Here is a 143202-nt window from a genome sequence, read left to right on the forward strand (position 1 = left end):
CATAGTGGTGTGAAATGTGGTTGGGGTACGACCGACAACCCGTCGGGGCGAATTTCGCACTGGGGTACTCAAAATTTGAAGAATTTAAGACGTTTCCATGAGTTTTGAAGGTATGGATAAGTTCTAAAAATCCGGTTCTCCTTATCTGGGCCATTAACTCCATACGGTCCAGGAAAGCTGGCACACTACCTTTAAAACTGAATGGTTTTAGTACAAATGAATTGATAGCACAATTTTCAGGCTTTTTCCTCTGTTCTCACGGCCCACATCTTCAAATATCTTCGCTAGAATGTGACTAAACCAAGTGAATAATTTTAAGCCTATAATGGCTATTCACTATAGGGTATTTCGAAACTCACCTGCCTAGCATTCATATACCGAAATGAATTGGTATGCCAAAATGTATATGCCTAAACTCACTATCAATCTTTGAAACAAAATTAAATTGAGATCAGAATAATGTTAGCTGATTTGGGGACATCTAAAAAGTGAGATGTCAGTGAAGTGAGCCCGATCATCACAGAGAGTAACGCTCATATTTTGACTCTGCCCGAGCTATATGCGACTGCAGGCCTGGTAAGTAGCACAAAAACTAATACACCATTTTGTTTGCACTTCTAACCTTGTTTGTTGTTGGTAGACATAATGAATATATGTGAATGCTTTGCATACAAACAGGATGTTCTGAATGACATACTGGCGTTAATAAATTGACAGCGTGCCAATCGTGAATCTGATATCAATCTCAGTCAGTGCAATGCTTTTTATCTTGATAAGCTACTTCGAATTTATAAGACGAGCATCTCGGTCAGATTGGCATTATCCAGAATGGTTTGGGTGCATGTATTGTATCACAGAGCCGTGAAAGTTTTATTTTTGTTTAGCACATGATTGTTTAGCATGTACGAACCGAACGCTGCCATATTCAGTGATTTTTAGTTACGCAGTGATAATTCTGGACCTAAACTTGTTTAAAACTTCTGGACGGCGGACTCATGCAAGCGGTTTCATGGTGTCTGCATGTCCTCACGATTAGTTTGAACATTTTGAAGTATGCATCATCTCACCATTATTCACCGATCGGTCATGTTCTCACTCTTGCCATGCATTTTTAGATTTCCCGTCATTTCCAGTTATTTTTTTTAACCGTATGTCGTTCCCTCGTTATCCCCAGAGAATAATTAGCTCCATCCTTACCTCACGCCCTCCAGATTCTGGGACATCCCCATCCTCCCACCCCTCAGCCGCCGCCCCCGCCGCCGCCGCCCCCGCCCGTGCCCCAGAGGAGGAGGGGAGCCGGGGGAAGGTCGTCCAGCGAAATGGCATGTACCGGCGGAGCATCTCCGCCGCCAGCCACACCGTCCCGCCGCGCGCAGCCGGTGACACGTGAGCGGCAGCGCGCTGTGGCCTGTGGTAGTGTGACTCCTGCAAGGGGTGAGCACCGCAGGCACCGAGATAGGAGGAGGAGGACGGAGGCTGACGAGAGGAGAGGAAGGAGAGGAAGAGGAAAGCTCCTCGAGAAGGCGGGGAGGATTCATAAGCTGACACACCAGAGGTGAGTGGCGGTCGTTTTGTGATGGTTGTTGAAATGTTTTTGCGGTTAGCAGTTTTATAAACGGCTTAGATTAGGGTCTGTTCCCGTCGCTCCTCCAACCTCCTCCAAGCTCCTCTAACCTCCTCCCGTTTCAAAAAATCGTTCCCGTCGCTCCTCCAAGCTCCTCCAAGCTCATCTTGATTCCACATCTCACCACCACTATTTGCCTCCTCCCTCATCCCAAACGAAAGTTGGATTTTTGGAGGAGGTTCTGCGTAGACATATCTGGCGCACGTAATGCAAATGTGAATTGTTTATAAATAAGACTTGAGGGAAGTGGAAATGGTTTTAGTGATCGATGAGGATGGGATATCTTTTAATAGTAATGTTTGATATAAATCTATGGTTATTTTATTAGAAAGCGATTGTTAACTCTAAATTGCTGTTTGCGCGCCATAAATCGCCGACCGTTACAGCCCGCAAACAGCTGATTTCCTCGCAAAAATGTTCCCGTGGCTCCTCTGAAACGGCCCTCCTCCAAGCTCATCCATCCTCATCCGAGATTTTTTGGGAGGAGCGACGGGAACAGACCCTTATTAGATCCAATGACGATATATTTTTATAGTTGAAAATATTAACAGGTATACCTAAGAAGAAACAGTTTTTTTTTAAAGTTACCAATATTTACTTATTTAGCGTCTGTTCATGTTTTGAAATAAAATATTTTAAAGGAAATGATATGTAATTCCTACAGCTGACAAAGCCTGTATTTTTTTTTCTTGTCTCACAAATTTATTCAGGGTTTCTCATCAACTACCACATAGCAAACAATCATGAAAAATATATCTGTGAACATTTCAATCCAATAAGTTGGTGGGAGGATTTCACCGATTTTCATAATTTCAAGGGAAAATTTGTGTGTTTTTTATACATAATGCAATAAACGGGCAAATTTTTTAACACTTTTGCTCATGAACAGCACAAATCAACTAAGATAAAGAAATTGACGTATCGAAATTAAATGTAGAAAAGATGATCCAAAACGGTGAATCGGTGAAATTAATATTTATTAAGTCTATAGGTGCAGATGTAAGTTAATAAGTACAGCTTGATGTGTAAGCTTTTGAAGAGAATAAATAAACAAGGAATGAGTGCACTGACGGTAAAGTGATAAGATAAAAATATGTTCTAGGTACATATTCCAACATAAAAAGTACCAGAAAAAATCATTTGGTTGCTTAGGACCTCGATAGTTGTCCAACCACCCGATGTCATGCGAACGCTTGTGATAAAGTTTGGATAACGAAATCCTGATTGAAATTCGTTAGGAATGATGTGATGTATGTAACGTAAAAAAAACATAATGAAAATGCAATGTTAGATTTAGAACTAAGAATACTTACGTTATCGTCCACTGCTGAAGCTTCCTTCAACGTGCTGTGATAATTACAAACAAAATATATGTCATTTTTTCTTCATCTTATGATCAAAGATCAAGCCCCAGCTGCTAGGCTGTCGGTATTCGATCATTATTGGCTCTTAATGTTTTTTTTTGTCATTAAGTTGTCAGTGATTATGTCTCTTACACTATATGCTAACAGCTGTGTACCTACGAGTATACAACTTTTCAGGGTGGGTGTCCACATTCACATTGCCCAACTCTGTAAATTATGTGTGTTATAAGCTGAAGGAATTCCGAGCAAATCGGTTCAGCCACGCATGCCTTCTCTTTAGGGTTACAGAGGGTGACACCCTGAGCCGGTCACGAATTTCAACAGCCACTCGGTCAAAACAGGCTTATAACCGCAGACGCCGGAGTAAGTCGCCTGTCAATCCGACAAATGTTCAGTGTCCCGCAACAGCCTAACAGATGCATGTTTACGAGCGAATTACAAGCGCATCCAAGTTTGTAAGAATAAGAACTATTCATCAATCTTCTCAGATGCCGGCAGCATTTGGCGAATCGTCCAAAGCATGTCTATCATCTCAGTGAAAAATAGACACGAGCGCATGTATGCTTAGTGCGCTTAAAAACGCTCATCCAATGGTGAAGAAGGCATCTTTAGGCTACAGCCGCATGCGGCGAAGGCTGCATTTTCAGGACTGGGTATTTTAGTCATCCTCATTTTGTGGTGAGGGAGTACGGTGGAATCTAGATAGCACTCTAAGGAATTATACCAAACATTTTGAAAATTTGGGAATAAATGTTTCCCTGTTCTGTTTCCTTTCCTATAGGGCAGCTATTGCCTACCTACTTTTACATGTGCCCCATGTTTGTAAAAAGTATCTCAGGAAACTTTATGCTGTTCACATGGACGACGGCTATTCCGGTTACCTACGTATGTTGTCGTTTTTACATCTCAAAGCCCTACTTCAGTGGTGACTGGTGCAAAGCATTGTTGTTTTCCGAGAATCCTTGCAGCGGACAGGCATGTGTCGGTTGTCCATATCGCATCTCTATCCTCATGACATGCACTGAAAGCTCATCGGTCAATGCACTGCAGAATTGGGGCAGGTTGGAGAGGAAGGAAGTAGAGACGGAGATGGGATGGAGGCACTGATACCCACCTGCCATGAGGTCAAGGTCACGAGCACAGAACATCCGCGGTGAGTGGCGTGACGTGACAAGGCATGACATGACGCGACGTTACACCGCGTTTCCGTTAACGACGTGTCATCAGCACTGTGTGAGACGGATCAGAGAGGTCCCAACACAGGCCGCCACCCTTGTATAACAAGGAACAGCACGGTCCGCTGGTCGGCCTGGCGCGGTGAGGCGCCGAGGGGCCATGGAGTGGGTCCGGCCAGCCGACAACACGAGGTCGACAGAAGGGCAGTGAGTCGTCACTCCACTGCGAACGGCAACCGAGGGATAACCCGTGACTGCGTCATGATAGGTAACGGATAGATCGTTAACTGGCAGATTACAGAATTTTCATTCGTAGTTTAACAGCACAATTGACTAATTATGTGACGAAGCTGTCATGACTGCAACTTCCATGGTGTAGATGAATGATCGTTTGAAGATGATGTTTTTTTGCGTGACATTTAGTGTCGTGGCAAAAAGAAATAGAGATGAAGAGCTTCCTTCTTGGTCGGTGAATACGTTCCTTGGCCATCACAAAGTATACGTGTCCACAGCGTTTATGTTAGAAGTTAGGACATATACCTAGATAACATGATTCATGTTATCTATTAATTCATATAATAATCCTTACACATAGCAGAATGATATTTGTGACCAAAAGAAAACCAGAAAGGTGGACCACATTTTCCGGTGCCATTGAACGTTGGGTCAAGTTTCACTGGTAAATTCTTGGATAAGCATGCATTGCCGGAGAAATACCGGAACCAGATTCAACATGTTACAAACCTGATGTGGAATTTGTCACACCATGCGATTATAACTTCACATACGGCCGTAGGGCTTGTTAGAAAGCCATTATTTAAAAACTGTTTATGTGGGATTATATATTAAGACGTAGTTCAGCCGAAGGAAAAGTGTGAAAGGCCACGCTTTGTCGCACAATCACATTAAAACGGGAAGTCACTGATGAAAGTAGCTTATGTTATGTGTGACGTGTGTCCTTCATGCAACCCAAATTCCAATTTAGGTAACTCTGCGAATAAGTGATCTTTTTCGATACCGATAGGTACCTACTCCGATACTCGCACCAACATCCGAGGACGAATCAGATGCACCGCTCGCCCCTCCTTGTCTGATAAAAGGCTCACCCACTCCGCTCCACGAACACGCTCTGATCCCAGTCCCAGCTCCGTCTCCGCCCGGGGCAGTGACCGGACGGCCGGGCGGTTTGACCTCTGACCCGCACCCCCCCTCTCCCCCGCCCGTGCCGGCACGGTGGCAGTTTCTCAACAGCGCGAGTATACAGACGGCGCGGCGGTCGGCCGCCGGCGGCTCCGACCCGCGGCTTGCATAACCCACACCCCGAGAGGAGCCCACGCAAAACGGACGGCCGCTGCGTGCCGACGCACTTATCCCGCTTTTTATTCGCGTTCATGGCTGGGCCGTGACGAGAAGGTATGTCGGTGTTGGAGGTCTTACACTCTGGACGGGCGGTGCTGTGGGCTGTAGGAACTTGGAGCGGCAGATAAAAAAAAAACGTTCTCGGACGCTGCGGGGAGCATACCCTTAAAAAGTTTTTTTTCCAATTTCCAAATTCTCCACGGATTTCGATTCCTCACGCACTGCTGAGCGGTTTAAAACAAACGTTTCCCGATAAAAGTTGTTTTGTTTTCTTTTTATTAAAAAAAAACGCAAATTTGTATTTTTTGTCGATTTTGGGCGCCGCGGGGGGGGGGGAGCATGTGCCCCAAATGCCTTTGCCCTGCATATGCTATTGTGTGCTGGTATTTATAGATACGATGCAGCCTCATTCATATGTAGCCATTGCATTCAAGGTATACTAAAACCTTTTCTATTGACATATTTTGCAAAATATTGAAATGCAAATAGCAGAATACATACAGTAAACGCACATGGTATAAGGAACATTCACCGAAATTGTGAATTGACGCAGTTAAACCATTATCTTCAATGTCCTACCAACAGTAACATGCTACATCCTCTGCACAATGACGCGATAAAAGACAGCGACGCACTCCCACGAGCACTCAGAATGATCTAATCGCATTTTCATGGTCAATCGTCATGCATATTTGAGGGATCAATTATATCATACTTCTTTCAGATCGTCTGGAAAATTGCCGGCTGTGATACCGCGATGATATCACGGTTAATGTCTCTCGGAATGTCGCACAAGTCATCGGCGCCCCAAGAGTCGCTGCTGTAACTAATGGTCGGGCTCTTCCGTTTCAGGTGCTGGCCAGCTGATTAGCGAAGATGACGCACTATTCAGCTACGGCATGGTCAATCGGTAAGTTGCCTATTCGATCAATTAGAGTTTTCGTTCCTGTTACCAGTTATTTCTGATGCTCGATTGTTTACTCAGTGATGAAGGTGAGGGCTCCTCCTTTTCCGGTAAGCGTCGCGTGTGTGGTGGCTCATGCTATTACATCGCACCGTTCGCGGCTCGCGCCCGTTACGAGGGTGCCTGAGGTCATCAGGAACTGGCTTCCGACACAAAAACAAGACGTTTCAGCTTCGTTAACCGGAACCCGTTGTTGGACCGACCCCTCGACACTAGATTCGCTGAGGCGTGCCGCACTGGCGGTTGTAGCAGGCGTCGTGTGGATGTCATTGTCGACTGTCAATTGACAGAGTTCTAGATGTTCTATGAGAGTTAAATTTGGAGAGAAGGGAATGTCGGGCAATGCAGAGTGACCAGTGGTCTCCCTCACCAGACATGACACGGAGAATGGGGATGATCAGTATGGGCTATGGGCCACAGGATACCTCCTCTCACTGAGCGTGAGAGGAGGCTGAGAAGTGTTACGCGATAGCACAATTGTAACCTACTGGCTGACTCCTGGCTCGTTGGCCCGTCCACTTACACATGGCTAAAAGATGGTCGGGTCCAGAAATATAGACGTGTGAGTTCGATAATGACCCATCTAGCAGCTGGATGGCATTCTCGATCCTCCGCTGGTCTGTAGCGCAGTAGCCTGCATGGCCTTCCCAATGACTCGCGGAGGCTAGTGTTGAGGGTGGTGTCAATTCTTTAGCATAGGGTGGAGGGAGGAATGCCGTCCCGATTGATGACTATGGGGAGGGCTCTTTCTTGGCCGCTGATTGGAAACGTGTCATCACGTCTCCAGTCTCTAGCCGTAAAATTTGACCCAGCGATAGATGCCCTGTGACATGTTGCCCAATCGAGCCTTAAAAAATTGGTCCCCATCATCGATTCGATGGGCTTCTGGAATGCCATTGCTTCACGGAGCGGGGCTGTGAATGATCAGTGAGCTCTATAATCCAATCATCGGAAACCGTTAACCAGCATTATCAGTAAACAATGAGGCCACGGTCCAGAGAGAATTGTCATTTGACGCGCTTCCTTTGAGCTTCGAGTCATGAAACGTCACGCACTCTGCAGCTTTGACACGCTTGATCTGGACATTTGGCTCATGAGTCGCCACTATTCCAGACGTGGGCATCTTTCCCACCAACCCACCCCTCTTCCTTTTCCAACCAATGAAACACTCGCGTCCGCTATAATTCGACCCAACTGTGCCCAGCCGCCCCCATTTGCACCGCCCAGCCATTGCCCATCCATAACCTCCACACTCCACAGCGGATCCCGACTATCCGATCGCGTTCGTCGCCCCGCCCCAGCACGACCCATTAGCCCAGTTTAGGCCGCGATCGTGTGGGGTAACGCTCTCTGAGCCAGGTGGAGGTGTTCATTAGAGATACTATTAGTTAGTCGTGATGAACGATGGGTTAATCAGTCGGCTCTGTGTGCTGTGCAGCGCAGTTCGTCGTTGTTGCGTCAGGGTCCGCGATAGTTCATGCAGTGCGTTTTGGGATTAACCGCCCGGTGCACCTCCGAACTGCTGGGAAGAGGAAAGTTTGGATTGTCATAAAGTGGTTCCGCCGAATTATTGGTTTAGCACGTTTCATTTAACCCTCGCCTGGCCTATTGGTTTGGCGTTGCGAAGTTGCGACATCTGAGGACCATGCAGAGGTTATTTATGACGTCATAGGATAGTGACCTGACCTGACCTGAAAATACGACTGGTGTCCTAAGATCCAGCTTGAATCAAAGGTTGTGTTATGCTACGTTTCAGCTCTCTATCACCGGTGTGTTCCGAGCTATCGCGAAAAAATTCCTATGGGGGCGGCACACGTCCCCTTCTCGGCCGACGAGGGTTCAATATTTAATACACATTTGCGTTATAATATAATACGTTTCGTTTTCTGTTCACAGGAATCCTCCTGGCAGCATCAAGTATAATGCTGGTCATCGGTGAAGAAAAGGTGAGATACTGTGCCAGACTTCTCAATTACCTTTGTCTTTCTTATTTGATGTACGAAACATTTTGACTACGTTATTAATTACTCATAAGATATGCAAAATAATGTTGCTGTTTCGCTACTAACCTATACATTTGTGTAACAAATGTTCTCGCTATGTTACAAATGTGTATACAGAGTAGCGCAGTCGCAGTTCTTCGTCATAAAACTTATTATTATCATTTTTGTGGACGGAGGTATGCCTACTTCACGTTTCTGAGCCTTTCCCGATTTTGAATGTGTACCTATTGTGTACGTTTTTCAGTATTCATATGCCCAGCACTCAGGCTGATTTCGAGAGTTTCCAGCTTAATTATTTTTTAGATTTCAGTTTAGAGAAAAGCAAGCCTAAGCATTTTTGGAAAAGTAAGATAGGTATTTGACATGATCAATTTGAAAATATGCATATTGCTCTGGCTCTCATTATCTGTGATGGCTCTTGGCGAACCTCCAAGCGACTGACATTTCCCTTGAGCTAAGCCTATGATCGCTGTATTGTATCATTGATAAACAATCGCAACGCTCAATGCCGGATTTATTTATTTATGCCATGTATAGGAATTCAGTATATTCAATGCCACACCCATTCAACCTTGACAATGACCGTGACCATGATGGATTATGCGGCAGCATGTATTCAAACTGTCGCCCAGCTTCTTGCGGACTACCTACTCAATACTCATGCAAAGGCTATAATATTGACATATAGCTTAATATTGACACAGCAATGTTTTAGGAATTTGATGTAAATTTCAAATTTAAAGCGATTTTGCCAGTTTCACCACATCGTGAAACTGATTTCGTACATTTGTGTGATAACTACCGTCTTCTGAGCGTTATATTTGAATGATCATTGAGGAAAGCTAATGCTCCTGCACGGCCAAATTATAGTCGTAAACTCTAATGGATCAGGGCGGAGAATTGTCATAATTCCAGGGGTGCTTTTCAGCACCTGATAAATGGAAGCGTTGAATTTTTGCGTAGAAAAGCACATATAAGTACGCTTTCCCAACAGCATTACTCTTCTCACGACTCACGCAAAGCAGTTTGTGTCTCAAACGTAATTTAAGCAACAGCTGAAGCGCTATTATGTGGTGACCTTTGAATTTCAGGAGGTGCTCGAGCACCACCCAAACCCCTAATTCTCCACCCGTGGTATGGATTATGTTTTGTTGGAAACTCCTTGCCTAATTAGCTGGGCTTGTGCAAAATGCGTCTCCGGTGCTATCGGCAAGCGCACTACGCACGATGAATGTATATTGATAGACCATGACCGTTACTCTCAGTCGTATAAAACTGCGAGATTCTCACACTTCGTGACTTCAAATCGAACGGTGCCCGGCTTCCAGTGTCATGTTAACTGTAGTCGTGCCGGCCCGGCCCTGTTCGGAATCGCCCTAACGCTCCTTGGTGTATAGGTACATACTATACTTTGGCCGACATGTGCACAGCTGGAGTTTATTGTGTTTTCGAGGTTAAGTCCGTGTCAGAAATGCCGCTAATGGATTATGAGTCATACCGGTCTTAGTCTTAATCGATATTGATACTTACTCAAGCGGTAAGCTGTATTGAAACGTTATAATGGCACTGGCTGAATGAATGCCTGAAATTACAAACGCGCATGTGCCATTTGCAATGGCTTTAATGTTTTTTTTTTGTATGAGTAATGCCCATTTCATTTGTACATCTTCAACTAATTGTTGATTCTCAACGAAGCATAAGCACCCTTTCATGTTTCATGGTCCACATATTTTCGTATTATATTAATTTGGATGGATGATCCGTTGGCTGGTTAGTCTTGTTTCTTCCATTCTTCAAAATCCTGACACTGCTCTCGCACAAATTAGTGTTTTCATCATCCCTGTCTCGTCCTGTAACCTCGTGGCTGCCTTTAAAAAATTGTAACTTGCAACAGCCGAAACAAAATTGCAACTCACTGTAGAATCCTGTCGGACGAGTAGCATTGGTAACCTAACCCCGCGAAGACGCTGGCATTGGACTAAGCGGGCTCATCCCCTAATGGCTGGCTGGTGCTACTCCCTCATCCGTCAGTAATGTCCAGCGTTAACAGCTGCAGTGAGCCGCCTTTGTATGTCTCTCACCACAACATATTTCACTGAGGTGGTCAGGTGGTGACGAGTTGCGACATATACCCATGTAGTACTTGTATCTACAACCAGTAGCTCAACGAGTTTCAACGCCCCTCCGCGGGAGACGCGACCCCTGGTGACCCGTGGCACTACGCACGCGCCCCGTGACCGCGTGCACCAGCCGGCCTCACACGACAAGTGTCGTGAAGCGTGATGGCACTTCGGCACGCTCAGCAATGTCTGCACCATGACATGTGGCTACCTGCAGAAGACGTGCAAAGCACAACAACCGAGCTCATGCAGTGGGCTTGTGTTGGGCTCATCTAATAAGCAACGTCTAATGACCATTTTCAAAATAGGCGAACAAACGAGTTGTAAATTTGTTCCCGATATCAGTGGAATGCGCAAGGCAGTGATTTACTAGCATTGCTCAAGCCTTATTAAAATACATAGTTATGCTTCTACATGAAAATTCACTGGCCTGCCAACGTCAAGATGTCATCTTCCAGAGACTCTAATTGACAAGGGCAAGAGCAAACCATTATCTATAGATTTATTCCTGAATAAATTGGAGGCCTCGAGAGGATTTTCCGTGAATTTGGATAATCGTGTCATTTCTTTCATACCTAGGGCATTTCTTTTGTAGCACTATGCTGTAGCCCTGACCCTGTCGTTCAATCGTGTAGGTGTAGTCCTTCAATCGTGTATAAGCTCTCTGTCCATCCGGTAAGTCCCCGCTGAGGACAGTGATCGTTCTAGAGTGATGTCGCTATAACACCGCCCGATATTCGCAGTTTTCTCAATCCTCCATTATTATTGGAGCCGCATACGCACTAGATCCCCGTCGGCATCCTAAGCGCACTGAATTACGACCGGCGATGTCTGAAATGGTCACGCACCCTCTGCAGTTCCGACATCCACCCGTATCGAACGGTGCAGACGACCCGCCGAAACGACCCACCTCTGACCGGCGCACCGAGTTTTTCCAAATATTTTTGCACGTGCCTCGAACACGAACCGGTTGCGTTAGGCCCATAATCCGAGCGAAGTGCACGTGTGACTTATGACCGTATGGGGCAACGTTAATCCGTGCCCCCGCGGCGCCGGGCCATGTGTATTTTGTGTAACATGCTCCCGAATCGGGTGGGGAGAGTTTTAGTGCCATAAGGATAAGGCGGCAGGTGCTTGAGAAACAACCAGTGATTTAGTTGACTCCATAGGTACACTCCATGGGTCGTCGTGTCAGCTGGTTTGTGGCTGTTTTTTATGCCATTGTAATTTTCGCGAACAAAGAGTGTTAGCATGAAATGACCGTCATCCATCAGCGCCTGATTGATGGCGTGAGAGCTATGGGAGTGTCCTATGTTTATATGAACGAAGTGGTATCTTTTAGGCAGCTTGGTCTGGTAGTTCGATGACTACAATGTCTCATTGCATTAGCATCTGCTGTCTTATCTGATAGAGCCCTTTTAGCTGCTTGGTTAACCAATATTCTCGCAGGAAGCACCCGTCTCCGGTCTCCCCCAAGTTTACAAGTCAGCGAAAGGTCACAATGTTTTGCATAGTAAACGTTTGCAGAAAAGCATGCATGAGCCAGTGTCTGGCGACCCAAATCCTTGACCGAGGCAGCGAGCGTCGGTCAGGGGGCGGTGCTGGGCCGTCACTCACACTTGCCACACATGGAAAACGGCTTGGCAGCGCGGCTGAACCTGCCCATTTGCTGTCCCATTGTCCCCAGCGCGCTCCTAGCTCCCCGGAGAGATAAATACCACGAGTCCACGACATTATAGTCTGGTGACATTGGTTAGGTACGGTGAGTGCACTGCACATTTCCAAACACCTTTCTAAATATTAAAATCTAAATCTTTTGATAGAGTCGGTGTAACAACCCAAACCACAGGTGTTTGGAGTGCCGTCCCTTAATTGACCATCTCCATAGTCATAACACGCCGAATACCTCCGTTTAATCAGTCGATTAAAATGCACCTCCCTCGGCACCAGCCTGTCAATCTATCCGCCCGCGTCCTTTCGATCTAACGGTCTAATCCAAGTTCAAGACTAGCGACTATGTCTTCACCGGCATCCTTGTCCATCCCCCGCCAGTCGCCACCGCCTGTTATTCAGCATCTGCAACTGCCTGGGATGATCCCCTCGGAGAGCTCGGTGAGCCCGTCGCGCCTTACCCGACCGGGCCGGGCCGGGGTTGTCCGTCCCGCTACAACGTCGAGTTGCTGTTCTCGGCGTACGGATTACGAGAGCTGACGGACGGACTCAGACTGAGTTATGAACGGACACCGGGGCAGTCTGACAGCTCAGTCTGACAGCGCACGCGAATAACATCATCAATAGTCACGATTTGGGAGGAACGGGAGATGCAGACGGATTCTGCATCCCGCCACCGGCCACCAGATGTCTGTGTTTGTCTGACTGTCTGTCTGTCTGTCTGTCTGTCTGTCTGTCTGTCTGTCTGTCTGTCTGTCTGTCTGTCTGTCTGTCTGTCTGTCTGTCTGTCTGTCTGTCTGTCTGTCTGTCTGTCTGTTTGTCTGTCTGTCTATCTGTCTTTCTATCTGCCTGTCTGTCTGTCTGTCTGTCTGTCTGTCTGTCTGTCTGTCTGTCCGTTGTTTGTCTGCCTGTTTGCCCGTCAGCCAGTCTGTCTGTCTCCGTTTTCCTGGGCGCGGCGGCAGTTTGCCTAATGACCGTTGATTATGGCCGTCCGTGGTGACCTGTGCCCTGTCGCACGCGCGCCGCTATTGTCACAATGGCGCATTGTGCACCCCGCCCGACCGTGGAGCTACCCTGCCAGCGGTCCTGAGTTAGCTGTTTGCGAAACTGGTGACGGTGGCTGGTCTTGACCTCCAGCGACCGACGCTGGCACTGAGCTGAGACTTCGCGGCCGCCGCGCCGGTGGCAGGCGAGGGGCCCTCTGAATTCAGGGGACGGATTGAACACAAATAAACGGTGGACATGATCATGGTTCATATGCTAGGAGTGTTACAGAAATAGCGTGCAGAATGTTCAATCGCTCATTTTGAAAAAAGCGGTTTTATGTATTTTGCAAGCCCTATCTTGATGCAGCTGAGTTGCGTTTTCCACTGTTTTCCCAAAGCATGATCCATTCTGCATTGCTATTGCAGTTCACACGGCTCCTCCAGATCACTCCAAGCGCAATTCTACAGCACTGACTGAATGTATATCATAAATTATATTACATCCACAGTCTAACCGCTTGACTGCCGGAGCTGGCACACACTAAACTGCGCGATGAGAGGTAAAAACTGAGGTCACAAGTTTATGGTCATCAGCCCGGGCCGCAGTCGAACACGCAGAGACGCCAGTGGAGTGCCTTTAGTGACTGAGGCTCTCACGTGACCGATGTTTTGTCATCTATCTACACACAGGGCTTGTTTTGTGCTGTTTGGTTGAGGCACGTACGAGTGTGACGACAAAACCGTCGTATCGCTTATTGCGATCATTCTTCATATAACCGAAGCCCGCGCATGTTGATGGAAGTCAAATTTGACAGGTCGCACATTCCGTACATAGCTAGATATGTTAGCGCTCCGAGTCTTGTAAGACGATGGATGGTGTATGTGGTGTTGATTCCACTGGGTTATCCAATGCCGTGCTCTCATGACGTTTAAGACTAAAAGTTAACAGATCATTATTGACACTAGCCTTATGAACCTTAATGCCAATTTCAATAAATCCAATGAGGTGGTATGCTAATGCTTTTATCTAACCATTGCTAAGCACCCCTATGCATCCCTGCTGCCTGATGCCACCTAACTACGGCATGGTGCCGGTGTGTCAAAGGCTTAACGTTATCCTACCAGGTTAATGGCATCGATAAACTGTCCACGTCATTGACACAAGCCCCTTTGTTAAATCCAAATAGGAATGTTAATGTGGTGACTGATGATGATGCATCACAATTTGTTTTCAATTCTTAAAATCAATTCAGGTATCTGTTGGCAATGGGTAAGCTTGTCAGTTCCTTCTGCTGCTGACCTCTGCCACAGCCCCTCGTGTCCCAACTGCCGCCCGTGCAGCTGACTTCTGCACCGTGTCCGTGTCCACAGTCCCGTCTTCAGTCCCGAGTCCACAGTCCCCGTATCCACAGTCCCTGTCCACAGTCCCTGCATCCACAGTCCCGTGTCCATAGTCCCGTGTCCACTGTCCTACGCCCACAGTCCACAATCCTGTGTCCATAGTCCACAGTCCTGTGACCAGTCCTGTGTCCAATAGGCTGGTATCCACAGTCCCATGTCCACAGTCCCGTATCCATCTCCATTCCCCCCTGACCACAATCCCTTTCCACATTTTCCTGTCCACAGTCCCGCGTCCACAGTCGTCAGCCTTCCACCCGGTGCATCGGGTCTCGCTCGGCCGGTCCTTGGCGCTGTTGACCGAGCCACCGCGGCCCGCTGACCGGGGCACACTGGGCCGATCGCCAGGTCTAGCACGACATGGGTAAAAAAAAATCGAACTTTGTGGATGTGCAATGAAACCTATACAAATATGTTCAAAAATGATCATACTACATTCAGTGGCGTAGCCAGAAATCAGCGAAAGGGGGGGCCATGGTGCTCGAGGGGGCGACTTTTTCCCTTGAGAGGGGCGCCATTGTCAGCTAGTGAAAGGGGCTGTTTTTGCCAGTCTTGCCTTCCATGGGGCATCAGTCTAAAATACAACGTCATTGTTAATGCATGATTTACTAGTTGCAAAATACGAGTATGAAAAACAGGTTTCGCTGATTTTTCATATCCAATTAATCCAATTTGCAGCCTAGTGTTTTTTTATCAAAACACCTTGATCTTGATAAATATTTAGCACGAAATAGGAAACGATCTAAGTCTTCGGACATTTTATTCCCAAAAATAAGCATCCATGCCAATCCGAAACGGTAAAATATACGTTGCTCGATAGACACAACCTTTATTGTATGCAAAAAAAAAAATATATACAAGTTCACTCACTGATCCAAAGTAAAAACGGTGGCGCTGCGCGACGCCGTTTTTGAAATATTCGTGAAAAACCTAGCGGGGGGGGGGGGGGTGGCGTAAAAACGCCCCCTTGCACGGCGCGGGTTTATGGGAGAAAATTGAAATGCTCTTCCTCTGAAGAACAAAAACACCCTTAAACATCGGGATACAGATAAACATGGCACATTTACTCGGAAAATTTCACTCGTGATGTGACCTTTTTTATGCTACTGAGGTCATCTCAGGTCATAAAAGGACTCCGGTAGGATTTGGACAATAACTTTTGATAGAGATATGGTAGAGCAATGAAACACCTTATATAATTATTTTCCTTCTCGAAAATACGGATCAACTAATATGCAATATTACCTTTCCCGGTTAGGTGATGACCTTCACCTTAGGTCAAATTCTCAAAATGCCCTTTTAATGTCAAATTCTAGTTCATTTGACTGGTCTCGAAAAATGGAACACGATGCCGGTTCACCCACGCCTTGCTGGGGAGGTTGAACATCCCTCCTGCAGTTTTTCGCGAATGTCCCAAACACGACGGCGCAAAGCCCCGCCGTTTTTGGCACACCTTATTATACATTTGTTCTACATATGTTGTGAAAATTTCAGACCCAGGTCGCTTAAGGTCAGTGTCAGTTCAAGTGACCTCACTACATCAAAAGTTTCAATGTCTGCTAAAGCTACACCGAGGGACCGATCGCTTTGAAACTTTCAGAGAATAATAAGAGCAACATCATGTACAAAATGTATATCATCGAATTTTGATATCAATGACCTAAGGTCAGGTCAATTTTGCGACCTCCCCATTGGGAGTCAATGGGAGAAATTTGAAAGTCGTCCTATTTAGACGGAAGGCATCATAAACACTCTAAAACACTGAATTACTAGTATCTTTGACACACTGAACATGAAAATGGCTCCCTTGACCCCTTTTTATGCCCCTGAGGTCATCTCAGGTCACCAATGGTATCTGACTGTTTTCCGCGAATAACTTTTGATAAGGGCATACTAGAGCGGTGAATCATCTTAATTGTGTTTGGCTCGACAATACGGATCGACTGATATGCAGCTTGACCCTTACCGGTCAGGTCATGACCTTGACCTGAGGTCAAATTTTCAAGTTGATCTTTCAAGGTAAAGTGATAGTCGACACGTCTTGACGAGAGGAACACGATGCTAGTAAAAGAACGTTCGTGCAAGGTTTGAGTCAAAAGTTATTGCAGAAAAAACCTGTTTCAAAAAAAATTGGCTATTTTGTTACTTTTAGTCCCCTGCAGGCAAAACCGTTGACGGTAGGTCAAATCCGAGAAAATTACTCAGAAAGAGCGTCAATAGGGCTATCAAATGCGCTTTTCCGCGGCTCTGCAGCTTTATTAGCTTCCGAGCTGTGCGTCAAGTTGTTTAAAATTGTCGACATCTGACTTACAAATCGGCGAATTTTGGCCTTCAATGACCTCTGGTGACCTGACCTTTGACCTGACCAAAAAAATGACCGAAGTGATTTCTTCCTTATTTTCCACACTCTTTCGAACGCCGCCTTTTCCGTATCGCTACGTGGCCCAGGAGCCGAGTTAGAGAGGGTTGGGTGTTCAACCCCCCCCCCCCCAGCAGGGCGTGGAATTCCAGGACCCCAGCAGGGCGCGGGTTAAACTTATCTCGTGCAGGTCTGAGCCAAAAGGTATTACAGATAAACGTCCTCCACGAAAACGTATATTTTGAGGGTAAAACGTTTATCTTAGGTCAAATCTGAGATAATTAATCAGAAAGAGCATAAAAAGAGCTATCGAATGCACTTTGCTGCGGCGCTGTAGGTCAATCTGTTTCTGAATCCTGACTTTTGCGCCGTTTTGTCGAAAAAAATGTCAGATCGGCGAAGTTTGATTTTCGGTTGTCTCTGGGGACCTGACAACCGAAAATCAAACTCTTCGACCAGTTCGACCTAACCTTAAAAATGATCTAAGTAGTTTTGTAATAGTTTTTGACGCTCTTTCGAACGCCGCCTACTGCGTGTCTCCACGTGGCCCACAAGCTGAGTTAGAAGTGGGTGTTCAAACACCCCCAGCAGGTTCAATTAAAAAAACGCGTACGCTGGGGGCGGCACCGCACTGCTAGGCGGGGGCAGCATCGCAATGGGCGGCACTGCGCTGAGGGGCACCACTTGCATTGAGGGGTAGCATTGTACGGTGAAGGGGCGGCGTCGTCCCATTGAGGGGCGGTATCGCAACGAGTGGCGGTGGCACAAACGAGGCTGCCTCATAAGAAACGCTTGGCACATCCTAGCCCAGCTCGGCGACCCCTGGCTGCTGCATCTTGAAAAGGGCCCTTGGTGTCGATGAGAAAGCCCCATTGTCAAATAATTACCTAGCGTCAGTGGTTTCGGGGGGGGGGGGGCGCAATTGATCTTGAATGGGGCGGGGCGACTGAAGTCTCCATTCAGATGGGCGTCCGTGACTACTGGAGGGCGCCAACGACCTCGGATAGGGCGAATGTGATCTTAAGAAGGGCACCGGGTGCTCTAGATGGGTGCGATGCTTGGATGGGGTCTCTGCTGCATTCAGTAGGGCGTCGGACGCTCTGGAGGGGCGCCATTGATCTCGGATGGTTCGACTGGGATTTTCAGAGGGGCACCAGTAGTTTCAGAGGGGCGCCATTGATCTAGGATGGGCCGACTGAAGTCCCATTTCAGGTGGGCGCCAATGGCTCTTGAGGGGCGCCAGCGACCTCGGATTGATGGTGCGACTGTGATGTTTAGAAGAGCGTTGAAGGCGCCATTGGGCATGGATGGGGCCACTGTTGCCTTCAGCAGGGCGCCGGACGCTCTTGATGGGCGCCTTGAGCTTGCGTGGGGCGACTGTAGTCTCAGGGGCGTTGTCTTGGATGGGGCGAATGTGAGTCTCAGATGGGCGCCGGGTGGTCTAGAGGGGCGCCATCAACCTTTAATGGGGCGACTGCTCCGTTCAGGTGGGTGCCAGCGACTCTACAGGGGCGCCATCGACCCTGGGGGTTCGGAATTTCTGGTTTCCGGAGGGGCGCCCTTCATAATTGGGGGCTCAGGTCCTATTTCGGGGTGCCCTGGAGACCATTGGGGTGTCCAGGCACCCCCAAAGAGATATTGAGTTCGATCCCTGTCTGCACATCACTTTTTAATTCATGTTCCCTCTGTAAAACGGCATCAGCCTATTCGGCGCTAATTGGGGCGCCATCTGGGCGGCTGGGCGGAAAGGGGGGGCCATGGCCCTTTAACTTTTTTGGACTTTTAAAAAAAGTACCGCAAAGTACCGCTTCGAAAATCTCGCTACATGTCAATGAGTCATTGCACTACAAGATCCAACAGTCATTTCTTGCGACTTTTTGCGACTTTGGATGAAGCAGCCAAACATCAACCCGCGCCGGACCGGTGCTCGGCGTCAAACGCGCCGGGCCGGGAGGCGTTGATTGAACACTCCCCTTCTAACTCGGCTCCTGGGCCACGTAGAGACACGTAGTAAGTGGCATTCGAAAGAGCGCCCGAAATTCCAGATAACATAATTAGTCATTTCTAGGTCAGGTCAAAGGTCACTTCACCAGAGGTCATCAAAGGTAAAATGTTGTATATAACAACATTTCTCGAAACACCGGCCCTTACCTCGGGGACCAATAGAGCTACATCGTCGCGGAAAAGTGCATTCAATTGCTCTTTTGGCGGTCTTTCTGAAATAAGCCCTCAGATTTGGCTTAACCCTTGCCCCTAGTGGTGTTTTTCCAGCCGCGAACGTATAGAAGGGGTCCGTTGGACCCCCTGCCGTTTCGCCCCTGGTCGAGCTAGAGCTTCCCGGAAAAGACGAGCGTGTTGCCCGTGACAAGAGAAAGCTGATGAATGATACCCATTTGTAAGGCCCTAGGTCATCGGTTGATCTTCCAGGTCAGGTTAATGACCCAAAAGTCGGGAAAATCGGGACCAGTTAGAACGTCGTAAAGGGTGGCTGCTATGGGTTTTTTGGGTGCTGATCACGAATATAATGTTATTTATGATCATAGATGATGTCTTCATACATTTAGGCCAGGTCGGGTCAGGTCAGGTCAGGTCAACCAGTAAGGGTTTTGCCGGGTATTTGAAGTAGGTGGCAACCGCCTCTGACAGCTTCGGAACATGTTACGAAGGCACCAAAGCTACATAGCAAATGTTCAAATGGTTGCTAGATTCGAATTCAGCTCCAAAAACTAGCCTAGAAACATGTAAAACTAAAAAAATTGACCCAAGGTCATCAAAGGTCAATGGCCTTACCTGACCTTCCGGTGACCTTGACACCCACCCTAATGCATGGGAGCAACATAATACTCCATGCTCGAACGCTTTAAACCACGAAAAGACTGCAAACTCGCGGCTAATGCGAGCCGACATACGCTGAATCGCGATTCCGGCCAAACATGGTCTCGAAAGAAGGTCAGAGGTCAAAGATCATTAAGGTCAGGGTCATGAAATTTTCAGGTTAGCTGTGAAATTAATCATCGCGAGGGTACTGAAAGTTTCGTTGCGATCGGCCGCTTTTTACGCGAATTACTCGGGAAAAACCGAGGGTTCCGTTCGAAGATTCAGGCCCTGTCGCGCTAGAATGGCATATCGGCCCACTGTGCGGGGGCCACCGCGGCCCGGCCCGCTGACCCACCGACCGAGATGGCCCGGCGACGTTTGACGAGCGCCCGACCTTGGGGCGGGGAGGGGGAGAGTCACCTTTCTACCTCATCCTCCGGTGGTATTAGTCATCCTTTACCGGAATGATGTTCCCATGCAGATGAGGTGTCAGACTGTCGGTGCATTCATACAATCTTGTCGAATGGTATTGGTCGGACATTAAAGCATTGGAAAAGGGGTATTATGTAGATGAGAAACTGGTAAGCACAACTTCAGGAGATACCAAGGTTGGCAGTAGTTTGTTTTAATAAGCTTAGAAAAAGTGCATCATCAAAGTGCGGTTCATTGATCATTTTTTTTTTATAGAAATCTGTAGCGTTATATGCCAAAAATAATACCTACCGATGATTTTATATAAGAACACATAATTATCTTCTTCATCATATTTCTAATTCTATTTATTTATTGTTATTTCACCAATACCTAACGATTAAATTCTTCTGTCAATTGATATATAGGAACCTATCCAAGGCATGAAAATGCCTATGATTTAATTGATCACGACATCCATTTTGAAGTTCAAGAAACCGTTCTATCTCGAGCTACGAAAAAAATCACACTTATCTGATACGATCATATACGATCTTCGAAGCAGATGTTCCTCAAACGTTAGAACGAGATTAGGTACTGCCATGCTGCTCGGTGGTCAGAAAACAATACCGCACATATTTCCCACAGGTGGTGGAATTTACGGGACTGGGCGAAAGATTCATTTTTCTTGGTGCTGTTGCTGGTTGTTTAAAGCATGCGTTTGCAGCGCATTTGTCAGCCTATACGACGGACGTCAGATAAACTTAGCACACCAACCGGATGGCTGTAACATCTGTGTAAATAAGTGAGCGTAAGCGAATGCAGGAATGGTAAGCCCTTGCAAATGTATAGGTTTTCTCCAAAGATGGAAAACACATTTTTCAAATACCTTTCTATCCCCATTTATCCAACATCTTCACTCAACAATAGTCGATCTAAGTCATAAAATGACAAACAGGATATGTGCGAAGTTTATATTTTGTAACAATCTGTTATTCGCATGCCCCGCTAACTGCACCTGTCCCTCCCCAATGCCGCCGGTTCCTGGCCGATGATCACACGTCACCTATGACCTCTGACCTGAGCTCCTCTGTTCCAGGTGAAACGCCAGCTGAGCAGTCAAGGTGAGTGTTGACCCGGGGATCCCCTCCGAGTGGCCGGGGTGGGTGTGTCTCGGCTCCAATTCGTCTATCGCTGACGACAGTCGCGGGAGGAGATGTGAGGGTGACAGAGGACGCGGGGTGACACCGCGGGGCTCCTGGCGACTGACACGGCGGGGAGATGGCTGGATGAGTGGGCGGGGATGTCGTCGTCACCGCCCCCGGCGAGAGGCAGATTCCCATGGCTCCGGGTCTCGGCAGCTCGGGCGGTTATTCGAAACGAGCGCCAGACAGACAGAAGAGTTTTCGTAAGGATCCTCCAGACGCAGGCCCAGTTTTCGTTTCGCAATAGGTGAACAAGTGGTGAGCTTTTCGCCAGAGCCAGTCGTGTTCTGCTTAGAGAACGTCTTTTCGATGGAAAGCGGCCAGAAAAAAATATATACACCGAAATATAAATACAGATCAGGTACAAGAAAACAGAGGTCAAGGCCGAACTACTGCTAAAGAGCGTACTTCGGAATCTCCATAAGTCGACGATGTGAATGTAACTCGGCTCGACAGTCGACCTGACAAAATATATGTGTTACAGGCCGTATGAAAACTCAGTCCGTTTGCAAACGGCCTGGCCCGATTCAGGCCGTTTGGAAACGGCCTGGACAGCCCAGTCAGTATGCAAACGGACTGAAAAGTCAGGCCGTTTGAATACGGGCTGAAATTCCAGGCTGTATGCAAACCGCCTGAAATTTCAGGCCGTTTGCAAACCGTCTAGGCCGTATGACAACTTTCCAGACACCAGGCCGTTTGCAAACGGTCTAGGCATTTTGAAAACAATCTGGTCTGCATAAAGTTACAGCTGGGCAATGTTGAGTTTGTTGAAGCACGACCGTTTCATGACATTACACGGCACCATGAAATCCTGAGGTGCATTCGGCATCCGGAAAAATATTGTCACTCGGATATTCTCCGCCGGAAAATTATTGTTGAGCGCCTATCTTCAGCATGCCTCGTTATCGCGATACCGTTCGTGATCCCCGATGATTCTCGCTAGTTCCGGAAAATTCTCCCTGATTTTCCCGATGACGAATGCAGGCCTGGTCAGGAAGAGATTAGCAGAACTGAGACCCGGCCCGTATAGCGCCCGGTCCACCCGGGCTTCCCCCGGACTTCAAAGTTTCGCCTTCCACCGCAATGGTCAAGTATTGCCGGCGTATGTACGCCACCGGCCAGCCGCCGGCGGTCGACCGGGCGCGGTGAGGACTCTAATGTGAACCAGTGGCGCGGGAACTTCTTCCAGACTGGGGGGGGGGGGGGGGGGCTGAACCACAATAGAGATCAACCTAGGGTACCCCCAAATGTAGTTTTCTCACCGGTTTTAGGCCACTTATTTTTCAGACCTTGGCCTTTTCAACAAAAAAAAAAAACGAAAATATTTGCAAAGAAGTCAGGTATTCCGTCTCAGCTGAGTGAAGAAACTACCGTTTTGGCAGCCTGGAATAAAGGTTTTAATCTGCCAAATGAGTTGCCGAGCCAGTGGAAGAGGTGGATTTTTCACTTGCATGCTTTCTTCCTTTGTGACCCACAACCCCTAATTAGGGGAGGACAAGCTGCCCCAACGGTTCCTGACCTCATGAAAAGTTGTGGGACACCCCCCCCCCCACGGCCCCAGAGCTGTGGGAGCAAGCTTTCCCCACTGCCCCCTCCCCCGGTTCCCGCGCCTATGTATGAATCTATGAAATTGTGTTGGTAGATTTCCGATTTCGATTCCTCCAGCTGGGGGAGGGGGGGGGGGGCTCAAATACATTACGAGCCCCCCCCCCCCAGCCGAAAAGTTGGAGGGGCTCAGCCCCCGCTAGCCCCCCCCCCCCCGGTTTCCGCGCCACTGATGTGAACTCTGATGTCCATTGCGCGCTCCGGCGTTTTATGCCGCAAAATAAGCGGTGAGTCTTGTAGTGATACGTTTCACCAGACCTCACCAGTAGTGGCTTCACCAGGCTCCATCAACTGGATGGCCGTACACAGGCGGACCGTGAACTTGTATAATTAGTAATATTGTCGAAAAACGGCCGGGCCGAGCACCAGCACAGTAAGAAAATGTTCGACGTATGTAGACGAGTCATTCGGCATGGAATGCGCAAGCATTCACATGGATGCAGCCTGATCATCGACCGACCTGGATACATTAAGTTCAATCTTCAGAGGCTGTTGTACTTCGCCAGACCGTTTGAAAACTGACTAGGCCGTTTTCAAACTGTCTAGGCCGCTTCAAACTGCCTAGGCCGTTTTCATACGGCCTGATATTTCAGGCGGTTTGCAAACGGCCGGCTTTTTCAGGCCGTTTTCAAACGGCCTGACTGAGCCAGGCCGTTTGCAAACGGACTGGGTTTTCATACGGTCTGTAACATATGCATGAAAAGGGTTGATATTTTAGAAAACCCTTTGCTTGGATGTTTTGTCAAGATTTCATTGAAGCTTGATCGCGATTGTGATATTCGGACTATTTGCTTAAAATAGGTATTCAACCGTCAATCAATATTGCCAAGTAAAGAAGATTGCACAAGGCCCACGAAGGTTTGGATTTAAACGCATTGCCAACTCTAAACTGGAGTGGCTTGAATTTATAGCCCTATCAAGTATCAGGAGATAGGATGCTACGCCTTTTAGCTCCTAGCAGCATAAATGTAGGCATATCATTAGGGATTATGCATTTCACAATGGCAAGGATTAAGTAATGCTCGCAGTTGCCTCTTGAGTTCCTTTTCTTAGAGATGCTGAAGCCTGAATCCAAGTCAGTTACACATAGAGGTTTGCCATGCCGATGCCTGCCTGCAATTTTACTAGGTGTTGGAATTTTTTGAAAAGAAAATCCCGTGAGACGACTAACAAGCGCCGTGGCTAAGTGTGGATGTATAGGGAAAATGAGGTGAACCATCGAGACCCAACGATCGGCGACAGTCCAGTCCTGACAGCAACAGCCAACCTTGACCTGTCCCTCCCGATTATGTAGTCGTTTCTGATCAGTTCATCTTGGTGCGGCTGAGGTGTAAGTGTCGGTCGCTAAAAACGCATTAACATAGACGAAACCACGCTCCTCAGACAGCCTAGAGAAGTTTCGACACTACAGTTTTTCATGCGCCGTGGATTACTTTCGATCGTGTAGCTTCGTTGCCGGTCGCCCTGTAATTCATTATATTACTAAAGTGAGGCTTAGAATGGATGCAAAATTAGGGACAAATCTTGAATATAAAATTCTATTTCATGTTACCTACCATTGTTTTTCAATCTATAAACTCCCATTCCATCAGAGCCGACGAGATGCGTGTATAATTGGGGTAACGTTTGCCTTCTTACCTACATCTACATGATGTTAAAGTGACCATCCCACCTTAACATTAGTTTTGAGTTGAGATAGCCAAATTGGTGGCCATGGCCTGAAAATATCGGTTTGGGCACTCACAACATCGAAAAATGCTTTAATTCGGAGATATGGAATTTCAAACTTGCAGTTTTCGGATTCTAAGGGGCTAATGCATTGGGATGCCCCCTTAGAATTTGTGACGTCAGCGCAGATTTAACGATTTTAAATCTTTTACTAAAACGTTTGGTAGCACGCGGTGGTATATGCCGCTTTGCGCGCAACAAGTGCCGCACTTTCAAATAAAATCGCTAGGAACAGCGGAGATTCCAAAAAGTAAACAAAAGTAAAAGTCTAATATCTTGAAAACCGGTGAACATTTTTCGATGAAATTTGGTAGATAATCGTTTTCGCTCTTTCTGAACCGAGCGACATCACTTTCATGCCAATTCATTAACTTTTTTGAAGGTGGGAGGGTCCCTTTAAACAACGCTTGTCGCTTCATTATTACAATCGTTCAAAGCTTATTCGCCTCTGCCTCAGGCCTAGATGAACTCCATGATTCGTTGAATAAATTCGACTCGGGTGCGCCTGCATGCGAACATATGATGAATAACCCTTGAAGGTTAGCCTTTTATAGAGCATTTTTGAAGCCCTTTACTGCACTTTTTGAGACAGACGACTGAATAGTGACTTCCAATGGGTACTCTTCGGGTACTCTTCAATCTTCAATCTCTTCGGGTACTCTTCAATCTGCGGCACAAACACGGCATCCAAATTTTGTCTCCGGTAATAATTCAGCCGGCAATATTCCGTTTTCCTTTTTCATCGCCTCCCGCCGCAAGTGCTGACAAACATGCAATGGCGTAAAGGAATGACATTACGAGTATGTGCATTTCGAGACGGCTCCTCTACCGGCGCTGCACATCTGAACATTCTCGTCCTTATTTCACGTCACAAGTGCCACTTCTCGGTCCTGTCAGTTGTCAAGTAAACACTCGGGTAGAGTGGACAATCAGAGTGATTGGGGGGTCGATTTGTGCTCATCCATGGTCACGATTGTGGCGTAGGTGTTAAATTGTTTACATACAAACAAAGGCATTTAGCCCGTCGTTCGGCTTCAATATAACTGCTATGGCTGGCATGGTCAAGCTTTGTGGTAATAAGAGACCTTTAAACGGTTACGTTCGGTTTTCGGACAATAGTATTAGTCTCTCAGGCAGACCGCAAGCCATAAACAGCAAACGATCAGTGTTCGAACAAAACACTGCATCGGACCAAAACGATGACAAGACCATTCACCAAGGACTTCCTGATTTGTTTACCACAGTGGCGATGCATCTTCAAGTGCGAAGAGGCTGCGCATTCCAGGCCTAATTGGCGTGAGCAGCGATTTTATCGCCGTAATAGCCGTTCATCTCTCGTCATCGGTGGGGCCGGCGCCTGATAAAAACACCTCCCCATTTGGCTGTTTTCCGGTGGGTGGCGAACAGGGCCCGGGCGGGAGGGGGGGGGGGGATGCCTGCGGCACCGTTAGCACGCTCTTTGTGGGTCAAAGGTCGAGGGCACAGGTCACGGGTCAGAGCCTTGACAATGGTGTCCCTCTGTCGCTTACCTCTGCGCAGTCATTTAGCGATTGATAAACCATCGACTTCACTGAGATGACCTCTCGTATTGACTATCAATTCGATCCCCCACAGCATACCCTAGATTTGTTTATGTTCCTTTCATTGTTTCTGGCAATACATTAGTTGTAAAAACAATTCAACTGCAACGACACCAACGGCAACTGACCTCACTTCTTGAGGTCAGTTATTCAGCTAGTCAATTTAGACAGCCTGCTCCTGTGATTGCTGACTCTAAAACCACCAGTCACCACTCGTCGGCCTGACTGTCTCCCTCTGTGACCTCAGAGCCGCTGGTGACCTACCAGTCGGTGCCGAAGACGTCATTCTCCTGTGACCTGGTCGGCCCGGGATACTACGCCGATATGGAGACACAGTGTCAGGTGAGTGAGGCGAGCTGTTTGTAGACAGGATCGAGATCAAAGCACGGATATTTCCGCGGGGAATATTATTTGTCTTGACAGATCAGCAACAGGTCTCGCTCGCTCTCCCTCTCCGCTTCTCCCTCGCTCTCTTTCTTTTTCCATGCCTCGGTTCTCTTTCTTCCTCCGCTGCTCTCTCTCTCTCTTTCTCTCTCTCTCTCTCTTTCTTTCTCTCTCTCTCTCTCTCTCTCTCTCTCTCTCTCTCTCTCTCTCTCTCTCTCTCTCTCTCTCTCTCTCTCTCTCTCTCTCTCTCTCTCTATTGATCTCTCTGTCTCGGTGGCTGCATCCCAATGACTGTATTGGCAGCCTCTTCTCAGCAGGAGTTCGCTAAACAGCCCGGCGACCGTGACACCGACCAAGATATTAGCTGTTAGCTCGGTCGCAGACTCTCTGACCGGCCTTCCAACGGACCTGTACTCGTATGCCCACGGCGCGATTTGAGTGTTATTGAACCGTTAATGCGCGTATAAATGTCGTGTTGTGATTAGTGATTACCCCCTTGCAGTTCCCCGTTGAACGACATGCTAAGCAGTGAATGGGACGCTTCAGATGCTATGTCATTGTAACTAAAATTGGTTTTACTCTGAGTTCAGAAGTGACCGATGACGATGAGCAGCGGTTGGTCGTTTAAACAGAAGTATAACAAATGTCGTTGTGTTTCAGATTTTCCACGTCTGCCAGGGCAGCCGGAAGGACTCATTCATCTGTCCTGGCGGAACGGCCTTCAACCAAAGGGTGGGTACATTTGGGTAACATCGTACTCATCTACTTGAAAAAATCGTGCACTTGCATTCGTAATCGATCTCAACTCCAACAGAGCTGGGTGCCGTTCAAAGTTACGCATGGATCGCCACACTCGCACCATTTGTGACCCTTTGTGTTCATTTATGACCACACATTTGGCATATGCTACAAACTCCCCATTTTCTGTGTGCAGGTATTTGTCTGCGACTGGAGCACCAACGTCGACTGTCCGTCCTCTCGGGACTTCTACTCGCTCAACAGTCGGATCGGCAGCGACGAGCCGTTCCACACGGACGTCTTCATCGGCGGCCGGCTAGGTGGCAGCACCAACCGCCGGCCAGGTGGCAGCACTGACCGTCTGGCCCGTATCGGCTCAATCCCGGACGGTCAGCTCGGCAGTCAGTCGCAGGCCCGACTGAAGGCCGTCAAGCCGGACGGCGCCAAGCAGAGCGGCAAGTTTGATACATCATCGAATATCCGAGTAGGAAACACGCTTTTACTTAACACTCTCTTCGTGGAGGTGCCCCGATTTGTGGCCAAGGAGACGGAGCCGAGCGAACGACCGGCGACTGAAGACAGACCTTCGGTGGAGCCTGCCGTAAAACCGCCTACCTTCACCAGCAGTCGTCAGGACGTTCTCTCGAAGAGGAGAGAGGGCGATAAGAGAAAGAACCAAGCATACGGATCCCGGCTTAGAGAGGAAGGCTATTTGCCCGAGTCAAAGCAGCAGTCTAACAAGGATGAGGGAAAAGGACGAAGGGTGTCCCTGGAGGGATCCGGAGAGAATCTTTCAGAGAAGGATGCATATCTTCCCACAGATACGTCCGATGCTGCTCGTCCTGCTGACAGAGGTAGCTATCTGCCGGAGCCAGCGCAAGAGGATAGTCCTCCGTCCTCAGCGAGAAAAAGCTACCTCCCAGAGGAGGAACCCGACAGCTCCAACTATCTCTCCGAGGAGCCACCTCAGTCCACCGCCGACACCTCCTTCCTCCAGCCTCCTCTGTCATCACCAGAGCTCCCAAACAGCATCCTTGACGCGTTCTCACTGCCGGAGGTAGACGAGTACGGTCCGGAGTCCCCCACCACGGCGCCGCCGCGCCTGCCGCCGATGAACCTGCTGCCCCTTTCCGACGAGCCGCCTCCGCCGACCACTGAGAGCCGCCTGCCCTCCACCACAGAAAGCTACGGCGTGCTGGATGAGGGGGAGGACAGGGAGAGCTCTGCGCCTCCGGCCGATCGCAGGGAGCTCGGCCTGACGCGGAGGCTGAACATCGGAGGGGGCGAAAACGAGATAGAGGTAGAAAGAAAAACAAACCAAAGGCCATCTGAGGAGCCAAAAACATCAGAAACCGATAGATTCCAGTATGACTTCGACAGTGTGCGAAACACACTGCAAGATCGGTTGAAAAACGTCGAGCCGTTTGACGTTCCTGCTGATACACTAGCGAAATCTGATAGGACGACAGTAACTCCCCAGAGAGGGTCGTCAGGGGACAGCGTGGCACTGCTAGCACCGTGGCTATTTTCACTCGCTGAAGTCCCCATGTAGATACCGGGTAGTTGTGTGAATACTCCGTCGCACACGTTGGGCCAATGTTCAGAAGACGCGACAGAAAGGGGCATGCAGTTACGGGACGTGCAAAAGCATGTGATATCTGGCGACACTACCCATGTAAGTCGCAAGCAGCCAACGCCCGGAATATTGTAGGCGGAGGGTAGGCCAACTTGCGTGTTTTGTACCCATAAGCATCGCCACTGAACCCCACAATCGCGATCAAATCGCGACCGAGAAACTAGCGAGTGAACTCTATAAAATAGTCATGTCCACTCATTCCACAGGGTCATTGAACGCAAACATCAAATCACCGCCTACTGACCATACACCGCTCACGCCTGCATTGGGTACCTCGTGCTCCATCCACCGCCCCACATGGCCCCACAGCGTCCCCGCCCACCAGTACCGCGTGTAAGACGACCTGTACTGCCTGTGCCAATGACCAGCTGCGAGTAAAGACAACGCAGTGCCACGCAGAGGTGCGCGACTGCGCACTGCCCAGAGCGCACCATTGTCGTTTCACTCTGCCGTGTGCGCACTACACTGTGATTCATCAATAAATACATGCTTTGTAGACTTTTTTGTGATGTTGGCGTTTCTACGATTTTATGTTCGAAATATCACTAATTGAAGATAGAAAACTGACGGCGAAGAAACGTCTGGCTGGATAGGTACTAATTCGAAAATACAACCGCAAATACAAGTTCACGACACAGGTTCACGTTTCTGAGACCATCATACACCTTTGAACTCATTTACATTCAGTGGTATATATTTACTGAAGTAATATTCACGTACATATATGTGTTCCTAAATCTTCAATACTCGCAGCTAACAAGTCATTCGGTGTATCATTACTAGCGTGTCGTGCCAAATATCGTCTCCAATTCTTGCATCTACACCATTCCACATAAGACATCAACCGGAGACCACACGCCACAGAATCTATAGCACACACTATTTACATATATCGCCATCAGCCAGCGGCAGCTCAAATTTACTAAAGACGTGTTCTGGAATGATGCGAACGACAAAACCGGCGATCAGCGCAATCTCTCACACACATTCACGCGCGGACACCAGCGACGGAGGGCTGACGAGAGTGCCATCGGTACGCGTCCAATGCACGCTCCATATTGACTTATCTGAAATCCTCGGCGCTGAACATACCCTGCGAACAGAACAACTCGTTAGAGCGACTCCTTAACGTGAGAACATTCGAGCCACTTGATATCAAAGGGCCTGATGTTAATATCACTTGCCAATGTAAATCTTAAATGCACATATACATATTAATAAAGAAAAGGACTTATGTATGGGTAAAAAAGACAAAGCTCTAGGCAACAAAGGTTAAAAAGTCGCAGGGTTTTCTTTTCGTATTCAACCATAAACCTCTGTATACAGAGGTCTATGATTCAACCGAATCCACATGTTACAAAACCACATGGGTGTTCACGGGCACCGCAAACTGCTGAGTGCGGTGTGTGCAGCAGGCGGTGGGGGTAGGCCGGGATGGGTAGGCGGTTCTGACGTCACGGCTGCGTGCGATGGACGGTCCCCTGTGGCTGGTCCCGACCGACCACAGCGGTCGCTGTGTGCGGTGACGGAAGGATGATGTGGGGACACAGTGGGCAGAGCTTACAGCCTGTGTAGTGTGTACGGTCCGACCGCACACAGGGCCCGTGAACAGCCCTCACATCTCTCTGCTATCTAACAGTGCCCCACCGCAGTCCAGCGGGCGACTGTCCGGGTCACTGACCTTAGCCCGTCGCAGGATCGAGTCCTTGGTCGGGTCGTACGGCGAGTCCTTCGAGGGGATCTCCAGCACCGCCGGCAGCGCGCTGCTGTGACCGTCGATCACGTGACGGATCTGCTCGGCAATCTGTGGGGTCACGTGACACAGCGAACGAGTCAGGTAAAGCACGGAGCAACAACGATGGAGAAAGGCGAGAGCTCCAGCACCTCATCCACGGTCATTGGAACTAGTTGTGGGTCATCGCCACTGATGAGAAGGGACAGCAAAAAACCTACTGCACTATCGATGCGCCGCAACGTATGCAGGATAAAAGGACGCAGCGTTGAAATTTTAACGCTTTTCAAGCACACTCCTAATTACAATAAAAACACACACCCATCTCCAAGGAACAAGTTCGTGAGCGAGGAGAGCGTCCGTCCGCACTTACAATCTGGTTGATCAGAATAATGTCGATGTCGTCACGGGTGACAAACTTCTTGAATGCATCCTCAATCTCGTTGAGAGGGGTTTCTGAAAAAAGCGGACCACACTGAATTGAAGGGCACTGGGCAACAGACTACATCTAATAACCTAAACTTATATACCTGGCGTTGATAAACGTAATAAGAATTACAAAACATGTTAACAGATGCATAGGTACATCAACCACAATACCTAGCATCTGTTCAATAAATGTCTTGGTCTTAGTTCCTTGGCTTACTTGTGTAAAGGTGAAAATATTATCCATAGACTTTGACTCACCTTTGTTGACCACCATAAAATTTGGTTTTCTTGACTTGTTCATTTCTCCAATGCCACCAAGAAGAAAACCAACGCAGGTATCCTGAGAACACAAACATACCGTTACGTATAAAGTTCTTGCACCATGCAGTATGCACTACCAAATATGGGGTCCTGGTAAACCATCATAACTACCGCGATGCTTCCATAATCGCGATGAAAACTCAGCTGAAAGAAGCCGTTTCTAGACACCCACTTCCAAAATAACTAGCCACTTGTCAACCGAGCCAACCTTTGACATCCAGTCTCCCGATTCAATCCAGAATGGCGCGATCGATTCAAGCCAGAATTGCGCGATCGGACAGTAGAGGTCGGGGAAAATTCAATATTCGAGCTGGCAACTGTCGGGAGAAAGTCGCGGTGCACCCGGGAAGACCATGCCCGCATCTACTTGAGTGTTGCAATGTTATCAAAACTGGACTTTGTCCCATGGACTGAAAGAAGGCGAGGTCGGGTGGTAGGTCCGCGGTGTCATCAGCAATGCATTACCTACCGGTACTACCCGGCCCTTCCACCCATCAGCTTGGGCCAGGGGCGTAGCCAGGATTTCCTCCAGGAGGGGGCCCAAGGTAAACCCCCTCAAAATCCAAAAAGTCATCGGATTTCATCCACTATTTTTTTTGGAGGGGGCCCAAATAATGTGCCCCTTACCGTACTTATGACACCGCGATGGGGCCCTTTTGGGCTCCAGGGGGGGGGGGGGGGCGGGCCATGGCCCCTATGCCCTCCCCTTGGCTACGCCCCTGGCTTGGGCCATATTTCTATCAGTAAAAAATGAGCCAGTTGGAGACTTTTGTAAACTGTGTGGTTAATGCAAGGTCATGCTCGAGTCAACACAGAAAAAGCAAGAGCGTGGTGTGGGCCCACTCCCTGACTGCTGAGCAAGTGCATACCCCCCCTCTGTTCTAACCAGTAACCACTCAATGCTCATACACTTCCTATAGTTGTCAGGACTCAGGGGTGACTTGGGAGCAAAAGCCCCTTCTGCCTGTTGTAGGAAACCTAGAAGGTAATTAGGTACACATTGCTAAGTGTTTTGCTTCCAAATTTATGTACGTAATCCACAATAGTCATTTCCTAATTTGCTTAGGAACATTTTTTGCATTCTTTGGAGTAAGACTGACCATGAAGTTACCATTCCAACTAATTAGTATTTCTAGCAAGGACTAATCTAGCAGGGACAATATGATATGTAGATCACAAACATGAGACAAACATTCAAATTCAAATGGCATGGTGTGGCCATGCTTATACAAACTTCCTCTTGACTTATAAAAAACTTATCACTCACTTCATCGCCAATAACTGCCATCAGCTTTCCTTTAACAGCTGCAATAGCCATTGTTGCTTCTAGTTTGTCTTTTCAGCTGAAAATAAATCATTAGGTTAAGTAATTCCAATACAAAATCACAATCCTGGTCTTAATAAGGTTCAGAATCAGGCATTGGGAATGTTTTTTGTATGTATTCAAAATCAAACACTCATTGTATTTGCATGCTTCTCAACTATTGGCAGGTAGCTAAGTAAAACAAGTTTAAGTAATTTGCTCGAAAATTAATGTAGGCAATCTACAAAAATCCACCAATTAGGTATCTGCCATAGCTGATAGGTATAAAAAATAGCTCAATGGATTTGATAGGACAGGTACGGGGACCCGCAGTTGCTACTGTACACGAACCCCAACTTTAGAGGTCTGTCCTGTCCAGTAACAACCGATAACATTGATATCTACTGCCGGTCCCTGTACAAGAGCAGCTGAGGTTTTCTGTGCATGCCCTCTAACAGCTTATCGTTGTTCCCTGTGAGGGTGCTGGGACAATTTACTCAGGGTCGCTGTACAGTAGCAACTGCGGGTCCCCATACCTAAGCTATAAAAATTAGGGACATTCAACACATAATAAACATAAGGTGAGCACAACCTACCACAGTTTTTCTAAATAAGTTTTGCCTGAATGGATGATTGGGTGGTTTTGGAATTTGGGCAACCCATTCAACCATTACACGATAAGGTGCCACAAGTGGAGCTCATTGCGATTGACACCACAGAACCACCACAAGACCTTGTCAGCACATGGTTCACCATTTCTAATGTTAATTTCAGTTTAACGTATCACAGATAAATGATGACACTGTTCTCCCAGGTCTAGCGTGGCCCTTTCTCGTCAATTGCCAACTGGCTGAACAAAGATGCGAGTCATAGGACTGGAGCTCCCTGGCCGCAAACTTTTCAAATCAGTTGAAAGGTTACTCGGTACTCTCTTAGCAGACGTCACCCGAGCTGCCATATCTGCGTCTCACGTGCGCAACAATTGTCTTTTCACGGTTAACAAAACATAATCTAACCTGATCTAACCTTACCTACAACCTAACCTACCAACCTTCAACCTAAAACCTTTAACCTAACCTACCAACCTACAACCTAACCTACCAACCTAGGTACCTAACTGGATATGGCAGCTCGGGTGACGTCTGCTAAGAGAATACCGGTTACTCTTCTCAAGTTTCAAATCAGACACCTTATCCACTAGGCCGAACAAGGCCACAATGAGGACAAATTTTATACCTTTCCATTCAAATTTCAATGACTCAGCACAAATTAATGCTATTCTTTTTCTTTTTTGTAACTAGTCATGTCACAGTCATGAAAGGACTTTAAGTTAGCTGCACGTATGTAAATTAACTAGAGACCAGGTAGGCATCTACGGTTGTCAGTATGATACATCAATGGCTGCAGTTTAATATTCAGAAGCGAAAATTTGTTTATAATATAAATGAGCAACAAAATTGCAAGGGAACGAGCATACGAACCTAACACACAAGTGTCAGTGTGGAACTTGCCAGTGTATTTATTTGCGCAGATTATGAAACATTTGCGTGACAAAAGCCGCATAAAACTGTGTAAGAAATTTACCATTCTCAAATCGTGTGACTTCTACTGGCAGCTAGCAGGCAAAATTTCTGCTCTGATTGGTCGAAGCTTCCTTCTACCGATCTCCATTGAAGTAGAGTGAGTTTTAGAGGCTCTCAAACTTTTGTATTTACAGGGGCTTTCACAATACTTTGTTCTTTTATTTCCTCTAATTTTCCTAATTTATTATTATTTTTAGTGAAAATTATCATTTCTGTTACTAATTGCGTTTTTAAATGAAACTCGATGGAAACATACTTAAGCTTATTGAACCATATAACACGGTTGAGAACTACTGAATGCTGACAATCAGCTGGGATTTCGCCATATTTGTTTTGATTGCGTATGCGTGTGGTCGTGTTTCGGTGGTCTTCGGATGTGAGTGTATTCGTCGGTGCTGCGCGAATGAAGAGTGCTGTTTGGCTCTCAGTTCACTTGCTTCTCTTGTCCTGCTTGGTCGGTTTAGCCTGGCATTGTCATTTTGGAAGCCGAAACTGTTAGGTTTGTGCCCTGACAAAAGTGATCAGGAACTCGAGATCCGGATTCCAATTCACATTACAGTTGGCCTTTTAGGCCACAAATTCCAAATTAATTGAAAAGCGTATTAATTTGTGCATTTGAAAATAACCTAGCTGCACAGATATGTTCTCCAATGTAACAAATCAGATGAGCAGCTGGTTGGGCGGGCTGTCAAAGAAGGTGCCTGACAATCAAGAAAATGCTGCCAATGAGCAGCATTCAGAGCACTCGGACAAGGAGAAAGAAACACAGGAGTCTAAGACGGACACCCCAACATCCCAAAAGTCTGTAAAGGGGTCTCTGGATGAACAGGATGATGGATCAAGGTGAGTTATAGATGGTTTGGTTCGATATATAGACCATTTATATTTGAACTTAGATTTAATTACATTGGTATGCCCAACATTATCAAGTCATTTAATTAATCATAGCTGATTGATGTATTAATTATGAATATATGTGAATTTCATTTAAGCTTAAATACAAGTGAATATTTTTCCTAAAATTTTATCTTTGCCATTGCTAATTTTGTCACCTTGTAGTAACATATGCAACTGCATGTTTGATATGTGTATTGATGCTTAGGTATCTATATTGCTGTGCTTCTCAAGTGTTCACAAAGTTTTTTTTTAGGGGGATAACTGTTCACCCCTTTGATGCCACCACACTTGCCTGAACAAGAGCTGTCCAATGATCACACATTTTATAGTGATACTTACCTGTTAAAAATGCTAGATTCTAAAGTACTTTTAAAGCATCATTTCACAGTTGTTAAGGGGTCACAAACCACTGCTGGATATGTGAGGGACAATAGGGCTGACAGCTGGCCCTAAGCCACAGTTTTCTTTTTTGCTTCCATATCAAAAGGAGCTGTCTGAAAGTAAAGTGGTCTGATCTGTGATCTGAGTTTTCATTTTTTTTTTTGTTACCTCTCATTGATGTTTTTGCCTTCACCACATAATTGCTGATTTAATCCTATAAGGGGAATAATATCAACCATAATGGACTGATTCCCACACTGTGACAAAAAGCTCCCCTGGGTTTCTGTCAAAGGGCCTCTGAGGTACCAAGGGACCATTGGGCATGCAGCAATGCCTCCTGAGCCACAAGTGGCCCCTAAGCTATTGAGGGGTCCCTACAACACTTGAAATATGACCTATGGATGAGTGGCTGATGCTGAGCCTCATGAGCCTCTGGTAAGGAAAAAAATAATAGGGACCATCTGAGGTAGTGAGCTAACTGTACCTGTTGCTCTCCTGAGCTACTGGTGGCCCAGCTGAGCTGCTTGAGGTGTTTTCAAGAATTTGAGGTGCCCCCTAAGCTACCATCAGACTATCTTAGATATTGAAAGCCTCCTGAGCTTTCAAGGCCAGTGGTATCTGAACTATTGAGTCAAGGGTCCCTTGAGCCCTTGACAGCAGACCCCTGAGCATGTGGCAGAGCCTTCTGAGCACTTGACAGAGACCATCTGAGCGACCGAGACGCCCTCGAGCGCGTACTGGGTCCTCTGAGCAACTGAGGGCTCTCAGCTGTCGATTGCCTTCTGAGCTACGGAGGGCTCTCTGAGGGCTCTCTACCAAGGACCCTCTGAGCTAATGAGGGCTCTGTGAGCTACCGGCGGCATTCTGAGCTCTCAGCGGTCCTTGAGCGCGTGATGAAGAGCCCTGAGCTGCCGATGTGCCTCGCGATTTATCGAGTTACTCCCTTAATCTGCCGAGGGACATTCCGCTCGTGAGGGCATTAGGGGACCCTGAACTATCAAGGGGCTCACTGAGCACTCAATAGAGACCGTATGAGTACGTGTTCGAGCCTTTTGAGAACGAAGCAGAGGCGTAGTGACGTGGCAGAGGCTCTTGAGTGCCGCACTGATGGGCCATCTGAGTGCTCGACGGAGGCCTTCGGAATTCGCCTCCCAATGTCTAGCTCTGGGGTCTCGTCAATTGTAGGAAATGCTCACTGTTTAGTGCGCATCAATGTGATTTCGATTGTAAACCTAGCCCTAATTGATGCTTTTTAATTGAATGGCGGTATTTTTTTTTGTCTCTCATTTGCCATCTGCCATCCTCCCTCTTGCACCCTAATAAACATTGGACAAGTCGACCTTGAGGAATGTTGTTCAGAAATCACGAACGAAATCCAAAACTGTCTACTTTCCGTCCCAATTCACTGGTAACTGGCGTTACCGGGGATATAGGCTGCGCCGCAATGTCTGTAGGTTTTGCGGGCTAGTCTACCTAACGTTAGCTGTTGGCGACTCTGTATCACCGTTCATCCTCTCCCACCGTCCACTGCGTAGTGCGAGTTGGATCCAAACCCCCGAATGAAGGGAACGATGGGCCTTATCTCTCAAAATTTTCTGTCTTTTATATTGTGTTTCAGCGTTTAACCCGTCTAACCCAGCTGATGTCTTGATAGTGGTACAGTGAAGGAACTGCTAGTCGTCTTGAACAGAACTGTTCCATGCCAAAGGTCGAGGCAGATATTCCTGCAGAGTCGAAAGCCATTTTACAAGGCTACCGAAGAGTACTGAAGAACTTACCGTGCTCATGGCAGGATCCTCCAAGCTACTAAACGGTTAATAAGCGCGCAACGGAGGCTTCTGAGCGAGTGTGGATCATTTGATCAGCGTTTAGCGGGGCCTTCTGAGAGGGTGTCTGCCGTCGAGGCGCTCCTGAGCAATGGTGGTAACTGGTAGCCTGTGTGTATATTCTGCTCTCATATGACCGGTGTCTGTTTCTGTCCTGTGTCTCCTTGTTGTTACCTGTGTGTCCTGCGTCTATTCGCGTTTTTGGGCCTGCGTGGCCCCCCGGCTCTCCTTGAGAACTCTTCTCTGCGACGATTCCCCTTTGCTTGATTCCTCTAGTCTTTTTTCGTTCATCACGGCCTCCGGGCTTCAGGTGATTTTTAACCCCCGACTTTGAGGAGGAATGGTTGGTTATGGGCGCCATATACGAGTAACCTCGTTGCTGGTGCACCCTAAAACACCAAATCATCATCATCATCGCTGTTACCTGTGTTACTTTTGTGTGACCCTGTGTGCTGTGTGTGCCGTGACCCTGTGTGCCGTGACCCTGTGTGCTGTGTGTGCCGCCAGCACCACCGAGGGCGCCGACAGCAACGTCAGCTCGCCGGGGGCCTCGCCAACGCACGACGGAAACGCAATCGGTAAGCACTAATGACTATATGAATAAACATCGTCGGCACATGACGGGCTGTCGGTATGGACTAAGCGGACGTTGCCGGTGACTTGGTGACCTTGATCAATGGTGAAATTGGTGATCGTGGTGACACGAATGGTATGTCTGACACACTGGTGATCCTGGTTAATGGGAACATAGTGGTCAGTGACACGGTCGATATTCTGCGCGAAATTTTGACCCCACTTAACTACACTCAGTTATTACGGAGCGAGCGAAGCGAGCGTAGTCTTTCCTTAGATTAACGGAAATTTCTGAGTATGAGCGGCCGGCCGGCCGGCCGGCCGTGCGGACGCTTTTGCGAGGCTTATATCTCAGCAACCACTTGACCAATTTACATGCGGTAATTTTTGTAGGGTAGCTTCATTCATTCTACCAAGTATTGGACTATTCCTGATGCATGTGGGTGACCCCTTATGCACGTGCCACGTGCAAAACGAAGACGTGTCAGTTCTGGAATTGTTCCAATATCTCGGTAACTACTTGGCCGATTGCGCTGAAAATTGGCATGTAGGTAGGCACCCACTAGGCACTGCATATCCATGTGCCAGAATTGGGGTGCTGCTGCACGTGCGCACGTGCAGGGGTCGTTTCCAGATCTCGAGAACGGCTCGGCCGATTGCGCTCAAATTTGGTACACAGTTAGGGACCGGTTAGTAGGGTGCCGTGCACAAGTCAGTTGGGACCCATTTTGCACGTGCGCACGTGCAGGGTGCCGCTTCCAGATCTCGAGAACGGCTGGGCCGATTGTGCCCAAATTTGGCACAACGCTAGAGACCGGTTAGTAGGGTGCCGTGCACAAGTCAGTTGGAGGTACCCCCTCGTAGTGTAGTTGTAGTGTAGTCGAAACTCAACTACAATATAGTTGAGTTTCTGCTTCCCTTCTTGGACTTGAAGCAGTGCACACAATGCAAAAATGCAGACATTTATGGCATTGAATTTATTTAAACCTCGAAGCATACCGACACGTCTATCGGAATCTCGATTAATAGTGCTAACCGCTCTAGGGTAATTGCCAGAGGATAGCATGCATTTAGGCTCGGCAGTTTCCGTAATGTATGAAATTAAATGCGATTGACAGGCAATTACGCGAGCTCTTCTCGACTTTATGTGGCAAATGACCGTAATTCGGTCCGTTCTGTGATAAATTGCCGTCTACAATTACATCTGAAGCGAAAATTTGCGTATTAATCAGCGAATGTCAGTTTCACCATTTAATCGCTTATTTGAAGCCGCGATTTGAAGGGTGTGCAGCTCCCGTATTTGATGTCAAAATTTGAAACTTCTTTTCTATGTAGATCGTTTTTTTTTTCTTGGAATGCTTACAATTCACGTGCTATTTTTGTGTGAAACATATTTGAATTGTTTGAATGGAAAGTTCACGTTGAAGATATACTTCAAGATGTGGAATCCAAAGTTGCGCTGGAGTATACTTTGGTAATTTAGATACATACATTTTCCACACATTTTTCGTTACAATACAGAGTTCGACAACTACTGCCATTGTGTGTTCTTAGGCATTATCACCTCTAGCAACCACAGATCATGCACCAGTACACTCTATTAGGTACAGGTTAACCCTCGCCGGCCGAGGGGGAGGCGGGTGCCGCCCCCCATAGGTTTTTTTTCGCGATAGCTCCGAACACGCTGGCGATAGAGAGCTGAAACTTGGCATACCTGACCTTTGATTCAAGCCGGATCTTTTGACACCAACCGTATTTTCAGGTCAGGTCAGGTCACTGACCTATGACGTCATAAGTGAACCTCTGCACGGTCTTCAGATGTCGCAACTTCGCAACGCCCTCACTGCCAGAGGAGCTTTCACAGGGAAATGAAAGTTGCAGGATCTATAAGTATCCATTACGAGTCTCACAACTTGTATATCTCGGATTTTTCCTAAAGGTCATATGAGGTCAGGTCATTTTCGTGATCTCACCATTATGTCAATGGGGAAAATTGAAAACTGCTATTCTGGCGCCGGGAACGATCTCCAACTATCTCAAGCACACAGAATCGTGATTTGATGCACTCCTTGCAAGGAAAGATGCGTCACTTTTGCAATGTTGACCTTGCGTGACGTCATTTATGACGTCATCAAGGTCATATTAGTTTTTCGTCAATAACTCCCGATCAAATTGAGCTAGCGAGTCGGGAAAGCCACCAATGGACTCAGGAAGACCTGCCGAATCGAATGATATGCGACATGACCTACTTCGACCAACTTTGTGACCTGGGGGCGCTGACCTGACCGTGACCTGAGGTCAACACCCTAAGTTGACCTGACCCAAACAAAAAGTATATCATTCGACGCGCCTGAGCAAGGCAAACACGATGCTGCCAAAATCGCGGCTCTGCGGCCGTTTTTTGCGAAGTTATTCACCAAAAACTGAACCGTACCTTGGGGCACTTGACCTGACCTCAGAGGTCACCGGTTGACCTAGGACCTTAAAATCGGGTACCAATCTCTGCGTCTCGTAACGGCGCACACGCTCGTTTTTTCCGCGACGCGCTAGCTCCACCAGGGGCGAAACGGCGAGGGGGGGGGGGGTCGTACCCCCCGTCGGCCGGCGCGTACCGTAAACGGGGGTGACTGCCATGTTTTCAACTTTAGACGCTGGTATTCTTTAAACTTGTTAACTTATTGGGATGACTCTATGTTCAAAACACGGATGAAGTTTAGCTCTTTGGGTTTTGCTATTATCGTATTTATATCTTGCCTAAAAATATAAATTTTTAAGGAAAATGAGTCGTGGCAAAGTTAAACTTTTTATAATACATTATATTTTTTGAAAATAATTGATATTTGATAGTAAATAGAAACTGAAAAATGGTTCAGAATAGATAAATAAGCAAAGATATTATTGTATCGGTACTCTAGGACCTTGCCGCTTTTTTCCAGCGGCATTAAGAGGAACAGAAAGAGGACGTTCTTGCGGGAACTTACGGACATCCTTATCAGCGTTTTGATCTATAAGATGATACAGATTTCTTCAGCCAGTCTTACTGGCAAACTCAGGAGTTGTAGGTGATCATGGCTGTGCTGAAAAGTTGGGCCCAGCTTTATCCATTTTTTTATTTTGGTAATTTTTGCCTTTCTATACTCCCACTGTGCATTCCTGTGTTAATTTTCAACATATAAACTTTTACTTTTTAAAAACCTGTTTGGAGATCATTCAAAATGATGCCACATTTAAAACTTATTTTGAATTGCATCGGATAAGTATTTCATTTTTGCACTGATAACATGGTGGCAAAGTCACCCCATGTGGCCTGCAATTCACTTGGAAGAATCGCCACCCAAAATTTTAGCTAAATGAAGTGACAAATGCCAGTTTTGTTGGATATGCTAACTTAACAGCCTTGTCATGATCAACCATACCAAGTTTCAGTATCGCGGTTGGTCTAGAACATGGTTAGATAATAAAAAGTTCGGACCTCTTCATATTTGACCATTTCAATGACTCCAATAAAATGGAGCCCAGTTAGGTATTTAGTGGTAACTTATCTCTCAGTGTTGGTTATGTTGGAAGGCCCATCAATTATCTTTCATTTGTGTATAAAAAATATTACATTCATCGTTAACTATCACTGGAGATCACCCTATAAAAGCATTTTTTGAGAAGCATGGCAAAGTCACCCAGCAAGGCAAAGTCACCCCCGTTTACGGTATGTAGAAAACCAATAGGTCCGGCGAGGGTTAAACCGTGAGCAGCCTCCAGTATCTGCTCGTAAAGATATTTCCACTATCAATTCCATTTTCCATCAATACTTTCAAAGCATTAAAAGCTAACCTTCACATCCAAATCAAATCTTCAAACGCCGCCACGTTTGAGGTTTTGATTCGCTGACCTTTGTGTATGCATGATAAATATGAGAAGGCAGGATATGGTTGTGATTCAAGCGTACTTCGACCCATTCGCTGCAGCAGTTGTATCCATTTATGTATTAGTACACTGCGAGGTTTCCGCTGTGCTATCCCTCAGCAAACATCTAGCATAGCATGCATTCGGGTCTGATCCAGCACACGATGCCAGACGCCAGCCGAAACTGTGGGATCGATTTTCATGGTCGGCGGCTGACTTTTCGAGGCCGGGCCCCGTCCATTTACCCCGCCCCACTCGGCGCGGCACACGTGACTGCTTCCGCCCGAGGGCCGTGGTCGGACGGCGGCCGTGCCGACATTCCCGGGTCAATAGAGGCCGGCCGCGCCGCGGTAGGCTTCCGAGTGCGGATGCTCAGCGCGAGTGGCCGCCGGACTGAAGTGGGTGCCCGGCTCGGTGAGGAGGGCGTGGGGCACGGAGAAGGACTAATAACGGCGCTGACGGATGTCCGTGTGGGTCGGTGTTCGCCGGAGGACGGGTCGGGTGGCCGGATGTCTGCGCTCGTGTCAGGCTATATGAAAGGATAGGGGAGCGATACGAGTAACTGGAGGATATGGGATTGCAGGTGTAATTGTTTTGTAGTGTTATTTTGTTAATCTTATTGTCTCTCTGCAAACGCTGTGTTGTTCCCATTTGCCCAGTTATATCCCTACAAAGCACAAAGCCAGTTTTCCGGAGGCCCACACGCCAGCCAAAGCTGGTCACACGCGATGCATCCATTTGGACGATGGCGCCGTTGTCCGTTGTGTATTAACCCGGCAGTTGCTGGGGTATTTCGCCACCCACCGTTTGCTGGGGGGGGGGCGTTAAACGCCCCCAGCCGATAACTCGAGAACCAATAGGCGCAGCGAAACGCACGAGGCGGCAAACGAAAGAACGCGACGAGACGCTTCAGATGAGTATTTCAAAGTTGAATTTTGAGGTCACAGGTCGGGTCAAGGTCAGGTCAAACACCTGAAATCGGGCTTTCAGTGGCATTGACTTCAGGACTTCGCAATGGGCGCCTCTAGTCATAAACTCTGTCAAAACGGTGCACAATCCATCATATAAGGCCTACAAGAGTGTCAGCTCCATGTAGGGGTCAGTCAGGCATAGGTCAGGGTCAAGGTCAGGTCAACCGGGAAAGCACATATCCCCGAAAATGAAAACTGATATTCGCAGCCTGTGACACATGTTTTATGGGTAATTTGGGGCGTAGAACACGATGGTGACATTCATTTTATCATATGTGTACGTGTTTGGCCCAAAAAGTTCAATTTAAGAAATCCATGTATCATGGTCGTGAAGTAGTCATGAGAAATTGCCAAGATTCAGTTCAAGATTTTGGAAAATGCAGAACGATAATCAATAATCGAAGATAGCCATTTGATTGTTCATAGCATTGGCAGTCTAATGGCGTTTACGGCATGTCTGTATGTCTATTCTGTGATTTTATATGATTTTTTGAACATATGCCGTTTTTGGTCGAAAACTCAGAAATCATGACGTCACTAAAACCTCGATATCTCAAAAATTTTCCGACCGATTTTTTTGAAACTTTGTCACAATAATCTTCAATCAATTCCCTACAGGTACCCAAAATTTGGCGCGCCTGCGGCGCGCCGTTTTTATGCTATGGCCCGGCGAAAAAAGTGGGGGCGTTTAACGCCCCCCTCCCAGCAACTCGCGGGTTATGTTGGCTGGCAGTGTCGAGATTCGGCGCTGAACCCGGCTCAGCCAGGCTTATTTATTAAACTGGACAGTAAACACAGTGCCACGGATTGATTGCAGGCAATATCATTAGCCACAGCGGCGCTGCCATGGCCTGCGGAAGTGGACCGTTTGCCATGGATCACCGCCATGTGTATTGAGGGATCTTTACAATGTTTACTTGTTCCTTAGCGGTCCATAAACTCCAACTAGCAGCATCGTGAAGCCGGAAGGGCCATATTAAACTGCATGCTTTGAGAATCATAGGTCAATGTCCACGGATGATCGCTTATCTGAACATAGAATATTGCGTGTTCTGTCACGAGTGCGATTCCGAGAAAAAAGTTGTTGCCTTGTCGACATCTGGCGCCTGCAGCTCCACAGCTGTGTTTCCGAGGTAACGTTCGGCCAAGTTTTACCGTCAATATCAGAGTCTGACGGCGTCTCGGACCATTATAGTCGGTCGTCCGCGGCTCCATCAGCGGTTAACGACGTCCGTCTGGTAATTGACGCCCTCCGGGCGCCGTGTATTTGTGGCACGTCTGCGGCTGTACATATTGACGCCGTCAGGGGGGAGCTGACGGCCACACGAGCCGCGCGCTCCCTCGGGGTGTAATCACGATCGGCCCGTGCCGCTCGCCGGCCCGTTTCGGGCGCGGAGTTCCAAGTTGGCGACGCCCACGGACGGCGAGAAGGCTTTGACGGCGCCGTCCGGTGGCTGTAGTGATGTCGGCGCGCTGTAGCGCTTATTGCGCGTCCCGGGGCTCGATACGGGGCTGTGTCGGCTCGTATCCACTGGTGATGGAGCTGGAGAGGTAGTGATAGACTGCCTCTTCACTGTGAGGGCCCCTGAATTGGCGCCGAGCTGGACTGATGACATTTAGGGAGACGGCCGACGCCGACGGTTTTACGGGATAATCGTCATTGATGTTGTTCGGCCTTTTGGCTTTTTGTGACACCTCCTTTATGAATTGCGTTCGTGATGCAGTCTAAATTAAACATGCCATAACTCATATGTTTTTTAAACATTAAACTAAACTCTTCCTTTACTGGTAAATTGATTGATTGATTGATTGATTGATTGATTGATTGATTGATTGATTGATTGATTCATAATTCATTGAACACCGAATCACGAATGATGATTACGAGCGAGGGAGCGCAGCGAGCGAAGTGAGTCTTTTCAATATAACGGAAAAATCTCAGTATGAGCGGCCCGGCCCGGCCCGGCCCGGCCTGTAACGCTTTTGAGAGGCTTATATCTCAGCAACCGCTGGACCGATTGGCCTGCGGTCTTTTTTGCTGGGTAGCCCAATCCCTTCTACCCCGTAATTGACTACTTTTGATACATCTCAGTGACCGCCGTGGCACGTGCCACGTGAAAAGTCAAGGGTGTTCAAGCAGTTTTGCAAAAGTAATGATTTTGAGAGACCCATATCTCAGCAGCGGCTTGAGCGATTGTCTTGCGGTCATTTTTATAGGGTAGCTGCATCCCTTCTACCAAAGGTCGGATACTCTTCATCTATGTGAGTGACCCCCACTGCACGTGCAAAATACAACAATAAGAGGTGCCAAATTTGTTCCCATTTCAGTAACTCGGTAATTACTGGTGCGATTTCGCTGAAACTTGGCATACAGGTAGGCACCCACCAGGCAATGCATTCCCATGTGTTGCGGTTAGGGTGCTACTGCACGTGCGCACGTGCAGGGGGCGTTTCCAGATCTCGAGAACGGCTGGGCCGATTGCGCTCAAATTTGGTACACGGTTGGGGACCGGTTAGTAGGGTGCCGTGCAAAAGTCATTTTGGACCCCGTTTGCACGTGCGCACGTGCAGAATGCCGCTTCCAGATCTCAGGAACGGCTGGGCCGATTGCGTTCAAATTTGTTCTATATTCTACAGCGACCGGTTAGAAGGGTGCTTTGCACAAGCCCGTTGAAAGTACCCTCTCGCCCTTCTGCACGTGCAGGGCTCACTATCTCGCTCGCTCGTTCTTCGCCGAAAAGACGTTTTACTGGTTTTAAAGCAATCGTCTACCTATGGCATCAGCATCTACCTGCTTCCCAGCATCTGTCACCCATTTGCAATTTGGGTCTCGCGTTCGTTAGTGTCCACTGTCCCACTCCCGACTGGCAGTTACACTCCATGATGATGACTTTTCAGTTCCAGCCAGGCAGTCATTCTGTGCCGGCGTAGAACTAGTCGCGGGAGGATGCAGTGCCCCGGTATCCGTTACGCCCTCTGCTCACGCCATACCCGCTGTCGGATTAGCTGTACTTATTGCACTGAATGTTAGGCATGCAGCGCTGCCCAGGATTGCATATGTAATGTGTATCGCGGTACCCAATACTGCTGACTCATGTCACTGCACTGACGCTCGAGTTGTCCCTCCCCCGCTGCCCAACCCACCCGACTGGGGACGGTATCGGCTCTGGTGGCAGCGGCACCCCAGCCCTCCTCCCGCCTCGGTGGGAACTTGTAGACTCGTACTGAACTGCCAACTACAGTCAAACTGACCGCTACTCAGTGGCAGCTTGAGAACATTGGTGCTTGTTTCGGGGTGGTGTCCGGTAATATTGCGGCCGAATTGCTGCCGCCGGGGACGGTGACGATTCATCGCCAGAGCAAGCAGTTGCAGGGCTTTGATCTAATATCTACGTCTGATTGAAACAATAGCCGATCAACGCGTCATCAGCTCTTTCTTTGGTCTCCCTTGACTGAGCAATGAGCCTCATTTATTTAGAGTTCCATCGTAGTTATATTGGCCTCTGTATACGGTGTGACTAAATGTGACACCAAGTTTCCGCACACCTGCGCCGTTCGTCGTGTTTTGCAGCGGCGATCTACCGGTCTTTGTGTGACGGTGAATGTCATATGGCAGCCTCTGAACGATATATGGCTGCAGAAATGAAGGGGAAGATTACCTACTAACAGCGGCGTAACGGCTTTTGATGTACTTCAACTGTGTCCTAATGGGAATAAACATGTTTGCCACCTATCGAGTAGGGCAATATGATCGCCAATTCTTTTCATCTCTGCATTTATCGAATGACTCTGAAGTGTTTCGTGTGTTCATTTATGAAAATATCATTGGTAATGATAAATGCTCGGCTCCATATTGCTGTATTTTATGGCTAGTCTTTCCATGCTGAGATATTGGCTTACAAAATGTCCAATTGCCGCCGACTCCTAATTACAAACTGACGACCCTTTGTCCCAAATAGTGGTACTCATCTTTCGGCGATGACTTTATGACCTTTCCTTATGAACACTGCTGCGCTTCATTATGCTGGCTTGTTGCATTTGACCCTCATTCCAGTATCTGTCTCTAACGAGCCCGTCTGCCGCTACGGTCCGCCGCACCGGACTCGAACCCGGAGCATTGTCGACCGCCGCTAATGGGAACTCCTACAGTGATCCCGCCTGTGCTGACACACGCCCCGAGGGCCACTCTCCGCCGGACAGACCAACCGAGGCGTAGTCCGGTTTTTCTGCTGTCGTCTGCTGCAGAATTGTGGGACTCGTTTCCTGGTAATTTATGACGGTGAACCGCTCGGTTATATATTTGGGTCCGGACTTGTGGAACCCTGTGGCCCTAACTATATTTCAGGCCGCGAGGCCGGCACACGGCTGGTTTGCATAAAATTGCTAATAAAATAGCTAAATTCTCTTGTTGATGCGACTCTAAACATGGAAAACTTTGGAGCAAAACTTTTAGAGGGAATTTAAAGCATGCTATTGTTCAACTCTGAAGACGCGAGATTTGGTTTGGTTGCCATCTGTCGGCAACTATGGATTTTCTTGAAATGTGCCTAATTGTAAGCTAAGTCGGTAACACCCTCGGTCAGTGGGCTCGGTCAGTGAGTTGAGTTTGTGTTCTGGGAGATGAATTAGTCAGTGGAAAGGTGATACCGGGGGAGTTCAGCTCATAAAAGCGCGATGCAAAATCCTCAGCCCTCTGATTGCTAGTCTGTCGCGTCGCAAAGTGCAACTTTGCTAGATGCTCGCCTTGCTGAAATGCAGCCCCACAAATAAAATTCAATTTTCGCCGCTCTGCTGCCAGCTCAATTGTATGTATTGTTACTGAGGCAGACGTCTCAACCCCCAACGGACACCATTGAAGCTGACAGCGCTCTTGGGAAGCCAGAAACAATTTACGCTCTCGCTAGTCTTCCAGGAAAATGCAGTATAACATAAGCTTTTATTGTGTTTGTTTATAGCTATAGTCACCTTCGCCATAAATTTTAAGTTTTATAGTTATCATAACCTCAATAATCGCTGTGTATTGGGTCATTTTCTTCAAAAATGAATTTTTGGTCATTGCATATTTGACAAAATGTATTTGATCGGGGACTGCTTTCATTCTGAGCAATTGTTTGCCGATCAATTATACTTTTTTTGTTAGCGTCTGTCTCTTCGAGGGGGCCAGGTGCCTATTGATGGCCTTCAAATAAATGCGAACGTGTAATGTTTCTCTGAATGATTTTAAGTTACAATGATATGACTGTATTTCTTCCTCATGTTTTCCACAATGAGCCAACATGCGTCGAAGTTGCTTAGTTTTGTACATTTTAGCGTGGGCATTAGAGTTCAATGTTATTGGACCGCACATGCCAATCTACAGGACAACACCGTTTCTTCCCCCATCCTTATACTAAGACTCGGTCGGTGGTTGACTTTCATGTTTCTTTTTCTTTTTCATGCTCGATCGGTGCACATTTGTGCCCTATGGATGTGTCCCGTCATGTCATAACGGCTCGCTTTTATAAGACAAGTGCTTCGTTGTTAACGGTTGTCACTGACAGTACCTAACCACATCAATAAGAAATGAGTAATGCTAGGCTCACCAAGCATATTGAGCATTATATGTCATTACACAGTGCACTTAATCGACCGTGCATCAGTGATTAAGCGTTATTAGGTCTTGCTTCAGTGGCCTTAAATTACTATCGAAAATGAATATACCGGAGTAAGAAATATTAGAAGAGAGAATTTTACTGAAGGTAATACGTTTTTCCTAGAAGTGAACCGATTTAGTTGATACCTCCGGGATCCTGTTCACTCGCACCCCTGCCCACTAAGTCCGGTATCTGCCGGTGCCGAGGATCATTGGATCAATAACCGACGGACGCGAGCATATTATTTCGACGAAGCCTTTATGAGCCCCCGAGCCTGCTCAAGTGTGAGTTCCACAAATCCACATCATTGGAGCATCCGTTTTCCACAGTTATTCAATTCCATGGTCGAGCGGCGTTTCCAGTTGGGATTGCGTCCTGTCGCCTGCGAGACAGACAGCTGCGACTGGCTGATGGCACTGCAGGAATTCGGACGGTAAAGGCCGCCCCAGTCACTGCCGTGGATCCGAAGGAGCCATGTGGAACGGAAATATGCAGGGCGAAGCTCTGAAGATCGGGGCTATGTGAGAGCTGAGTTGAGAACGCTGCATCAGAGCGCATCGAGACATAGTTGTTCATCAAATTGAGAGATAAATACCTAATAGGGGGACCAAAAGACGATGCAAGCGAGTGACGTTAACAGGATGCAGTGAAATTCGCAGCTTCATGGCCTTTAATATGGTTTTAAATTAAGATGTTCCAGTACCCTAACGAGCACAGCCTAAGCGTTTATCAATATTCGCCAAGCTAGTAGATCACATTTTCTTCAAACCCGGCCGGTGTATGGGCGCAGTCGTAGTGAGCGCTGTGGGTACGATTGTGCCGTAGATTGTCATTAGGAGGCCGGTGGATAGGTGAACCGGACTGTGTAATCGATGGGCGATCAGTGAACCGCGGCCGCGGCGCGGTGCAGCGGGGTTGTGTCGAGGAGGAGGGGAGTGGGCGTGTCCAAGGGTTAGGTGGGCGTGTCGAGGGGTGGTGGGCGTGCCCAGAACTTTGGTGGGTGTGTGGTGGGACGATGGGCGTGTGGTGAGATGTGTTGGTGGTGGGATATGTGGATGTTGTCGAGGGGGTATGTGGGCGTGCGGAGGGGTCGTGTGGGTGATGAACTTGTCGAGAGGCCGGGCGGGGTTGTATGGGGTCGACTGGTGGGTGGGCCAGTTACCGTCATCGGCACTGTTTTATTGTCTCGGTCGGGCACGGCTCCGTCGTAAAGAAGCCATCTCGCCACGTAAACAGCCACTTGTGAAGGGCAGTGGCCGGTGCGGGGAAAACGTACAGACGGGGGTGTTTGTGCGCCGCGGTCGGGAGGTCAGAGAAATATGGCGACAGACGGGCGGTGCGAAACGATTTGTTGACCGCAGTACTCTGCTGATGCTGATTGATGGGCTGTTCGTTTGTTGATGGGCAAATAAGGATAAAGACATGTGGAAGCAGGAGCATGTAGCTAAATCTTAAGTTCTAGCAGTAATTACATTGGGTGCATTTTATCTACGTTCAGTTTTCGCCTTTGCCAAATCAAGATCAATGACTTTCCATGGGAAATCTTACTGTGAGCAGCAATTATCAATTATTTATTTTGTCCGCTCGACCTATGCCTACCTGAGTCGTCCACCTACTCCATCCGTCACGCTCGGGTGATGAGCGATGGGTGGAGCAGCTCCCACTGCTCTTTCACTAATCACTGGGGACGGCTGACGGTCGGTCCAGTAGAGGGATTGGCAGTTGGCGAAGTCGGCGGATCAGCTGGCCTAGGCGGATGGATAGGATAAAGTACCTCCCGTACCGGCTACATTTGCCCCGCAGATTGGCGGCTTTTCCAATGCCGTGCCGTTGGTGTGGGTGGAAGAGCGATGGGCTGACTCTATTCCTGATTGGGTGCGGGATCACGGTGCATTGCTTTCTGTGAATGTGGGCACGCTCCAAGGGATTGGTTCACCCACGCATCATTTATCTATAAGACGCTGCTTAATGTTTTTATTTATTTATTAAATATTTGTTTTTGTGCTTTTGTTTTACTTACATTTTTTATTTGATGAATGATTGATAAGGAAGATGATTGCTTCCTTAGATCTCAAGAGTATTTGTTTCAAGATGTCTCATGTCTGTGCCACCTTAACCCTCGCCCGTATAGGGGGGGGGGGGGGGGGTCGAACGGACCCCCCTCGGTTTGCGCGAATAACTCGCGTAAAAAGCGGCCGATCGCGACGAAACTTTCAGTACCCTCGCGTTAATCAATTTTACACCTACCCTGAAATTGTCATGACCCTGACCCTAATGACCTTTGACCTGTGACCTACTTTTCGAGACCATGTTTGGCCGGAATCGCGATTCGGCGTATGTCGGCTCGCATTAGCCGCGCGTTTGCAGTCTTTTCGTGGTTTTAAGCGTTCAAACATGGGATATGATGTTGCTCCCATGCATTAGGGTGGGTGTCAAGGTCACCGGAAGGTCAGGTCAGGTCATTGACCTTTGATGACCTCGGTTCACTTTTTCGAGTTTTACATGTTTCTAGGCCAGTTTTTGGAGCTGAATTCGAATTTAGCAACCATGTGAACATTTACGAAGTAGTTTTGGCACCTTCGTAACATGTTACGAAGCTGTCAGAGGCGGTTGCCACCTACTACGAATACCCTTACTGGTTGACCTGACCTGACCTGACCCGACCTGGCCTAAATGCATGAAGACATCATCTGTGATCAAAACTAACATGATATTTGTGATCAGCACCCCGAAAACCCCATAGCAGCCACGCTTTACGACTTTCTAACAGGTCCCGATTTTCCCGACTTTTGGGTCATTGACCTGACCTGGAAGGTCAACCGATGACCTAGGACCTTAAAATTGGGTATCATCGGCTTCCTCTCGTCACGGGCAACACGCTCGTTTTTTCCGCGAAGCTCTAGCTCGATCACGGGCGAAACGGCAAGGGGGGGGTCCAACGGACCCCCCCTCCCTTATACGTTCGCGGCTGGAAAAACACCAATACGGGCGAGGGTTAATTGTCCGATTTCCTCAGCTCCTGTATCCGTCTGTGGCTTAGCGGCACTGCCTTGGCCTGCCGTTGGCCATCAGACTCGGGTGGACCCGTCCACTTGCCCGGTGTCCCTTGTCTGCCGTGCGCCCCGGCCTGCCGTTTTCCTTCCATTCTTAGTCCTGCGTGTCTGTCAGTTGCCCCTCCCCACTCTCTTCCCATCCATTCCGAACCCCAATGCTCTCCGTCCGCCCACACCCCGTCACTGCTCTGGTGTCTAGGTATTTGTGGTCCGGAAATGAGGGAGTAGTCGACACGCGCCGAACCAATCTGGGACGCGGCCATGGGTCCTTCTGTTACTCTGTGGCTGCCAATTACCTCAGCTCAGCCAGTATTCCAAACGGTGTAACAAATAACAACTTTAGTTGCATACTTATGTGCTATTGCTGACTTTTTGCAAACTTCCGTTTCATTTTGGGCTGAGAATGCGATTATTGTCAAAGAAATTAGTTTCGCCTAGTTTTAATTCCGTTTTGGTTGCTAAGAAGATTCAATCATGTTGCTAAAAGTCACTATTTGCATGCTCAGGCTGTCGCTTTTAGTCCTCGTTTGGTCACGTTTCTAAGATCTCCTTAGTTAAAATCGACTATTTTTGCACGGGCTCTCTTTGACATAAACTTTGTTATTGTCATCGCTAGTCTTCTGAGAGCCATTATTTCCTATAATATCACAAGAATAACCTTGGAAGAACCTCAAACCGATTTAACAGATTCCTCTTCTCGCATGAGATAACCCACCAGTCTCGGAGAGACCATGCGGTCTCTGATGGCCCTTTGCTAGCCATAAGAGGACCTCCCGCAGGATTGCCAGGTTTTCCAGCCTGACAGCATCGTCAGCTAGTTGCCTTTCTATCTTTTTCCTCATGTATCTTGGCGCGGTAAACTGATCGGCATATTTTTCCAACCGTGTTTTTATCGCTTGCATTTTCTGCGGCAAACAACTCTTCTGCATCATGCTCGCATATCATCAGGGAATGTAACGTCTCTTGGCTCTTCTTCTACCTTTAAATTGGTGTTGTCAGTTTCCACGACGTTTATGGCTGCTTATATCAACCAGACCACTCCCTGGGCAACGTGAAAAGCGTTGGTCGCAGTCCCTCAGCTGAGTATTTTACAACCGTGCCGCTAGATGGCAGTGGTAGTAGTGGCCTGGAAGGTATGCTGTACCGCACGGTCTTATTCGAGCGCAGTCAGCGAAATATCTCTGGGAATCATAAATGAACCACAGTTTTACGGGAGCGGTAGTCGATAACCATACTTGCCCAACCGAAAACTGTTTGCCATTGAAAGTTATATCAGCCGCAGTGATTCTTGTTCAATGCTGGGAACCGTGCGCTGCGTCCATTGAGTCAGTGTTTGCTGTTGCATAAGTGCCTCTGACATGTTTCTCCTTTTATGCACAGGTGCGGGGATGCCCGACATGTCGGGAGTTTCTGAGAAGTTGAATCAGAGCGCCAAAACATTCGGAAGTTTCCTCTCCTCTGCTTTCAATAAAGCCGGCAAAACTGTCTCAGAAGCCGGCAGCAAGATCAAAAAGTCGGTGGCCGAAAATGTGAGTATATTTCGTTTTTTCTGTTCTATTGATCGCTGACTACGGGGCAGGTAAGTGCAGTTGATAAGGGTTCATTTTAGCTGTGCTCCCGATTACAACGATATGACGCAGCTAGCACGCGGCATCGTTCATCGTCACGGATCGGGGCGACGTTGCCAAATTCCTAAGCATCGCAACATGTGCAACATTTCCACCGACGATAAAGTGATAGCACTGCTTTCTCTCTTGTGTGCTCAATAAATCGCGTGTCCATGCAAGGATGTGCCATCTTATTCCCATTTCAAACCCATCTCCATCTCATCACCTTTTTCCGTGTCATTTTCATCCCTCCCGCCCGCCTCTCTCCCGTCCATTTATGCGCCCGTCGCCACCTTTTGCTGCGTTTCCGCTCGATGGTGTTCGCGCTCCGTGCCAGCGCCCGCCCCGCTATAGTGATGTTCCGCGCGGACCGTGTGCGGAATATCGCCCCGCCCGGGGCTGATGTCGTTCGATTCCGGCCGTACGTGGTCTGATTGGGGCAGTAGGGCAGTGACTCCAGACGGGGGGAGGGGAGATGGTTCTGGCAGTTTGAAAGGCCGGTCGGGGAAAACGAGAAGATGGCGAGGAGTGGCAGCGAAGTGCGCCCCGGCGCGATAGAAGCGAGTGCGAGAGGTAGAGTTCGATGAGAGTAGCGTTTGGTTGTAGTGGGGTGGGGCTGCTGTTTTGTCGAGAGCGCTTTTATTTAAGTGAGATAAATTAAATTGTTATTATGTTAAGCAGGATGAAGAGCGTCGCGCTCAACGGTGGATTACTGCTAGGGGCAGTGGCGTAGCCAGAAATCAACGAAAGGGGGGGCCATGGTGCTCGAGGGGGCGACTTTTTCCCTTGAGAGGGGCGCCATTGTCAGCTAGTGACAAAAAGCTAGTACCTGTCTAAAATGTAACTGTCTAAAATGATAGTTTTGCAAAAAATAGGCATTGATTCGATGCAGCTCGTCACGGGGAGTCTAATGGTGGTCTTTGTTTTGCGCTACGAGGTCTATAATTGCCAAAAATCGAGTTTGAAAAATGTTACGTCATCAATTTTGAACAGTTTTTTTCGCTATAACTTGGCCAAGAAAAGAGGTATCGATCTCAAATTTGGTATGTAGATAGAAGGCGGTAGGGACTATCACATATATTCCGTTTTTTATATTTAAAAAATTTGTTGGATTTTTCGGCTATTATATTTAAAAAAACCTATTTTTGATTTTTAGGGGTCAAAATCCAAAAATCCAAAACGTCACTCTGACGTCATTAGCGGCCAACCTATCATAGCCTTTGGAGAAATTGTTGGTCACAATGTGCAATAGCTATTTACGGGAGGGTACTGAAAGTTTGGTGACGATCGGCGCAGCGGTTCTGGAGATACATCGAAAAAACTAAAGGGGGGGGGGGGGCAAAAAATGCCCCCCCCCCACCGCCTGGAAGGTTAATGCCAAATTCCGGTTCATTTGCCTTGTCTCGAAAAATAGAACACGATGCCAGTTAAACTGATCTCGTGCAGGTCTAAGCCAAAAGTTATTACAGATAAACACCCTCCGCGAAAACGTATATTTTGAGGCTAAGACGTTTTTCTTAGGTAAAATCTGAGATAACGTATAAGAAAGAGCATAAAAAGAGCTATCGAATGCGCTTTGCTGCGGCGCTGTAGCTCAATCTCTTTGATCCTGACTTATGCGCCGCCATGTCGAAAAATGTCAAAATCGGCGAAACTTGATTTTCGGTTGTCTCCGGTGACCTGACCTTCGACCAGTTCGACCTAACCTTAAAAATGATCTAAGTAGTTTTGTAATAGTTTTCGACGCTCTTTCGAACGCCGCCTTCTGCGTGTCTCGACGTGACCCACAAGATGAGTTAGAAAAGGGTGTTCAAACACCCCCAACACGTTCAATAAAAAAACGCGTGAGCTAGGGGCGGCACCGCATTGCTTGGCGGGGGCGGCATCGCAATAATGGGTGGCACTGCGCTGAGGCACACCACTTGAATTGAGGGGTGGCATTGTACGGTGAAGGGGCGGTATCGCAACGAGGGGTGGCACTAACGAGGCTGCCTTATAAGAAACGCTTGGCACATCCTAGCCCAGCTCGGCGCCGCCTGGCTGCTGCATCTTGAAAAGGGCCTTTGATGTCGATGAGAAAGCCCCATTGTCAAATAATTACCTAGTGTCAGTGGTTTCAGGGGGCGGGGCTCTATCGATCTTGAATGGGGCGGGGCGACTGAAGTCTCCATTCAGATGGGCGTCAGCGTCTACTGGAGGGCGCCAACGACCTCGAATACGGCGAATGTGATCTTCAGAAGGGCACCGGGTGCTCTAGATGGGTGCAGTGCTTGGATGGGGTCACTGCTGCCTTCAGTAGGGCGTCGGACGGTCTGGATGGGCGCCATTCATCTCGGATGGTCCGACTGGGATTTTCAGAGGGGCACCAGTGTTTCAGAGGGGCGCCATTGATCTAGGATGGGCCAACTGAAATTCCGGTTCTGGTGGACGCCAGTGGCTCTTGAGGGGCGCCAGCGAACTCGGATTGATGGGGGCGACTGTGATCTTTAGAAGGACGTTGAAGGCGCCATTGGGCATGGATGGGGCCACTGTTGCCTTCAGCAGGGCGCCGGACGCTCTGGAGGGGCGCCTTAAGCTTGGGTGGGGCGATTGTAGTCTCAAGGAGCGTTGTCTCGGATGGGGCGAATGTGATTTTCAGAGGGACGCCGGGTACCTACTCTAGAAGGGCGCCATTGGTTTCAGAGGGTTGCCATCGATCGTAAGATGGGGCAGCTGTAATCTCCGTTTAGATGGGCGCCAGTGACTTTTGAGGGGCGCCAACGACCTCGGATGAGGACGACTGTGATCTTCAGAGGCGCGCCGGACGCTCTGGAGGGGCGTCATTGGGCTGGAATGGGGCGACTTTAGTCTCAAGCGGGTCGACTTCGGTCTCGGGGGGGGGGGGGGCGCTAGTGGCTCTTGAGGGCGCTATTGATTTCGGATAGGGCGACTGTGATCTTGAGAATAGTGCGGGTGCTTTAGAGGGGCGCCAGTGGTTTCATGGGGCGCTATCGATCTTAAGGATGGGCCGATTGGGGGAAGCTGTGAACTTCAGAGGGGCGCCGGGTGCTCTGGAGGGGCGCCATCAACCTTTAATGGGGCGACTGTTCCGTTCAGATGGGTGCCAGCGGCTCTTCAGGGGCGCCATCGACCCTGGGGATTCGGAATATTCTGGTTTCCGGAGGGGCGCCCTTCAACATTGAGGGGCTCAGGTCCTATTTAGGGGTGCCCTGGAGAACATTGGGGTGTCCAGGCACCCCCCAAAGAGATATTGAGCTCGATCCCTGCCTGCACATCACTTTTTAATTCATGTTCCCTCTGTAAAACGGCATCAGCCTAGTCGGCGCTAATTGGGGCGCCATCTGGGCGGCTGGGCGGAAAGGGGGGGGCCATGGCCCCCATGGCCCCCCCCTAAATACGCCACTGGCTAGGGGTAGTTAAAAGTCAGACTGGGATTTCTTTTGAATTTGATCCTGTTGACTGGCGAAAGATCGTCAGAGTGAGGCTATTTTCCGTTTACGAGTATGCTATCTGTCTTTTGTGCATTATATACAATGTGACCTTTCTGAGGGTTTGTCGCAATGCACTTCTGCTTACTGCTTATCCATAGTTATTTTATTTGGACAGTCATCAGTATTTACGGCCTTCTCTCGGCCGGACTTTCGGTTTCGTCTCTCAGTGGGTCGACCCCGTAACTTCCCGCAACTTGCCCAGTGGGTCTGTGGTTGGGGTAGGCCGCCTCGCGTCGCGTCCCATGGGGCCGGCTTGTGCGTGACCGCGGTTCAAACCAGATTATCCCGGCCTCGACTTATCACGTCTGGGCCAGCTGGTGCTTCCTGGCTGGCTGCGACCAGCCATTGGCGTCTGTTGGTCTCCATCTGCACCAGACTCAATTCCGAATCTGTCCCACATCTCTTCATCTCATCCCATGATATCCTATCATATCATATCCTGTCTCATCTCATCTCATCCCATCCAGATCCAAACGAGCCGACTGCTCGGTGGGATTGGCTGGCCATGTTGCTATTTACCGTTCCATGTGTCCTCCCCGCGAGAGAGAACATTGAACCCGATCGTCCCTTCCCAAGCCTACCGAAGGCTTTAAGGTTCCACCAGAGTGCTGCGCTGTAAGTGTAAGGAGAATTGCCAGCTGCCAGTGCTGATGAGCGAGATAAATCTTCCGACCACTAACGTTTCAAGCCGTTTGACATGACGGCCAGACGTGGTCTCACAAGGGTCAGAGACTCATTACTCAGAGCTCCCGACCAGCGTCGTGTCATGAGGAACGGAGCAGTTCGGTCACAGTTGGCCCGACTGGCCGTCGGAGGTAATTACTGAACAGTTTGGCACGTGACCGCGCGTTGGACGGTTCTTTTGACGGCCGCTGTAACTCTCCGTAATTACGGGTAGCGGTGACGGCTGGTTCTCGGGAGAGTGGATATAACTGGCTGAGACGCAGATGGGTGCGCCCGACGCGGGGTAATGAGATGGACAGTGCTGTGGTTGGAAGGGCTCTGGACTGGCGTAGCTGAGAGCAGCCGCAATGGATGGAAGGGATCTCCGTGACTGGGAGAAGTCGTTTGAAGTGCTAGTTTTGGGTGTTGGGACTGTGTCTTGATCTTTTTCTTCGACGCGCAAGCCGTTTACCCGGCTAGTAAACATGCGCTTTTTTAACAGCACATGGCTTTCGTAATAGTTATTTTTAATTAAAGGGACCCTCCCACCTTAAAAAAGTTAATGAATTTGCATGAAAGTGATGTCGCTCAGTTCAGAAAGAGCAAAAACGAATATCTACCAAACTTCACCGAAAAATATTCACCGGTTTTTAAGATATTAGACTTTTACTTTTGTTTACTTTTTTGGGATCTCCGCTGTTCCTAGCGACTTCATTTTGGAAGTGCGGCGTTTGCGGCAGATGTTGCGCGCAAATAGCATATACCACCACTGCTTCACAAAGATCTTAGTAAAAATTTTAAAATCGTTAGATCACCGCTGACGTCACAAATTCTAAGGGGGCATCTCAATGCATTAGCCCATTAGAATCCGAAAACTGCAAGTTTGAAATTCCATATCTCCGATTTAAAGCATTTTTCGATGTTGTGAGTGCCCAAACCGGTATTTGCGGGCCATGGCCACCAATTTGGCTATCTCAGCTCAAAACTAATGTTAAGGTGGGATGGTCACTTTAAGCAATAGATACGTCAAAGCTATAACAGTAGCGGAAGCCATTCCATCAAAAGAGCAGAATCGCTCCATTTTTCACAGGCTCAGCCGCCGGAGACCCCCACACATTTCATTCAATGTGCCACATGAGCCGACAAGGTGGATCTCTAATGAAATTAGACTGTTGCGGGCTTCATTCCTTGTCGGAACAGATTTGCTTTTGCGCTTTTAAGAAAATTGCTTCTTGACTCCGCCAGTCACATTGCTTTCCAGGTGAAAATTGTTGTACCAATGCATGTATGTAAACGTTTCAGACCTGCAACGTTGCTAAAGACTTCAAGCTGTAAGTGGACGGGTGGAGCGGACTCGTGCACAGTGGAGCTTAAACAAACGCGTGATGAATTGTAAGGAAAATACAATAATGTATCAGTTCATGGTGTCAGAAGGCTGACCGTGAAGAAAGGATCCTTTGAGCTAGTGTTAAGAACTGTTCAATAATATGACTGATACCTACTTTGCATACCTGTAAGCCCGAATGCGTACATATTTGCTTATCATAGGTCGCATGAAGACCGAACAATTAGCTGAACTTGGGCTGATCAAACACCAGACAGGTCAATTGTGTGAGAGTTTACACAGCCGCACACACCCGCTGCTGTACATCCTTTGACCGGTGACACCTCCATTCACAGAGCATGTTGACTGAGTTCAACAAGGAGAACGAGGCTTTCATCAACAGCAAGAAGTCGCCGTCGGAGACGGTGGCCCCCTGGGTCGGGTACGCTGACGAGGAGACCCTGAAGGAGCAGATCCTCGCCCTCTCTACGGTAAGTGACGGCCAGATCATCGCCTACAGGCGCCTGCCGGATTAACCCTGGACAGGTGATTAGGAGCCTATGTGAGCGGTCGTGTCGCGCGGCTAAGTGGAATTTCCGGGAGTCGGAAATGTCACGTTCGTGCAGCGGACGGCACGAGACTGGAAGTCCGCCGGACGCTGCACTGGTACACTCGGGGGCAGATTGATGTTCTACAACTCTTTATCCACCGGGTTCCTATGGCTCAGCATTGGCAGCAGCCGCCTGGTACCGGTAGACTGTGCCGCTTCACTTACTTGTCAAGCGGCACAGCCTACCCACACCGTATGCCACCGGTCTGGGTCGGTGGCTGGAAGGCGATGTGGGCCGCCTGTGACGTCAGCGCAGCGGTGAGGGCCGAGCCCGGAGGCATGGCTCGGGTCGGCGCGGCGCGGCGGCTGGCGAGGGCCGGGGAGTGAGGTGGGGTGGGAGCACGGACATCGCGCGGCTGAGCGTGTAGTTAACTTTCGCGTCTCAAGGCGCCAATTATTCTACCTAACAATTGTGCTAAAGCAGCTGTTAAAATGTCCTATCCCCAAGGCAACGCCTATCATCATACTTGCCATGCATATTACGACACACTTAAACGTGGCATTGGGACAGCCGATATAATTTATATCACACGTGCATCGAGTTGCGGAGCTACATTGTTTTTAACAGATAAGTATTAAGGCCTTGATTGAGCTCATTGGTGTCTATTATTTCGCACAGCAATCGTCCAGAGACGTGGGAACTGGGGTTTTTGGATAGCGCGGCGTCCCAACTTCAAGCAACTCTTACTGTTCCTCTAATGTGTGGTCGCAGCCACCAATAGCAAACCGTTCCATCTAGGAACAATTAAGTCGCGCACCTGGGACGGTTCGAACCGGGTTTCTCCAACCGGCCACCCTACGACGCTAGCGTGTATCCACTGAGCTGCCGAAACCAGCGACCAGCCGCCGCGGTCAAACGCGATCAAATGTCACAGTACTGTCATTGGCGGTCAGCGGGTGAATGTCATTTTGTTTTGTGCAGACGAGGACCATTCTCGGTAGATGAACGCTCGTGTCGTGAATTGGCCGGTGAGATAAGTCCGGTTCGAACTCCCCTGAGTGGCCGACTTTTTGGCTCCTAGTTGGAACGGTTTGCTATTGGGCACTGCGACCACATATTAGAGCAACAGTAATAATCGCTTTAAATTGGGGCGTTGGCTGCGGCACTATGTATACTCATAACCCCCAGTTCCCTCGTCTCTGGACGATTGCCGTGCGAAATAATAGACACCAATCTGCTCAATCAAGGCCTTAATACTAATATGTTATACAAAATATAGCTCCGCACTTCGATGCACGAGTGACACAAGTTCTATCGGCTGTCCCATTGCCACGCTTAAGTGTGTCGTAATGTGCATTGCAAGTATGATGATAGGCGCTGTCTTGGGGATAGGACATTTTAAAGGGACTATCCCACCTTCAAAAAAGTACCATTTAGGATTCGGAAATGTTACTCATGATATTGTGACGAATTCTGCAAGTTTTTACGCGTTTTCATTGTATACTTTTTGAGATATTGCGACTTTTATATTTCATTGTGACGTCATTTAGATCGGATCTGTGACGTAATGAAGAATTTACTTCATGTCAATGTGGGGGAAATTTGGCAGCAAATATAGGTATTTGCTCTCAAATATGGCGCGGCTCATACATACAAGTGTCTCTGATTAGCTTATTCGTAAATCAAGTGAATCTTCACTTAATGCGTGACAGGCGTTCAAAATGCAAATGACGTCATCAAAGGACCGTTAATAGTTAAGAGATAGGGCCTTAGCTAAGGCCCAATTTTCAAATGAAGGGAACGAATTTCTTTAACACCACGAAACTGAGGATATTGCGACCAGGATATATAGTGGTTTCTGAACCTGGCCGCCAACTTGGCTATCTCAACTCAGAATTAATGCAAAGGTGGGACAGTCCCTTTAACAACTGCTTTAGCACAATTGTTAGGTAGAATAATTGGTGCCTTGAGATGCGAAAGTTAAGTACACTCGCTCAGCCGCGCGATGTCCGTGCCCCCACCCCACCTCACTCCCCAGCCCTCGCCAGCCGCCGCGCCGCGCCGACCCGAGCCAAGCCTCCGGGCTCGGCCCTTACCGCTGCGCTGACGTCACAGCCGGCCCACATCACCTTCCAGCCACCGACCCAGACCGGTGTCATACGGGTGGGTAGGCTGTGCCGCTTGACAAGTAAGTGAAGCGGCACAGTCTACCGGTACCAGGCGGCTGCTGCCAATGCTGAGCCATAGGAACCCGGTGGATAAAGAGTTGTAGAACATCAATCTGCCCCCGAGTGTACTATGAGGCTTCTGCCGAGCAACGAAAGATGGGATGTTATCCTCATTTCAATTACATATTGCATATAAGTTCGTTTTATATTATCATTTATTCCTTGACAGTTTTAAACCATTCTTCATTCAATTAGATGTCTGTATATCGTTAGCATTTTGATTACATGCGCAATAACATGGCATCTGGCTAGCCCACGGGCAGGGTCCTCTCCTTCAAGAATGGAATGACTTAGAATTACCCTATGTTTGTCTCTTGTGTTGACTGCTTACTCTCTCTGCAAAACTCGGATCCTTACATTAAATACATTTGATGCGTCGTTCTAGGAATTGTTATTGCTTCCTTCTGGTACTGTAGAAGAGTATCAACATTTCATTGTTTTCCTAATCGCTGTTTCGTTAAAGTTTTGAGATGCAGTAGCAAGAGAACTGATGCAGTTCCAACTTTTGAGACGCACACACTCTCCTGGGGCCTTAAGGCCGTTAGCTTGTTTTTCTTTGCCCACTCTCCCCTAACTTCTAGCCTGTTATGATAACCGGATAACAAGTAGATGCCATATTTCGCCGGAAAACATTGTTGCCTTATCCGTGACTGCACATTCCCACCTCACCATTTGCTACCTGTTGCCGGGTCGCGGTGTGACCAGCTGTCCCCTCCCCATGGACCCTCCTCTGCCGATCGCCCCCCCCCCCCGCCCACTTCCCCCGGTCCAGTGACCGGCATTCATCTCTGACGTCACCAGTCAATAGCCATTGTCGTCGGGGGTCTCAGGGCGGCGGCCGGCCAGGCCGGGTGAGTCAGACGGGACCATGAGCGAATGTGGCGCGATGTTCCACTGGGCCAGACAGTGGACACGGCCCAGTGTTATGCTGAGATGGCAGCGCACATAGCGTGATGTCCGTCCGGGCGAACAGATCTCCGACCCAGTGACTTTTTGTTCCATTTATTTTGCGTCTTTTCTTATTTTTCAGTTTTTTTTCTACGGCCTTCCTCGCACATCCTACTTCGACTGTCTTCCTTTGTGTTACGCTACTTTGCATAAAATGGGCCGATCGTTTTGTCAGCATGACATTTCTGTTATTTCCCTTGTGTTTTCCGCGTTCGGACGGCAATACATCGGCGGTGTAGTGGATATCCCGTGGGACTCCTGAGCGGCGATGTCTGCCCCTAATAGGCCGCTGGCAACTGTGGCTGCCTCTGTTCCCGGCTGTGGTGCGGACACTCGGTGGCCAGTGGCCGTGTCATTACCGACCACAGCGGCGGACGCGGTCACTGCTCGCCGCGACCGCGGGGCGGTCCGCTGGCCGCCGCCGGGTCGGGGTGGCTTCGAGTGGGAGAATGCGCCGCCGCTCCTCGCGGGGTGCCGTATTGATCCCGACTCGGCCCGGCGGCTGCTTCTGCCAGCACCCTCCGGCGCGGCCCGACGCGGCCCACGCGGTCGGCCTGCCTCTGGGCGCTGGGACCGGAGCGGGGCTGCCCAGAGTGGTCAGATGGCCCACAGACCGCCATATGACCAGTGAGTGCTGAGCGCGGCTGGTGCCGGCCTAACCGTATTGGCCACCCGCCTTTATCGGCTGCCGGGACGCTGACTGGCCGCGGCTGGTGTCCGGCTCCGCGGCGAGACGGCCGCTGTCGTGAGCCGTCCTGTGCCGTCGTATTGTGCCTGCTCAGCAGTGTTCCGGCGCGCTCAGCACACGACCGGCTGGCACCGCGCTGACTGCGACCGCTGCGGTCGGCCGCTGGGGCGGTGCCGCCCAGCCGTATCGATCAGGGACGATGGCCCGCCACCCGGGTGCCCCTGTGACGATTGCGACTTCCGGTCGACCCGCCCCCTCCCCACGGGCGTCTCAGCTCCCGGATGGTGTTTTCGGCTCTCCATTGGCAAATTATCCGGGCCAGATATCGTGCCCTTTCTTCAGGCGGCTCTTTGTGTTCGGCAGACGGAAGTCGGTCAGTGGCGGCGAGCAGGGTGTGGTGGCGAGCCGGCCACTGGCAGCGCGGCGCTGTGCCAACAATGGTGCTGTTATCGCCACCCGGAGCTCCTCCCTCCCCTCCTCTCTCCCACTCTCTCCTTTCCCCGGGGGCTGTGTTTGCGCCTCTGATGGACGCCGGGCTGTTACTGCAGTCGTCTGACCGAGACGCGAGCCCCAGTGACGCTCTGTTTGCTCGGGACAGCTCTGAGCGTGAGGAATGTGTATTGCGTGTGCCTGCTCTGCCCGCGGTCAATGCGTGGGAATCGCCGACCTGGCTTTGATGATCAAAGTTGTACTGGTAGATGTTTGCTTCCCGGGAGCTTCTATACTTCGCAGGTCGACTTCCTGGTTCTATTGAAAGCGATCAGTGTGGCGTCGCAGTTGTAAAATGAAACGGAATTTATCGGTACACCGCCAACCAGGGCTGCGGAGTCGGAGTCGGAGTCGGAGTTGGAGTCGGTCAGAGTCGACAGTTCTGCTTGGAGTCGGAGTCGGAGTCGGAGTCGCCAAAATCTTTTCGACTCCGACTCCGGAGTTGGAGTTAACGCTGCATGTCTCAACGTAATGCACTGCACCTGTCTGATTGACGATACTGCGCTCGAAATGAGATTTTGTCGAAAAAAGGCCATGTTGCTGTTTTGGACGAACGTTTTCAGTGAAAGTAGCAGAAGACTGTAAATTCCCCAGAGCCTGCTTTTTAATTCTGCATGTTATTTGTAAAGCATATTTGCAACGCAAAGCCTTGGAACGCGCAAGGGATCGTTTCAGGTAAGATAAAAACGTTTCCGTTATGAACTTCAATATCATGATATGGATTTTAACCCGCGCCCTGCTGGGGGGGTGTTTGAACACCCCCCCTTGTGGTTTTTCGCGAATATCTCAAAAACGGCGGCGCTCCCGTTTTTGGTACACCTTATCATGCATCAATTCTACACATGTTGTGAAAATTTCAGACCAAGGTCATTCAAGGTCAGGTCACCAGGTCACTTGAAGTGACCTCACCTCATAAAAAGTTTCAATGTCTGTCATAGCTACACCGAGTGACCGATCGCTTTGAAACTTTCAGCGATTGCTAAGAGCAATAGCATGTACAAAATGTATATCTCAGAATTTTGATATCGATGACCTAAGGTCAGGTCAATTTTGCGACCTCCCCATTATAAGTCAATGGGAGAAAATTGAAATGCGTCTCTTTTGGACGAAAGACATTATAAACACTCCCAAACACTGAATTACAAGTGGTTTAGACACACTGAACATGAAAATGGTGTCCGTGACCCCTGTTTATGCCCTGAGGTCATCTTAGGTCACGAATGGTATCTAACAGTTTTTCGCAAATAACTTTTGATAGAGGCATGCTAGAGCGATGAAAACACCTTAGATGTGTTCAGCTCGACGATACGGATCGACTGATATGCAACATGACCCTTTCCGGTCAGGTCATGACCTTGACCTGAGGTCAAATTTTCAAGTTGACCTTTCAAGGTCAAGTTATAGTTCATTCGATGCGTCTTGACGAGAGGAACACGATGCCGGTAAAAGTAAGCTCGTACAAGGCTTGGGTCAAAAGTTATTGCAGAAAAACTGTTTCCGAAAAAATCGGCTTTTTTTGCAGTTTTTGCCCCCTGCAGGCAAAACCGTTGACGTTAGGTCAAATCTGAGAGTATTACTCAGAAAGGGCGTTAATAGGGCTATCGAATGCGCTTTTCCGCGGTGCTGTAGCTCTATTGGTTCCCGAGTTATGCGTTGGCTTTTTGGAAATTTTCGACATTCGACCTGGAAATCGGCGAAATTTTGCCTTCAATGACCTCTGGTGACCTGACCTTTGACCTGACCAAAAAATTGACTGAAGTGATTTCGTCATTATTTTTGACGCTCTTTCGAACGCCGCCTTCCGCGTATCGCTACGTGGCCCAGGAGCCGAGTTAGAAGGGGGGTGTTCAAACACCCCCCCCCCCCCCCAGCAGGGCGTGGAAATCCAGGACCCCCAGCCGGGCGCGGGTTAATACAACCGTCCGGAGTCGGAGTCGGAGTTGGAGTCGGAGTCGGAGTTGGAGTCGGAGTCGGAGTCGGAGTCGATTTTTGAAGTCGGAGTCGGAGTCGGAATCACCCTAAAATCCATCGACTCCGCAGCCCTGCCGCCAACCATATTCAGATGGCATGTCCGGAACTCATTTATAGGTAGCAATCGCCGTCCCGTCTACCCGGTCTGTGTCTCGTGGATGGGATGCAGCCTCCACCCCGGACGGCATTCATCAGGCCGGACACGGGCTGGTGGGCACCTCGGTCCCACCGCCAACCCGAGCCCGAACCCAGCGACGGCGAACTGACGTCGGAATAGGGCGCTCCATCATAGACGAGGCCGGCCACCGGGCGGCCATTTGCGTCCAATGGCCCCAGATTTGGGCAATATATTCTCTCGCCGTGTTGCTAAGGGGAGTCACCGCTAGTGCTGAGCGCCGAGACATTTTTTATGTGTGGATGATGACGTCGGGAACATATGTCAGTGGTAAATTTCGCATGGGTCATTGCTTCTGACTCATCTTTGCTTGAGTATGATAAAGATTCAGTATAACATATTTTCACATTTATGGTGCGAGTGTGAATCGTCAATTCTGATTTGATGGGCGCAAAATGACCTCGTAGTCGGCGCGCCCCTAAACCCCAACAAACAAACAACAAACAATTCTGATTTGACTGGGTGTCAAGCCGTCCCGCACGCTCAGCCTTGGCTGTGTGCTATGCGGTACAGCGTCATTTCAGGCGCCATACACTAACGCCATCTATGAACAAGTCCGACACGTAAGACGCGGGCGGTAAGCCTTCGCGTGACTGGCGCAGAGTAAGAAGGCGTGAATAAGCGAATTGATATTTAGCGACAAGGACATTGTTATGATATTGAAGCGGTGAATTGAACTGTTGCAACATGTTTTTTTTTATCGCGCAGACCTAGTCGCAGCCACGTTCCATCCTCTCCCGTAATCGTTGCCATTTCGCTTACTTTCTGTTACCACTTGGATGGTCTTGGCATGGTCTTAAGCTCTGTTTGGTCCAATTGAGGACGCAGAGGCGTGTTCGGTTCATCCGGATGGTCTACTTTTCTACCGGCGGTGACGGGTGATCGTAATGCCTCTCCCATACCGTGTCACTCACCGTCTCCATCTTCATTTCGATCCCCGTCTCCCACCCCTTTTCCTTCTTGTCTCCATCCCTGCCCTGCCTCCCAAACCATCTCCCAACCGTCTCCGATCTCTCCTAGCTCTTCGTCCGCCATTCTTACATCATTGCTGAATATCATACTCTGTCCATTCACTCGGGCTGTGCTCGTCTTCCACCCTGAGACCTTACAGTCCGTCCGTCCTCCGGCCTCTGGTCTGCGCTCATCCACCGCCTGCCGGTGTATCGCTGTGTGGCGCCGCCCGAGATGGCGCCGCTGATGACGTCCGTGATGACGTCATGATGTCGTCATTAGCCGGAATGGCCAGTGATGCATCGCCTCTCGTTGGATGTGATATTATAATAACAATAAGTGCAGTTTTGTGGTGAGCAGCAGTGTTATATAAGATCGCCAGATTAGAGACTCGATGCAGAGAGGCTAAAATCTGAGGCTGACTCTTTGATCTGAGTATTTATTAACCACAGATGCGGAGCTTTGATCGGTAAGCCGTCACCTGATCTGTCCGTTATGCGTGCGAACGCAGGTCAGTACAGGTCACCCCCGGGCGGCAAATGCGTGTGGCGTGAAGCCGGACAATCAGTGCGCGGCGGTGATCGATCTGAGAGGCGGTGCGGAGCCGGGTGACAGCGCACTTCGCCACGGGGAGGGGTGCGGTGCCTCTGCGGCGCATTGGACGGGACTCCCCGGTCAGCGCGGGAACCGACCGACCGGCGGAGTCGGTCTTCAAATGCTCACTGATTGCAGCCACTGAGCTTTCCAACTTGTCAAACCTCTCAAGAAGGTTGTTGAACCGTTCCTCCATGAGGAAACAAGCCGCCTCGAAATACCGGCGGCTCGCGCAACACGGAGCGTCGCGGCTCGTGCGGAGCACCAACGCAGACTGACCCCGCCCGCGACCTCGGTCACGGGCCGGGGTCAGCCCCTGGCGGCGAATGTCGTAACTACGGGTCGGTGAAATATGGCGGAACGGTGTTGTTACTTTTTGGATTGGATGGTAATGCACGAATTATTGCTTCGAATTGTTGTTTTGTATTACGGATTCGTGCGATCAGCCGCCCCGTGCTGGCAGTTAACTGATATTAACTTGGTTACCTGGCATTTTGCGTGAAGGGGTTTCATGTCACTAGCTGATGTGACATTGTAATGTTACATGGAGTATGTCAACTGACCGACATTGTTAGCTGATTAGTCGGTGTGATGAGTTATTGACAGGGGTCTATTGAGTATTGACCGTGATAAAGAAAGTCTGGTATGTACACGATGGGTCGATCGTGCGCCTTCTCCGAACCAGCTAGTCCCTAGGTCGTCTCACGGGAAATGGATAATTTCATATGGCTTCGAAGAATTGATTAGGATGCGTCGAGACGCCATCGAATATCGCATTTATCGCAGTGGCAGGGCGCAATGGTATCTTGATTTGACGGGCAGCATGGTCCATGTATCTCCACTGAGCACCATTAGCGCAGAGCGCTGTCTGTTTAGCTCCATTGGCGCATGCCTTACGTCCGTTTGCTGTTGCGTGTTTCGTTTTGTGTGCGTATTGATCGGCTTTGTGTGAACCTTGCCTGCCGGTCTTCCGACGCCGCCTGTCCCCTCCCTCACTCGGTCAGGGGCGCATTAAATCGGTCAACGGCCACCGTGCCCCTGTGGGGGTTCATGCGTCAGGCCACACTATTGAGAGCGGCAGTGTCTACCGCCCAGTCACCAGCCCTTCTCTGGAGTCTGGACGGACACAGGACACAGCTGACAGCACGGCGACGATCCCTTGATATCGTGTAGTCTTTGGTGTTGGAGCTCATCTTGAAACAGATAAAATCATTTTTTCATTGAAAGGGGAATGCTAATCGCATCAATCAGTCATATCATGCAACTTTTGCACTTTACTTTATTGGCGTTGTATGCAGTGCAGGCAGAGCATACTAGGCTGGTCCAACTACCGTTCCCCTGCCAAGATGCATCATTTAAATCCACAGGAGTTTTCGTTTTCTGTCCTCTTTTCGTCGTCCTGAAGTGATGCATGTGCATGTGTCAGTCCGAGGCGACATTCCCTGCGACCCAAAGCTGTGGAAGCTGTGTAGTGGCTCTGCCGGTACAGTGGCGGATCCAGGATTTTCACTGGGGAGGGGCTGCAGGTCATAATTGGGCGCCACGCCCCGGATGGGCGCCATAGTCGCATCGTGGATCTTTTTTGTTAGTTGCGTAGGGTTGCGTCAGTTGGAGTCGGCAGTTTTGATCAGAGTCTGAGTTGGAGTCGGTTCATTGGCATCCCTCGACTCCGATACCGGCTCGGAGTCAGAGTCTGTTAAAATTATCTCTACCTACCTCCCTTTTTATTCAGGGAGCCGTGTGCAGTGTGGTCTCACAGGGAGCCGTGTGCAGTGTGGTCTCACAGGGAGCCGTGTGCGGGGTGGTCTCACAGGGAGCCGTGTGCAGTGTGGTCTCACAGGGACCGGCATCGACTGACGGCACCTCACCGCTCTGTGACGGCTGTCAGCTGCCATCCCGGGTCGGCCTGGCCTCTAATTCAGTATGTACAGTGACACCACACGATTGGAAATATCGGTGCGGAGCGTACTGAAACGACGTTATTCGACTGATTTTTGCATCCTAGTCCTAGTATGCGGCACTCCGATGAGTTGCGAATTGAAAATTGGCGCCACTGCGCCTTCGGCGCAGTGGCGCCAGTTTTCCTTGGGTGGGGGCTGCCAGCCCCCGCAGCCCCCCCCTGGATCCGCCACTGTGCCGGTACACGTGTGCTACGACCCCAGACTCGCTGTCATTCGCGTGACTTAGTGTCGCGTGATGGCCACCTTTGTTTGCTTGTTCGGATCGCCGTTTTCCTATGCTATTCGTGTATCGAAGTCTCTCACTGGAATGGTATCAATATTAGCTAGCATGCCACCGTATTGATTTCGATTTTATAAACGCTGCTATAATTATACCGTTATTTACTCTGGTGTCATCCCATGTTCAATCAAAGCGTCAGTTTCTTCCGCGAAACTGGCAGCGAACTTTACCTCCTCTGCTGCCGCTGCGTATATTGTGAGCTGCACACACCATTCGGGTTGGCATTCATCCGCCAAGTTGTCTCTGTCAGGTGGGTGGAGTTCTGTTCAAGTTGAAACACTGGTCGGGATACCTGGGCAAGTTTGCGGCGTCCTATTCACCTTGAGTCGGCCCCACCCGACCTAAGAGCCCGTGGAGACCGGCGAGCTCCTGCGAAATCAATGCGCGCACAAGTTAGCGCGGCGCTTGCGACTGCAGTATTCAGCCGAGTTGTTTGCGCTGTCTGAGTGGCCCTAGTTGTGTGGGAGTTTAGGAGAGCAGTTCGGACCCTAGGGACGACAATTACGCCGCCTGAACGGATGTCGCAAACTCGAGAGGTATTGGCTGTGTGTTTCTGTCATTTCTTTTACAAGGAACGATTGTTAAACTTAGCGCGTCAATTTTGGTTCGAGACGCGTGCTACAATTGTTCATTAAAACTGTACTCAAACTTGCAGACGTTTCTTAAACTTAAAAACAAACTCTGGCTAAATACTGCTTTTCATATTGGACATCTTGTACGTATGTCTAGAATACTCGATGAAGAAATTTAAACACATATCTGGCATGACAGCAAATGACTAAAACGTATGCATGAAAACAAACTTAATTATGAAGTTTCATGAGCAAGAAGCGTCTGTCGAAAAAAAAACATTCATCGTGCACACGCTTTTCAAGTGTGTAGCTTAGACGTCACGATTCCACCGTATTGCCTGTCGCCGTCTTGAGGTACAGCAACTCCAAATCTGTTCTCCTCTCCTGCACACTGTCGGCTGATCTATGTATGTAATTAGTTTAATGGGCCTTTTGTGGTATATGACTTGCGTGCATCCAATCGATGTCGTCCTACTCAAGATCATAATGGTGTAGATAATCTGCTGCGAGGACATATGCGGTTTGTCAAGCCATGTATATGTGCTTTGAATACAAGCGTAACTCGAAAAAAAGATCTATGTATGTAACGCGTCTTCCGGACGGCGTTACAGCGTCCCACCCCACTGACATTGCTGTGTTTTGCCGGGCCCTGGTGGCGTGTCAGTCCGTCCGATGTTTATCACACGCGGCCAATATCTCACCCTGCCGGATGAGAATGATCGCCGGCGGTTTTTGTGGGTGGTTTATTGCGTCGTTATCACGCCAGAGCTGGCGTCTGATGGGGGCTCTGGTGTGCGCCGCCGACCGGAACGGTCCGATCTCAGTCGCCGAGCTCTGAGGCTGCTTGACGGGCAAGTTGAGTGCTGACTTTAGTGATGTTATGAATTATAGTCAAGCTACCGAAGGTGGTTGATGACCTGTGACGTCTTTCTTATCTCCAGTTAGGTGCAGTTAAGTCCAGGGGTTACGTTACAAAACACGATGTGATATTCTTTGCTTCTAAGCTAGTTCAAGCGTTACAGCGATGACCTCATGGTAGTGCTCGAATACGGCCCACGTTGACAGTTAATCAGTCAGTACAGACGTTAATTAGAATCTGCCACGTCCCGGCGTCTCTCCAGTGACGTCCGACTGCGGTCGGTACCGACGCGTCGCTCCCCTGTCGGTACCGACGCGTCGCTCCCCTGTCGGCGCCGACTCTGGTCGTCGACGGAGCCGTATTGGACGAGACCGGGACGTGACCCGAGTGCTGAGCTGAGTAGCACACCCCAGAGCGTCAGCGCTGTCCGCATGGACAGGATGGACGGAGACTCCATTCCAGGACACTCGGACATGGCTCCTGTCTCGCCGCCCATGTCCCGTCTCCCGTCCGGCTCTTCTGTCTCTGTCTGCCGTCCCGGGCCGTGTCCCCGGGTCGGCCGCTCAGAGCGACCCTACGCCGAACTCCCCGGGGATGAGACGGCGCCGATCTTGCTGGATTACCAGCTGAGCTTCCGCTGATAACATGGTGCCCGGCCCGGCGGACCCGCAGCAGACGCGGCGCTCTGTGAGCGGTTCAATGCTTACGAAGAAAGTTTATATGTAACTTGAAATTCGTAAGCTTCAATAAATTCATTGCTTTTCGCTTAGTTGCTACTAGTGTTTGAATAATTTAGGAGCCGTCGAATAATATGGCACCATCAGCTAACTTATTATATTTTTCAATCGAGATATCAAGATTTGCCACAGGGAATGCTTCTCGTGGAGCATAATGGTAAACACATTTCCGAATTCGCACTGCATCGACAACGTTACCGTCGTTCCCTTGTGATCAAGGACGTGAAAATTTGAACACCAATCAATCGAAGTTTGCATAAGTAACTGCCCTCCTTTCTGGTGATTGAAGTGTAAATCTACTCGTGGGAATTCAAACTTCTGAAAATGCTTGGGGCGTATTCCAAAGAACCCAATGAACTGCGAGAAGCGCCAATCGTAACTTCAGCCCGGCTGTCTGCCACTAATTCCCGGCGGCCACCAATTTCGCCGGTGAGCGCTCAGCCGTACCGGGGACCGGCCAAGTTCGGGGTCTGGCCGTGTGTCAGCCGCGTCGGAAGCTGCTCCATCAACGGCGGGCTCGATACGTAGCTCATCGTGAGTTGCGCCATCAATCTCCATGGGTGTCGCAGGAGAGCGTGGCGGTGCCCACCTTACGACCCACCCGGGCGGAGCTGTCCCCGTGCATCATATTAGCAGAGTTTATGCGCCGCCGTGCAGCGGAGGTCAGAATCCATCTTACTGGGCTGAGCCTTGGTAATGGTGACAGTGGCAGTGGTGGTGATGATGGCGCTGGTGGTGATGGTGATTGCGATAACGACAATCCTATGACCCTTTGGTAGCTGACTCGGCAGCACTCGGAGCTGGCGTGAAACATTCGTCCATCGATCCCCGTAATGATATCCCGTCCACCACACCGGGTCGTAGTGACGACCAGCTTCAGGGAATATTTGAAAGGCATCACCATGGAGCTACTACACTGCTAGCCTGCCTTCAGCTTCTTTTCCTCTCCTGTTGGCGTAACTAACGCTTTCGTCCATTGCTCTCTTATTTATCTTATGTGTCTGACAGGAAAGTCATCCTTGTCGTATTGATGCGTCGGCGCCTGGTCCCATCGGTTATTGACTGTCAGCCCGAGCCCATTGAGCCTCGCGACCTTTCTGTGCACCCCTCCGCCCCTCGCCTCACCCACCGCTCTAAACACTATCATTAGGCTGCATTACGAATCGATGTTTACGCAACGACAGTGAGTAACGCGCCCACCCGTTACACATTCATGCCGTTTTGGTCTGTGCGTATGACCGCCAAGCATGTCATTCTGGTGGTCCGCGGCCTCGCTGCAGCCGTGTCGGCCATGGAGGGTGTTTGGCCTGGTGCTGGCTCGTTCCATGCCAATTAGCGCGCTTGTCGCCGGTACTGTGCGGGCGGCTGTACGCGGAGCGGGGCGTTGACAGTGGACACGGTCCCACTGACTGACTGAGGTAGTACACAGGCACCGTGTGAAGTTACCTACTCACGTGGGGCTGCACACAGCTGGGGCAGGGAAGTCCCGCAATGGCGCGGAGTCCTAACCCGAGCTACCGAGGTAATTGTGATGCTGCGCTGGCTGTTTACACTACCGCGGGCCCATTTGATTTGCGTTTTATTCTACGACGTACAGCTATGCCTGCAAGCATATATCAGTCGAGCAATAACACAGCTGATGTTTTCCCACCAAGCCCCAATCTGATTTCAATAAATTTGTTTCGAATGCGCTTGGGGTATTTTACGTACAGAGTTTTACCATGAAGAGGTTTTCATACATTCACAATCTTTTAGACAATTCGTAACCGCCCGGTCTTTGTTTTTTTCCGAATCATCAACGGGTGATTAGCCCAGTTAAATGATTGGGTTGATTGCATTTGGATCACTGTACTTATGTCCATAATGTTTTAACCCGCGCCCGGCTGGGGGTCCTGGATTTCCACGCCCTGCTGGGGGGGGGGGGGGTGTTTGAACACCCCCCCCCCTTGTAACTCGGCTCCTGGGCCACGTAGCGATACGCAGAAGGCGGCGTTCGAAAGAGAGTCAAAAATAATGACGAAATTACTTCGGTCAATTTTTTGGTCAGGTCAAAGGTCAGGTCACCAGAGGTCATTGAAGGCAAAATTTCGCCAATTTCCAGGTCGAATGTCGAAAACTTCCAAGAAGCCAATGCATAACTCGGGAACCAATAGAGCTACAGCGCCGCGGAAAAGCGCATTCGATAGCCCTATTAACGCCCTTTCTGAGTAATTCTCTCAGATTTGACCTAACGTCAACGGTTTTGCCTGCAGGGGGCAAAAAGTGCAAAAATAGCCGATTTTTTCGGAAACAGTTTTTCTGCAATAACTTTTGACCCAAGCCTTGTACGAGCTTACTTTCACCGGCATCGTGTTCCTCTCGTCAAGACGCATCAAATGAACTATAACTTGACCTTGAAAGGTCAACTTGAAAATTTGACCTCAGGTCAAGGTCATGACCTGACCGGAAAGGGTCATGTTGCATATCAGTCGATCCGTATCGTCGAGCTGAACACATCTAAGGCGTTTTCATCGCTCTAGCATGCCTCTATCAAAAGTTATTTGCGAAAAACTGTTAGATACCATTCGTGACCTAAGATGACCTCAGGGCATAAACAAGGGTCACAGACACCATTTTCATGTTCAGTGTGTCTAAACCACTTGTAATTCGGTGTTTGGGAGTGTTTATAATGTCTTTCGTCCAAAAGAGGCGCATTTCAATTTTCTCCCATTGACTTATAATGGGGAGGTCGCAAAATTGACCTGACCTTAGGTCATGGATATCAAAATTCTGAGATATACATTTTGTACATGCTATTGCTCTTAGCAATCGCTGAAAGTTTTAAAGCGATCGGTCACTCGGTGTAGCTATGACAGACATTGAAACTTTTTATGAGGTGAGGTCACTTCAAGTGACCTGGTGACCTGACCTTGAATGACCTTGGTCTGAAATTTTCACAACATGTGTAGAATTGATGTATGATAAGGTGTACCAAAAACCACAAGGGGGGGGTGTTCAAACACCCCCCCCCCCCAGCAGGGCGCGGGTTAAGGAAAGCTTTTTGAGCTTTTAGTTCTACATTTCACAACACTGAGCTACTTGCATTATGGCGGTTCACTCTATTGAAGCCGAATGCAATGCAATAAAAATGAACACTTAGTGCCGGTCTGACATCGATCGGCTCCGTCTGCTGGCCCCAAGTTGTCCCGTGCCACATGCCTTGGGACCATGTCCGAGCCTAGTGCCTGGAAACTACCAGCTGCTATGGCTCCACTGTGACACTGGGTAGTGGCTGCAGGGTTGTGCTATCTGCACGGAACCGGTGATGAAGCTGCTGTGTGGCCTCCGTGAGTTGAGAGGCAGGAGACAACCGATACGGCGGAAATATCCACTTCTGGAGCGGTGGTAAAAAGTTAATGTTTTAGAGGCTGTAAATCGTTGGGTTTACGGCAGACGTCGTTACCGTTAAACACTGTGAAGTTCGCGGAACCAATTTTCTTGGATGGCTGTTCGGTAGCTTTGTGAAATTGATCACCTGGAAATGTCGTTATGCTAGGAGCCATCGTGACTTATAGGTGTTCTGTTTAGACCGATAGTTGTACAATTAACGTGGCTGTACAAAGAGCAATGTTTTTATCGTATGCTGCCAAATAACCGTTCGTCACTCGCGGTCTTTGTCTTCGCATTTACGAGTCACATTCCAGTGGGCTGCCTTACCAATGTCATGTTTCCGCGTCCATCACCTGTTATTGATTACCCCTATTGTGTTGCAGTGTCGCAGTTGTCATAACATTGAATATCACATAACCTTAGTGCAATATGGCGAAATTAACACATGGCTGCCATATGGCTTGTGCACTGTATATACATACAGTGTACAGTGTCACAACATGGACACGTGTCGGTCATTTGACCTCAATAGCCAGGCAGGACCTTGGCCGTAAATTTACACCACGTAAAGCCTTCGTCTGCAGAGTTACCACCAAGTCCAACATCATCAGCTGTCTTGTCTGACCTTCACCTTGACCCGAGTGAACCGAGTGCCCTGGACTACCAATACTGACCCCTTGAGTGTCCTTAGTTACCGCCGTATTGCCCTGAGTGACCCCTTTGTCTACTGTGTGCCGGCAGGACAACCGTAACTTTGTGCGGAGCCCGCCGTCGGGCGTACAGTTCCAGTTCGACATGGACACCTACATGCCGATGGCGGCGGCCGTACTCAGAGAGGACCCTGAGCTGGAGAAGCGCCGCTACGAGCTGGTGCCAAAGGCGTGAGTGAGACACAGACGTCTAACCTCTTATACAGAAACCTTTACCGGATACTTTTTCCTTTGTCGTCGTTCAGTCCACATGCGGAACTTTATATACCGTGGCGGTTGTAGCTACAACCCCAATTTTTAAAAGTACAACCCCAATGGCAAAACTACAACCCCAACATTGGAAAATTAAGAATTAGCCTGAAACACATGAAAATGAACAAAATATGTATCCCTACAGAAGCAGATAATTGAGATATATCAAGAAAGTGAAGATATCAATAAATTAGGACATCTTTTTGAATTCCAGATGCTAAAAACATTGAAAGTGCTCTGTTAAGAACATATTATTCCGCTGAGACAGTGAGCAGAGCATGATATGAAAGTCAATCACTTCACACTTCTTAAGCATACTAAGTGAATCATATTGAAAGTGTTCCAAAAAATCTTAACATGTAACATGGAAGTGTGAAGCAAAAAAAAAATCATAACATTCATCATACTTTTGCAGTGGCGAATCCAGCTCAGAGTTTGGGGGGGGGGGGGGCAAACCATAACAATTTATCGATTCTTTCCATGCCTCGTCCGTAGGCGTAATATTAAAATTATGCCGTTTGGGAGGGGCAAATGCCCATTTTGCCCCCCCCCCCTGGATCCTGATCCGCCACTGTACTTTTGGGTTTTCTCACTAAATATTTCATACCTGTGGGCTGTGCTTATCAAAGAGATAAGCATAGATGAAAAGTTTGACACAAAACAGTAAGCTTCAGAAATAAATTAACCTAACCTAAGCCTCCATCCTATGTAGCATTCAATCACCATAATCATAATATCAAATGCATTTCTTAAGTGAAATATCACTCTGTTCGCAATTTTGTCAGTTGGCACAATACCACCAATCAGCACGAATATTTGGCTAAAATGACGACACTTGAAATCAACGTTGACGACCATAAAAAGTAAAAACCAATCCTGTGCGATAATTAGTGCTGATAATCTTACTGACAGGTTCGCGAACAGAATGCAAAGGATGCAAACTTAGTCACATGTAAGCCAGCATGACGCATTTGATACAAATGCAAGGTTTTGGCGACGTCTGTCAAATCAGCAGCAACGAATATCAGCCTCACAGCAGCATATTTCGGGGTCTTTCGATTTGGCTGAAAATCGGTATCCAGGGCCTCCTCGATGCGCTGATTCCGAAAATATGCCTCTTTGGGGTGGTATTTTGCACCGTTAACGAGTTAATGACCAATTAACATTTTAACGGGAAACGGCGGGGTCTTTCGATTTAGCTGAAAATCGGTGTACAGGGCCTCCTCGATGCGCTGATTCCGAAAATGTACCTCTTTGGGGTGGTATTTTGCACCGTTAACGAGTTAATGACCAATTAACATTTTAACGGGAAACGGCGGGGTCTTTCGATTTAGCTGAAAATCGGTGTACAGGGCCTCCTCGATGCGCTGATTCCGAAAATGTACCTTTTTGGGGTGGTATTTTGCACCGTAACCGAGTTAACGACCAATTAACATTTTAATGGGAAACGGCGGGTTCTTTCGATTTAGCTGAAAATCGGTATACAGGGCCTCCTTGATGCGCTGATTCCGAAAATGTACCTCTTTGGGGAAGTATTTTGCACCGTTAACGAGTTAACGGCTAATTAACATTTTAACCGGAACGGCGGGGTCTTTCGATTTAGCTGAAAATTGGTATACAGGGCCTGTTTGATGCGCTGATTCCGAAAATGTACTTCTTTGAGGTAGTATTTTGCACCGTTAACGAGTTAACGACCAATTAACATTTTAACGGGAAACGGCGGCGTCTTTCGATTTGGCTGAAAATCGGTATACAGGGCCTCCTCGATGCGCTGATTCCGAAAATGTACCTCTTTGTGGTGGTATTTTGCACGTTAACGACCAATTAACATTTTAATGGGAAACGGCGGGGTCTTTCGATTTAGCTGAAAATCGGTATACAGGGCCTCCTCGATGCGCTGATTCCGAAAATGTACCTCTTTGGGGTGGTATTTTGCACCGTTAACGAGTAAACGGCCAATCAACATTTTAACGGGAAACGACGGGGTCTTTCGATTTGGCTGAAAATCGGTGTACAGGGCCTCCTCGATGCGCTTATTCCGAAAATGTACCTCTTTGGGGTGGTATTTTGCACCGTTAACGAATTAACGGCCAACTAACATTTTAACGGTAAACGGCGGGGTCTTTCGATTTAGCTGAAAATCGGTGTACAGGGCCTCCTCGATGCGCTTATTCCGAAAATGTACCTCTTTGGGGTGGTATTTTGCACCGTTAACGAATTAACGGCCAACTAACATTTTAACGGTAAACGGCGGGGTCTTTCGATTTAGCTGAAAATCGGTGTACGTTCAGTGTCTCAGGGGCAGACAGACAAGCCGTTGTGTGTTCCTAGCCATCGTGGCTGTGAAGAGTATGCGTTTTGTTTACGATTCGCCAAACAATGCATAGTACATTTGCTCGTTGAAAAAAAGAAGATCATCTAGTTAATTGAAGTATTCGGTGATATGAAAAGGCTGTGGCATTTATTATTTAGTTTCCTCAGGTTGAGATAATTTAGATCCAGTGTTATGTTCCTTTGCGGCATTGTGTTCGGTATGTTGTCCTCGTTTGCAAAATATCTCATGTCTGATCAGTCACTATTCCGGTTTATACTACCCGTTTCCGTAATAGACGTATTCCAGACGACAGTGGCATTAATATACAAAGATGGACTCGTTTTAAGTTTTTTAGTCTAAAAATAACGTATTCCTGTTTAGGTCTTCGTTGTCAGCCACGAGTGGCTTAAATTGTTACTCGTAGGGAAAGAGCCCTGCTCCAATACTGAGTAATGTTTGTGTCAAATGTGGAAAGAAACAAGTATTCATAGGGACTGTGATTTTGGGCGTTTACCTACCGTTTCCGAATCGCCACGACCAGTACCTAGCGGCGGAACACCCTCAATTAAGGGGGGCACTGTCGACTTTTGATCCCATTCTTTCCATGCAACGCCCATAGGGCTAATGTTAAAATGCCAAAATCAAAGGGGGCACGGTTCCCCGGTGCCCTCCCCGTTCCGCCGCCTATCGCCACGACCATGGTGGCGACTGGCGATACCCGAGTGCCTACAACCAGGCACATAGCCAATGGAGGGACGACAGGGTCAGCCGTCTCTCCCTGGAGATGGACCACTTTTATTTTATTTTATATATTTTTTTTTGTAAATGAAAATGTGGGCCCCTCCCGAAAAATAGTGGGCCGAATCCGGGGACTTTTCGGGTTTTGGTGGGGGTATACCCTGGGCTCCGGCAAACTACAACCCCAATGAAAAACAAAAAGTTCCACCTCTGGTTCAGTCAGGCTAGTTCAAATCATTGTTATCGGAACGACAGGTGGTACCAATAATATGACAAGCTAGAATGCGATACACCTCAATGCATATCTTGTTTAAGCCCATAGTCACTTCAATAAAGTGTGTTTCTTCGCACTCTTCCAGCTGTTTTTAGGGCGCGCCGGCTGGCGGGAACCATTGCTTCATATCCTTGTTCATAGATGGCGCTAGTTGTACTGACGCCTGAATGCAGGCTGTGCCGCAATGACCTACTACGGTAAATTCGCTCGATGCTCGCTCAAACCTGTACAGCATTGCGCAAAGTCGTAGTAACAAATTAGTTTTTTTATGACGTTTCATGTTAGTGTGGGGGGGGGGGGGGCACACCTGACACCAACACCTGTGACTCTGTGGGTTAGCATTCAGCTCTCCTCTTCTCTGAGAACTTCAACTGTAGCGTCATCCTCTCGGTCCATCGGGCTCGGCCGTCAGCCGACTCACTGGTGCTCAGAAAACACATCACCGTGTTTGCACTTGGCTCTCAGCTACCTTCAGAGCTATCAGCTTCCACCCATCTGCCTGCAGTATATAAATGTTCGCTGTTGTCGACTTCTTTGTTCCAAGCGCCTGGCAAAGTTTATGCCAAGCCTGCTTTCTGGGATGAAAAATAGCCGCAAAAATAACTCAGTCTAATATGAAATTATTGGTATCCTCTGCAACTGTGCTATTAGGCTGTTATTTGCGGTGTGACTGGATTTGATGTCACAAATCAAAATGAGTCTCGCTTATTTCGTCATGCCGTGCACAGTGATTTATATATAAAGCGCTGCAAGCTGGCGCCATCGCTGTAAAATGCGGTCGTACCACTGAATCTGATTCCATCTCTGAACTGTCCCGCCCGTCTCCATGAGCTCAGGAATCTCGTCTGATGGAGGTCTATGCCATCATTTCCGGGCTGGCTGGCCGCGCTATATGTCGTACCTGGTCACACGGGATCGCCGAGTGCCGCCGTGACCCGCCCCCGGAAGAGCGACCCGTCCGTGCGCGGCGGTCGCACTCGTCAGGCCCGGATATTGAAGGAGGTGGCCGGTGCCGCGGCGCTGATTGCTCCCTTCTATCTCGGCGTGCCGCGCCCGCCAGTCGCGCCAGATCGGCCCGAGCGCGCACCAATCGCCCAGCTCCCCGCACCCGGAAATTGATTCGTCAAACGGAATCACTTGGCAAAATGTCGGATTTCCGAGGAAGTGGCTCGGTGGAATAGAGAGTTGGGAGTTCATTTGGCGAGGTGAGTGCAGAGAGCGCTGAACTAGGAGGAGCGTTCTCCAAATCCGGCCACGTGTTGATGAAGTGGAGTTGGGTGCTGGGTGTCTGGCTCCCGGAATCGTCACACTCCCTCGGGTGTGTGATGGATACCCCGGCTAGACAGCCAGGTCTCGGAGCCGGCAGACTGCGCTCTTATCGCCTGAAGGTCGGGGTGACAGCGGTGGCTGGAAAGCAGACGGTATTGATCAGCACAAATACCTGCCTGAATGGTTGCATAATGTCTTCATGGACCGAAAAGAAATCATCTCAGAGTCCAGAGAGTTCATGTCACGCTCACCAACAGCTTCAATCGTGGTACGGCAAGAAAAATATTATTTAACTGTCCTAGATTATGAAACATCAAGCTGGTTTTCTGATGAATCATGCTTGTTCGAGACTTCAGTATCTGGGTTATTTTCACTCTATGTGAAACTACAGGGCCGAATCCGCTACCCAAGCTTGAAACTCGAAGCACCAACTTTTCGTAACGCACTGCTGAAGTTCCCGAGAAGTCATCTGTGGCATGTGTCGTGGTGGAAATGTCACCGTTCCACTAAATCCCGAGCACTGATGGCTAGGCGGTCGTTGAGTTGTCTGCAGCCATGCTCTCTCATGAGAAGCCGGTCACCTGTTGTGAGCTAGATGGAGGACGACGGAGACCTCATGGTAGCGATGTCAAAAATCTCCTGCAACCAATTCCACATTATGGCTCAGAATCCCGCTTATGCATACCAAAGACACACGAACCGACCGACACGCTCGTGATAACTGGAACGGGCTGACAGAGGTTGGCAGTCGCCCAGAGTGACGCCCACATACACACAAGACGAACAGGCTGACGTCACCACCCAAACACACATACAAATAGCCTGGTGAGTCAGACTAGGCGGTGGCCCCGCCCTCCCCTCCCCCGCCCTCCGCCCTGGATTGATACAGTCATCCCACGACTCTGCCAGGCGGTTTTGGCAGCGGGCTGCGACGATCCCCTGGCGCTCGTCTCGATGCGGTCTCTCTCGTTCGAAAAAGTGGTCTAGCCTTGTTGAACATTTGTTGTCCGTCCTATTCGCAAAGCCAGCTCATCCTCATCCTCAACCACATTCCCCTGTTCTGAGCTGACGGTCACCCTACTAGACAACCGGTGGAGGGCTGTTCCAAGTGTTGTATACCTCCGGGGGGACAGTTTGAGCGGCTGCATAACCTATCCCCCGGAGCATTCGTCCTGGATAGTCCCAGCCGCCGCGGTCCACCAATCTGTGGTCGAATGAGCCCAATGTTTCCCCCTTATCCTCTCATCCCAAGGCCCTGAAACGGTCCCTATGGACCCAAAGCGCCCACCCGAACAAAAGAACTGAAACTGCCCGGCGGCGGGACCTCGCGCTGCCCAGCCCCGGCCGGGTTCGGCGGGGTCACTGCCGGCGGCGGCCGCGACACTGATTGATTTTCAGAGGGAGCTGGCCGGCCGGCGGGACTCGGGGTGCCGGGTCGGGTCGGGCCGACGGGTCGATGAGACGGCGCCGGCCCCCGGTGTCACTGCAACTGACGGAGACACGACACCGCGGGGCGGCTGACGGACGGAGACGCTGCACGAACGATCAGGGACGCTGACTGGGACATGACACACAGAGCAGGACAGGAAAGTGGGGTGGGAGATACTGACTGTCCGAGCTCACTAGGGGGTCAAATCAGGGTGACACGGGACGCCGCTGAGGGGTGGAACTATGTCGGCATGCCTACTGAAAGACCACGACACTGGTTGGGGCGGCGACAAAGCACAGTGTGATGTGGCATATATGCAGATAACAGCGGGTGGGAGGAGGCGCAGCTAATACTGAATCGACGAGAGACGGACTGTTATCCAAGACCGACACATGTCTGTGAATTCTAACGAACCAGGAGACACTGCTTTAAAATTCAGTGCTATAATTCACCGGCATGTGTCAGTTTCAGCTCGCATGGGGCAGAATCAGACCGGCAAATATCAAGCTGGTGACTGGGCTGCCGCCGCCCACAGGCCGGCTCAGTCGGTGTCAATATCCCAGCTCGGTGCTGTCGCCCCGGGGGCTGCTTTGATGTCGGCGTATTTGATCGGGATTAATTAGAGTGTCCGGCGCCAACGCGGCCGCCGTTTCACACAATGGTTCTGTGATGGTGGAGGGCTACAATTACATGGGCAGTTTGCGGGGGTCCCTGCGGTGTCGGAAAGAAGGGGCTGGAATAGAGCATGAAGGATGAAGTCGTCGGTGTATGAATGTCGTCCAAAAGTTAAATTTCGGGAGTATTGGTTCGTTCAAGCTAGCGCTGATAAGTAATGCAAGTTAAGATCACCAGGGTAACCGAAACATCATTGTTGAAGCTGGCCGGGAAGTACAGTTGCACGTTTACATATTTTGTATTATTCTAATTGTGCTACTCTGCTTGTTTATGCAGATGGGCCCAATTAGCTTAATTGCTATTTCAACTTGTTTTATGTTCTGGAAACGTCACGATAAAGGTCACAACAAAAGTCAGAGTTGTTTTCGACTTGTCGCGGATTTTCTTTCCGATCTGCTTACCAGAATTTCCTGAACGACCATCTCTTTTGCCCATTGTTCTGTGAACGTCTGATCCGTTTTCAGCTGAACGATTTTGTCCCTCTCACCGATTGTGTGCTGTCCTCTTCTGAACGGCTTCCAGTCGATGGCGTTTAGAGTCGCCCTAAATGCCCGACCACCGTTCTGCTCCCTCTCACAGGATCAACGAGGAGACGTTCTGGCGCAACTACTTCTACCGCGTCTCACTGATCCGGCAGTCGTCTGAGCTGAGCTCGCTGGCGCAGGAGGGACACGACTCCAAGGACTCGTCACACACCTCGTCTGTCGAGGCCGCCGAGCCCGCCAAAGGTCAGACTCGGCGTCCCGTGGGAGTCGGGCCAGTCAGTCAAATTAGCAGCAGCAGCCGCGGCAGACCTGACTCTCCCCTGGGCGGCCTGCACCGGTGCGGTAGGTGCGGCCGGAATGGAAGGGCTGTGTTATTAATGGCCGCCGGGTTTCCGTTCAGAGCCCCAATGAACCGGTCGAAGTACGCTGTATGTCATCCACAATGGCCCAATAACGGTGGGTGGGAGCGTGCTCGTCATTTGGTGGAGTAGCGCTGGCCTGCCGACTTTGTTGTGACTTCGTAGTCGAACTGTGCAGAGGATACCAAGTCGGACTTTGGTTTGGCTGTGAACGCGTGTCTTATGGCGACAATTCGTTTTGTTGACCGTTGCGATCAAGACTAGCAATCACGACTCCTTGATTTTGGAAAGCCAGCGACAAAGCCATTGTTCTAAGTGATCCGGAGCCCGTGGACGCTATAAACAGAAACGACTGGTCATTTTACTCCCATTACTCCAAAGCGGTATGTGGCGCTAACTGTTAAAACAGCCGAGGTTCATGGCCCGGCCGCCCGGTCCTTGATACCGACTCGGAGGAGCTCTAGCGGAGCTCGTTAGCTCAGTTTAATCAACGGAAATGAGCGCGGCGCCGGCGGGAGATGAGCCCCGTCAGGCGCTGTTGCCGCCATTGTCTCACGGGAAGAGACCATCAGAACAGGATGGCGGGCGGACCAAGTGGAGGGCGCCCTCAGAGATAAGGAACGGACCTATACCGTCGGGCTGTCGGCTTAGCTAGGACGGTTAGATCGTGCTGCCGCGGATTTACTGCTTCGGTTTAATGAAATTCCAGTGCTAATTCTATAATTGTGTACCTTCATTATTAATGCATGAGTAGGGCATAGTTCCCACATGTGGCCTGCTTCAGAAATGACGCCTTGTTTTGGTTTATTCTCATTTTAATTACCTGATTGTTGAGTGTTCGGGACAGGGCACACTGCACGGCAAGCTTTTACAGTATATTCATGTGAAACTTCTTCGTGTTGATGATTATCCTTGTCCACTATTGTCTATTGATTCGGCAGGTATGTTTTGTGGTATGTCTTACTTTCTGCACGCGCCTATTGCGGCCGCACCCTGGGTGGTCTATCAGCCTTGGTTTCCCTGACAACGGCTCCTGGCGGGGGTCGGCGAATGTGTCCAGGATACTGAACGGCACGCCACAGTCTATAGCAGCTGGCCTAAGCCCCATCCCCTTAGACTATATGCGGCGCCTCACGGAGCTGTTCCTGAACACGCGCCGGTGTCTGTTCTATTCTATCTGGCGCTCACTCCGCGACAGCTCGTCAACGCGACGGCACGACCCGAACAAAGCCCTGCCGAGGCGCACAGAGTCGCTGGGACCCTTCATCAGTGTCGGCCGGGCACGACGGCGCTTTAATGGCGGCCCGCCTATTGATTGGTCGAGCTAGTGGCGGCTTCTCGGCGCCCCCTGAGATAAGAGCCGGCCGATGGGAGGTCGTCAAAAGGCCGCGCCAGATGGAGTGCCGATGGCGCCTTATCGCGACGCCACTGCCAGCGGTAAAAACAGCGGCGGCCGCTAGGCAGCGCGCGGTGAATGTAAAATGTTAGAGGTCTACGTTTCTGTATCGTGTTGTCTAAAATGTATTCTATGAAAGGGAGTAGTTATACAGGATGGCCTAAAAGAAATTAGCTTTCAGCCTTTAGTTTGAAATTTGTATCTCACAATTTTATGCAGAAAATTGATAGTAATGCTATTCTTCGTCTAATAATTTTTTTCAAGAGACGTTTCCTTTATCTTCTGGCATAAGAGCCTCTCTGTTTGACTTTCGCTCAAATCCGTTGATCAATTCCATTTGGTCCATTTGAAACCCGGCAGCGGAATCTCCGCAGAAGTGCGCGCCCCACGGTTCTGGTGGGCTGGCCGTTGCCATCGACGGTCGATCTGTGCGGCCCGGTCCGCCTGTCACTCCCTGATAGGGTAACGGGGCGGCTCAGCCGCCGGCCTTCGGTCATACGCGGATTGATGGCCCGCTGGCGGTGGCGTCTGCAGCTCCTGGGTCCTTCCAGCTGACTCCTGTACTCTGTCCTACTCGCAGCTAGCTCCTGAACTCTGCCCCACTCGTAGTCGATATATGTCCCTGATCGGACCCTTCACAGATATCTCCTCATCTCCGTCCAATCCTGAATTTAGTGGTGTCAATCCGAACTTGAATCTTTGGAATTCCGATTTTGTCCAAAGCCCATATCGGAATTTGGTTGGACAATGACAGCAGGCTTTGGACAACATTGGACAATCACTTGCTACACATCAGCACTTAAATAAAGTAATCGTGTGTAGCATTAATTGGGGAATAGAAAGCTCAGCTTTCGATACGATAAACTCTTATGAGCTGGTGACAGTACAAGGAAATGAAATAACAATGTTGACTGCTGAGTGTTAACTATTGCGTAGGTTTCGGACATCTTTGGACAAATGGCTGGCTTGGGCATTTTTGGACGGGCAGTCGCCGTATGTATTGGACTCTGGACGGACATTGGACATACATTTTCTGAAACTGACACCAACACCACTACCCTCTCCGGCCGGTTACTCTCTCCTACCCTGACCCGTCACAGCCGATTTCTGCCCCCTGCCCTTACCTTCCACAGCCGACTTATGTATGCACTCTACCCTGACCCCCTTCAGCCAGCCACTCTCCTCTGCTCGGCCCGACCACTTGCCGCCGGTAGCAACAGTCGCCTTCTTCCCCCTCGTCCTCGACTCCTCCCGCAGAAGGTCGTTACCCAGCCCTCCCCATCCGTATGTATGGGACGGGTTCTGCTCTTGGGATGGGACTGGTGTTAGACGGACGGCATTGAGTCCGATCACCGCTCCTTTGTGCTTTAGTGATCAGCTGGCAACAGTGGGGTCATTGGCCACTCCTACGGCCCTGAGTTCATTGTGCTGTATTATTCAACAGGTGCCATTAGGTGTCTTGCAGATCTGCTGGTCGTATGGCAAGCTAGTTTTGCGGGTAGTCGTCTTTTTCATCGTGCTACTGCGGAGCGGAGACGTGCTTTCATCCCGGTGTCCTGTGATTGAGGCATCTCCAAGGGATTGGCGGGCTCACAGAGTTGAGCAGTCTGTCACAACTCCAACCGTCAATGACGCCGCCCTCCAACATAGATGCCCGTCACTGGCGCCGCTCTCAAACATAGCTGCCCTTCTGACATAGCTGCCCGTCACTGCACTGGCGCCGCCATCGGATATAGCTGCCCTTCACAGACGCCGCCTTTTGACGGAGTGGCCGTTTCTGGCGCCGCCTAACGACAACGCCCACCGGAGGCTATTTTGGCGCGCCGCGGCCAGCCGTTTGTCGATTCAGTTTCGCGGTTGGCTGAAACTTCTGCGCTGAATATGCTAATTTCAGCTCAGACCATTGGTTTCTCGAGTCATATATTTGCATGTAATAACTCGTCATGGCGGCACCGTTTCCTCTTGGCGTCACAGTTTCGGCTTATGCTAGGCGGTGGTGTATCGCTGATGGCTACTGGCTGAATGTTGTTTTTCCATCCTGACAACTTTGAATTTGGGTATAACATTATTCGCGTTCAGGGCAAATTTTCTGGACCGGCCTGAACGTTGAATTGCCTGGTTTGCGTGCTTATTTTTCATGCAGTATCAAACCATTCGCTGTTTTCGATGTATCGGCATCATACCTCGATCGCTATAGAAACGCAATGTAAAAATACATTACATAGCTTGGCACTTCAGAGGGCCAGGATTCGGATATCGCTAGTTTAACTCATAGTAGTTTCAGTCTTGTCGAGAACATCAGATTCATCGCTTTTCATGTGGTTACGAAGACCTGGGAATCAGAAAAAAAAACACACGTAACCACCGTTCGAGAATGGTAGATCTTAGCAAAAGTGACAGCAAGGGGCGAGTGGGGCTACATATAGGCGATGGGTCGGTCAATGGAAGACGAGTGGGTCGACTAGTGTGGGCGGGTGGGCCGGCCAGTAGGTATAGTAAGTGGTTTGGCCCGTGTGGGCGTGCCGGGGTAAGCGCAGACAAAAACACGCCGGGCGGCGACTGGTCGCCCTTGTTCCCGACAGATTGGGTTAGTAAGGGAAAGGTCAGCTCGGATGGACGGCGCGGCGGACGAGGCCGGTCCGCCCGATAGCATCGGTAGAAGACTGGGTCAGTGTTTGTCTTGGCGTTCAGTCCTTCGCTCCGGTCGGTGTACGGGTGACGTGAGCTGGTGACAATCAATTACAATAGCATGGAAAACTAATGACGCAGCACTGAGAGCTGAAGAAGTGATTGAAGGTTTGCTTTTTCGGAAACAAACCGTTTGAAGACGATATGTAAAAGTAGACGTGACGTGAGACATGTGATTGTTTCATTGCCGTTGTCCCAGTAATCATTCGCCCCTTCGTTAGTGCCCTCCGACAATATTAGCTCTTTCATCTGCGTCCTCGGAACAAGTCCTCCCATCCTCTCTTCCCGCGAAGTAACATCCTCCCCAGCGCCCTTAGAACGAGTCCCCCGTTCTCTACCCACGCACGTTCCCCGTGTCATCAGAAGAGACCCCAATTCTCTGCTCACGGAGTAACAGCCGACCTCTGTGTCCTCAGAATGAGTTCTCCTGTCCTCTAACCATGAAGTAACGACTACCCCTGTGTCCTCAGACTGAATCCTCCCTCCCCTGCCCACCGACTAACGACTACCCCTGTGTCCTCAGACTGAATCCTCCCTTCCCTACCCACTGACTAACGACTACCCCTGTGTCCTCAGACTGAATCCTCCCTTCCCTACCCACCGACTAACGACTACCCCTGTGTCCTCAGACGAAATCCTCCCTCCCCTGCCCACCGACTAGCGACTACCCCTGTGTCCTCAGACTGAATCCTCCCTCCCCTACCCACCGACTAACAACTACCCCTGTGTCCTCAGAGTCTCGTGAGGAGGAGGAGGCGGCCGAGCGGCCCGACAGTCCTCACGAGTTCGTCTCGGACAGCATACAGCCGAGCTCGCAGGACCTGGAGGAGGTCCGCGCCGGCATCCGACAGCTGGGCATGAATAAAAAAGGTGCGCCGCCGCCGCCGCCGCCGCCGCCGTCGGACGCGCCCTGAGCAGGGACGCGTCGTATGACCGGGCAGGGTGGGGGAGCAGGAGGGGTGGGGGCGTAACGTATAGGGTGGGGTACGTGGTAGGATCATTGGTAGGAGGAGGGGTTCATATCATTTTGTGATCAGTTTTTAACATTTATTTTCCTTGCTTTCTGTCTTAAATAGTTTGTCACAGACCTTCTGTTTTAGGTGGCAGTCGGGCTAGATACGCGAATTATGTGATAGTTGCAATACCTATAACCAAAGAGCAGGGTTCCACTCACATTTATTGTTAGCGTGATGCTTGTGGTCCAATGACTGTGTATATAGTCCTTAGGTGACTTGGTCAAGGTCAAGTTTTGTAAAAGTAACATACAGTTTACTGTACTCGTTAAAATTTTATTAAATTAACGTTAAATTAGAGTATATGAGGCCGCTGGAAAATGGACAAGCAAAAACTGTAACCGTAATTATAGCTCAGTGAGTATACCTAGGTACAAGGGTCATGTAGTTATTCTATGACGTTCCGTCTTAAGGATTCCTTTTCCTTCGTTTTTCGTTTTATTTCTTTGTTTTCAATCTCTGGGTTTCACTAAACGTATTTCTTCACCGTTTTTATCCCTGTAGATGTTTCGTAGAGTGTAGTGTTTTGTTGATTTGCTGGCTACTGGCAGTAAAAGTCGCAGGCACCACAACGGCACTCACACATGCCCCGATCCTTCTTTCAGTTTCATTTTCCTTGACGCACTCCTAGCTGAACCCTGCGAGAGCGGTTTTGATTCGTCTGTGTGCATTGTGAATAAACATTTTGCTAAAAATACTTTGTTTGCCATGAAAGCAGCTTAAAATAATCTTCATTTGCTTCCTGCGTTAAGAACAGAGCTTCTCCAATCATCATGTTTGGCAGAAATTCAGCTGGTTCATCCATTTTGAGGAGAATCTGCTTTGGAGCGCTCTGCCGCCGGGTGCTGCAGTTGCGCGTCTGTCCGTTGGGCGGCGCTGCCGTCGCTGTGTTTGGGCGGCAGCCCGCCGGGCGGCGCTGCTGTGCTGAGACTGCGCTGGTCTGTTTCAGCATCGGCCGCCCGCTAGAGCGCCAGCCGGCCGCCGGCACACGCCCCTCTCCCGCCCGCCGCCTCCGCCTCTCTGTCTGTCTTCACCCTTATCTATCTATCTGCCTGTCTGTCTCTCTGTTTCCGTGTGCGTGCGTTGTGGTGCATGCGCCTGCTAGCTAGCCAGTCGGTCGGTGGGTAGCGCGTGCGGCGAGGCGCGCGGCCGGTGGTCAGAGCGCGCCGTGTGCCCTCTCTGTCGGCCAGATGAGGACTGGGAGCGAGAGCTGAACGCCGAGCTCGGCGAGTACGAGCTTGTCCAGGAGGACAGCAACGGTGACTGGGAAAAGGACATTGAACAGATGCTGGAGGACGAGGAGCCGGAGGCGGACCTCAAGTGATCCCGCCGCCGGCCACTGTCGTCCTCGCTCGCTGCCGCGCGCTCCGGCGGCCGGCCCGCCGCCACAGCCGTCGCTTGTGCCGCCGCCGCCGCCCGCACGCAGCCTGTCACCCTGCCTCCCTCCCCCTCCCTCGTCGCTCCGTCTCGCTGTAGCAGGTAGCTAGCAGCATGCCCGTCCCGCTTGGCTCCTGTCTCACCGCACCTGTTGGTTGGAGAGCCGCACCCTGCGGCAGAGGCGGCGCGCCACAGCCAGAAGCGGCGCACCTGCAGGCTTTCGGGCGCCAGCTAATGAAGCATTCCTCCAGGGCGGCCGCCGCCGGGAGGCCGCGAGTCGGTAACGTGGGCACTCCGCGGCCAGCGCGGCCGCGCGGACAATGTGTTTACCAGGATTTATCGATATATCACTGTGTACTTGTGTATGGCCGGGGCACCTGTGTGCAGACTGTTGATGTTTTGTAGTGAGTTGCTGCGCGCCGCTGTATTTATCGAGGGCGCTCGGTGCGTCGTTTCAGTGTTTTTCTCGCCGTGCGTGTGTGAATGTTTGATGTTCAATCCCCGGGTAGGGCGACCCCGGGAGACGACCGCGGCGCTGTCCGCGGCCGGATCGCTGAGACGTATTACACGCCAGAAGGGGAACTATAGACACTGTGTTTGGTGGCCGGAGGTGTGGAGAACGAGTTAGTCGAGACTAAGACACGTTATAATTATTTGAAAAGAAGAGCAGATGTTGTACGCCATCTATTCATCCCGTATCGCTCATGATCACAGACAAGTCTTTACATGATCTTCGATGCCTGAGATACGACAAAAATCGTAAAATTTCCGAATCAAATAATAAAATGTTCAGGGCAAGTCTGCTGGCCGACTAGCTCTGAGGTACAGGTCAGTAGCTTCGAGTCGAGCTCAGTGGCAAGTTTCCAACAAAACGCACCCCATATATAAGAACTCTGGCACACTGAGACAGCACGGGCGCCGCACGGCCCGGTCCGTCCGCGGCGGCCGTCCCCCAGTCACGCATCACAGTATAGTTCGGGCACGCAGCGGCCGGTCGGCGCCGATACCCGTGACGCCGTCTGGTCCCTAAATGCGACTAGTTTGCCATTAGGAGGCGGCTTTCAGCGCCCGCTGCTCGCGGTGGTACCTGAAACAGACCGGGAGGTGGGTCAACGTTCTAACTTCTAACGCGCAGTGGCCCCAATCTGTCTTTCAAGGGCACAATTTGGACCGTTGAAGGAACTGGTTATTGCAGGCAAAAACGTTTCCAAAGTGAAGTAAACTTACTTGAAAATTTTTCCTAGCTGGAAAAGGCCCGTGGCAGCCACAAAGATGTTCACGCTGAACAGACTGTAGTTCTTCGGTTTAATGACCATGGAATATCTGAAAAAGAAGAAACAAATGTGCTACACAATTATGAAAATGTGTCACTTAGCAGTGCGCATTTAATATCGTAAGTCCCGTCTCATTACAAACACGAGTATCTACCAGGCAGTCGCACAGCTGAGAGCTACAAGTCTGCGCCTCAAAACCGAGTGCACGTATCCGACGGAGCGACAACACAGCCGTAACAGCCGTCATTCAAATGGAAATTCACGGGCCTAATTGGGACATACAGCTGTAGCTACATTCAAGGGAAACGGAAAATAACACAAAGTGTAGTACACAATACGTCTATAGACAATGAAACACAAATAGCATGTGTCCTTGCATGATGCGGCAGATAGTGTGGCACATGCCATAGGGTTCTCTTATCACCGCTCGTGCTGTTTTGGACAAGTCGTGAAAGCCACACGCCGTGAAGTTCACGTTTCGCAACAGTGTGGTACACCGTGACCTGCGTGACCTCTGCTCTGCACAGGTCCAGTATCAGTAGGCAGTTATACCGGGGTAGCTAGTCAGGTGACCTGTGCACGCTTACGAAACTTCACCGACTTCTGTCTGCCAACGACCACACAACGACCACAGACCGAATTTCCAGATCACATCCTTATCGACTCCGTTCACCAATGCAACTGAGCATGACTACAACCGTCACTCATCTTTCCATCTTTCAAGGTCAATGACCAGACGCCAGACGGGCCCGCACCAGACATTCGTCAATGAGTCGTGGTTAGCAACGACCCCCCTCCCCCCCCCCCCCACACACACGGACACGGCAGTTCATCTACTGTGTGCTGGCGTCTCACCTGGACCAGATGAGGCCGGTGGCGGCCAGCGCGCCGGCCTGACCCACGCTCAGCTTCTCCGCCGGTCGGTTCACATCGCCCAGGCCGGCGATCACCAGACACTGGGGAGAGAGGGGGCACGGTCACAACGGGCAGGGGAAGCGCGAGAGGTGAACGGGCGTCGGTCACATCGGCTCAAACGGGCTAGGGGTGACTGAAACTGGCTACATTCTTAGAACGGCAAGGTTCATATAGAATTGTCTCAGTATTGACGCGATAGCAGGTATAAACGTTAAATTATTGTGTTATACGAGTTTCGAAAAGTTGACTGACGGGCTCAAAAGCCTACAAAGAGTAAAGAATAAAGATTGCAATGGATGATGCCTCTTGGAAGATTTGTAAAGACCGAATACGTTTGCAGTAATTCAAAATGCCTACTACTTACCCATTTGAAAGCAGGAGCCCAGAAGAACACAGTTTTGGGACCTGAAAAAGTGGATGGGAAAGTGAGATACCGAAAAAATGAAAACGCCAACTATTCCTTCTGTTTACATATTTTCGTTGTAAGACATCCCCACAAGATTGGTGTAATTCATAAGACTTCGAATACCAAAAAAAAAAAATGTGGTTGACACAATATAACATGTCAAGTGAACAAGTGAGCACCAAAACGCTTTTCTGACAGCACTCTCGGCCGGCGTACTATAACGGTAATGACTGGCAGGTGTACGTCCGTAACACCTGTACCACCGACAGGTGCCGCCTGTATCGGTGTCACAGGTGGTCGTACCCGGGTACGGCCTCCAGGCGCGGTCTAAGCACCGGTGACATCCGCACCGTGACATGCTGAACCGTCTACGCTGGTCGGCGATATTAGTAAAGTAATCTTGCTTCGGCAATACTCACCGGCCGGGTGTTCCCACAGCGGCCGTAGCTTGTTCGGAACGTATACGTCGGCCGCCCGAACCACACTGCGGTAGGCGGCGGAGAGCACCATGGTCGGGCTGTCTCACACAGCTGTCAGAAGAGACAGAACAGGTTAATGTATGGTGCATAATGACTGAGTCATTGCTGATTGACAATGCTGGAGACAGAGCAGGTCATATCTTCCCTCAATAGTCAATATACACTGGGTCAGACCAGGGGTGCATTGTGATTCTACGCTGGCTGAAAAACACCAAACATCTGCTAGAAAGGAGGCAAGTGGGTTTGGGGTGCATGATGCTGCTGTCAGCTGTGGCATGCAATTTTGTGCAGGGACAGCCAAAAGGATTGCCAGAATGGGTACTGGCTGAAAAAGCAAATGTCACTTGCCAGCACATTTTGTTTTTGTGCTAGAGATCACGATACATCCAAAGAAAAGATCAACAATGTAACAATCAAACCTTGCTTTTCATGGAGTGTTGTATTCCAAAAAGTTTTTTTTGTATAAAACAAAACTCAACTGAAAGTAAAGTGGAACAAAATGAGGCAACTCTTCTCACCCAAACAAATCATAGGATGTTGAGAATGAAAGGTGGGTGAGGAGCAAGAAAAAAAAACGCATTTTTCTGTCTTAGCCAAGATTCTTACAGATAGTCTTAGCAAGTAGCAACACAGGCAATGCATTCATTACAGTGTCCATGAGGAATTACCATGAATCATTTAGAAGCATCCATATGTGTCAATGATGTGAGTGGTTGGTGTTAGGCAGCCTTGTACACCCAAATCTGTCAGCTGCCAAATAGTTCTTTATTGTACAAAATACTTGTTTTTTTTTCTATGCACAACACCTTTACTTTGATTTGAACTTGAAGCTCAAAATGTGGAATTAATGGGAAAATAATGTATTCTGATTGATTGTGACATTTGATATTTTGGACTCATGACAGGGTTGATCTACAGTTGGTGGGAACAGCTGCAGCCAGTTGAAGTCAAATAAGTGGGACAGGCTGCATCTCAATCTGGCTTTGAATGGCTGTTAAACTTAAGCATCTAAATTATTCCTTTACCCAGAAACCAGAATCATATGATCAGACGGTAGGCATCGGGGCTCAGGGTCTACGCAACAAGCTCTGCGTAGCATGGGCTCTGGCTCTGTCAATCCATCTATTCAAACATTCGAGCTAAGTTTAATTGAAAAACTGCAGTGACACGCTACGACATTGGGATTAATCAAACACCAACATGTAACTAGATAAACCAAACCTTAAATTACAGGCTGGAAAATAGAACTTGGAAGTCTTTGGAAACTACAGCTAAATAGAGCTTATGATTTGGAACCACCTGTAAACAAAAAAGGCCGAATGAAACACTCAACAGTATGGTGAAGTAGGGGAGAGTGGGGCACATTCGTGCATGGGGCACATTCGTTTTCAGCAGTTTATGGGAACACGAGTGACTGCACGAGCTCAAGGTAAATTATGGAAATATGTCTATCATTGCCGCCCTTCGTTCACCGTAGAAGACAACACTGTACCTGCTGTCATGCTTGATAAAAACGCAAATTTGTAATATTCGTGAGCTTTCCAAACTTTTCTCATATCATCCATTTTCGTGATCCTGACTCGGAAATGTGGTTCAGCTTTTCAAAATTGGGGGTGAAGAAGCTCACTCTATTCACGGAACTGCTGCAAACTTGTTTGTTGAAAAAGTGTCATTTTTTCAAAAAGAAATTTTGAAATATATTACTAATAACGTTGTGGGGCAGGTTCGTGTACGCACTGCCTGGGGGCACATTCGTGCATATTTTTTTTAGTTTTTGCGATTTATGACTTTATCTGTAGTAGGTTTCTCTAATGACGCTCGCCTGACTCAGTCTCGACTGCTTGCGACGTCGTGACGAGCAATTCACGCGAACTTGTCGAGGTCACGGAGGCCGGCAGTTGGCACATTCTTGTTGGCCAGCCCATTCTTTCTACATATGTTGTGCAATGCATTCTTGTCGAAAGGAATCGAGTGAAATGACCCCCTGCCAATTTCCTTTGGTAAATTTCTGGTAATGCCCGGTAATTTCTCGAACTTTGCAGGGTGAACGGAAGTGCCCCACCTCTTGAACGAATGTGCCCCATAGGTGGGGCAGTTTCGTGCAAATGTTCAGAGTTATTAAAAGTCATTTTTTCTAATGGAAGCAATAATTTTAGAGGATAACTTTTAAAGAGGAAAACTATCTGCAATAGTTCCTTTCCATACTACAATCAACAATTTTGCCATTGCACTAACCAAAGAACAGATGTATGGGTTTATCCATTTTTTGCACGAATGTGCCCCACTCTCCCCTATATAGGGCCTTGCACTCAACTCAACACTGATCAGCAATAGGTTCTTCAGAGGGTTCTACGATATTCACAATGAAATTAATTGCACAAGTACATTTGGAAGATGACGAATTCATAAAAATAAATACAAAGCGAGGAAACTCACCTCGACCTTTAATTAAATAAATAGATAATTTTTTCGATTTTTTCTTTCCCCGCTAAGCTCGAGATCGTCGAAACACCGCACCGCTTTTGCAACATCAGCGCCACTTAAAGTTTCTATCAGCTGATAATGTGAGCATTCCTATTCCTATTTCACTGCTAATCCTGCAATTATCGTATCATTCAAGAACTACCGAGTCGATAGGTTCGAAAATGGCACCTTTCTAATGCTTTTTAACCTAAAATGCTTTTTTTCTAATTGCACAAAATATGACTAACTTGAGTGACCTTGAAAAGGTCAACTTCAAGTTGCACTTGACGTCAACGTAACAAAGCGACCACCCGACTGACAAGGGACGAAACAGCACCAAACGATTCGCCAGACCAGACTGGTGTTTGATTCATCTGTGATTGAATCGATTGGATTGAATCAAACAAAATTTGTTGAATCAAAAAGGTTTGATTCACCGTCATAATTGTTTGATTCACAAGCCATGATTGAGTCAAATGCATTGGGAATCAGGGTTGATTGAATCAAAAAAATTAATGATTCATGAACTTTAGAAAAATGAAGTGAATGAACATAGTTTATTATCAACAAATATTAACACTACTGCCATTACATGACAACAAAAAGAACACAACAAATACAATACTATCCCTGATATTTTGTACATTTTATTTTTTAATTGAATAAAAAAAGAATCATTCAAAAAAAAAATTTGGCTGAATCAAACGTGAATCATTCCTTTTATTGTTTTTTGATTCTCTGAATCAAAAGGAATCGATTCACCAAATTTTTTGAAGGAATCAAACGGTGATTGAATCAAACAAAATCAAATGAATCAATGATTGAATTGAATCGATCCAAAAAAGGTGAATAAAAAACCAGTCTGCGATTCGCCATATATAATGCCGCCGGCCGCCCGTCTCAATTCTTTTTCGCTAGCTGCATCGAATGGTTAAATTCGGGTCGGTGACCTCGGCATTGGACTGGTGGATCCGGAAAGGGCTTTGAGACGCTGCGGGGGGCTTTCGTAGATACTTTCCGTGCTCCAATGGGAGACGTCCCGGCCAGGGCCTACTACCACTGCTCCTGCTCCTGTAGAGTCAAGTAGTAATCTGGAGCGGCGGTCGTTAACGAAGGGCGTACACGACCGGCCGAAGCCCCCTCACACTCCCTCCTGGTTTGCTGTGTACCTAACATAATGCATTTTTTCCAGCCAAATTTGTTCAGTTTTCTTTCTATGCGAGGAAATCTTCGAGACTTTGTCAATAGGTATCGGACAGGCTAATTCAGCGTACCTATCTATTCTCTTATTGCGGCCATTGCCCATTGGCCATTACCCATCTTCAGCGACAGCAACTATGAGACTGAATACTGATCGAGACCGAAAAAGCACAACCCGATTCGCCATATGCGATTTTGCGTAGGTAACGTAACGACTTTAACGAGGATGGTGACATAAGGTGACCTTAAAGGGACCCTCCCATCTTAACATTAGTTTTGAGTTGAGATAGCCAAGTTTGCGGCCAGGCTCAGAAACCACCATTTATCCTGGTCGCAACCCCCGCAGCTTTATAGTGTTCAAGAAATTTCTTCCCTTTACTTGCAGGGTGGGACCAGCGTCAGGGGCGTAACTTTATATCTCTTTGGGGGGGCTTGAGCCCCCCCCTGTGCTGAACTGAGCCCCCCTTGGGAAGCTTAGAGCCCCCCTTGATTAATTTTTAATTCTTGACAAAACACACAAATAGCAAAACACTAACATCCAATTTCCCCATTTTCCACCATATAGGTACATGAGTTTCCAGGTTGGGGGATGATCATGCACTTGTAAACACCCTCGCCCGTATAGGGGGGAGAGGGTCGATTCGAACGGACCCCCCTCAGTTTTTCGCGAATAACTCGCGTAAAAAGCGTCTGATCGCAACGAAACTTTGAGTACCCTCGCGTTATTCAATTTTACACCTACCCTGAAAATTTCATGACCCTGACTCAAATGACCTTTGACCTGTGACCTACTTTTCGAGACCATGCTTGGTCGGAAATCGGAATCGCGATTCGGCGTATGTCGGCTCTCATTAGCCGCGCGTTTGCAGTCTTTTCGTGGTTTTAAGCGTTCAAACATGTGATATGATGTTGCTCCCAATGCATTAAGGTGGGTTTGAAGGTCACCTGAAGTTCAGGTCAGGTCACTGACCTTTGATGAACTTGGTTCACTTTTTCGAGTTTTACATGTTTTTAGGCTAGTTTTTGGAGCTGAATTGGAATTTGGCAACCATATGAACATTTACGAAGTAGTTTTGGTGCCTTCCTAATATGTTACGAAACTGTCAGAGGCGGTTGACAGTGACACCTACTACGAATTCCTGGCAGGACCGCTACTGGTTGACTTCACTTGACCTGACCTGACCCCGCGACCCGAACTGGCCTAAATGCATCTAGTCTAGAACCATGTACCTAAAACTCGAAAAAGTGAACCGAGGTCATTAAACGTCAATGACCTGACTTGACCTTCCGGTGACCTTGACACCCACCCTAATGCATGGGAGCCACATTATATCCCATGTTGAACGCTTAAAACCACGAAAAGACTGCAAACGCGCGGCTAATGCGAGTCGACATGCGCCGAATCGCGATTCCGGCCAAACATGGTCTCGAAAAGTAGGTCACAGGTCAAAGGTTATTTGGACAAGGGTCACTCAATTTTCAGGGTAGGTGTAAAATTGATTAACGCGAGGGTGCTAAAAGTTTCGTCGCGATCGGCCGCTGTTTACGCGAGTATTCGCAAAAAAACCGAAGGGTTCGTTTCGTCCGTTCGACCCCCCCCCCCCATACGGGCGAGGGTTAACATGAGCCCCATGGGCGTTGCATGGAAAGAATGGGACCAAAAGTCGGCAGTGCCCCCCCCCCCTTAAATGAAAGTGTTCCGCCGCTACTGGCCGACTGGCCGTAGATGTGGATCGGTGGTTAAACCTGCGCCTGGGTTGAGTTTCAGTCAGCTTCACCGTCGTGAGGGCGTCCCATTATTTCAGAGGCTGAGATAAAAAGATTCGTAAAAAGCGATCGACTGCTCCGAACAAATGGGTCCCTCCAACAATGCCTAGGCCAATTTTTGTATTTCCTGCTTACTTCTCCATTGTCCTTTCGTGAGATCACAGATATAAAATCCGAATTACATGAATTGCTTGCGCCGCTACCTTTACATTACTGTGCAGTGCTGCAGAGTCGATTGATCGACTCTTACTGTACCATTGACAACAGGTATGCCTCCTAAAACCCACAGCACGGTAAAACTGACTTGTGGTATGAGCCTTTTTCTTTTGACTGAATGTTTCTTGACCAGTGGCGGATTCAGAAAGCGGTCCTGGACGCTACAGATTAGGGATATCCATAAAAAGTTTCTTCAATTTCCAAAAACTCGCCGGATTTCGATTCCTTACGCACTGCTGAGTGCTGAGCAGTTTAAAGGAAAAGTGCCACCTTCGTGAAATATGAAGATATCGTTGCTTTTCATTTTGACATTATTATTTTTCATGTTCTTTTTAAATCTGGTGCCAGAAGTGCATAATTCGCAAAAAAGGATGTCAAACTATTTAACATATTGGTACTATGTTTGTACTCTCTACCGCACCTTCTGTATGATGTCATAGCGATGACATCACACTCAAGCCAATCAGCCTTCAGAAGACAGACTCGTCGGCTTGTGTCAGATTAGCTGATTGGTTAAAGCTGAGCTGATTGGAGCTGATTGGTTAAAAACCAAAGCCTCGCCGCGGGTGGCTGTATTACAGGATAAGAACGCATTCCTGGGATAAGGACGCATTCCTGGCATATTTTCTTTTAAAATTGCCGATACCTACGAATGGAGGCCGAAATCGGCCGTAAGGTGGGACACTCTCGGGGTTTTCGGACACGGGCTACAAGATGGCCATCTCAGTTTCAAACCCCATGTTAAAGGTGACCCTTTTCCTTTAAAACAAACTCAAACTTCTAGGATATAAGCTATACGGTTGAAAGGGCATAAGTTTTTTTATATATGCAAGGCCACTTGACTTGGTGCAGATCAGACCTTAGGTGCTCTGGCATTAAACTTGTTACACAGGCTGCAAAAGTCATGTTTTAGAGCTGTTTTGCCAAGTGATTTTGCCAATTTTCGCGGCGCTTCGCGCCGCCAATTCATACTCGAGTCAAAAACAGATCGTGAGTTGTGACCCTCGTTAAGCACCCTCATCAAGCATGTGATTAAGCACCCTCACACGCAGACGCAGGCATGTATATGCATTACCATAGACGACCACTATATATCGTATATAGGTATATAGTGGTCTATGGCATTACCTATCAGACTGGTGGCACATGTAATTGTAAACATTTATACCTCGTAGAAGACAAAAAGCTTTATAGTTAACGGTGTCAAATGGAAACGGACTTCAGACTGTACTGTGTAGGCATTTGGCCCATACCATTAGACATATAGTGCATCGGCCTGAAAAAGTACAGGAACAATATCTATAGGTTTCAGTTTTTAGCCGGCCGATCCGTCCCCCTGTCGAAAACCCGTAGGTAGGTACGTACAGACATCCCAAATATGGAAAATTTTGCTGCTGACTGCTGAGCCCCCCCTGACAATATCATAAAGTTACACCCCTGACCAGCGTAGTCCCTATCTCTTAACACTAACGGACTCTGATGACGTCATCAAGCCCATTGACCGCGCGTTATAAAATATAAGTCTTATATTTCAAAAACGGGTGAATATTTTTCGGTGAAATTTGGTAGATGTTCATTTCCGCTCTTTCTGATTGCCAATTCATTAACTTTTTTTAAGGTGGGAGGGTCCCTTTAATGGCCTTGAAAAGTCAGCTTGATGTTTTTGCCCATCGCAATATTCTTCAACTACGGCCTGGTAGGTAGGTATGTACCGAGCCGATCGAAGTAAACTGTAAAAACGTCGCTATTCGATCCACCGTACCTATACGATTACATCAGCCGTTTCAAATTGATGACTTGGGTGACCTCGGTGACCTCATAGGCGTTCATCAAAAACATGATGCCGCTTCTGTTGTAATGTGTCAAGATATTGATTAAATTTACAAAAATGTAATTGTCAAAAAGGTCAAAGAGGTCAAAAACGTTAAAAAAGACTTAGTTCATCAAGGTATGCCTACTGCCTACTGGCAACTTAGCCATGGCAACACGTTCACGGTTCAACACTTTTGGATTTATCGTAAAGATCAATGATCATGACCATTTAGCAATGGAGTGGACAGTGGGGTCGGGGTGGAATCTTTCCTCGTCCCAGCCGGGCGCATGCCGAGGCCAGCTAGTTTCTTAGGTAAGGTGCTGCATATTGCATGCATCCCTATGAATATATTGACAGATCTACGCTCTGCATATGCGATGGGTGTGCGGTTTCATGCTCGAATCCAGGCTCTGTCATATTATACCGTATTATACCAAATGTAATGCCGTTAAGACATGACCCATACTTCGACACGAACTGGCCGTGGCCCCGCACGAGCCGTCGTCGCTCATGACAGTCGGCCCCAGCCCCGCTCAAGGCCAGGTCGGCTCGGGACATGCGCCGCGCGCGGCCTCGGCGACCGGTTGCCACACGGCACTGTTGTCCGTGCTGGGTCATTGTACCGTGCGCCGACCACGGCGGGCCCGCGTGACCCGCTCAAGGACACCCAGACCCGCGACAGAGTGCAGAGTGCACACTCACGCCACGGCACAACAGTGGCCGTTACATCTGAAAGAACAGGCGCGGGGAACGGTCATTCAGAGGATAGATATCATTATTGCCGACGTTTCGTATGGAAAAGATTGTGAAAAATAATTAAATAAATGCATAGATGTGCATTTTTACTGAACCGGCGCCCGAGTGCGCGTATGTGCAACACTGTAAGCGAGTGCATGCAAACGAGTGTTTACTTTCAGAGAGCTTGGCCATTCTTCGTCCAGGACTGGACAACGGAGGCAATAAAAGTTTACATTTTCCGGATTTCAACATTGTCCGATGCATAGGTAGTAGGTACTCGGTACCTAAGCCGTCGCAGAAAAGCGCAACCGATGGCTCAACAAAACCATTTCTGTAAGTTGTCCTCGGATCGCGACCATATACCTATAGGTACAGGTCTCGCGAGATTAAGCGGTAGGTTTTGCACTATTACATTTCCGGTTATATCTCAGAAACTAATCGATCTACGATGAAGCCATTTTGCACAATCATGGCCGGCTTGCTACCCAACAAGTCGATCGCATCTTCAACACTTAAAAGCTTAAGACGACGAAGATATATCCTGAAGTACACTAAATTTTCTAGGTGCAAAACCTACCGCTAAAACCCGCGAGACCTGTACATGGCTCAGAGGACGAAATCCGTCGAATTACCTTATTGCGGTTCTGAGAGTGAGCGAGACCATGATAAGATAGCCGCAATTTATGCCACAGGCGTAAATCTGCACTTGTTAGGTAGTTGTTCTACAAAATTAATTTTATCTTAAGATAAAATGGTAAGTACCATATATACCATACCATTATACCATACCATAAATGGTAAGTACCATATGGGAGAATTGTATACCTAGTGTATGCTATTAGCATAAGTTGGATAGAAATAGGCATTTCTATATTTAGCTTTTTTAGGAGGTGTACCATGTTTAGGTATTTGTCGGTAGGTACTCGGTGCAAATACGAATGAAATGTGCAAAACTAGCATCCAATTCGAAAGCCAGACCTTTTAGTCGTCCGACAAACTTGTTCTCCCAACACGGAAGCACAAGACAGATGGCTTAAGCTGAGTTGCGCCAGCGGCGTATTTAGAAAATCCCGAAGGGGGGGGGGGCAAGGGTTTGGAGGGCGCCACCTCACCCCAGGAGGGCGCCATACGGTCGCGAGATAAAAATCCGCTCAGCGGGGGGGGGGGGGGGGGTGGAGGCGTTTTTTTACCACGCCACCAGTTTTTTTTTGCGTGACTTGGTATATAGGTTATGCTGCATTGATTTGGCATCGTGTGTATTTTGTTTTTACTCCAGGTCAAAAAAGGTCAATTCACCCGCTCAGCTTAAGTGACAATGCTTAAAACTTTTTTTAAGTTAGATCAATTGACATGACCTGATGACCTTGCTTTTAGCGACTATGGTTTGCATTTTTAGAGCACGTGTAAGAGCAATGTACCAAAAAGTGTGCCCCTCTCGCTCACCCACTTCCCTCTCTCCCCCAGGAAAAAAAAACGGAAGCTCGTAACGTAGTGGCACCTTTTTCGGATCTTTTTTAACCGCATGTCTGAAGAAACCTCCTGGCGCGGGTTCATCTCACACGTGACAAAAAGGTTGCAAGTTATTGGCATAGGTACTAAGTTCCTAGTAAAGAAGAGTTTGTGAAATGCTGCGCCGAAGGCGCGCGAAATTTTTGAAAACAACCTTTTCCTCCGCTTTTCAGGCACATCTTTTGCGTGCTCACTGTTCAAAGCTCTTCCCGCTCTTTTACCAAATTTGAAGGTGTAAAAAATACCTAAGGTTTGGTGGGGCCGGTGCCACACAAGCTGTATAGAAAGCTTCGCCCATGGGTGACGATGTAGAAAAGTTTATTGGCGGTGGCATATACACACCAGATCACCATATCGGATTGATACCGGAGCGCGAGGTGCGTAAACACAAGCGCACAACGAGAAGGCGGCAACAACAGAAAGAGAAACCATAACAGGGCTGTTCCTCATGAGATCGATTACGGATTAGCCTTCTCGGGCTTCTCATCCAAATTACCTCGACCAGCCCTCATGACCTTCTCACAGATGCATACAGTGTTGAGCACCTTCAATCACCGAAGCTTGGACGCCAATGGGTAGAAGGGCGGCGATCAAAAGGGGGGGGGGGGCGCCAATAGGTAAGAAGGCTCCGATCAACAATCAACAGGAGGGTGCCACCATGGGTGAGATGGCGGCAAGGAACAGGAGAGCACCAATAGATAGGAAGGTGGCGATCAACAAGAGGTCGCCAATGGGGAGGAGGGCGGTCATCAACAGGAAGTCGCCAATGAGTGGAAGGTTGACGATTAACAGGAGGGTGGCAATGGTGAGGAGGGCGCCTTTGCCCAAGAGGATGACATTGAACAGGAGGGCGTCTGTGAGGAGGGCGCCGATTTAACAGGAAGGTGCCAGTGGATAGGAGGGCGGCGATCAACACGAGGGCGCCAATAGGTAGAAGGGCCCCGATTAGCATTCAACAGGAGGGACTAGGAAACCGATAGGTAGGAGGGCGCCAATGGCTAGAAGGGCGGCACTCAACAAGAGGGTGCCAAAAGGGAGGAGGGCGGCCATCAAAATTTCACATGAGGGCGCAATAGATAGGAGGGCGCCAATAATTATGAGGGCGCCGACCAGCAGAAGGGTAGCAATGTGTAGCAGGGTGGCGACCTACAGGAGGGCGCCTTCGGGACTCGGGTGAGAGGGCGCCTATTTACAGGAGAGCACCAATAGGTAGGAGTACACCGATCAAATGAGGGCACCAGTGGGCAGGAAGGCAGCGATCCTATAGGCTTACGTATCCAGTCGCGATTGTTTTTCGATTCGATTCTATCACAATTGCATTCGCGATTGGAGGGCGCCGAAGGCGCCCTCCAATCGCAAAGGGCGCCTTCGGCGCCCAAGGGGGGGGGGGCCATGGCCCAGTGGCCCCCCCCCTGCCTACGCCCCTGAGTTGCGCCCTTTAGCTTGGGAGAGCCTGATAGGACGCACCGCGACATATCGCAAGAGTGGGGGCTCCGCCAGAACGCTTCGGGGTAGTAGTACCGAATAATATCGGCTAACTTTTGTAATGTATCTCGTCTTTCACGTTGATTGTGTCGTATTTTGTGTCTTTAGTGTCTGATGTAGTGCATTGCGTCATATTAGCCGTTTTCACGACGAGGTATCCGGCGAATGCACCTAATTTGACCAAATCTGCACCTAATCTCTTTTACAGCAAATATCTTTATTTTATGAATTTATCTCAGTGTTTTAATCGGTGATACACTCTGATAATATGACAAAGGAGGCATATAAGCGATTAGTGCAGACCTAGCTGATAGCTTCTAAGAGATACACTGAACCTAATTTGACCAAATCTGCACCTAATCTGCACCAAATGTGCACCAAATGTGTACCAGCTGGCCGTCGTGAAATCGGCTATTGCGTGTGTACGTGGAGACGTGTGATCTTTGAGATAGGGGGACGTGTAGTTTATAGTCATGTGTAGCTCTGTGTGACCGGCTGAGACGCCGCGTGGCCTGCAGACGCGCCTGGGGGACGCCGTCTAGCCGACACTGACAAATGTGTCTAGAGGGGGTGTCACATTACATATGTGGTGGCGGCGGCGCCGAGTCGCGCGAGAGGGTGGGCACTGGGCAGTGTGGTTGGAACGGTCGCAGGAGAAGCACCGAATACACTCATCTAGGTACACGATATTTACACATGCCACAGCTCAATCGCAGCCAGCAGTCCAGGATGAACAAACGTCAAAACTCTCGAAGCGTCCCATATAATAATAGGCGGTAATTCGCTCCCATTGACATGCCACAGCCGGGAAGTAAAGCAAGTATGTACTTACCTATTTATATTATGTTATAAGTATAAGTATATTATAGTATATTACACTGTAAAAAATATTGACGAGCTATGTGTCAAAACAAGGGTCTCGAAACAGTCACCAGGTTGTTAATGCTTCCGGTACCTACCACTTGACTAGTTACCGCTTAGTTAGCTTACAGGCTGAGAACTATCCAGATCGTTATGATCCGGTATTGTAATGATACCCTAGGTGTACCTTTGTTTTGAAGTGCTGAATTAACTATCAAGGCTGTTTGACGTTTGTTTTCGCCTCAATCCGAAACGAGGAAGACCCTCATCAAATTATTAGGTGAAAGCCAGGCTCAGGATGATCAAAATACTAGGGGTAGTTTTGTCATAGTAATCTGTGAAGGGTGAGGAACAAGCCGTAGCAATGCACTCGTCACTAAACCAGCCTGAGATTATTCGCCAGGTAGCTGCTGCGTTTCCCTACTTGCTGAATCATGTTTGCAACTTTCCATTTCCAGACACTTTTTACGGCAAATAAATTGTTGGGTTATTTGGAAGGTGAATGACAATTTTATTTCTATAAGTCAATACATTTGTATTTCCGATTGCCCTAAAGCTTTTTTTTTAATCGTTTGCGGTAGGTTTTTATTGTTCGCAATAAAGTTGCGCACCTGTGAATCCTTCACTTAATGCGTTCCCGGCTTCCCGGCGCCAGTTGCGCTGTGCCGTGCCGCGTTCGGTCGGGGGTGTGCAGTGCAGTGCGAGTGTTTATCACTGGGCAAACCTGTATCGTTTCCATTTGTGCAGTGTCTAGTTATGAATAATTGCTTGCCGATATATGACCTGCAGTGATCGACGTTCTGATTCAATAACTTGCCATTAGCCATTATTCTCAACCAAATCGCGCAGAGACGTTTGCAAAGTTGTCGAGGGGGGGGGGGGGAACAAGAGCGATTTTAAATGAATTGCTCTCCATGCAGTGCAATAGGACTTAGGTTTAATTTTTCGAAAGTTGTGGAGCCGCCCCCGGTGTCCGGCCTGGCCAACTCTCTCAAGAACCGACAGCTAACGGAACACTGAAGTCTCACTACGACGATTTCCGCCAAAGTTATGAAGAAAAGGCAAGTGCAAGAAGCAAAACTTCTCTTGGTAATCAAAACTTAGGTTTGGCAAATTCCAAACCCTAAGTCACTACAACTGTGGATATAAATAAGTATGTTACATTATAGTATATTATAAGTATATTATATTATGTTATAGGTATGTACCTATATATATATTTATCCGTCGCTCTCGTGCTCGCAAAAACCGGACTGTGATTTTGGGACTGTATTCAGCTAGACCGGTTTTTGGTGAGGTGACACATGCCCACATATGCGTTACAGTCCGACAAGAACGTATGCACATATACACTGGAAGAACAGCACAACACGTATCTGTGACTACACAATTTTAAGTGGTCATACAGGTGCAAAGATATCAACACTAATCACGTGACGCGGTGGTGACTGGGGTTGGCGGTGGGATTTGACAGATGTGTGCGCCTCGGTCGACGGCTGCACACTGCGGTACTTGGGCCCATGAGGCACCCGATACCGAGCTGATGACGTCATCTCGTTCGCTGACGTCACACCTACCCTCCTTTGTTCCTCTATAGCCTGGTGTAGGTCAAAGACCGCGTGTGTGCGTGGCCGAGGCGACCGATAAAGGACTTCAGACAACGTGGTCGTCTGAATTGTCATTTATCCGTCGCTCTCGTGCTCGCAAAAACCGGACTGTGATTTTGGGACTGTATTCAGCTAGACCGGTTTTTGGTGAGGTGACACATGCCCACCACCCCACCGAACCACGAGACGACGGAGCTGTGGCGCGAGCGGGAGAAGTAAACGGACGCCATCCGTTAGCAGAGAATTGCGGTGTGGGCGCCTGAACCCACTCTGGCGGCCACGCTGGGGTTTGATGCAGTCGATATGTACAGGGTGTCCGGAAAGTCCTGACGCCTCTTTTGGACGTCGTCTAACGCGCGCTGTGGTTATTGGACTTTCAACCAATCACCACAGATATGACCCCTCGTTCACCGCTCAGCTAGGGGTCGCGTGAATATGACTTTGCAACCGTTTTCAGTGATAGGTATATGGGCGAAGATGCGCCTTGTCGCTGAGAGCCCGCGCGCGGGGGCCCGGTGCGGCTTGAACGAGGCGCAAGTTGCAGCGCGATGCGGCGTTTCCCGGCGAACAGTTGAGCAGGCAAAGGTGCATTCCTGCTCGGAAATTTCCTAGAAAATATTCTCCCTCAGTTACGACCACGGTATGCCAAAGCTGCGGAGACTGAAGCAGCACTTCAGCGGCAATCGAAGAAAATCTGGGGTCTGATGGACACAAATGTTCCATCGTCTTCGTCAAGGTCATGTAAATGAATGACAGGCTGGTCCACGAGGGGCTCCTGGACACGAGGATCAAGGCGACTTGCCCTAAGAGTCATTTCGCATTTCAACAGCACGGAGCGCCCTCCAACAACGCCGCTGCCGTCCAAACCAAACTGACAGAGGAGCTCGGCGGACCAGATCACCGTGGTGAAATGAGATTAGGCCACCTTATTCTCCCAGCCTTAACCCGCTCGACTAAGGCATGCTACGCGTTTTGCAGAATAAGCTCTAGGCCACCTCTCATCACAGCCTGCAGTCGCTGAAGACTCGTATCTTGACAGCATGGGAGGACAGGAAATACCCTGCATCATCAAAAACCGCAGGAGTTTCCGCCCTTGCGTCGAGGCCGTCATCGGCACAGACAGTGGTTACAATGAATGGGCACTTAGCAGAAGCATGTGGCTTTGTGTTCGTGGTCATTGTTTTGTTCTATTGTTGAGTATCTATGGACCAAAGGCATTTATTTTAAAAATATTGAAAAGCGCCAGGACTTTCCGGACACCCTGTATAATAGTGCAGTTTGCGCGTTGTCCGGTGGTATCGCAGCCCCGCGGCCCGGAGCTACATGGCACCGGCCGTGTCGGAGCTGCGCTGCAGCATGAAACACACTGTGCATAACCCTTTGCCACACAAACGCTACCTTGGCTGAATAAATAGTGGTTGCGTGACCCTGACATTGCGACATGACACAAAGCATGACGCCGCGGCCAAGAGGCGATCCCCTTGCCGTGTCGACGTCATGTTCGGGAAGCCGCAGTAGCGCCACTGTTGTAGGAAATACGCCCGGAGCAACGGCAACGCAGCGCAGCAAAAACACCTAATCGAGAATAAACACTTAATCGAGAACAGTGAACACTCGTAACCCCACCGCATTCTTGGCTAATTATTATAGTACATTCGCGCTGACCCGCGACGAGAGGCGTCCCGCACCCTCATCGTGTCAGGATTAGCGCAGTGGGCCATGCCGGGCTGGCTGTCATGGCGCATGGCGCCGCGGCCAAGAGTTGATCCCCTTGCCGTGTCGACGCCATGGGCTGGACGCGCAGCACATGCTGTAGCTAGCGGGAAGCACCGGCAGCTGCTGGGCCGGCATTGGGTCGGGGAATACGTGCGCGTGTTTGCGCGAGCTGTGACGCACAGCGGGTGGCCGGGTGATCGCCGCGGCATGTACGGCACGCATGTTGGTAGCGGCATGATCGGGCAGGGCAGCCCCGAGCTGTGTTGTACGCGAAACAGGGCCGAAAACGCATAGGGGTCTCAACAGGCCGCACCGGGGGATTGCCGACTCTCGCTGCGGTGCCGATGCCCCTGGCGACGGCCTGTAGCCAAAGCGGGGAGGAGCTGGCGGTTGTGCCCCACTCATGGCACTGGGGCGCCACCTCACGCGCCTTGCGGAAGGCTTCGTCATATTCGCGCCAGGCGAGCCCTAGCCCCGCGCCTGTCAGCTGGCCCACTTGTCTCATATGAGCCATGAGGCCCGCCGCCGCGGCAGGACGCGATTGTATGATAACTCCCGCATAGCGGAGGAACGCGATGCACCACGTGCCAAACGAAGTGATGGCGCGCGGAGCTCGTGAAGCCGGGCGGAGTTGCCCGTCCACCAACTGGAGCGCCTGATTCGTCTCCGCCCGTGTTCCGTCGGCATGGTCCAGCAGTAGGCCGAGGTCAACAAAGCGGCCCTCCACGATTTTTTGGCGGAGGGCGGCCGATACCGTTTCGGTACCATCGCAGACCGCTTGTGCGTTACCGAGCGGACTGCTCTCCGGGGACTCGAGTGGGTCGTACGGCGCTGAACCGGTGGATGCCGGGACGCTGTGGCTGTAGGACGGCGCCGGAGCGGCCGCGGGTCTCGATGCGGCGGAGGCGTCCAGCGCCTCCTGCACCACGTCCTGGATGATGTTCCGAAGCTGTGTCGGGTCGACACAGACCTGAGGCTGACTCTGTGCGGCGGCAGCGGGAACACCACGGCTGCGCCGACCCGAGACACCGACGTTCGACGGCGTTGATGCAGCGGTGGCGGCTCGACCGCGGGATGGGGCCCGCGCCTTCGGCATCTCTCGTTGGCGACATGAAAATGAAAAGAGAACACTCCGTCAGAGCATTGGCGTTTAACCACCATCCGACTGCAATGCACATAGCGGCAGTGACAGGCTAATATCATAGCTCTGGAAACATTCCCACCAGGTTAGCTCAGAGTATCCACAATCTTTATCAAACCTCACAACCAAACCTCAGTTTATCCACAACCTGACTGCGGTGCACATTGCGGTAAGCGATAGTCTAATCCAATTGCTCGGGAAACATGGACCTAATGAGTATGGGTCCTTACACAGAATGCATAGGCGGCGCCACGGGCCACGACGGTGGAGCACACCAGATGCACCTTATGGGGGGAGAACGGCCAGCGCGTTGATAACGTGAGTAAGGGATCGCCACCCTACCGCCGAGGGATGGACGCCATCCGAGCCAATAAACTCCTCCGTCGCTGAAAATGACAAACGCAGACGTCTCATCGGCGGTTGACCGCGCAAAGCGCCGTCGGAAGAGGAGGGTGGCGAGACGCCTCCGCCGCCGGTGCGCAGTCACAGACGCCGAGCCACGCCGGGAGGAAGAACGGGGCGGCACCTGGAACCCGTGAACCTCGGCCCCTGTGGCGCAAAGGCCGAGGACTGGCTCCATGAACCGCTGCATTATCAGCTGCGTGCTGAAACTGACCTGAGCAAGGTCATTCCCACCGATCATCAATAGGATGCGATCTGGCCGGAGCCGGATAGCTCCGCTGGCCCATGAGCGAAACCGATCGTCTGACAACCGACCGCCACTTCTGCCGACCGATTGTACGGCTGCCTGCAGCTCGCAGCGGCGACTGGCCCAAGAGGCGAAGCTATCGCCGAACACCAGGAGCATCGTGCTGGAACAAACGGGTCCGTAGTATTAGCAAAGCGCCCCCAAACACCAGTCGGAATGCTACAAGTACACAATGATCATCGCCCCTGGGGTAACATATGACGTTGTTCTAGTCCCACTCTCCGAGCCGATAAAGGCCCGTTGCAGAGTCGCGCCGACATGGCGGGAGGACAGAGAATTAATTTCTCCCTGCAGGCATAAGTCAGCCCCCTTTGCTGGCGGAAACAATCGCCCTGTCAGAGTCGCGCCCGATTGGCGATAAGACACCAAACTAGTCCCACTCTGCCTGCTGACAACTGTCCATGGCAGAGTCGCGCCCGAGCGGCGAGAGGACATACCATAATAATTAATATCATTGGTCCCACTCTGCGCATCATGTTTTGTCCCACTCTGCTGGCTGAAACAAACGCTCACGTCAGAGTCGCGCCCGATGGGCGATAGGACACAAAACTAGTCCCACTATGCAAGCTGACAACTGTCCATGGCAGAGTCGCGCCCGAGCGGCGAGAGGACATACCATAATATCATTGGTCCCACTCTGCGCATCATGTTTTGTCCCACTCTGCTGGCTGAAACAAACGCTCACGTCAGAGTCGCGCCCGATGGGCGATAGGACACAAAACTAGTCCCACTCTGCCAGCTGACAACTGTCCATGGCAGAGTCGCGCCCGAGCGGCGAGAGGACATACCATAATATCATTGGTCCCACTCTGCGCATCATGTTTTGTCCCACTCTGCTGGCTGAAACAAACGCTCACGTCAGAGTCGCGCCCGATGGGCGATAGCACACCAAACTAGTCCCACTCTGCATGCTGACGACTGTCCATGGCAGAGTCGCGCCCGAGCGGCGAGAGGACATACCATAATATCATTGGTCCCACTCTGCATGCTGACAACCGTCCATGGCAGAGTCGCGCCCGAGTGGCGAGAGGACATATCATATAATATCACTGATTTTACCCTGCGCGGCATGTCGTTTGTCCCACTCTGCTGGCTGAAACAAACGCTCACGTCAGAGTCGCGCCCGAATGGCGATAGGACACCAAACTAATCCCACTCTGCAAGCTGACAAGTGTCCGTGTGCAAGTGTCCATGGCGGAGTCGCGCCCGAGCGGCGAGAGGAATATCATTGGTCCCACCCTGCGTATCATTTAGTGTCACACTCCGCTGACTGAAACAAACGCTGTCAGAGTCGCGCCCAATTTGCGGGAGGACATAAATTAGCAAAAACTAGTCCCACTCTGCATGCTGACAGATGTCCGTGGCAGAGTCGCGCCTAATGGCGGGAAGACATATTAATATACCACCGGTCCCAGATGCGGGCTACAGCAGTCGCCCTGGTGGAGTTGCACTAGAATGGCGGGAGGACGTCATTACACAATCAGGAAAAAACCGCCACGGTAGGAGCCGAACCACTGGCCTTTCGCGCCCCAGACCGAGACTCTAACCACTCGGCTACGGCGGCATTACTATCACCCGCGCCACGGGCCTTGGCAAACAGCTACGCCGAGCGCCCATGCTATCGTCCATGGGCGGACGACGTCACCTATGACGTCAGCTGGAGGCGGAGCATGAACGGCGCAACGCCAATACCGCCCCCCTAGGAATGGGGACAGCCGCAAGGTGACGTCACGCCGACCGGCGAGGCGAAGCCAACCAAAGCACGGGACAAACCAAACACGGGACCTCTGGCTCTCCGCACCGGCCACGTGAGCCGACCCAAGGCGACGAGCGAGAGATAACAACGGTGAGATAACGGCGGCGACGTCAGTGGCGGAACCAGGGGAGGGCAAGGAGGGCATTACCCCGCCCAACCAGCAAAATCATTAGATTACGCGTAAACCTGGCACCGTGCATGTATACAGTGCCTGCTACCATAAATGTAACCAGTGCATGGAAATAACCATTTCATTGTTATTGTTTGCCCCTCCCAAGACACTGAACTGGAGCCGCCAGTGTGTGACGGCAACCCGACGCCTGAACTAAGGCGATGGTCGTTCAGGGGCCTGACATTTCACAATCTCGGGACAGCTCGAGGCGTAGCGTACGGCGACCCGGTGCACTTGAATTAATTAGCTGGGGTTGCACTGGGGAGAAGAGAGCACGCTGACCCGCCTTGCTCCTGCGTAATTGTCCTGCATTGACCGTCCCGCGGACAACGGCTTCCCCTTTCTGCTCCCAGTCTCTATCGTGGGAAAATTCCCTGAAACTATCCAACAGCCGATGGGGCTTATTGCACGCCATGCGCGTGTGCCCTGCAACCCTTACTGGTAAACGGTCCGAAGCTGTAGAAACCGGCTGGTCCTTCGGTGCACCTCGAGGTAAACAGAGGGAACAGATTTGACAGATGTGTGCGCCTCGGTCGACGGCTGCACACTGCGGTACTTGGGCCCATGAGGCACCCGATACCGAGCTGATGACGTCATCTCGTTCGCTGACGTCACACCTACCCTCCTTTGTTCCTCTATAGCCTGGTGTAGGTCAAAGACCGCGTGTGTGCGTGGCCGAGGCGACCGATAAAGGACTTCAGACAACGTGGTCGTCTGAATTGTCATTTATACACATAGGTTCACGTAGATATCGATAGCTTAAATGTCATTTTCACGACAGAATCAAAAAGCCTTGTTATCCCTAAGGCCCTATATAATATACGGTTATCCCAGAGTCCAGCTCGGCCAAACCGAGTTAGCTGAGGTCACAGTAGATATTTTGTTCGGCATGTCCGGCGTTTGTTGCAATTCGTAATTATCCCGTATCTCAGCGCCCAATAGCTTTTCGGTAATATTATTACAGCCGTCAACAGCGCCGCTCCAGCGAGGGACGGCGATGACGCAGCACAAACCGCATCCACATCAATGCATCGGTCCGGATGATAGGGGTTTAGTCAGTTTTCACCTGCTATGACAGGTGTAAAATGTCATACTCACGGTAAGACAGGAGATAAGAGATTACAGTTTCTCGTCTGGCTTTTCCATTACCCAATGTACGAGTGCTTTGTCGTGCAGCCTAGACATGAGAAGAAGTTCGCAACAGGAAAACAATCATGTTCCTATATTTATGTTAAGGTTCTGCTAATGCATAACTAACTAATGCATAACTAATGCATAACTCATGCATAATGCAGGGGTGAGGGACAAATAAGGCACATATAACTTTGACGATTAGGCAAGTAATTTCCGTCACGTTTATGCTGATTGAAAAATTGAGCATACAGGTTTTATCTAATGTTTACGCATATTTTTACCGTCAGTGAAATCCATTGACCAATGAAATCACCATGGTGTAGATCACTGATCAGTTTAACTCGACAGCTTTTATTCTATCAGATTATAACTATGCCGAATGACGCCACACAAATTTGAATGCGCACACACCCCGTTCCCAAGCAAGATTTCGTGAACGATAAGCCACTGAATGGAAAGCCCACTGCATCGGAAAGTCTGCATCTTGGACTGCATTGTGGGGTCCATGTGTACCGTCACACAGTCGTGTTTCGCTCTTCAACCGACTTGCTACCTTCGCTGCCGCTGCCTTCGTCTCGACACCAACCACGTTTGTAAGTCACACTTTGTTGCACCTCACCACTACCAACACAACACAAGACAACACCCACTTACGCTCATACAACACCACCACTACCCAACACCACCCCCTCAACACCCACGCACTCCCACACCCACCTCACTTTCCTACCTCCACCATGTCCCGTAACCCTGCCTCATCCTCCTTCCAATTCTCCTCTACTCCTGTCCCATCCTTTGTCCGCATCCGCCGTATGGACGGCTCTCCCCTTTCCGACCTTTCCCCCTGGGCGGTGGGGGACGCACTCTCGTCGGCGATCGGGCGCTGTCCCCGTGCCCGGCCGCTGCGAGGGGGCGACCTCCTCGTCGCCTGCGAGGCGTCGGAGAAACGAGTTTTGCTCGGTCTCCGGCGAATCGCCGGTGCTGAGGTGAAGGTGTGGGCTCCGCCCCACCTGAACCAAAGCCAGGGCTCCATCTACGCTCCATCCCTCCAGCACCTATCCTTGTCCGAACTGGAGGAGGGCTTCTCCCGGGTGGGCGTTACCGCCGTGTATCGCCCGCCCCGCTCTCCAAAAGTTCTTATCCTAACCTTCTCCACCGCTGAACCTCCCCCCTACATCCTGGCCGCCTACCTATCCTTCCTCGTCCGTGCAGTCCCTCCTAAACCTCTCCACTGCCGGCGGTGCCAGCGCTATGGACACCGCCAGCAGCACTGCCGATCCGACTCCCCCACGTGCTCCAACTGCGCCGAGGCGGGGCACGAATCCTCCCAGTGTCCTGCCGAAGATCCTCTGTGCGCAGGCTGTGGCGGCGCCCACACCGCGAACGACCCATCCTGTCCCCGCTGGATCTCTGAGACCCAGGTCACCCTCCTCATCCGTAGGGGCTGGGACCCCCGCGACGCTCGCGCGTACGTGGATTCCCACCCCTCATCCAATCCTGTTCCTCCCCCTTCGACCTCAGTCAGACCCTCCCACCCTCCTCCGCTGACTGAGGCGGAGTACCCTCATCTCCCTAAGTCCCACTCCTCCTCTGGCCGGTCCCCTGCACCTCCTCCCTCTCACTACCGCCCAACCCCTCCCCCCCGACCGGCCAGCGTGCAGAGCGGTGCTGCCCGCTCCGCGCAGCGGCTCGAGGTGGCCGCCCAGACCCCACCCGGGGTCTCTGACCGGGACCCGCGACGACGCCCGGCCATCCCACCACCGTCTGAGGAACCGACTCCCAGGCCGGGCGCCAGTGTGGGACCCGAACCCGAACCTGTGCCCAAGAACCGACCGCCACCACCACCTCGGTCCTCGGACGAGTCTAACGACTCATCCCAGTCGGCCTCGACCTCAAACTCCACGAGTCCCACCTCGCCACCGAAGACCCGCCGCACACGCCTCCAGTCGGCTCCCTCCGACTTTCACTTCACACTCCGACACAAACAGTAAACACAGTACACAGCAGTAATGCCTCACCACTCCACCACACATAGCACACCCACCCACAACAAAAATATAACACTCTTGCAGTGGAATGTGAGGGGAGTCCCTGAAAATTGGTCCGAACTAAAACAAGCATTAATTTCTTCTTCAAAATCGGTCATTTGTCTTCAAGAGTCTCATTTAAAACCATCTGATCCGTATAATTTCGAAATTGCAACCTATTCTCTCATTCGGAAAGATGCACTTTTTCAACCTCTCAAAAGAAGAGGAGGTGTATGCACATACATTAAAAGTAATATAGCCTTCCGAGAAATCCAAATCACTACAACTTTTGACATCCAAGCATTCGAAATCAGCACCAATCAAAATTTTCTAACCGTTATAAACACTTACGCCCCGCCGGACATTAATTTTTCAGAATTTATCCAAGACTTAGAAACCCTAGTAACCTCTCTGACATCCCCTTTTATTTTATGTGGAGACTTTAACGCCCACCACCCACTATGGGATAGAAGTAGAAGACTTCCGGACTCCAAAGGCAAAATTCTGTTAGAATTCGTAGATAACCTTCAGCTAGTCATCAACAATGACGGCTCCCCTACACTCCCTGCAAGAACCACAACAAACTCTGACACCACACCAGATATCACAGCCACCTCATCAACACTCGCACTTTCAACAACATGGGAAACTTCACCAGACCCTTACTTCAGCGACCACTTACCAATCCATATCACACTAGGACACACTACCACACAACACCGTTCTTACACACGATTTAACCTTAAAAAAGCAGACTGGTATTCCTTTACAAACACTCTAGAAAACGTGATCGAAAGACAACCCACACCCGAACAATTCATTGAAAGTATTACAGAAACAGCAAAACTACACATACCACAAACAAAACCAAACAACAATGCCAAACCAAAATCTGTACCATGGTGGAACTACGATTGCCAACGAGCTATAACGTTCCGGAACACGGCTAGGCACAGATATGAAAAATCCCGCTCAGAAGAAGACTTTATTAATTACAAAAAAGCAAAAGCAAAATGTAGAAAAGTAATCAAACAAGCCAAAAGAACATCTTTCGAAGAGCTCGCAAACTCCTTTAATAGATTCACTCCTCTCTCAAAAATTTGGGGTATACTTAAAGCATTTAAAGGACTGAAAACATCAACACAAAAAGCAACATACATTATTCATAATAACAACACATTAACAAACCCACAAGAAATTTCAGAACAATTTTCAAACTTCTATAAATCAATCTCCTCGAGTATTCCCCCTCCATTACCCTTAATCATCCCAGAAGAAACCACCACCGAAGTTTATAACCTCCCATTTACTTTATACGAATTAGATAACGCCATCAACAGAACCGGAAACTCATGTCCTGGCCCAGATCAAATTCACTATCACCTATTCAAGAACCTGGGACAAACCGCTAAATTAGCTCTCCTCTACTCATTAAACTACGCCTTCTCCTCGCACTCCTATCCTGAAAACTGGTTCCACGCCCATATCATTCCTATAAACAAACCAAACAAAGACCCCACCAAACTAAGTAGCTACCGACCTATCTCCCTTACAAACACCATTCACAAAATTTTTGAACGGATTATTAAAAACAGACTCCTCTATATTATTGAAAAACAAAACCTCATATCCCCAAATCAGTGTGGTTTTCTACCCGGCAGATCAACTTTCGATAATTTAGTCAAAATAACAGCCGATATTAGAAATGCCTTCCACTCCAAACAATATACAGCAGCACTCTTTCTTGACCTAAAAAATGCCTATGATACCCTTAATATCCAGCCTCTCCTTGACTACCTTAAAAACAAAATCAACGGACACCTTCTCCATTATCTTAATACATACCTAACAAAGAGATCCTTCCAAGTTAAATTCCTCAACCATATATCCGATCCCAAAACTCCAACTTCCGGACTCATGCAAGGCTCCGTTCTCAGTCCTCTCCTCTTTATCCTGGCCTTAAACATTACTGTCAAATCCGTTCCTGCCCCATCCAAAATCGCAATATACGCTGACGACATAGCTATCTGGTCCTCACATAAAAGTTCCAACACAGCACTTAGTAACCTAGACCGTGCCCTAAAAACTGTACAGAACAACCTCCGACCTCTTAATCTCTATATATCACCCGACAAAACTCAATGCGTCATATTTGGCAGCAGAAAACCAATTAATCCATTGCCCCTCCAAATTGACAATAGCGATATCGAAATTCGAAACGACGCAAAATTTTTAGGAATCATATTAGATCGAGGTCTCACTTTCAGGTTACACATTGAACAAATTTCAACTAGAGCAAGAAAACGAATCAACATTCTCAAAGCACTCTCTGGTACAGATTTTGGCGGCGACCGAAAAACCCTACTTAACATTTATAAATCCATCATTAGGCCTATCCTCGAGTACGCATCTATCATATTTGAAAATATAGCTAAAACACACTTGCAGAAATTAGACAATATCCAAAACACATGCCTACGAATTATCACATCCGCCTATCGAACCACCTCAACTCAATCCCTCCATATTTACAACAACATTTCAACTCTCACCGATAGACGCACCGAATCTCTACTCAGATACTTCCACAGAATACAAAAAACAAATAATCACCCCTGCATCCCATACATAAAATACAGATCACACCGAAGATACGCAAACAACATACACCAGAAAACATCATACGGCAGCAGAATCACTACACTAACAGACACAGTCAACATAACACTACACTCACCACCACACACGAACACACCGGTGGCGTGGTGGGCCTCAAAAAGCCCGCAAGTTATCCTTCTCATCGACCAACCAAAACATATGTACACCGACATCGAAATTCAGGCACTTCATCACCAAATTATCTCTGAACATCTAGAATACACTTTCTTCTATACTGACGGATCAAAAAACACACAAGAAAACAAAACAGCGGCAGCGGTGGTGAGTCGGTTTAAACAGGAGCAAACCACGGTTCTTAAAACAAGGCTGCCAGGATGGGCGTCCATTTTCTCCGCAGAACTATACGCCATCCTGGCGGCCTATGCCCAAATAAAACTAAAAAATATCTCTAAATCTATGATTCTATCTGACTCCCTTTCGGCTATTACTTCCATTCACGAAAAACATTTAAACAGTCATCCCCTTATCAAAGAAATTATCAAATTACAAAGACAAATCGTAAGCCCCCCAAAATTAGTATGGATCCCCTCTCACACGGGCATTCATCTAAATGAGAAGGCTGACGAACTCGCTAAAGATGCCTTGAATCAAACCAATATTGGCAAAATCCCCTACTCATCTCAAGACTTCCTTTCCCTTCTCAAAAATAAACTAAACATTAAATCACAATTAGAATGGGATAAGTCCAAGTGTTTCCTGAGAAAAATCCAACCTGAAATAGCAATAAAAACTAAAAATCAGAACTCGAAATTACAGGAAAAGTGTTTAGCCCGCCTCCGTCTAGGACATTCATACATCACCCATTCCTACCTCCTTCTTAAATCAGATCCCCCAAACTGCCCAACCTGTAACTCGCAAATCACGGTCAAACATATATTAATTGAATGCCAAAACTACAACCAACAGCGACAAGAGCTTCAAAACTATTGTTTCCGAAACAACCTATCCTTCAACATCACAACCCTTCTAAACGACCAAAATCCAGACATCACAAAGCTCCTCCTTAAATTTATTTTTGATTCAGGCATCTTTAGAAACTTATGATCACTTCTAATTACATGATCTTACCTCCAAGTGAGGTAAGGTATGATATTAAAATTTCCGTTCACCGGTGCGCATTTTCAGCGATGCGCACATTTGTGAATGGGAATTCAACACCTCTCCTCTATGATTTAGAGGAGACAAAAAAAAAAAAAAAAAAAAAAAGAGAAAAAGAGAGAAAAAAAAGGAAAAAAAAAGAAAAAGAAAGAAAAAAAAAGGAAAAGAAAGAGAAAAAAAAGAGAGAGAGAAAAAAAATAATAAAATAAAGGAAAAGAAAGAAAGAAAAAAAAAGAAAAAAAAAGAGGAAAAGAAAGGAAAGAAAGACAAAGTATATGTTCTGAACCTGTATGCATGCCTGTGTATTAACATGTACGTATATGCTATCAAAAAAAAAAAAAAAGTGGCAAAAGAATTAAAAAAAAAAATGAAATGACAAAAAAAAATAAAAAAAATAAAAAAAAATAAATAAAAAAAAATAAAAAAAAACCAAAAAAGAAAAAGAAAGAAAGACAAAAAAATAAAAAAAGAGAAAAAAAGCAGTAAAACAATCAACAGCAGCAGCAAGCAGCAGCCGAGCCGGCCTGGGGGGCGGTGGCAGCACCAACTTCAACTTCGAGACCTGCCGCTCGCCTCCCGGGCCGGCAGAAAAAGCAACAGGGGGCGGGTCGGCCTGGGGGCGGAGGTGACATCAACTCCAACTTCGAGACCTCCGCTCACCTCCCGGGCCGCCCCCCCCCCCCCAACCACGCATCAACAAGAGGAGCCGCAGGCCGGCCGGGGGGGGGGGGGCGGGGGCGGCACCGTGTCCAACCCGGAACTGCCGCTCGCCTCCCGGGCCGGCAGGAAAGCACAAAGGGGGGTGGGCCGGCCTGGGGGCGGAAGTGGCCCCAACTCCAACTTCAAGATCTGCCGCTCGCCTCCCGGGCCGCCCCCCCCCCCCCACCACCACGCATCAACAAAGAGGAGCTGCGGGCCGGCCTGGGGGGCGGGAGCGGCATCGTCTCCAACTTCGAGACCTGCTGCTCGCCTCCCGGGCCGGCAGAAAAGCACGAGGGAGGACGGGTCGGCCTGGGGGCGGGAGTAGCACCAACTCCAACTTCAAGACTGCTGCTCGCCTCCCGGGCCGCCCCCCCCAACGCATCAACAAAAGAGGAGCTGCGAGCCGGCCTGGGGGGCGGGGGCGGCATCGTCTCCAACCTCGAGACCTGCTGCTCGCCTCCCGGGCCGGCAGAAAAGCACAGAGGGGGGAAACGGGTCGGCCTGGGGGCGGGAGCGGCGCCAACTTCGAGACCTGCCGCTCGCATCCCGGGCCGCCCCCCCCCCCCACCACGACGCATCAACAAAAAGAGGAGCCGCGGGCCGGCCTGGGGGGCGGGGGCGGCATCGTCTCCAACTTCGAGACCTGCTGCTCGCCTCCCGGGCCGGCAGGAACGCACAAACAAAGAAGGAACCACGGGGCGGACGGGGGGCGGGGGCGGCACCGTCTCCAAGCGACCACGACCTCATCACTGCAACAGTATCTGTGACCAGGGTGAAGCACGTGGTGAATACTATCACTACAAGGGCCACGCGACGAGTCAACACCGATGCCCTGTGCCTGGACCTGCTGCAATCTGATTGGTCATCAATCTATGATGCTGACTCAGCTTCCAACAAGTGGAACAATTTTCTCCAGATCTGGGACCCCATCATCAACTCGCACATGCCAGTCCGGACCATCAGGCTGAAACACAGACCGTACCCCTGGCTAGATGATGAGGACGTCAGGGCGGCTATAGAGGCACGGGACAAGGCGCGAATCGATCGTGAGCTCACCCCTTGTGACGCCACGAGAGCGGAGTTCCGATTACGACGGAACGCAGTCAAGATGGCGCTAAATCGGGCTTGTGCATCCCACTTCGAGACGTCATACAGGAACTCGAGGTCCAAGACGTGGAGAGACATCCGTCAGTTTCTGGTTTCGTCCAGCAAAGCGACTCCCAGACCCAACACCTCACCGGAGCACGACCCCGGGTGGACGGACCGGCTGAATGCGTTCTTCGCGTCGGTGGGAGGTGAGGTGGCGTCCTCTCTGGCGACTGGCGACAGCGGCGAGCCGCTCCCGCCACGCCCTCCACGCGTATGCAGCGGTGCGTTCTCGCCGCGACCTGCCACGCTGCCGGAACTGTCGGCAGCCCTGCAGAGGATGGGATCTTCCCGAGCCTGCGGTCCAGACGGCATCACCATCGAGATGCTGAGGCTGACGTTTGCTGTAACTGGTCCCCATATCTTACATTTGATAAACACGTGCATCACAAAGTGTGACATGCCTAGCGAATGGAAGTGTGCTGCTGTTGTGCCCCTGCATAAGAAAGGTGACATATTGGACCCTAGTAATTACAGACCAATCTCCATCATTCCGGTTGTAGCAAAACTGTGTGAACGAGTAGTTTGCTCCCAGCTGATGGAATATCTTGTGAGCCACCATGTATTATGCCCACAGCAGTACGGTTTCCGACCCGGCATGTCGACGGAGGCGGCTATGCTCGACGCGGTCACATTCGCCACTCACAACATCGACAGAGGATTCGTGACGTCACTGGTGACAGCTGACACATCCAAAGCCTTCGACAGCGTCGAGCATGGCCGTCTCCTCGACAAGCTGGGTTGGTATGGTATCCGACCGGATTGGTTCGCTGAGTGGTTACGGGGCCGCGCACAAACTATAGGGTCCTCAAGCGCGGTGAAGGTGACGCACGGCGTCATTCAGGGATCCGTATTGGGTCCTGTCTTGTTCCTCCTCTTCACTAACGACTTTGTACAGCATATGACCCACGGCAGGGTAGTTATGTACGCTGATGACGTTCAGTTCCTTGACGCTGACTCTCCTATCAACGTTCAGGCCCTTAAATCCCGAGTCGAATGCAATCTCTCTCTGGCAATGAAATGGTTTACTCAAAACAGGCTGAAAATAAACCCATCAAAAACTGAAATGATCATTCTCAAATCCATCCGCCAGGGTATGGATACCAGTTTTTCGGCCTACTTTGGTAATGACGAAATTTCACCGTCTTCAAGCGTCAAGGTCCTGGGCGTCACCGTCGACTCCCACCTGACCTGGGAGAAACATGTCACCGCCATCGTCCAACGCTGCAACCTGATATTGATCAGTCTCGCTCGGCTGCGCAACAGAGTCCCTAAATCCACGAAGCGCATGCTCATAGAAGCGCTTGTATTCCCGCATATACAATACTGTATCAGTGTTTGGGGAAGCTGCAACGTTACCCAGAAAAAGCGCATTCAGAAAATAATCAACTTCGGTGCTCGCATAGCGTGTGGCCTGAGCCGGCGCGAACATGTAACCCCAGCACTGCAGGAGCTAGCCTGGAAATGTGTTGACGACCTGATTTGCGATCATGATCTCACCATTGTACGACATCTGCTGACCTCAGCTAACGCCCCTGAGATCTTGCGTAATAAGCTGGTCTTAAGATCTGACGAGTCTACCAGATGTACTCGTGCGACCGAGAATGGACTATTGAATCTGCCTCGTGTTAGAACCGAGCTCGCACGCCGTGGCTTCCTTTTTCGTGCTAGTAAGGAATGGAATGGTGTTTAGTGGTTTTTAGTGTGCTTGTACTTTTGCTATGTGGTTTTAACTAGATATTTTATATTTTATTTCGCATTGTATATGACGTGGAAGTCACAAAACCCATTGTATGGAGACTCCGAATAAACGTCTGTCTGTCTGTCTGTCTGTCTGTCTGTCTGTCTGTCCAACCCCGAGATCTGCCGCTCGCCTCCCGGGCTGCCCCCCACGCATCAACAAAGAAGGAGCACGGGCTGGCCTGGGGGGCGGGGGCGGCGCCACCTCCAACTTCGAGACGTGCCGCTCGCCTCCCGGGTCAGCCACCCCCCCACGCATCAACAAAGAAAGAGAGAGAAAAGAAAAGAAAAAAAAATAATAAATAAAAAAAAATAAAAAAAATAAAAAAAAAGAAAAGAAAAGAAAAATAATTTCAAGAAAAAAAAAATAATAATAAAAAAAAGAAAAATTAAAAAAAAAGAAAAAGAAACAGAAAAAGAGAGTGAAAAAAAGATAAAATAAAAATGATATTTTTTATTTTTATCACTGAAGTGTCATTTTGTGCATGTTCCTTGTATGTGTGTGACTGTTGACTGTGTGTGAAAATATGTGTCTAAGATATCAAAAGAGGCAAAAGAGGCAACAAAAAAAAAAACAAAAAAAAACAATATATTTAAAATAAAGCCCACAAAAAAAAAAATATATATATATATATTATTTAAAAAAGGAAAAAAAACAAAAAAAAAAATAAAAATAAAAAAAATAAAAAAATTATCATAATAAATGTGGGGTGAGACTAAATGCTTACTTCGAAATCTAAGCTGCGTTGCGGCATTGGCGGTTATGTGCGGCGTGTATGCCGCATGATTAGTAAGCGGCGACCACTAAATTAAAAACTCAATAGCTTTGACCTGTTTTCAATGGATAACACTGCATACCAAAAATGTCCATCGCTCTCGTCATAGGATATTTAGATTTAAATAACTAACTTCTCTACATCATCGTTTTGAACCAAATTAATACTTTCAACTTGACCCTCGCCCGTATTGGTGTTTTTCCAGCCGCGAACGTATAAGGCATAACCCCTTGCCGTTTCGCTCCTGATCAAGCTAGAGCTTCGCGGAAAAAACGAGCGTGTTGCCCGTGACGAGAGGAAGCCGATGATACCCAATTTTAAGGTCCTAGGTCATCGGTTGACCTTCCAGGTCAGGTCAATGACCCAAAAGGCGGGAAAATTGGGACCTGTTAGAACGTCGTAGTGTGGCTGCTATGGGGTTTTTCGGGGTGCTGATCACGAATATCATGCTAGTTTTGATCACAGATGATGTCTTCATTCATTTAGGCCAGGTCGGGTCAGGTCAGGTCAGGTCAACCAGTAGAGGTCCTGCCGGGTATTTGTAGTAGGTGTCAACCGCCTCTGACAGCCTCGTAACATGTTACGAAGGCACCAAAACTACTTTGTAAACGTTCATGTGGTTGCTAAATTCGAATTCAGCTCGAAAAACTGGCCTATAAACATGTCAAACTCGAAAAAGTGAACCGAGGTCACCAAAGGTCAATGACCTGACCTGACCTTCAGGTGACCTTGACACCCACCCTAATGCATGGGGGCAACATCATATCACATGTTTGAACGCTTGAAACCACGAAAAGACTGCAAACGCGCTGCTAATGCGAGCCGACATACGCTGAATCGCGGTTCCGGCCAAACATGGTCTCGAAAAGTAGGTCACAGGTCAAAGGTTATTTGCGTCAGGGTCATAAAATTTTCAGGGTAGGTGTAAAATTGATCAACGCGAGGGTACTAAACGTTACGTCGTGATCGGCCGCTTTTTACGCGAGTTATTCGCGAAAAACCGAGGGGAGTCCGTTCGACCCCCCCCCCCCCCTAAAGGGCGAGGGTTAACTCACAGTCCGAACTCCGAACAAGTTCGGTCTTGTTTGTGAATTTGTCGGAGCATCACCTAAATCTAGTAGAGATGATGGAGAGAAACTAGGCTTTTAAGGAGGGAAGGGAGTCGGTGACGGTCAGGGGCACTACAAGTAGAGCAGTCATAAGCTGGTGACAGGGCTGACATACCATGTTTTGATAGCATGACTGAAACAGACTTTTTGGGTAGCCAGGAAATCGCATGCGAGAGCCTATTGAAATTCTTACATCGGCCTTTATATGCACCAGTCGTATACAGGTGCGGGATTTGGCATACGATTTCCAGACAATCGAAAGACTGTTTGGAGCCAACGAAGGAAGGAATGAGTGAGTACCTACTAAGTTGAAGGCATTAATTTGGTTCAAAATGATGATGCAGATAACTTAGTTATTTAAATCTAAATATCTTATGACGAGAGCGATTGGCATTTTTGGTATGCAGTGTTATTCATTGAAAACAGGTTGGAGCGTTTAAGTCTTTAATTTAGTGGTCGCCGCTTACTAATCATGCGGCATACACGCCGCACATAACCGCCAATGCCGCAACACAGCTTAGATTTCGAAGTAAGCATTTAGTCTCACCCTAAATGTGTGTGTGACTGCCCAGGAAACAACAAAGAAGAAAAGAAGAAGAAGCGCTGCAAGGCACCTGCGCTTCCAGAGCAGTGCCGTTGCGGCTCGGCAAAAGGCCGGCGAGGCCTATCTGACCGGCCTCTCTGAGGACACCAACCTGTTCGCTGCCCACGCCAAGCACGCCAAGAACCACAGCTGGCGTATCGCTAACCGCAGGAGGCCTGCCTCCTAGGACAAGTCAACCCAAAAGGACAGCACGGCCGAAATCGCCCCTGGCGGCAGGCCGACCACACAGAGACGAGACGAGACGATGTGTACCGTGGTATGGCGGTATATGATAACATATGGACTGGTCAATGACCAGTTCATATGACCAGTGGTCATATTTGTGGGATTGGGAATGTCCAGAACCTTTCTTTGGAAAAAGAACAGTAACAATGAGTCGCGTTTACATAGCATTTTTGACGAGGCTCTATCTCACTTAATTTGCGACAATTTCGATGCAGTATTCTTTGCATATTTAGAGGGGATACCTAATTTTGCAAATTGTAAAGCACCACTGGCATCTCTTGCAACATAACGGGCGGAAATATAAGCTTGCAACAGTCCCTATGTAAACGGGGGTAAGGCCTATCTAGCTTTTATGTTTTCAGCCTGAAGCTTTCGATTAGCTGGCGGAAAAGCGTCCTTATTGAGATAAAAATATTTCTTACTGAAATCTTATTAGATTTATCGAAAGTTCAGGAGGCTGATTGTCGAAAGGGCCTGGTTACCTTCGGCCCAAGGAACGCTACAGGTAATAGGTATGTAATAGGTATAACTGGTCTGCGAATGTCGGACGCTCTGTCCGACGTTCCGTTCGCGGCCGGTAGCACTAAAAATTCGAAACGCGCTTTCTCCTGATGGCGCAGTCTGTCCAAGGACTAGCTTTTCACTACGTGACACAGGAGAACCCATATAACTTTTCACAACCATGGGCAATCCATTTATTAGGACCGTCATTTCCAAAAGCGAGTGTAGTATTGCCAATCACCGCTATGCTGTGGCTGGCTAATAGACCTAATAAACGGTAGCTGTTGATGTCATGGAGTGTCCGGCCTTCTAACCGAGTGCTTCAAGATTCCATCCGGTCCATATAAAACAGGCTGCCGACCATAATTGAATGATTGATGACCTAAAGATTTTGGAAAAAAAACGTTATTTTTATTTACTAAGCAGCCATATTGTTTATCATCAACGTGATAGTAACATACCCCTTATTACCCCATATAATCAGCAGTAGTGGCGAAACACCTTCAATTAGGGGGGGGGGGCACTGTCGACTTTTGATCCCATTCTTTCCATGCAACGCCCATAGGGCTAATGTTAAAATGCCAAAAGCAAAGGGGGGCACGGTGCTCTGTTGCCCTCCCCGTTCCGCTGCCTATGATAATCAGCAAGTAAATGAGCGTTGCAAAGGCACTGACCGTCGACCACCGGTCCGTTGATTATTCGTCGACTTTATTCATGCATCGTCGGGGTTACATGTGGACGTGTAGTTCGCAAGTAGGTATGCCCACTATAGGTATACCAAATGTCCGAGCGATCCCGATAGCTCTGAGCGATAGCTTGTTCCAGCTACGACAACACGGATATTTGTTTATTTTTGTGCATTTGCCAAATAACCCGTCGTGAAAGCGGCCCTGTTGTTAGCGCTGCTGGCCGCTAATTCTGGCTCCGCCACGACCGGTAACTTAGAGCATTTAGTGATCAGATAACCTCTCATAATCAGCTTTAGTGCACTGTCTCACGGATAACACCAGTTAGTTATTTCCGGCACAGCGACTATGTGCGGCGATTAAGCCCTGCACATCTTATGAGTGTCGGATTTCTCGGATTTCAAAGACGCGGAGTCGTCATTTCGAGGCGGGGGACACGTGGCCTGTTAGGCGGCTGGCGACAGGCGCCGCGTTCCGCTAACAGGCGCACTGCCGAGCCCGTCTGGTCGACCGACGTATAGCATGCCACCAGCGCGCTAGTCCGCACGGTCATTCAGAACCCGCATTTTCTTTGGCTGAACATAGTCAAGGAGGATTTGTATTCAACAATAAATCATTGTTCTAAGTGCTTTTAAGAAACTCAATACCTATGGCGCCCTAGAGGGCGAGCTCCCGGATTCTAAGAAGATGCAAGGTGAGCATTGATGACGCTGTTCACCGCGTCAAGAATGGTTTTCCCTTAGACAATACCAACCCCCGGCTAACCACAATCATCTCCGGCGCTGGAAATACCTACCGGCGCTGGAGCGGGCGGCGGCGTCGACTGGCTGCGCCCTGCTCCCGCTGCGCGCGGGGAGGCGGGTGGCTGGCGCACCCCAGGTAGCGCACGGGTATAGGTCCAGGGCGGGCGGGCCGGCCGGTCGCCAGCTCCGTGTCTGTTCCTTGGCACGCCACCCGGCACTCACCAAGGTCAGGCCGCTCGCGGCGGCCACGCCGGGGCGTGTTAGTGCCGGGCCGCGCCGCCGCGCGCCGTCCCGGCCAGTTGGTCGGCCGCCGGCGAGCCCGAGGGTTGTGCACGCGCGGCTGTCGCGGGGTGGATCTGACAGGTGATAGACATCGTGGTGCCGTGGGACGGAGCCGCAGCTGGGAGGCGGCGCGTGTGACGGGTGTCGAGCGCCGCACTGCCGGCGCGCAGGTGACGTCACGGCCGCCGCCATGGCGGACTCGGTGCTCATCACCAAGATCGTGGTGCTGGTGCTGTTCTTTACAGTCACCCTGCTGTGCGGCCTGCTGCCACTGATGCTGTTGCGGCTCGCGCGTTTTGGCACCAAGCGGTTCCAGACGGGCCGGATGGGCGCGCTGCTGTCCGCGCTGCGCCGGCGCGGTGACCTACTAGTGTCGTGTGTCATGTGTCTGGGCGCCGGCGTGCTGCTGGCAACCATCTTCACACACATGATCGCTGAGTCGCGCGAGGTATTCGCCGAGATCGAGAAGGCGGGCCTGCTTCCCGAGCTGGACCTTCCTCTGGGCGAGCTGTTCCTCTGCGCGGGATTCTTCCTGGTGTTCTTTATCGAAGAAATGGCGCACACCTTCATGAAGCACGGCCGTCGCAGGAAGCACCGCCGCGCCGCAGCCGCCGCCGAGGCCGCCGAGGCCGGTGAGAAGGCCAATGACGACCCGTCGACGGGCTCCGAGGAGGAAGAGCACGCTCATGGCGCTGCGGGCCACAGTCACGTGGTGGACATCGGCGGACAGCACGCGTTCCGCGCCTACCTGATCGTGATCGCGCTGTCGGTGCACTCAGTGTTCGAGGGCTTCGCCGCCGCCTTCGAGGACTCGGCGCGCGAGGTGTGGCTCTTCTTCGCGGCCATCATGGCGCACAAGGCGATTGTGTCGTTCTGCATTGGCGAGCAGCTGCTAACCGCAAAGCGCTCGATGTGTTTCGTGATAACCAACCTGTGCATCTTCTCTATGGCGACGCCGCTGGGCGTCCTGCTCGGTCTGCTGGTGGCCAGCCCCGAGCTGCAGGGCGGCGCTAGTCTGCTGGCCACCGGTATCCTGCAAGGACTCGCCGCCGGCACCATCCTGTACGTCACCTTCTTCGAGCTGCTCGGCCCCGAGCAGCACAAGCCGGGCTCGGGCCTGATCAAGTTCTTCGCGATGCTGCTGGGCTTTGCGCTGATGCTGGTGATCCACCACAGTGCTGGCCACTCGCACTCTCACGGAGGACACGCGCACGCAGTGGGGGCTCACGGTCACGGCCATCACGGTCATGGCGCGATGGCCCACGGTCACGGCCACGGAGCGAGCGGAGACCAGCACGGCGACGTCAACAAGCGTGTGCAGGACGCCATTCACGCCTACGATCACGACTATCAAGGCGACCAGCCTGATCACTCCGAGCACCATGATCATGACCATGATCATGACCATGATCACCGCGATCATTCTAAGGAATCTCAGCACAGCGGACATAAGCATAAATCAGGTCACGATCATGATCATGACCATGACCATTCCCAAAAAGCAACTCCCTCTGGTGCTAGTGAGGCTTCTGTCGTTCCGTCTACTGATCGCAAGCATACGGGCAATTCTGGCCATGATCACAGTGATCATTCTAATCATGATCATTCCAGCCATGATTTAAACGACCATAGCCATAACCAAAACAATCCCAGCTCCAATAACAATCACTCAAACAATGGACATGATCATTCCCATCACGATCATGACCACTCTAGCCCAGTAAATGATCACTCAATTAGCGAAAATTCCGGTCATTCCGACCATCATGACCATTCCGCTGATCATGCTCATTCCGATCAACCCAGCCAGTCAGGCGAAGGTGAAGAGGAACAGTATGACACCACTTACGAGCTGTTCGACTCAGATGGAGCCACGGAGAGTCCCGTAGACGTCCGGACGGTTCCCGACGGGGCAGCAAAAGATCACCCTAAAGACGAACAGCATCATTTCCATGCAGACGGTCACGACCATCTGGGTCCGCTGTCAAATGACACTGTTGGCCAAATGGCCGATCACGATCACAGTGATCACACTGGTCACGATCATTTCGACCACGCCCCTAAAAATGTTGATCAAAATCACCCCAAACATGACGGTCACGATCATACAGAGCTCGGCGGTAAAAATGGCACCAGTCACAGCGACAGTGACCAGGCCGGGCACGCCGCACATGATCACAGTGACCACAGCGGTCACGAGCACCCCGGTACGGCTGATCAGCACCCCGGGCACGCCGCACATGATCACAGTGACCACAGCGGTCACGAGCACTCCGGTCCCGCTGATCAACACCCCGGGCACGCCGCACATGATCACAGTGACCACAGCGGTAACGAGCACTCCGGTCCGGCTGATCAGCACCCTGGGCCGCCTTCAGAGGCCACCGACCGGCCCACGTCCGCTGACCTCGCCTGAAGATCCGCCGCGGAATCCGCGAGTCCAAAAAATCCACTGCGGTGGTAACTGTGACGTCGTCCGTCCAAACTGGACAGGGTGAAAAAACTGAGGAAGGTGGAGGTGCAGCTGACAGTCGTGGGCATAAAGTCACGACTGGACATGGACTGACGTGACAGTGTATCAGCGCGTGTCGCGATGCTGAGGGGAGGTTTGAGGTGGTGATCACGGAGTGATGTGCCGCCAGGCAGTGCTTCCTTTTTCGACGCTGAGCTGCAGGGACGTCGAAGGCAAACAGCGCAAGGCGCAGAGTGGTGGCTATGGGCCTTACTCGGTGAATGTTTGTGGTAGTCAGCGGTTCACCCGAAAAAGGCTGGAGTAGACATCCTTCACCGGAGTTGTTGAGGGCATGCAAGTTTGGTTCGGGTTCTACATGTTCCTACTTATTATGACCACGAAGCTGTGGAATAATGTCACTTGAAGTCATAGCTGGGAAGAAAAACTTGCCCATTTCTACAGCTGAAGGACAACAAAGATAACTAAAAATCGAAAGGAAAAAAGTAAACGTTTCATAAGCAAACATGCTATGTCCCATGTTACCAAACTCGACCACAATAAGCACATGCGGATAGCTTAGTTCCAAGTATGTGTGGTAATCTCTGTCACAGATCACGGTTTAGTGTTTCGGCTCGGTGCGCCGTTGCAGCTCAGGAAAAGTGCGGTTAGTACATCAACAAAACAAGGCTCGTTCCGAGAAACGATCGAGCGTCGTTGTGCGATCAAACCTGTTTTTGGTGCCCTTGATAGTTTGTAAGTCACACATAAATGTGATCTACCTGAACCATGGGTGATGACTGATGAGCGCTTCGTTGGTGAGCGATGCATTGAGATCTTGTCTTGTGGATGAGAATTTGTGTGTAATAATCATTGGCACATACATACTACGAAATGTGGGTACGTTGGAACTGAACTCTGAAGTTATTTGATCTGGGATAATTATGTATGTATTAACCAATTTAAGGGAATGCTGTTACGTGTGTATGCTGCAATGATGTGCCTAATGCCTATGTAGTTAGGTTATTAATTAGTGCAAAGCGCATAAGCAGTATACATTGTGTCATATCAAAGAGTATTAGGCCACGCATAACCATGTACGCATAACGCAGCAGACGGAGCTTGCAAGTTGCGACTCACTGGCAGCGCTTGATTTTGCAGCTTATGGTTCCATCACATTGCTGTGTGCTCATAAACCATACGCTCATGTGATTTTTATATATCCATTGACGATAACCATTGATGGTAAGCGTTGACATATCTGAAAATAAAATGTTTTATAACGTAACCATTGTATCACATGATCAATTGTAGCCCATTATCCTCGAGCCCATCCCACGTGTGCATTATATACCAAGTTAAATGGTTGATACTAACGTTGTTAGATATGTTCAACCAAAACAGTTCTTGAGCTGCAACGCTTTTCCTTGCACGACATGACTGCAGCGATATGACGCGCTCGTGAAACCACTGACGGAAAGTCTCGATTGATAAAGATAATGGATGCATTAGTTTTACGTAAATTCATGGCTTGCGTGGACGTAATCTGCAACGTGATTCAATTCTAGCATTAAGTTGCACATATACCTAAGGGAAGTGGTGCCATTCTTAACAAGTTTGCATTCGGCGCACGAATGCTCATCGACATCTTTTGATGGCACGCTATTCTAGCAGACTATAAAAATAATTTGCTTTGAAGAGCTGTCAGAAGCCGCTCGCAGTCTGTCAATGTGTCATATGGTCCATGAGACCGAGGCCTCGGGTCATTTACGACTATTTTCCCCGACATCATCGCTGGGAAGGACTGGGACGGCACTGGTATCCATCCAGGTCACGGAAAGCCGTAATTATAGGCAGTACGTCTGTCGTGTCTATAAGCCTAATGATATACAGCCGTGCCCATGTCTATCTCTATCTTTCTCTCTCTCTCTCTCTCTCTCTCTCTCTCTCTCTCTCTCTCTCTCTCTGTCTCTGTCTCTCTGTCTCTCTGTCTCTCTGTCTCTCTGTCTCTCTGTCTCTCTGTCTCTCTGTCTCTCTCTCTCTCTCTCTCTCTCTCTCTCTCTCTCTCTCTCTCTCTCTCCCTCCCTCTCTCCTCTTAACTCTCTATCTCTCCTCTCTCTCTCCTCTCTCTCCTCTCTCTCTCTCTCCCCCTTAACTCTCTATCTCCTTCCTCTCTCTCTCTCTCTCTCTCTCTCTCTCTCTCTCTCTCTCTCTCTCTCTCTCTCTCCCTGTCCCTCATTCTGTCCGACTCTCTTTGATTCCATTCGTTTCTATTTTCCAGTCCACTCCTCCCAACCGATAAGTCGCTCGTAGAGCGTAACAGTCACGTCACGCATTGCACCATCACGGCCATTGTCCCGGACCCCCTCCGGAGCGTAATAACGTCAGTTACAGCGTCACAAGCCGTCCTTCGGCCTGGTGACTTACAGTCGTAACTCAGAACTCATGACTCACAGCAGAGAGAGCCAGTTACGAGCATCTAACTATTCCGGGATTTTCCAAACGAAGCATGCAGGCTGCTCGGTCACGCGAGACAATGAATAATAAAATTGCCCCATATACATATTGTTGGGGTTGTGACTTAGAAAAAAGAAAAAAGAAAAAAGAGGATGACTGAATTCTGAACATCAGTGTTGAATACCGTCGATTAAAACAAAACATATCGCTATCTTGACATGAATAATAAATTGCCAGCCTAAACATTGTCCATCATGATCATTCGTCATCCAATCCCATCACACAATAACCTATACGTCGAACCTTGAGAAGGTATGACTTTTTTCACATGCATTCTTTTAGCTCTAGCATATAACGTTGGCATACAGTTTCGCGAGACGCATTCGTCGTGTGATTCCAATACAACAATCACAGACGCCTTTTCAAATTTAAGACAACTCATATAGCCTGTATCACATCGTAACTTTATTCATGTAAAATGGAAATGATTATAGCAGTGCCAACCAGATAAGCAAATTTACATACGATGACCACAACAGTTTATAAGTCTGATGCCCTAACACCAGCCTTCTTGATCAAGGAGACAGACTCGGGGCCACAACTCGTCAGCCCCGGCCCAGTGCCTATTTACCAGGCGTACCGTCCATACACGCGTCCCTCCACAATGCTCCATCCGAGCGGTGACCTCACGGCAGCCCGAGCGTGACAGCCGGAGCGGAAAACAACCCCGACTGAGTCGCGCGGGACGCCCACATCCGGCTCAGCCACTGACGCGCTCCAATAGGTGCGAACCGGTCCAGATTGTGACGATTGTAGGTACGGAATTGAGGCAGCAGCGTGAGCTCGGAATTATGTAGTAATGTTGCGATTTTCAATTTGACAGCCCTCGCCGGACCTATAATTTTTTCATATAGGTGGAACTGGTGGAACCTCCTCGCCGTTTTGCCTCTAATTGAGCTTAGAGCCTCGCGGGGAAAAATGAGCGCGTGTAGGTATACCACTACGAGACTCAGCGACTGGTATCCGATTGGATTAACCGGGGACCTCTCAGGTCAGGTCAAGTGCCTCAGGATATAAGGGTTCAGTTTTGGTGAATGACGCAAAAAAAAATGCTCGTAGTGACGTGATTCCGGCGGCACCATCGTGCTCTTCATGGTCAGGTGTTTTGAAAAAATGTACTTTTTTGCTTTTTTGCTTGGGCTAGGTAGACTAGGGTGTTGACCTCAGGTAAAGGTCAGGTCAAATCCCCTCGGGTCAGCAAGCTGGTCGAATGGGGTTTAGCTGCATGCTATTCGATCTGGCAGGCCCTGCTGAGTCAATTGGTAGCTTTTCCAACTGGCTAGCTCGATATGATCCGGGCAGATTGACAAAAAAAAACTCCGATGACCTGAGTGAAGTCATATATGATGCCACCCAAGGTCAACGAGTGCAAAAGTTAAGCAAGGGAGGTTGCAAGGAGTGTATAAAATCACAATTCCACGTGATCGCTAAGAATGTCGAGTCGGTTGTGGCAAGTTGGAAGTCCTGGCTGCTCTTTCGTCGCCAGGAAAATCCCAGGACAAAGATAGGTATTCAATATCCGTTTTATTGTAATTTATTGTATTTAGAATCATGAGCGGCGATTTCCATCTGCTTATCATGCGGTTTGTGGACTAAATGCTTCTCATATGGATTCTGCTGCAGATTGGTCACAAAATATGGTTCCCTGTCTGATACACTACGACCACCGCGAGCCTAACAACAAGTCGTATGCATAGGCATATTCGCCGGCTAGGCAGACGGCCGGCCGGACGCGAACGCGCTGGCCGCCCGGGCCCGGCCTGACGGGCCGAACCGCCTGATCCCTTTCGCCGCCGCCTGGGAGGGTCGAGTCCGAACCCGGCCGAGTCCGGACCCTTGTTTTCGACACCGGCCAGTGGAATGTGCCCGCTCAGGCGTCTCGTCCCAGGTGTGTGTACAGACAGGCCAGGCCCGGATATTTTGGTAACCGTTCCGCGCTTCTTGACGCGCCCTTTCTTTGCTTTTTGCCGTTTGCTCCCTGGTAATCCATCTGCGCTGTCATTCAGGCTCCCATTTCCGGCATAGCTAAGCCGACGTCAATGGCTTTCTCGCTCATTCGTAGCATTGTTTTCCTAAGGAAGTTTCAATCCACCTGCATCCTTTACTCACGTTGTCACACTTGACTACTCAGTCCTTGCTGACGCTCATTGCCCCCCCCCCCCATTCCCCAGACAATGCATTTGGGTGGTGAGGGCCAAGGTGAGGGCAAGTTTTTGGCCGGACTACATGTATATCCTCTCGTACGTATATCCTCTCGAAAGCGACCGTCTGGCTTCCTGGCTGCTGAATTGCGGCGTCAATTCTTAGGTTAACACGCGCAGTGGAAGGGGGGGGCGGATTTCGCCCACCCCTCCTGTTTTTCGCCAATAACTCGCGCCGCAAGCATAATATCAATGTGAAATTTCGGCTACCTGTCTAGAATTGAATTGCGGATCTTCTCGTGCAAGAAGTAAGAAAATCGGTTCACAACTTTTCTAGTAATAGCGGTGTAAAGTCAAACATCCTGCCGCCGCGGCGGCGCGGCGGCGCGGCGGCCGGCGCTAGCCGTTACGCGCCGCCTGAATTGTAGACTGTGCCGGGGCGGGACGGTTCCGTCTTTACATCGCGCTCCTTACCGCTGATTATATTAGATTCGCGTCAAATTCGGTGAGAAGACTGAGAAATGTACAGGCAATCATATGGTCAAAGAATTTTGAAAATCGGCCGGTAACAACTTGAGTTATGAGTTTGTAAACACAAAATTGTGATTGCCGCGTTTCCCGCGTCGGCCGATGCCGCGTCAGCCGGCGACATCTTACCCTTCGCAGGCTTCTAACTGCCATATTTATTGTTGGATTATCTAGAAATTCACCATACATACTCACAAATGTTTGCTCTTTCGTAAAGTGAAAGATTGAAAAAAATCGGCCGGTAACTTTTTGAGTTATCGGCGTGTAAACGCAAAAAAGTCGCTAATATGGCAGATTTGACCACATTTGACCTCATTTGACCTTGAAGATATTGACCTAGGGTCATGAAATTCACACACAACAGAGTTCCCCATGGCCCCCACCTACCCTCCAAATTTCGTCTTTCTAGCTCCAGTGGGAGCTGAGATCTTAGGGGGGGGCGACATCCGCCCCCCCCTTCCACTGGGCGTAGTACTCGCAACCCTTCCACTGCGCGTGTTAAGTCAAAGGTCAGGTCACCATGATCAAAGATTGAATTTCGCCTTTTAACACTAGTTGACAAATCGGCGCATAACTCGGCCACGTATAAAACTATTATTTACCTTTCATGACCTTAGATGACCTCAGGTGGCTGAGGTGGAGTAACGGGCGCAACTTTCGGTTTGACACTAAATATCAATATTTTACGCCATGTTATAAGGTCCTTATAAAGGCTTCCGTCCAAAAGTCGCAGTGCATTATTCTTCCACTGACGTATGGGTAAAAGAGAGGTCGCAAAATTGGCCTGAACCGTTGTTGTAGTTAGATTGGGCAGCAGGATAGGCCGGCTGGTCGGCGCGGCGGCTGAGGAGACGCCGGCGGCCTGTCCGGCGGGTGTGGCGGGTGTATGTAGCGTCTCGCAGTGGGGGGTCTGTCCCCTGGTCCGACGGGCCGCGTCCGTCTCCCTCCGCCGTCCCGGATCGGCGGTGCCGCGTCTCGCTGTGGGGGGTCTGTCCCCTGGTCCGACGGGGCTGCGTCCCCTCCTTAGGACGCAGAAATACCACTACCTGTGCTAGGATTAAAGCGCTGGTATGAGACCACGCCGTCGTCCTGTCCTTCTCCTCCATACGGGGGTGAGGAGTCTGGCTGAAGCTGGAGTAGGTATGTACACCTGGGCTAGAGGAGTCCGGCTGGAGGTCTGGTGCGGTGGGGTGCACGTTAACAGACTGGTCTCGATACTCCAGTAGTGGCCCGACCTTGAGTGACCTGGGAATGAACTTTTCACATATGCAGAAAAATGCATCCAAATGTGTGCTAAAAGAACGGCAGCACTTCACTCCATCTTTTTTCTTTTAGTAATGCGGAAAAACGCATGGAGGTGTCCAAACAAGCCTTCCCCGGCCCGGCGCCGCGCCGGTTAAAAATGTGCAGCATGAGCTGTTTCACATCACACTTGTCTTACGAACAAGGGCAGGGCCACGGACAAGGCCCAGCCTCGCCGGGCTGATTAGGAAGAGCGTGTTTACACTCCCGGTGACTCCGAGCTCCGCCTGAGACAAGTCGAACGCGCGGTGCCCGAGCACTGCCGCCGCTGAGCTCACGTCGTCGCGCGCCCGCGACGTGCGAGCCTGCTAGACGAGTCAGCTTTTATACTCACACTGTCCAGTCCTCAGTCCCTTCTGACGGTCACCCCCCCCCCCCCCAAACAATGCTGGCGAGGGCAAAGTCCTTGGCTGGATTATATATCCTCCCCTCACATCCTGACACATCGGCTACTGTGGCCATGCCAGAGCCCGCCTTCCCAGCAGCACAGAGCTCTGGTGGGACAACGGAGAGTCAGTTCCGGCTGCTACCGATCCGGTGCAGCGTCAGATCTGGCGGCGACAGATTGTCAGGTCAGCAGGGTCAGGTCACGAGGTCGATGACTGAGGAAACCACTCCGCTCTGGGCTCTACCCTCTGTGCCGTGGGTACCGTGATATGGTGTTACAACGGATGTACGCTCAGCAGAATGTCAGTTTGATGAGGGTGTGGGTCTACATTGTCTGGGAGTGATACGGCTATAACAGCTTTCATTATTCAATCAGCATTAGTCAGGGCTAGTTTGGAGCTTTTTGTTGTGATTTCTGGTGTGCGATGGCCGATGATGTTGAGCTGGAGTCGGAATTAAAACATACGTTACAATAAAACATACGGTTTTTATCGATGAAGCCACTTGAGCGAAAACCGTAATGCCTGAATAAAAGGAATTTATCTTTTACATCTCTTTCTTATCTTGTCGTTATCTCCCATCATCTCACTTTTCCACACACTTGCCAGTGATTAAACAGCTTTTGATGCCGTATAAGGCTGAGCCGGCTTCAGTACGATTGACGGTCAGATTCTATGCGGCGTTGAGGTCACTGGGCACTATCGACCATGCAGTCAAACATGAGCGGCTAATATTCTGTCTCCGTGATGTGGCAAAAAGATGCAAGAACGTACTACTTTTACAGCACAGTTTAACCCGCGCCCAAGTGTGGGGGGTGTTTGAACACCCCCCCCCCCTCCGGTTTTTCGCAGATATCTCATAAACGGCGGCGCTCCGCGCCGCCGTTTTTGGTACACCTTATCATACATCAATTCTACACATGTTGTGAAAATTTCAGACCAAGGTCATTTAAGGTCAGGTCACCAGGTCACTTGAAGTGACCTCACCTCATAAAAAGTTTCAATGTCTGCCATAGCTACACCGAGTGACCGATCACTTTGAAACTTTCAGCGATTGATGAGGGTAACAGTATCTATAAAATGATTATCTCGGAATTTTGATATCGGTGACCTAAGGTCAGGTCAATTTTGCGGCCTCTCCATTATAAGTCAATGGGAGAAAATTGAAAAGCGTCTGTTTTGCACGAACGCTATTCTAGACACTCTCAAACATCGAGATGTAGGTAAAATTGACACACTGAACCGGAAAATGGCAACTGTGACCCCTCGTTATGTCCCCGAGGTCATCTCAGGTCACGAACAGAATCTAACAGTTTTTCGCTAATAACTTCTGATAGAGGCGTGCTAGAGCGCTGAAAACGCCTTAGATGTGTTCAGCTCGACGTTGCGGATCGACTGATATGCATTGCAACATGACCTTTTCCGGTCAGGTCATGATCTTGACCTGAGGTCAAATTTTCAAGTTGACCTTTCAAGGTCAACTTATAGTTCATTCGACGCGTCTCGACGAGAGGAACACGATGCTGGCAAAAGTAATGTCATGGCTCTTTTGAGTCAAAAGTTATCGCCGAAAAACCAATTTTCGTAAAAACGGCTATTTTTGGAGTTTTTGCCCTCTGGGCTCTGGAGGCTAGACCGTTGACCTGAGGTCAAATCTGAGAACATTGCTCAGAAAGGTCTGTAAAAGGGCTATCGAATGCGCTTTTCCGCGGCGCTGTAGCTCTATCGGTTCTCGAGATAGCCGTGGGCAGTTTCCAAAATGTTGAAATAGTCAACATTTTACCTTTGGTGACCTCTGGTCTGGTGACCTGACCTTTGACCTGACCCAAAAAATGACCGAAGTGTTTTCGTCCTTATTTTTGACGTTCTTTCGATTGCCGCTTACCGCGTGTCGCTACGTGGCCCAGGAGCCGAGTTAGAAGGTGGGGGGGGGGGTGTTCAAACACCCCCCCCCCCCCACACACACACACCAGGTCGTGGAAAATCCAGACTGACACTGGGGCGCGGGTTAATGTATAACGGTTATGACTGATTTGATGAAGTATGACTGATGCGGAAATAGGCTTGCTTCATAAAAGGATGCAAAGAAGCGTAAGTAATAAGCATGCTTGGTCCTCACAATCCTGCTTAGTTTCCACTTAGTTTGTTTTTAATTTGTTCCCATGCGACGAACACTGAAGATGGATTATGGCTCAGCTGATAAAGTAATGTCTAAAGGGCTTTATGAGCCAGCTGCATTCTTGAACATTAAGTAATATCTAAATTGATTAAACCAGCTGAATGAATCGTATGTCAAAAACGCAAGAAAGTGGAAATATATCTTAGTACGAGACCACTCTGACGACAGCTTATCGTTCGGCAGGCGGAAGCTCAAGCCTCAATACATTGCCGTGTTGTCATTAAATGGACTTGTAGTTCCCTCACGTACCCCAGCGCCACATTCACTTCACAGTGGAATCACGACGCAGTTGAACCCGAGGACAGCCAGGAGCTTCTGCGTCGCAGTAGGAGAGACACAGCCAGTGCGCACTGCGCACCACCCCCATGCACTCAAGGATGGAAAGAGTCGCATGAGCCGATAAGAAACCCACGCCACACCTGTGTGCAGCAGTGTGCAAAGCTCGGAGCGATGTCGACTGAGAAAGGTATACGGCTGACGAGAGACGGCGTCTGTTCCATACCAATATGGTGCCGTTCTTGGGAGGAAGACGTCGAAGGTTTCTATGGATGGCATTAAAGGCTGAAGCGAAAAATCATTTTGCAAAATGCAAGAGCAATAAAGAGCAATATCAAAGTGTTTGCATTCTTTCACCCGAATTTGCTTTGCGGACATTAACGTTGCTGATTTCATCTTTGATGCCAAAGATTCCACACTTTTTCGGGTAGGTACGGTTTGAGCCATATGCCACATCCAGCACTTATTCTCTGAACAGCCCTTGGATAACAGTATCCCACATCTTTCTGATTGTCTCTAATGACACTAATGACATGATGTTTAATATAAGCAAAACACATGTTCGATGTGTCAACAAAACGTCCTCCAATCTTCTTCACTCTACCTCCACCTATAGTTTCCATAACCAGTCCCACGAAGGACCGGTATGCAGTCCGACATGCTTATGTAAGTATCATGAGGCGCAGCCGGCGTAGCGCTCCTGTTGAGCAGGACTTCACTGTTCAACCCAAACGTTGGCACGGGGCGGATCAGCCTATGGCGTATGCCCGAGAAGCAGAAACTCAGTGCCGGTTACAACTGGCGTATAGTGCATTATACGGAGACTGAGCGTCAAGGTCACTGGCCTGCCGCGCTGCCGACGACTCAAAGTGGCCACAGTACGGAACTTCCTGGTGCCTGTGAAACGTTAATGTAGGATATGACTGATATGGGATGGTGTTCTTGTAGTGTACGGGCAGCATGGAGACCGCTCCGTCGTTTCCATCCTCAGGACAGTCAAATCCTTCTCCCACACGCCTCAACTCCGGGCTGGACGGGCAACTTTATCCCATGCAGGAAGCTCCCATAGGAGCACGCCCATTGCCGGGCGCACTGAGTACCAGAGGGCTGTTAGGCCTGTAAGTGTACGTACAACTGGATGGGCTCAGCAGCCCAGGTGACTCACCATGCCCGACCAGACCAATGCCTCCCCATAATTCCTATCGTCCAATTCCGGCTCTGAAATGGTCTCGTCAGACCGAAAGGGCCCAACCCCCCTTAAAGAAAAAAAACAGGGGTAACATGGAGACTGCAAACTGCGATAGTGGATCTGGGAAAAACTACTTTGCCGGAAGGAGAATTGAGTGCATCATTGACAAACATTTATGCCTGCTGTCACTCCCTCCTATAGGAGGGAGTGACAGCAGGCATAAATGTTTGTCAATGATGCACTTGTTCATGCATCATTGACAATCTATTCATGATATTATGTAACTTTGGCGTATACGCCAAAGTTACATAATATCATGAATAGAAGTAATGTTTTGTGCATAATTAAATGCATGCTTCATGCTTGCTCTTTTATAAAACCATACCATTTTGAACGTGCGCTCAGAGGTCGATGAAGTATTAATATCTACTTAATGTCACAAATTTAAATTAAAAGCAAACCTCGCCTAGAATAGCTAAACGGTGGAAAAGAAATCTTGCCATGACTAACTAGTGATAATTATGACACTTGTTTTGTCTCTGGAAGGCTTGCAAAGACAGGTATATATTTACAATGAAGAAATAAAGTGCAACGCCATATTCCATATCTAATTCTGTGCATAAATGTGTTAAACATGGTGAAATTATTTCAGGTAGGCATGCGTGTTTGCTGAAATACGTATCAAAACAATATTCATCATAAGGAATTCGTCAACGCTGGAATTTGTTTGTCACCCATCCCATTGCTGAATGACTATCCCTAATGAAACGAAGCAAAGCACGGCTGAATTAACACAAAGGGATTAGCAGTCGAATTTAGCTTAGCAAGTATAAGGCAGGCAAGCATGACAACTGGGAAAAAGTGCACAATCATATATCTACAATACAGTTCTATATGAAGCATAATACGTAATTTATGAACGCCATAAAAATGCAATTATTTACAGCCATGCCCAATTCACAGATCACTGTGACAGTGCACCACGGAGCCTTTTTGATCTGTCCATGCAGCTGCATGTTGTCCCCGGGTATCCGCCAGCTCAGAATGGGTTGTCTGATGCGCTGCAGCCCGCCCTGCGCGATACGTCTCCGTCCTTGCCGTGACCCCTCTGCAGAGGAAAATTACGGCCCGTGAGCTGGGCATGGCCAAAAGTCATGTGGTGGCCTATGACTGTCAGTAAACTCCACATTTGCACAAGCACAACTAAATTCTGCATAAATGTCGAATGGCATCCATTGGTAGGTACTTAAGGCGTGTATTTTATTTTGTTTCGTTTTTTTCAGTAGCGCAGAGGACCTCTTGGTACCTCGAGGGGCCATCCGTAGCACAGTCAGGGACCCTTTAGTAGCTCAAGAAGACCGTTTTTTCATAATTTTGTGGAGTGGAGGCGATGCCTGATCAATGGTGGCTGGAGGTTAGCGGTTAATGGGAAAAACAGTCTATTTAAAAAATGAACGTTCCTCAGACTTAATATTGCACTGTATTTTGATGGACCGTTTTTCCTTTTTTCGTAGATGCTCCTGAATAAAAGAATATTGGTTCTTGGATACACCCATGGTCACATGGTGAATACTGTAACGTGCGCTCACCTTGGTCGCTCGTGGTTAACTCCCGGCTCCGCGCCGCGCCCGCTCCGATCGGAGCGGGCCGGGGTCACGACCTTCAGCCCCGGGGCGGTAGGTACTCGGCGGCCGGTCGTCCGTCCGACCGCGCGCAGGGGCGGTTACGCGCACGCGGGGAGGGGAGGCCGAAGTGTGACCGCCACACACCTCCCTCCCCACTTCAAGCTACATCTTCTCGTAGGTGAGCCACTGTGGAGGTCTACAGTAGCGCCGCGGGTAGCGATCGAGTTGCGGCGGAGAGTGGACCTCTTCTTCAGCAGGCTCCTCAGCAGATGTGTTGTCGACGGCCTGTGATGCACACGCCTGGTTTGATGATGCCTGCTCACGTAGCTGTTCCACGGTGAGCTCCACGAACGAGTCCGGTCGAGCCTCGTCAGTCCTTTGTGCAGACGCCGGCGCCGTGCCAGCGGGGACCGAAACGCTGCTGTCCCCGGAGAGCAAGTGGTCGGGCCTCACCGGACAGGAACGCAGGCGATCATGATGCACGATCATCGTTCGCTTTCTGCCGCTGACCTCCTGTATACGGTAGGTGACTTCGCTCTTCAACTGAAGAACTTCGAAAGGCCCAATCCATTTCCCAGATAGCTTCGGACTGACACCAACTTTCCGGTTCATGTTGGATATCATGACCAGATCTCCAGGGGCGTACTGACTGAACCTGACAGTCTGCTTCTGACGGACAGCGCGCCTGCTGAACTCTACATTTCTCTTCACCTGCTGGCGTAGCTCGTCCAACTCGCGGAGGCGTGACCCCATCTGACCCACTTC

At 49.4% G+C, this 143202-nt stretch overlaps 6 protein-coding genes across 9 annotated transcripts; 3 read left to right on the top strand and 3 right to left on the bottom strand.

The window, feature by feature from the left end:
- The first annotated feature begins 1381 nt into the window (after positions 1-1381).
- LOC122388310 lies at positions 1382-29628 on the top strand. Of its 2 annotated transcripts, none has more exons than XM_043379278.1 (7): positions 1382-1555; positions 6375-6432; positions 8383-8432; positions 21351-21375; positions 26617-26711; positions 27414-27485; positions 27688-29628. In XM_043379278.1, exons 2-7 carry the CDS (start codon positions 6399-6401, stop codon positions 29041-29043), a joined length of 1632 nt encoding a protein of 543 aa, XP_043235213.1. In that variant the 5' UTR covers positions 1382-1555; positions 6375-6398; the 3' UTR covers positions 29044-29628. The 2 variants fall into 2 exon arrangements, with proteins under 2 accessions (XP_043235213.1, XP_043235214.1); XM_043379279.1 differs by lacking the exon at positions 1382-1555 and adding an exon at positions 5420-5576.
- Positions 29629-29799: 171 nt separating this feature from the next.
- On the bottom strand, positions 29800-34441 carry LOC122388311 (V-type proton ATPase subunit F-like). 2 transcript variants are annotated; one of them, XM_043379281.1, is made up of 6 exons: positions 34394-34441; positions 32877-32952; positions 31547-31628; positions 31233-31315; positions 30809-30931; positions 29800-30220 (listed from the first exon to the last, which is right to left on the bottom strand). In XM_043379281.1, exons 2-6 carry the CDS (start codon positions 32925-32927, stop codon positions 30191-30193), a joined length of 369 nt encoding a protein of 122 aa, XP_043235216.1. In that variant the 5' UTR covers positions 32928-32952; positions 34394-34441; the 3' UTR covers positions 29800-30190. The 2 variants fall into 2 exon arrangements, with proteins under 2 accessions (XP_043235216.1, XP_043235215.1); XM_043379280.1 differs by lacking the exon at positions 34394-34441 and adding an exon at positions 34289-34312.
- A 370-nt stretch (positions 34442-34811) lies between these two features.
- Positions 34812-90753, top strand: LOC122388312 (synapse-associated protein of 47 kDa-like). Of its 2 annotated transcripts, none has more exons than XM_043379282.1 (8): positions 34812-35338; positions 38107-38177; positions 53110-53258; positions 59171-59305; positions 75929-76068; positions 83428-83576; positions 88512-88646; positions 89980-90753. In XM_043379282.1, the coding sequence occupies exons 1-8, from the start codon at positions 35136-35138 to the stop codon at positions 90111-90113; spliced, it is 1116 nt and encodes a 371-aa protein (XP_043235217.1). In that variant the 5' UTR covers positions 34812-35135; the 3' UTR covers positions 90114-90753. The 2 variants fall into 2 exon arrangements, with proteins under 2 accessions (XP_043235217.1, XP_043235219.1); XM_043379284.1 differs by having other exon boundaries at positions 34814-35338; positions 89739-90753.
- An 80-nt stretch (positions 90754-90833) lies between these two features.
- Positions 90834-95770, bottom strand: LOC122388313 (mitochondrial pyruvate carrier 2-like). Its single transcript, XM_043379285.1, has 6 exons — positions 95677-95770; positions 93181-93291; positions 92720-92760; positions 92296-92396; positions 91394-91489; positions 90834-91253 (listed from the first exon to the last, which is right to left on the bottom strand). The coding sequence occupies exons 2-6, from the start codon at positions 93269-93271 to the stop codon at positions 91214-91216; spliced, it is 369 nt and encodes a 122-aa protein (XP_043235220.1). The 5' UTR covers positions 93272-93291; positions 95677-95770; the 3' UTR covers positions 90834-91213.
- An 11238-nt stretch (positions 95771-107008) lies between these two features.
- LOC122388314 lies at positions 107009-113117 on the bottom strand. The gene is made up of 2 exons (XM_043379286.1): positions 112833-113117; positions 107009-109725 (listed from the first exon to the last, which is right to left on the bottom strand). The coding sequence occupies exons 1-2, from the start codon at positions 112957-112959 to the stop codon at positions 108716-108718; spliced, it is 1137 nt and encodes a 378-aa protein (XP_043235221.1). The 5' UTR covers positions 112960-113117; the 3' UTR covers positions 107009-108715.
- Positions 113118-127782: 14665 nt separating this feature from the next.
- LOC122388315 lies at positions 127783-131205 on the top strand. Its single transcript, XM_043379287.1, has one exon. The coding sequence runs from the start codon at positions 128036-128038 to the stop codon at positions 130259-130261; it is 2226 nt and encodes a 741-aa protein (XP_043235222.1). The 5' UTR covers positions 127783-128035; the 3' UTR covers positions 130262-131205.
- Positions 131206-143202: the final 11997 nt, after the last annotated feature.

The sequence above is a fragment of the Amphibalanus amphitrite genome, unplaced genomic scaffold, assembly GCF_019059575.1.
Source record: "Amphibalanus amphitrite isolate SeventyFive unplaced genomic scaffold, NRLGWU_Aamphi_draft 000317F_arrow, whole genome shotgun sequence".
NCBI lineage: Eukaryota > Metazoa > Arthropoda > Thecostraca > Balanomorpha > Balanidae > Amphibalanus > Amphibalanus amphitrite.

Bases quoted from the DNA above. Each gene is read 5' to 3' on its own strand.
- LOC122388312 (XM_043379282.1), top strand. From the start codon at position 35,136: ATGTTCTCCAATGTAACAAATCAGATGAGCAGCTGGTTGGGCGGGCTG. The intron at 35,339-38,106 runs GTGAGTTATAGA...GTGTGCCGCCAG, and splicing joins GAACAGGATGATGGATCAAG to CACCACCGAGGGCGCCGACA. The intron at 53,259-59,170 runs GTGAGTATATTT...CTCCATTCACAG, and splicing joins AAAAGTCGGTGGCCGAAAAT to AGCATGTTGACTGAGTTCAA.
- LOC122388315 (XM_043379287.1), top strand. From the start codon at position 128,036: ATGGCGGACTCGGTGCTCATCACCAAGATCGTGGTGCTGGTGCTGTTC.
- LOC122388313 (XM_043379285.1), bottom strand. From the start codon at position 93,271: ATGGTGCTCTCCGCCGCCTACCGCAGTGTGGTTCGGGCGGCCGACGTA. The intron at 91,490-92,295 runs GTGAGACGCCAG...CTTCTTTTTCAG, and splicing joins ACCGGCCTCATCTGGTCCAG to ATATTCCATGGTCATTAAAC. The intron at 91,254-91,393 runs GTAAGTTTACTT...GGTCTGTTTCAG, and splicing joins CAGCTAGGAAAAATTTTCAA to GTACCACCGCGAGCAGCGGG.
- LOC122388311 (XM_043379281.1), bottom strand. From the start codon at position 32,927: ATGGCTATTGCAGCTGTTAAAGGAAAGCTGATGGCAGTTATTGGCGAT. The intron at 31,629-32,876 runs GTGAGTGATAAG...TTGTGTTCTCAG, and splicing joins TGGCAGTTATTGGCGATGAA to GATACCTGCGTTGGTTTTCT. The intron at 30,221-30,808 runs GTCAGTGACCCG...TTCTGTTCGCAG, and splicing joins CGATCCTGCGACGGGCTAAG to GGTATGTTCAGCGCCGAGGA.
- LOC122388310 (XM_043379278.1), top strand. From the start codon at position 6,399: ATGACGCACTATTCAGCTACGGCATGGTCAATCG. The intron at 21,376-26,616 runs GTGAGTGTTGAC...CTGTGACCTCAG, and splicing joins ACGCCAGCTGAGCAGTCAAG to AGCCGCTGGTGACCTACCAG. The intron at 27,486-27,687 runs GTGGGTACATTT...TTCTGTGTGCAG, and splicing joins GAACGGCCTTCAACCAAAGG to GTATTTGTCTGCGACTGGAG.
- LOC122388314 (XM_043379286.1), bottom strand. From the start codon at position 112,959: ATGGGCCCAAGTACCGCAGTGTGCAGCCGTCGACCGAGGCGCACACAT. The intron at 109,726-112,832 runs GTAAGGGTTGCA...TTTCATTTTCAT, and splicing joins CAGCTTCGGACCGTTTACCA to GTCGCCAACGAGAGATGCCG.